The sequence below is a fragment of the Phaseolus vulgaris genome, chromosome 2 (assembly GCF_000499845.2).
Source record: "Phaseolus vulgaris cultivar G19833 chromosome 2, P. vulgaris v2.0, whole genome shotgun sequence".
In the NCBI taxonomy this organism is placed as follows: domain Eukaryota; kingdom Viridiplantae; phylum Streptophyta; class Magnoliopsida; order Fabales; family Fabaceae; genus Phaseolus; species Phaseolus vulgaris.
This window is the reverse complement of record NC_023758.2, coordinates 33,195,792-33,326,005: the sequence shown is the minus strand read 5'-3', so window position 1 is coordinate 33,326,005 and position 130,214 is coordinate 33,195,792. Positions and strand designations below refer to the sequence as shown.

At 31.8% G+C, this 130,214-nt stretch overlaps 8 protein-coding genes and 1 long non-coding RNA gene across 10 annotated transcripts; 4 read left to right on the top strand and 5 right to left on the bottom strand.

The window, feature by feature from the left end:
- Positions 1-3,416: 3,416 nt before the first annotated feature.
- On the bottom strand, positions 3,417-6,865 carry LOC137811570 (internal alternative NAD(P)H-ubiquinone oxidoreductase A1, mitochondrial-like). Its single transcript, XM_068613361.1, has 8 exons — positions 6,215-6,865; positions 5,545-5,758; positions 5,113-5,273; positions 4,940-5,005; positions 4,599-4,762; positions 4,344-4,458; positions 3,931-4,110; positions 3,417-3,846 (listed from the first exon to the last, which is right to left on the bottom strand). Exons 1-8 carry the CDS (start codon positions 6,677-6,679, stop codon positions 3,694-3,696), a joined length of 1,518 nt encoding a protein of 505 aa, XP_068469462.1. The 5' UTR covers positions 6,680-6,865; the 3' UTR covers positions 3,417-3,693.
- Positions 6,866-17,594: 10,729 nt separating this feature from the next.
- Positions 17,595-20,741, top strand: LOC137811563 (gibberellin 2-beta-dioxygenase 8-like). Its single transcript, XM_068613348.1, has 3 exons — positions 17,595-18,284; positions 19,906-20,230; positions 20,347-20,741. The coding sequence occupies exons 1-3, from the start codon at positions 17,785-17,787 to the stop codon at positions 20,581-20,583; spliced, it is 1,062 nt and encodes a 353-aa protein (XP_068469449.1). The 5' UTR covers positions 17,595-17,784; the 3' UTR covers positions 20,584-20,741.
- Positions 20,742-25,092: 4,351 nt separating this feature from the next.
- LOC137809713 (uncharacterized) lies at positions 25,093-26,191 on the top strand. The gene has a single exon (XM_068610804.1). The coding sequence runs from the start codon at positions 25,102-25,104 to the stop codon at positions 25,912-25,914; it is 813 nt and encodes a 270-aa protein (XP_068466905.1). The 5' UTR covers positions 25,093-25,101; the 3' UTR covers positions 25,915-26,191.
- Positions 26,192-39,553: 13,362 nt separating this feature from the next.
- Positions 39,554-44,265, bottom strand: LOC137811562 (U-box domain-containing protein 6-like). Its single transcript, XM_068613347.1, has 6 exons — positions 43,958-44,265; positions 43,285-43,390; positions 42,678-42,863; positions 42,404-42,511; positions 40,918-42,080; positions 39,554-40,532 (listed from the first exon to the last, which is right to left on the bottom strand). Exons 2-6 carry the CDS (start codon positions 43,333-43,335, stop codon positions 39,749-39,751), a joined length of 2,292 nt encoding a protein of 763 aa, XP_068469448.1. The 5' UTR covers positions 43,336-43,390; positions 43,958-44,265; the 3' UTR covers positions 39,554-39,748.
- An 11,422-nt stretch (positions 44,266-55,687) lies between these two features.
- LOC137811558 (mannosyl-oligosaccharide glucosidase GCS1-like) lies at positions 55,688-73,543 on the top strand. The gene is made up of 22 exons (XM_068613344.1): positions 55,688-55,941; positions 56,030-56,103; positions 59,307-59,558; positions 60,138-60,312; positions 60,666-60,752; positions 60,852-60,920; positions 61,383-61,479; positions 67,136-67,218; positions 67,389-67,496; positions 69,672-69,793; positions 69,911-70,018; positions 70,107-70,180; positions 70,710-70,835; positions 70,927-70,993; positions 71,143-71,293; positions 71,427-71,477; positions 71,876-71,932; positions 72,053-72,202; positions 72,563-72,654; positions 72,758-72,867; positions 72,941-73,004; positions 73,090-73,543. The coding sequence occupies exons 1-22, from the start codon at positions 55,792-55,794 to the stop codon at positions 73,232-73,234; spliced, it is 2,412 nt and encodes an 803-aa protein (XP_068469445.1). The 5' UTR covers positions 55,688-55,791; the 3' UTR covers positions 73,235-73,543.
- A 7,488-nt stretch (positions 73,544-81,031) lies between these two features.
- On the top strand, positions 81,032-92,833 carry LOC137811557 (mannosyl-oligosaccharide glucosidase GCS1-like). Its single transcript, XM_068613343.1, has 22 exons — positions 81,032-81,618; positions 81,728-81,801; positions 82,172-82,423; positions 82,765-82,939; positions 83,133-83,219; positions 83,351-83,419; positions 83,591-83,687; positions 84,079-84,161; positions 84,599-84,706; positions 86,591-86,712; positions 86,903-87,010; positions 87,101-87,174; positions 87,761-87,886; positions 87,986-88,053; positions 90,406-90,555; positions 90,649-90,699; positions 91,453-91,509; positions 91,627-91,773; positions 91,870-91,961; positions 92,069-92,178; positions 92,255-92,318; positions 92,407-92,833. Exons 1-22 carry the CDS (start codon positions 81,328-81,330, stop codon positions 92,549-92,551), a joined length of 2,550 nt encoding a protein of 849 aa, XP_068469444.1. The 5' UTR covers positions 81,032-81,327; the 3' UTR covers positions 92,552-92,833.
- Positions 92,834-96,903: 4,070 nt separating this feature from the next.
- Positions 96,904-107,491, bottom strand: LOC137811556 (uncharacterized). 2 transcript variants are annotated; one of them, XM_068613341.1, is made up of 21 exons: positions 106,998-107,491; positions 106,474-106,559; positions 106,203-106,304; positions 102,790-102,896; positions 102,577-102,677; positions 102,394-102,481; positions 102,170-102,258; positions 101,922-102,061; positions 101,662-101,827; positions 101,401-101,524; positions 101,119-101,215; positions 100,707-100,836; positions 100,172-100,231; positions 99,949-100,067; positions 99,586-99,710; positions 99,123-99,347; positions 98,788-98,948; positions 98,381-98,544; positions 97,783-97,865; positions 97,408-97,493; positions 96,904-97,335 (listed from the first exon to the last, which is right to left on the bottom strand). In XM_068613341.1, exons 1-21 carry the CDS (start codon positions 107,205-107,207, stop codon positions 97,192-97,194), a joined length of 2,607 nt encoding a protein of 868 aa, XP_068469442.1. In that variant the 5' UTR covers positions 107,208-107,491; the 3' UTR covers positions 96,904-97,191. The 2 variants fall into 2 exon arrangements, with proteins under 2 accessions (XP_068469442.1, XP_068469443.1); XM_068613342.1 differs by having other exon boundaries at positions 102,790-103,377; positions 106,998-107,421.
- A 4,569-nt stretch (positions 107,492-112,060) lies between these two features.
- LOC137811554 (F-box/kelch-repeat protein At1g67480-like) lies at positions 112,061-114,509 on the bottom strand. Its single transcript, XM_068613340.1, has 2 exons — positions 113,633-114,509; positions 112,061-112,911 (listed from the first exon to the last, which is right to left on the bottom strand). The coding sequence occupies exons 1-2, from the start codon at positions 114,172-114,174 to the stop codon at positions 112,284-112,286; spliced, it is 1,170 nt and encodes a 389-aa protein (XP_068469441.1). The 5' UTR covers positions 114,175-114,509; the 3' UTR covers positions 112,061-112,283.
- A 103-nt stretch (positions 114,510-114,612) lies between these two features.
- Positions 114,613-115,912, bottom strand: LOC137811555 (uncharacterized). Its single transcript, XR_011081095.1, has 3 exons — positions 115,716-115,912; positions 115,510-115,638; positions 114,613-114,684 (listed from the first exon to the last, which is right to left on the bottom strand). It is a non-coding gene; the product is annotated as an uncharacterized lncRNA (long non-coding RNA).
- Between the last annotated feature and the right edge of the window lie 14,302 nt (positions 115,913-130,214).

Below are 130,214 nucleotides of genomic sequence, written 5' to 3'. Positions count from 1 at the left end.
ATTGAAGAAGTTAGGGTGGAGATTCCTTTACCTATAACTTCTTCTCAAGTTGTTGTTCCTACAGTTGTTGAAACATTTGACAACATACAAGAACAACAAATAAATGATGAAACACCTCAAAATGAAGTTGTCACCAATGAACCGGTAACAAATGAACCATATGGGGCAGTATTGAGAAGATCTGAAAGGCAGAGAAGACCTGCTATTTCTGATGATTATGTGGTTTATTTACAAGAGTCAGATTTTGACTTAGGTATTGATGAAGATCCAGTTTCATTTTCTCAAGCCATGAAAAGCAATAATTCTATTAAATGGTTAGATGCCATGAAAGAAGAGTTGAAATCAATGGATCATAATGAAGTTTGGGACCTTGTGGAATTGCCTAAAGGATGTAAAAGAGTTGGGTGTAAGTGGGTCTTTAAGACCAAGCGTGACTCTAAGGGCAATATTAAAAGACACAATGCTAGACTTGTTGCTAAAGGTTTCACTCAGATAGATGGTGTTAATTACAAAGAGACCTTTTCTCCAGTTTCTAAAAAGGATTCATTTAGAATTATCATGGCATTGGTAGCTCAGTATGATTTAGAACTTCATCAAATGGATGTGAAAACCGCTTTTCTGAATGGGAATTTAGAGGAAGAAGTCTATATGGATCAACCTGAAGGTTTTGCAATTAAAGAAAAGGAACACATGGTGTGTAAGCTTAAGAAGTCAATATATGGACTTAAACAAGCCTCCCGACAATGGTATCTTAAGTTTAATGATACTATCACTTCCTTTGGATTTACGGAAAACATTGTTGACCGATGTATATATCTAAAGGTCAGTGGGAGCAGATTTATAATTCCAATTCTGTATGTTGATGATATTTTGCTTGCTACTAATGATCTTGGCTTATTACATGAGACCAAGAAATTTCTCTAAAAGAACTTTGAAATGAAAGATATGGGCGAGGCATCCTATGTGATTGGAATTGAAATTATTCGTGATAGATCACAAGGATTATCAGGTTTGTCTCAGAAAGCATATATTAATAAATTTCTAGAGAGATTTAAGATGGAAAAATGCTCTGCAAGTGTCGTTCCAATTCAGAAAGGGGATAAGTTTAGTCTTATGCAATGTCCAAATAATGAGTTGGAACGCAAAGAAATGGAACGGATTCCTTATGCATCTGTCGTTGGCAGCTTGATGTATGTTCAAACTTGTACCAGACCAGATATCAGTTTTGCTGTTGGAATGTTGGGCAGGTATCAAGGTAATCCAGGATTAGATCATTGGAAAGCTACAAAGAAAGTATTGAGATATTTGCAAGGAACAAAAAATTACGTGCTCACTTATAGGAGATCCAATCACCTTGAGGTGATAGGATATTCAGATTCAGATTATGATGGATGTGTGGATACAAGAAAATCTACATTTGGCTATTTGTTTCTTTTAGCTGAAGGAGCAATCTCATGGAAGAGTGCGAAGCAATCTGTCATTGCTGCATCCACTATGGAGGCTGAGTTTGTGGCATGTTTTGAGGCCACTGTTCAAGGATTATGGCTGCGAAACTTTATTTCAGGACTTGGAATTGTCGATAGTATTGCCAAGCCGCTGAAAATTTATTGTGATAATATCGCAACAGTCTTCTTTTCTAAAAATGACAAGTATTCAAAGGGTGCTAAACACATGGAATTGAAATACCTTGCCGTTAAAGAAGAAGTTCATAAACAAAGGGTGTCAATTGAACACATTAGCACCAATCTTATGGTTGCAGATCCTTTGACGAAAGGTCTGCCACCAAAGACATTTAATGAGCATGTTGAAAGAATGGGTGTATCTAAAAACCCTTATTGACATTATGATTAAGTATTATGTTCATTATGAATTGACACTCTGAGCTCATTAGATTATTGTTTCTGATATTTAATGCATCCTGTTTATTTAATTAGTTGTTGTATATACATAATGAGTTATGTTGATATAACAGGATTTGTCTTTGACTAAGTCATTATTGTTGGACCATCATGAGCCTTTCATTTATAGGTCATATTAAGTAGAAAACTAATATTGTAGTACTTAGAAGGAATTATGTTGATCTAATGACATAAAACCGCTAAGACTCATATTAGCCTATACTTAATGATGATATAATGATATAACCAATGCTTAAGATATTTCAACCTTATATTTATGGTTTATTTTCAATTAACGTAGTTCTGCCACATTGGCTAAGTGGAAGAATGTAAAATATGCATATATGTCCTACGTGGCATATATGTGATTTAAAATAAATAAATAAATAAATCATAAAGTTGAAAAGTAGTTACTTTTGAAATTTGAAAAGTAGTTACTTTTGAAATTTGAAAAGTAGTTACTTTTGAAATTTGAAATTTGAAAGGTGGTTACTTTTCAAATTTGAAATTTGAAAAGGTATTTTGAAAAGTTTTTGTTTCTATATTTAAGCACATTGATGGGATGTGCTGATAATGCTTTTTAAGAGAAAGAAATTGGTCCTCCTTCTACGAAGTACCTCTCCATCATAAAGTCTTGTAAAAGTGAGAAAATGGTCAAAAAGGAGAAAACCAGTTTTGTGATCATCTTTTATCAACATATTGAAGAACAAATCTTCATGGATCAAGGTACGTATATTTATGTTAATAATATTGTGAGAATCATATAGTTATAAGATCAAACAGATTAAATAATATCTTATACATACTAGTCGAGGACAGTATGGTCCATTTGGTGACGAAGTAGGGAAATATTTCACTTCAACCAAAACAGAGGGTAAAGTGGTCGGTTTGCATGGGAGGAGTAACATGTATTTGAATGCTATTGGGGTCCATATGCAACACTGTCTAGGAAGTCAGAAAACCTTAAAGTTATCATTCTTCAAGCTATTTTGATTTGTGAAGAACAATAATAAATATGCAAAGCGATAAGCTAAAATTGCATGATTACTTATATAATATCTAAATAATGTGTTGTGAATGTTCTAAAATTGCACGATTGCCTGTATAATATCTAAATAATGTGTTGTGAATACGGTAGGATTTATTGTTAATGGTAGTTAGTCTCTGTTTGACTCTTTTCAATGTTGAAAGAGTTAAGAGTATATTTTGATACAAAATTATAGGAACTTATGTAAACTTTTTTCTACTTGTATTCGAACAGTCCTTCTACTGAATGCTTAAAATGATGTTGCCATGTTTATTAAGTTAAATCATATACATCACTGTACTAGTCCTTACAAGTGTAAAATGAAGAACTTTAGTCCATACTTTAAGTGTTATTCCAATACTTCAACCAAGAACTCAATAAGGCATTTTCACTTGTATGTAGGTACTAGTACTAATTTCAAGAATGACTTGTGAAAAATTAATTTTCCATTTCAGCAATCTACTGATAGAAAAGAGATAAGAACATTTAGGTGACTGAAATGTATCAATATGACCACACATTTCATAAGCAGTACATGAACATGAAAATTGATTTCTTGGTTTTCTATATGTACAAAAGTACTTTGGAGGGCTACATTTCTGATTGATTGGAAGCTAAAAGAGAGAAAAATATGCGTAGACAAAATAAGTTGCATTGGTTTCAAGATGTTAGTTTCACTGCCTTGTCCTTCAAGCCAGTTCCTACTTAATTACATAAAACCTTGGGAAACAACTCTTAATCATGGTCAAAGTGATTACCACAAGATCTTCATAGTCTGCTTATATCACGGCCAAATACAACAGTTGTAATCCAGTTGATAAATACATAGAATCTGTTCCTCCAGCTAACAACGCGGGTGATATACGCAGAACGCCAAATAAAAAAACTAAGAAATCCTGCTAGGGCCAATCCTTTTGCCTCCTGCAAGAGCCATAGTAAGTGAGACAATAACTTAATAAGTTTTTGAGGGACCAGAAACAGTATCACAGTAATGATAACCATTACCTTGCCCTGTCTAAGGTCAACAAGGGCCTTGTATCTACCAATAGTCGCCATGCTTCCAAGGTGCTTGTAAACAAATGGATCCCCAAATTCTATTTCTTTTGCACAGTTTGCATGGCCTGCACCTGCTTTACCAATTTTGTTTAACAGAGCTGCTAAATATTTACCTTGCCTCTCTGCCACCTGTGGAATTCAAATGGCAATGTGTCAAATGGTCAACAACATACTTTTTGTCAAAGATGAAACTAGCAACACTACTTCACTGATGAAGATTCATTACAAACGAGAATAAAAGAATCAATGTCCCTACGAAATGTCTCATATCAGACATTAGCCTAAAACAAAAACTACAAATTGAAAGAATTTAAGGAATGAAGGAGTGTACAGGAGAAGCCAATGAACCCAATATCACTTACTTGGGCTAGTGCAGGAAGTGTTTGTCTTCCAGTACTTTCAACAAATCCACTGCAGTCACCTATTGAGAACACATCATGTACCGAAGGAACACGAAGCCACTCATCAACACCAATCCTATGAAACAAAATCAATCAGAAGCTTTCCTTATATATTGCATAAAAAACTATATCTATCCTCAAATCAGCTTTAAATTTGTAACTTTTCCTAGGTTGTCACAGGAAATGAAAGCAACAATATTGAGAAACAGAATTAACCTTCCTCCAGGAGCTTTTGGGAGATCCAAAGATTGAATTATAGGCAACGGACCAACACCAGTGGACCATACCAGCAACCCATATGGAACCTCAGAACCATCACTAAGGACAATCTTATGAGCTTTAACATCTTTCACAATGCCACGAACAAGACGAACTCCTGACTGAGAGAGACTACAACATTGACAAAATATAAAGAAAGTAATACAGAAAAGTATAACAACTTGCTTAGCATGTCAACCAGTTCATACAGGACTACAATGATCAAGAATAAGATCTAGTAAAATGAAGATTCAAATAACACTTAAAATGAAATGATTTTTCATCAAAATGTAATTCACCTTTGTCAATTGCTTGGTAGCATATCGCCTGAGCCGGTCATCGAAGGAAGACAATATCTCATTTGCCTAACAAGGTATGCATGCATGAATTGGTTAACAACGTAAACTACCTTATTAGACAATTTTGGCTTCCATAAGTTCACATATCACATATCTGATGGTGCTTAGCATACCTCAATTAAGGTCACACGAATGTAATCTTTCACATGGACATATCTTTGACGAACATCTCTCGTGATGAAATCACTAAGCTCACCACTGAACTCAACTCCAGTAGGACCACCCCCCACAACCACACAGTGCAAAAGCCTTTGTTTCTCCTCTTCCGAAATCCCTGCTTAAAAACAAAGCACAAAAGTAATGCACAGCAACATAAATAAAGAGAAAATCATGTATGAAAATTACTTTTACATTATTATCCCATCATATACTGCCATACTGTGGTGTATGTCGGATTTATTGATTTTTACAATAATTACAATCTTAATTTCTGATTAATTGACCATGTAACTTTTTTATGTTGACAAGGGCAAAAAAGTAACAATAATAAAAAAATTATGATGGCTCAATATTTTCTAACATAGTAACACTATTGTTTAACTGACCTGGAACATCAGATAGCATCAAGTTGAGGAGGAGCTTCCTACGAATTTCCTGTGCATGGTGAACTTCTCTAAGAAAAAAAGCATGTTCTTTGACTCCTTGAATTCCAAAAGTGGAAGGCTGTGACCCTAATGCAATTACTAGCTTATCATATGAGATTGTGAATTTCCAGGGAGCTATTGTCTCTACTCCTTCAGTTACAGTCTCACAGTGCACCTTCAAAACCAAACACCAAACACCAAACACTCTATAACTAAGCCACACTGTTTTGATACCAATCTTTCAACAAGTTTTCCTAGAAGTACTTTTTGGAGACAAAAATAAAAATAAAAACGAAATGAATTTTTCCATAACTAAGAGTTTGTATAAATTATATAAGAAAATTTTACAAATTAGCTTATTCTGAGGGTAAATTAAGAATTTAAACAAGTTATACATGAGAAAGATTCTATAAATTAGCTAAAACATAAGTTAATTTTAATTTAGAAACAAACTCATTTTTTTTTCTATTTTTCTCTTTTAGAATGACTTGTAAAGAAGTTTGAAGTTTGTCGAAAGATACGTTTAACTGAGTAAAATACACATAACTTAGAAAATGGACAAAACTTCAATGCTAGAAAACACTTGTAACAAGAACAACAAAAAAACTAGTTAACACACAAACATACACACCATATGGTTATGTGCATCAATGTGAGTACAATTGGCTAGGAAGAAATAAGAACCAGGCTCTCTAGAAATAGCTGGTTGGATCCTTCCAATGGGTTCAGCAACGGATCTAAACTCAAGAGTTCCAACACAAGTAGAGGCCAAAAGGGGGGTGAACACCATGTGGTTGCGAGGTGAAACAGAAACTATGTCATAGACACTCGGGTCCAAACCCTTCAGGAGCCTGCACCCAGCCCACCCTGTGCCCAGCACCACCACACGTGGTTTCTCATGGGCCCTTGTTGGTTCCAGACCCGAATTCTCAACAATGGGCTTAACACAAGGCTTTTCCTCAATGGGGTTGGTGCTGAAGTGGGAGAGGAAAGTGAATGAAAATGGGTATGTGGTTTTGGGTGTTCGAGTTGATGATGATGAGGATGCTTTCATCATAGTGGAAAACTTGGTGGAGAGGTTTCTTAACCAAGCCATGAATGAATGATCCTAGCTTGTATGTTTGTTTGTTTGGTCTCAACCTCAAATGGGTTTCACTGAATTTTGTGTGTGCGAGAATGTATACATATATAAGCTTAGTAGATATGCATCACAAGATTTTCATCTGGGGCAGAAAATGAAACAAGTCTAAGAAAGTTCCATACATGTGGCCATGTTGGTTTTGTTTTCAGTTGAAGTTTGGATTTAGTTATATCATAAGGTGCCATTGCCACCTCTTGTTATTGACAAATGTCTTCACATGATTTCTCATGAAGGATAATAAGGATTATCTACACGAAAATTCTTATGCACACAAAATATATACACCCTTCTTTTAATTAATTATGATAATAAAATTGAACATGTAAAAATATTTAAAATCAATTTTTTGAAGGCACATGCATACATTTACACAATAATAATATGGTGGAAGGAAAAGAAACTCCATAGCAGAACTATGAGGAGATAACCATACTTCAGAGCAAATTAATTGCTCATTCATCCCGCACCAGCCACAATGCCTCAAATTCTAGCCGGATATTAATGTAAACACTTCATCAGGCCATTTGTTTATCCCTCCATTTTTTAATAATTATTTATTATGTTTTTTATTTTTATGTATGTATGCTGTGATTTTATATGTAATCTATATGAAAAAAATAGTTTGACTGAATGAATAATTATTTAATTTATTTTTATTTTGATGTATGTATATAAAAATATAATGATAATTAGGTGGTTTGTTTTTTTAATAAGTGTATTATTTGCCTCAATCGGATAGCATAGTATTTAATAATGATTATTAGATTTAAAAACATAAATATTTTTGAAATAATAATATTAAGTATAGTTAATTAAGATATTAAAATTTGTTTATATTTAACTTGTGAAACTGATTTTGATACATATAACAAATACTACTTTTACGTTTTAATATTTAAGAAATAATTATAAGTATAAGAATATTTAAAGATTTTAAAATACTACTTGTACGTTTTAATATTTAGAAAAACCTACTTTACATCTATTTTACATATAATATTAATTTTTTAAAAAAAAAGTAAAAAAAATATAAATATTATTTTAAATTTAAGAAATAATTATAAGTATAAAAAATATTTAAAGATTTAAAAATACTACGTGTACGTTGTAATATTTCAAAAAGCCTACTTTACATATAATATATTGAATTATTATTTTTTTTTAAAATAAAGTAAAAAACTTTATAAATATTATTTTTAATTTATAAAATAATTAAAAGTATAAAGGATATTTAAATATTTGAAAATACTACTTTACAGTATTTAATTTGTTTTTAAAAATCAAGTAAAATTTTTTATAAATATTATTTTGAATTTAAGAAATAATTATAAGCATAAAGAATATTTAAATTTTTTAAAAAAGTACTTTACAGTATTTAGTGTTTTTTAAAACCAAGTAAATTTTTTTTTCTAAATATTATTTGAATTTAAGAAATAATTACAAATATAAAAAAGATTTAAAGATTTAAAAATACTACTTGTACGTTTTAATATTTGGAAACGCCTACTTTACATATAATATTGATTTTAAAAAAAAATAAACTAAAAAAATTTATAAATATTATTTTTAATTTATAAAATAATTAAAATTATAAAGAATATTTAATTTTTTGAAAATACTACTTTCCAGTATTTAATTTGTTTTTAAAAATCAAGTAAAAAATTATAAATATTATTTTGAATTTAAGAAATAATTATAAGTGTAAATAATATTTAAATATTTAAAAATACTAATTTACAGATATTATTTGGAAAAACCTACTTCACATATAATATTGATTTTTTTAAAAATAAAGTAAAAAAAATTATAAATATTATTTTAAATTTATAAACTAGTTATAAGTATAAATAATATTTTAAGTTTTGAAAATACTACTGTACAAAAATAATTTAGATATAATATATTTTTTTTTTAGAATAAGGTATAAAAAAGTTGATAAATATTCTTGTGAATTTATAAAATAGTTATAAGTATAAATAATATTATTTTGAATTTATAAATTAATTATAAGTATGAAAATACTACTTTACATATAATATTTTTTTTTAAATGAAGTAAGAAAAAAGAAGTGAAGAAAGCACAATTTAAACTCCACAATAATTTTACATTAAGATCTTATAAATTAATTATATAATTTAATTTTTTATTTTATGTACTGTGAAGATTTTGTGACCATGAATAATGATAATCATTCATTTTTTTTATTTATTTATATATATATATAAAAGTTTTCATGTTATCAATGTTGTTGATGTTGATTTCACACTAATTTTATAAATACAAGAGTAAATAAATTTGCAAACGCAAGTAGCAACAATGACAATCCTTTGCATTATTGGATATGTGTTGTGTTTATTAACGGAGACCAATAATGCTATGCTGGAGTTGGTTCCACCAAAGAGCGTCGTCGACACGAATTGATGTCGTATTTGGTCCATATGAAAGATGTCGTAACATTATTCGTATGGATCCAGAAATATTTATTAATTTATGTCAACGACTAAGAGATGGTTAAAGATGCATTTCGATCTACAGTTGAAGAACAAGTGGCTAAATTTTTACACATCATTGGTCATAATGTCAAGAATCGAAGTGTTTCATTCTTCTTTCATCGATTCGAGAAATGGTATCTCATCACTTTCATAATGTTTTGAAGGCAATGTTGATGTTGCATGAAGAGTTCTTAATTAAACCATTTGGGACCGAGGTTGAATTTCATATCTTAAAAAATAGTTGTTGTTTTTTCATACTTTAAGGTATGAATATGAGAAACAATACTTAAATATTTAATTGATGTTTTATGCAATTGAAGTTATTTATAAATGTGGATTTGTTGCGTATTAGGATTGTTTATGTGCCATAGACGACACACATGTCTGTGTTGAAGTCCCACGAGCTTATGCACCTCGTTTTCGTGGAAGCAAATATTGGCCAACTCAAAACGTATTTGTTACTTGTGATTTTGACATGAAATTCACATATGTTCTTGTCGGGTGGGAAGGAACAACCTTTGATTCTAGGAGATTGAAGGATGCATTTGTACGAGAGGATCCATTAGGCATTCTAGAAAGTTAGTTCAGTGCTCCGTTACAAGTGCAATAAATATTCATTTGGTGACATTACTTATAAGTAATAAGTTATAATGGATGGTTGTAGGCAAATACTACCTTGGCAATGCTGGTTTTATGCTTAAAGCCCAAGTTATAACTCCATATCGCAGAGTTCAATACCATTTAAAAGAGTATCCCCGAAGAGTTCCACAAAATGCGCACGAGTTGTTTAATCATCGTCATTCCTCACTTTGAAATGTTATCGAAAGAACATTTGGTGTCCTAAAAACCGATTGTCAATTATAGCTAGTGGAACAGAGTCTCATTACTTTGTGGACACTATGACCGATATTATTTTAGCATGTTGTATTCTTCATAACTTTCTTTGCGGGGTGGATAATGATGAGTCTTTACTGGAAGAAGTTGATCGTGACTTGATGCAAGGAGATATAGATGTGTCACACTCACAAACTCGTGAAGATTACTATAGGCTCAGGTCACAAATTAGGGATACTATAGCAAATGAAATGTGGACAGATTATTGCAATAATTAATTTTATGTAACAACCGTTAACTTATATTTATATTGTTGTAAGAACAATTTCATGGTTTAATGTTGACATTCCTTTATTAATATTTACGTATAAAACTATTTATTTTATTACAAAAGTTCAATCTTTTTTATTAGGTTTTATCATGTATCGCGGGAAGGGTATTGCTTCAGAGTCATCTGCAGTTATTCGTGAACATAAAAAATGGACTACCGACATGGATTTTCGACTGCTGAATTGCATGATCGATGAGACATTTATGGGTAATCGCATTGACGGTAGTTGGACAACCCAGGGTTATACAAACATCGTTAAATCCCTACATCAAAGTGGATTGGTAGGGATTACAAAAAATATGTGAAGAATAGGCAGAAAAGCCTTTAGGACATATGGTGTGAGATTCATGACCTATTTAGTGGACTGAGTGGTTTCACTTAGAATCAAAGCTCGAAAATTTTGTAGGTTGAGGATGAAGTGAGATGTGTTGTAAAGGTAACATATTGATGATGTTGACTTATTGTATACATTAATTATGAATATCAATGTATTTTTTTTCAGTATTTCTTTTCATTAATGAACAGGCAAAATCCACAACTGCAATGTGACACATTAAACCCATCAGACAATACAACTTGATGGAAGACTTATGGGGATTAATTATGGCAACGACCATGGTGGGAGAATAGCACTACAATCATCAACTCGAACTTAGTCTCATCATTTTAATTTAGATCTTAACGATCACAATATGGACTACATCTCAGAGGAATCAGATATTGATGTGACCTAATGTGAAGCTCCTCGCTCAGCTGACCTTAATGTCGATTCATATAGTCTTGGCCCTAATCTGACACCCCAATCGATGCCACCTCAGTCATCCCAACCATCAGGTGGTACTTCTTCTTCTAGGGGATCAAAAAGAAAAGCCCCATGGTGGATGTCATTGATATGCAATTCGAAAGGCTTAATACAAGATTTGAAGGATTAACTGATATCCTTGAGAGAGGTAGTGATTAGTCAAATAGGTTATGTCATATGCTGAGCGACAAGCCATTTCATCTGAGGTTGTCGCTTTGTCATCACAACAAGTGACTAATGCTACAGAAGAAAATCCACAATATAACAGACGACATGTTGTTGTAGAAGAAGAACGAAACTCCATATTTCATGAACACACGCACATACTTCGCCGTACATCGACTCTCCAGTACTCTGAATCTGATATCTGAGAAATGTTAGTGGAGATGAGCATATAGGATGAAGTTTGTTGGATAACTGTTATGACTTCCTATGTGGTCATCCTAAGCGGTGAAGCAACTCTTTGGCCTGCCTCTCGAGCGACGAATGAGAAAGCTTGTGAAGATAATGACTAAAAACCCCTAAACTATGTAAAAATTTGGTTGTCTTTTATTATGCACATGTGTTTTTCTTTTCAGATCTGAAATCTTAATTATAACATGAATTCTATGCACATTTATAATATTTGTTATGCACGAACTTCATCCATGAATTTTGCTTTAAATTATAATATACTACATTAATATTTATTTTATTAATATTTTTTGATATATCAAATTATAGCTTCAATACAATATCGAAAATAATGTCCCAACACAGTAACAAAAATAATCTTTTATTTGCATACAACTATAATTAAAAAAAAAAATCACAATTACAACTTTTGTCTAAATTAAGTTTCTGAAAATCGTAAGCATGAAAAATTTTACATCATTTATATTTTTTTCCCAAGTTAACTCTAATACAATACCAGAAAAATATTTTAATTCAAAACAATTATAATTTCACAAATAATCAATTAAATTATTTTTTCAACAATTTTTAAATATAAGGACAAATATGTAAACTTACCATTTTATCAATTAAAAAAATACAATTTCAATCACATTCATCATTGAGAAATTTTCATAAACTTTTTCTACATTTTTCACTCTATTTATCTTAATCAAACACTTATATAATTTTTTTCAGAATTTTCCTTCAAATAGTCTCAAATACATTCTCTCAATTTCACTCTTTAATTCAAATAAAGCATAAGAGAACTAAAGTAAAAAGGTAACGTAAGTTTTTTTTTTTCAAAATCAATCTATATCCTTTAACATCAGAACAAATTTATCAAAAGGTTATAGAATACAAGATATACGCATAATTATTTCTCCCAAACTCACCATACACACATTTACGTAAAATTTGACCCCACATTCATATAGAAACGATATGTTTTAACAAAATTCGTGACCCATCATACTTAAAATCAATCTAATAATATAATCCATGAACAATGGGACTGGTTTGGAATTTCAGTTTTTGTCTCATTTTTACAGACTTTTTCCCTATGTTTATGAAACATTAAATAAAAACACTGAACCCAAACTAAAACTCCAAAATGTGCACCTATTATCTAAACAGCTAGAAGAATTATTGAAACGAATTTAAATGAAAGAGAGAAAAGTAGTTGAAAATGAATTCCAATTTGTTGAGTAGTAGTTATCAACTATGCATAACATGGTTTGTCATATTTGGTCTTCTAATCCAATCAATTCCATGCTATCATACATTCTGAATAACGTGAACTTCCCGTGATTTCCATGTGACTTTCACTACCTTACACTGCTTACCACAATAATTTTCAGCTACAATTTTTTTATTAAACTTCACCATTTCCCTGATTCACTTCCTTTCTTTCACCTTCTCCTTACACAAGTTGTTTGAACTGTTTTTCTTTTCCTCTTCAAGTAAAAGTATTTGCTAATTCAAAGTCACTGTTGTCTCAAGTAAAAACATTTCCACATTTTTCCATCTATTTTTCTCTCTTTCAACAACAGAAAAAGTAGAAGTTGAATAAGCAGTGGCATGTGGTTTGAGTGGTGTGTTTTTGATAATGCTAAACCTAAATGAATGTGTATGAATATGAATATGATATGATAGGTGAAGGGTAAATGTGACAGCCAAGGCAAAGGCACACCTAGTGGAACATATTCCAAAATTTCTGGTACATCTTTCCAACACATGTTATGCCTTTTACATCCATAGGGATCATAGTACCATCCTTTCTGGGCATGGAACAGTGAATATAACTATCCTTATATTGTCTGATTAGAATAAGGTTGCATTTAATTCATCTTGTCTCAACTTCAAGGTGCTTTCAATTTATTCTGTTTTCTGCAATAACTCAAAGTAGAAAGAATATATTCAACAAGTGACTTGTGTCATCCCTCATGGCTGCAGAACAAAGCCTGGAAAATCACTTTTATTTCGCTTTCTTACTACAAAATCACTCATATATAGCTGGCAAACCTTCCCTTGCTTTAATGCTTTCATGTATTTTTTCAAATCGCGAAAGATGATTATATCTAATATAAAATTATCTGTAATATTTTCGTTTAATAAAGTTCACCTTTTTTTATAAATTCTAGATATTTTTTTAATTAAGTTCTTATTATTAAAATTATTTTTTCTATTCAGTAATTATTTTTTATATATTTCAATTGAATTTTTATTGTTTGATTATTGTGGTTAATATGACTATTAGTTCTCATTGTGAATGCTTATGTTGCTCTATTAAAAATTAAAAAAATCTTAATTAATTTAATATTCTTATAAATTTAAATATTTTCAACTGGGTTTTTCTAAATAATTATTTTTGTTTTATTTCAAAAAATTTATACTTGAGAACATCACGAATTTTCACAATAAAAAAATGAAATTTTGGAATTGTAATTTATCTTCAAAAAATGATATTGTTTAGTTTTATAAGTTAAATAATAATAAAAATCAAATCTACAAAGACATACAATAACATTTTGAAAAAAAAATAATTAGACTTTCAAAATTTTATTTTTTATTATCAAAGTTCCTGATATTATATTTAAGATTGCAAATCAAATGATCACATCAATCCCAATTGAGAATTAAAACTCAATAGATGGTGATGAAAAAGTAATAACCAAATCACCTTATTTAACAACAAAATTAAATATTAGAAATTTAATTAAAAAATATAAACATTTCAAGTACTTATAATTTTTTTAATAAAAATTCCATTAAAAATATCCAAAAATAGTTAAAATTTAATTAATTTTTTATATATATAATGTATTAGAAATTCTAATTTCCTATCAATATCATAAAAACCTATGATTTGTCATTGAATTATAATATACATTTTTATTTTAGATTGTGAACATTATACTCATACATTTAATTTATTCTTTTGTAAATCAAGAATAAACTTAAGTACAAAGATCTGAAAAAAAAATTATTCTTCCCAAAGAGATTTGTTCGCTTGATTCCTTTCTTTCCACTTGAAAAAGAGTCATCTCCCCAAAAGTTGAAATAGATAGATCGTCATTCATCTCATCATTGGTAATAATGATAAGCGTTTACAGCCACTTATTACCAATAAATATACAAAAACTAATTTCTAAAATGCTTAATTAAATTTCAAAGCTTTCATAAATTCTCCTAAATTTAAGTATTTCTAATTTATTTTTTAATAAATGTTTTTTTCTATTGAATATTTAATTTTTTTAACTAAATATTTATTATTTAATTTTTTTCGTTAACTGATATGATTGTTTTCATGTTTTAATTATTTTTACTTTTTTATTTTTAAATATTAAAAAATATGATATTTTATAGTTAATATAAAATAATATTTATTTTTAAATTAAACAAAATATTAAATATTAATAACAAAACATCATATTTAATAAGATCTTGAAACAAGTAAGATGATGAAAAAAGATAATCATCATTACTTACTTAATCCATCGATAAATAAAATAATCCAACCTTACTTAAAAGTTATAAATTTTTTAAATATTGAATCTACACATTAAATAGAGAGTCCATTAAAAATATGCAAATTTATGTATGCTTAATTAAGCCTTTCACCAATTCACAATTTCTTAATTTTTTCAATTCTCAACTTCCTAAGTCCAGCATCATATATCTTACATGCAGCTTGAACAAATGTGCATTAATGCAACCAGATTTTTTTTTTTATATAGATTATATGTTATTTAAGGAAGACAATATTATTCAAATATAAAACTATTTTAATGATTAAGTTCTTTATCTTAATATTTAATACAAGTGCTTATATAAAACTTGAACATAAAACTAATTACCAAACAATATAAAATAACTCTTATTCATTGATCCAGGCGTTGTTTGGTATCTTTTGTCATTTTCAATGGTAACTGTATAAACACCTTTTCATTGTCCCCTTACCCAAAACCAATAGTAGAAGCAATAAAACATAGCCAGGTCTAGGTTCCACAGGAACAATGAATCAATGGAACACCAAAGAGACCCCATATATACCAGAATGGATCAGACCAAAAGTGCACCAACAGTGTAACCACTCAGGAGTCAAAGACCAAAGACCATCGTTTAGAAAAAAAAAGTCTAGCATTAATTTTAGATATAAAATCTAAACAAAAGAATTAAGGCAAAAATCATATTTCAGAACAATATTAAAAACTATCATAAATCTATTAATAATAGCCACTCTATATTGTTATGCATAAGTATGCATCAGACCCAAAAGTGCATGAAACATCACAGTTGAGTCTTTGATCTCATTGGATTGGGACCAAAGCCCTAAGAAAGCTGCAAGATTCCCCGAGGTTAGTTTCATCAACTTTTAACATTGTTTCTGGCATAAAAATGAAAAAGCATGTGTACTTTTTACAGAGATAAAAGTCAAAAACAGAAAAAGCACTGAATTAAATTAAACAGACAAACAACATTAATGCCATGCAGTACACTGGCATGTATTTTTGGGGCATTTTTGGGGGTCAACAAATGTGAACTCACCCCACTTTTTGAAGAGGTAATTTGACAGTAACTTTTTCTTGAAAATAACGATGTAGGTCTTAACTAAGAAGGTGCATGCATTGTCTAAACACATGACATGGGGCGGCATTGATATGATATATAGCATCTGATTTGTTTATTTCTTCACCATCCCTTTCGAATTTTGAACTCCTTGGAAGAGAAGAAGGGTCAGGAGACCAATCTAGATGTTACGTATAAATGGTCCCACTATAGAAGTTAATTTTGATGAAGTGCACATAGCAGCAGCTGACAGTTCATTCAAAATAGATCCAAATATAAAACATTACTTCAGAAATCTTATCTCACTTCATCTTAGAACTAGTGACATGTTACTTGTCAACAAATGGATTGGTGAAATAAACACAAAAACTCTTTCCAATTTCCTTCATACAAAATTACTGAAAATGATTTGAAAAAGTGATATGCATCTTAACTAAGAAGGTGGATGTTGGAGTGAAATCCAAACACATGGGTCGGTGGTGACACATATACACATGATATAGCATCTGATTTGGTCATCTGTTTACCATCCCTTTGGAATACGGTAGGGAGTGCAGGGGGACCAATCCATGCTGCGTAAGTGGTCCCAACACTGGACAACTCCCCTTTTGTTTGGACCTTTGCACAAGGGGTCTCATGGACACTAGTCAATTTGCACGTAGTTTTGGTCCCCTAACCAATCCTTGCAGAATCCTCTAGAATCACATAAGTTTTTCTACTCCAAACAAAACACTCTTCATCATTTCTATTTTCCAGGTATCACTTTTGTTTTCTTCATCTTAATTCAATCATCCTCTGCACAACTTTTCACCTATATATTTTTTATACAGATTAAATAATTGGATTGTCTAGTCTTCCATAACTAGATAACCTATGCTAGTCTAGACCTATACTAGTGAACATTAAATATAACAGTTTCACCAATAAACACAATTTCTACGGCAGTGCCAATGACATTACGCCTGCTGCATCAGCACACATAATTCCAAAAAAACCAGAAAAAAACCCAGTAAAAAGCAGAAAAACCTCCTCCTACAGAGCAATTTACAAGAGGGAGCTGGTGCTACATGTATAAAGGTTATATCTAAAGGTATAGTGAAAGGAATTTTATGTTTAGAACCTCAATATTTCATTTGCACTGTACCACTTTTTTCAACAAATAAAATATAAAATACAAAAAAGTGTAGGTTAAACAACTAAGCACTATACTATCATTTCTGTATCATGGCCCTCTATCATATTGCATGATTTGAGTGCATACATAAAGGTGAGAAAAAAGGAGTCTAGTTGGATAGATTGACTCGAACAGTCCCAAAAGTAATTAAGCTTTAGATCGTAAATTTTTTGACCTATTGAATAATTTTTGGTCCGTTTGTTCTATTATTAAACAGTAATTATAAATTTTTAAAACTTAAAGTAACATTATTTTATTCATATATATTTTTTCATTTGAACAATTGTAAGAAGCTGAACCGAACCGTTTTGCGAGTTCTATATATGTAATCACCAATCTCATCCATCCACGTTTGAATCACAGCATGCATTCCCAACCTATTTTCATTTCTCAACCTTACTATTAAAGAACACCACACCACATATGGTAGATTTGTATATATCCAAGCTCTCCAAGAACAAGAACAACAACAGCATGAACAACATGGAGTCCTACCCTCCCGTTCTCCGCCACCTAGACCAGCAGCAACATCCACCACCACCGCCTAACCTCGATCCGAATGAAGAGTTTCAGGAGCCGGATCCTGTGCCCATCATAGATCTCGAGTGCTTACAGCATGAGAAGTTGGAAGAAGCTTGCAAGAACTGGGGTTTGTTCCGTCTGGTCAACCATGGTGTTCCGTTGACCCTTTTGAAGGAGCTGCAAGAGGTAGCGAAGGAACTGTTCGGTCTGTCCTTTGAGGCAAAAGAAGGTGCATGCAGTGGGAGCCCTGTGACATACTTTTGGGGCACCCCTGCCCTAACACCATCAGGGACAGCCCTAACAAAAAGCCCCCAAAACATGAATTGGGTTGAAGGGTTTGATGTGCCGTTGAGTCAACTCTCCCACTTCAACCCTCAACTTCCCACACTCGAGTCCGTAAGGTTAGAACAATATCGCCAACAACTTGCATTATTATCATTTGTCTTCTTCGATCTTTCTCTACGCCTTTTAGTTTATTGGTTTTTGTTTCTTTCTGGCAGGCCCTCGGGTCTATCTTTTGGTCTTTCTGTCTTGTGCTCTGTGCTGTGTTGTGTATATGTATGCATGTGCCTTCAAAAATTTCATTTTTTTAAATCTTTTACATATAATCTTCTCTTTTATCTTCATAATTATTATTAAATTAAAAGAAGGTGTATATATATATATATATATATATATATATATATATATATATATATATATATATATACTTTGTTTAATCACAAAGCAGACACAATCTTATTCATTGAAGTTATAAAAGATTTTATATTAAACATTCTAAATGTACTGTTATAATACGGAGATATTATTAAAATATAATTCAGTATTTGAAAACACATAGGGATCATGATTTTGGTTGTGGGGTGCCCGTCACCTTTTCGAGATTATGACACTTGATGGACTGCATGAACGGGTGCTTCTACCACTTGGACTGTGGAATTTCGTGGAGGACGATTATCAGATTTGATGCTCATGTTTAACGTATAATTTCCTTAATTAGATGTTCAAGACCATCAAAGTTAGGAAAAATATGAACAAATTGAAGACCACATGTGTTCTTGTATTTGCAATTGAACCTACTTTCTTACGTGTTTTTTAATTAGAATTGTGAAGTTTTTTTTCAGTAATTTATGAAAATAAAATTATACGTTGAAAACGAACATATTACCATATAGTAAAATTTTAATTTTACTTAAAAACAACCCAAAAGATATTTAATATTTTTGCACCTAAAGTTTCTTCTGAAATAATTGTTTATCGTGCTTAGTCAAAAATATGGGAGTGATGGCATGTGTAGAGAGAAGTTGGTGATTTAATTGGTCCACAGGTAATAAATTATGAGAGGCAAACAATCAGAGGAGAGAGATCAATTGATTTGGTGATTCACTTCTTTTTTATTAGCTATATCAAAAGGATAGGATAAGGTCGAATCTTGTTATATATATAATATTTATTTAGAAATGTCATAAAATTGTTATTAACTAAATTAAAATTAGGGACAGATTGAGTTGTAAGGATTCTATCATCTTGACTTTAAATATATCACGATTTTTTTTAAATGTGTTTATGCAAGTACAAGTTTAAATGGGTACATCCAATCACAAATCCTGCACTAGTAATAACATTTTAGAATAACAAATTTAGTTAAATTTTTGCACTATAGTTTTATTATAATTTATATCATATAACTATTTAATTATATTCGATGTAATATATACATATGATATCAATTTACATATATCAATATAAAATTGAACATTCTTATATGTTTAATTTAGTACTTTTTACTAGATAACTATTCTATAAATTTACGGAGTTACATAATTAAATAAATAAATCATTTGGTCTTACATTTCGAAAAACTTATCATTTCTTGTGTATGTGCGTGATACTACATGGATCTATTAAGGACATGATTGAAATCTTATATGCATAGTTTTGTGGGTGAATTATGTTTTTTTACAAATTGTGGTGAGTTAACCAAGAAGATGCATGTGTATGTTATGTGTTTGTGTTTGCAAGAGTTCTGCTAATGGAGTATGAAAAACATTTGTCGAGAATTGGCATAAGATTATTTGAAGCTATGGCGAAGAACCTTGAGTTGAATATAAAAAGGTCAAAGGAATACATAGCAGAAAAGAGTGGAATGGTGCGTGTGTATCGGTACCCGAATTGCCCTGATACAAATGTTGGTTTGGGCATGGAGGCTCATACAGATAGCTCAGTCATGTCCATACTGAACCAAGGTGATGAAGTTGGTGGACTTCAGCTGCTCAAACATCATAAATGGCTCAATGTAAAACCCATTCCCAACACTTTAATTGTCAACCTTGGAGACATGATGCAGGTGCATATTCTGTTTTTACTCTTATGCTTCTATAGTTATTAACTACTAACATAGGTCCATAAAAGAAGTACACTGAAATATACTATGTATTTTGGTTGTGTTTTGGTTTGGTTTAGGCAATTAGCAACGACAGATACAAGAGTGTGATGCACAGAGTGAGCATAAACAAGCATAAAGAGAGGATTTCACTGTGCTACTTTGTGTTCCCTGGTGAAGAAGTTGTGATTGAAAGCTCGAAGTACAAACCCTTTACTTACAATGAGTTCAGATCACAAGTGCAAGAAGATATCAAAGCCTTAGGCCACAAAGTTGGGCTTCCAAGATTTCACCATAGCCAACCTTTATTGCTTTGACTCATACACTCTTCTCTTGTTGCATCATCTTCATTCTTCAGCACCTTTATTCATGTTATGTTCAAATTATAGATTTTGCTACAACCTGTCATAGATGTCACTCAAAGACAAGATCCTATAGTGACGTTACAGCTATTAAAATGAGTTTGTTTACAAAATTTTGGTTGAGAAATTTACTAAGAAAATAACAAATTATATATATATATATATATATATATAATATAATGTATTTTTACTTCATTTATTATTAAAATAAAATAATATATGTGATCATAAATTTTATTGGGAGTTTTACTGATTTACTAATACTAAAAAAATTTATTAAATAAAACTAATTTTAAAGAAAAAAATAATTAGTTGTTATATTAACTATATTATATATTATTTTAAAGACTAAAAAAAATATTATAGTTGTTATATTAACTATTTTAAAGACTAAAAAAATTATTGGGTATCTAAATTAGTTTTTATTATTGATAAATAGTTTTTAAATTAAATGGTAGCAAAGTTTTAACTATCAATTATTTAGATTTTAAAGTTGGTAGTTAAATCAATTATTGTTCTAGTTCTGCTCGTAAGAAGCCCCTTTGGGCTATTCAATCGGTCCACTCAACAACTACCAAACATCGACCGAGAATCCCCCTAATTCTTTTTATAGATGATGATTTTACAGTTATTGATCTAGTCCAGGACGACCCCACGGTCATCGCTATAGAAATCGATAAATTTGCCATCACCAAGGTTTTGGTAGATCAAGGCAGCTCAATTGACATTTTGTACTGAGGATTCCAAAGTCAGAAATCCAGCCTTATGACAACCATATTGTAGGTTTTTCAGGAGAGCAAGTGGACACACGGGTTACATCGACTTGTACACCACATTCGGAAAAGGTGGTGAATGCGAATACCTCCTATAATATATTGTTCGATCGGTAGTCCTTTAATCGCTTTAAAGCAATAATGTCCACATCACTCCTTGCCATGAATCTTCCCTTGACAGTAGGAGATATAGTTACCGTTCATGTGGATCAAAAGATAGCTCATGAATGCTATGTCGCAAGCTTCAAAGTCAAACCAATCAATCAACTTTACAAGGCGTCACCACGCAGACAGTCAACCGAAAGGAAAGGAATTTCATCAGGATCTAGAGGGTTGACTAGAGATCGGTCCCGAGAGATAATTTCCCCAAGAAGAAAGCTTATGGTTGCTTTGGTCGACCTCGAGCCTCGATTGAACGAAGCTCGCATTGAACCAGGCGAAGACCTTCACCCATTACCCTTCGTGATGAAGAACATGCAACACACATAGGGACTTCTTTAAAGACGGACGACAATAAATTGGTGAGTCAAACATTGATTGATAATGCTGATTTGTTTGCTTGGACAACTTTAGATACGCCCAGAGTGAGTACAAACATCATTACACATCGTCTTTCAATATATAAGGAAGCAAAATTGTTTGTCCAAAAGAAACAAAAAATGGACGAGGAAAAATGTGATGTCGCATGCCAAGAAGTTGACAAGTTAGTCAAAGTCGGTTTTATCAAGAAAGCACACTATACAACATGGTTAGCCAATGTAGTTATGGTTAAAAAATCAAACGGCAAATAAAGAATGTGTATTGACTACACCGACCTCAACAAAGCCTATCCAAAGGATTCTTACCCTTTACCAAGCATCGACCTCCTAGTAGATGGGCGGCTGATCACAATCTATTGAGTTTTTTTGGATGCATACTCAGGATACAATCAAATCTAGATGTGCCCAAGAGACAAGGAAAAAACAGCGTTCATGACTGACTGTGACAACTTCTATTATGAAGTCATGTTGTTCAACCTCAAGAATGCTAGTGCCACTTATCATAGGTTAATGGATTATATCTTCTAAGGAATGCTCGGTTGAAACGTCAAGGTCAAGGAAGTTTTTCAAGCCCTTTGAGACCATGTCATGCAGCTCAACCATGACAAGTTTGCGTTCGGGGTAGAGAGAGGAAAGTTAATGGGTTTTATGTTTACTCATCGTGGCAGAGAAGCAAATCTAGAAAAGTGTAGGCCATCACTAAAATGCGTAGCCCCGAAAATTTGAAGGAAATTTAGAAGCTAATAGGTCGACTCACGACCCTCTCCAGATTTGTGCAAAAATTAGTTATGCAAAGCTAAATTCGAATGGACGGAAGAATGCGAACAAATATTTCTTCAATTAAAAGCTTTCTTGGCATCTCCTCCCGTTATTCAAAATTCGGACAATATAGGACCAATAATACAATTAGAAAAACAATCAATTTAAAAAACTCCTATATCAACCGCTATGTAATTATGTAATTATTCTATTTAAATTTAAAAAAACTGTTTGATAACTACTTATTAACTTTTTTTAATTATTTTATTTAAATCCAAAAAAACTGTTATGTAACTACTCCATAAATTATTTTTTATAATTACTTTATTTAAATCTAAAAAAAATATAACTACTCTATTAATTACAAAATGAAAAAATATGGTTCTCCATGACTCATCACATGCATTTTCACAGTGGAGAATCTCCACAAATTAAATAAATAGAACACACACAATTAAAAGATCTTCAACATAATTATGTCTCATCCATAAATCCCAATGCGTAAAGACCATTTCTATTGTAGGTGTACACCTTATACTCTGAAAAGAAAAAAAAAACACGTTTTCAATCATTCACAATTTGGCAAAAAATAAAAATTGAACCCTCCAAGAAATAAAATAAATCACCGCAGATCAAAGAACACAATTATACTCTATACAAAAAATTAGGATTTCTATTATTATTAAAGGGAGCAAAGAGGGTAAAAGAAAGAAACCCTAAGAAACGAAATTTAAGGGAAAAGAACCTTCGTGTTGTACAGATTAACTAACGTTAGCCTTGAGGGGTAAGTTTGGCGATGGTACGATTGACAAAGATGATGAACTCCTTGACGATGTGGTGTTGGAAGTAGCCGAAGTGATCTTCATTGTCGGAAGCATTTGCAAGAATCATGAGATCATAACCTTCACTTGTGTATCTAAGTACCAACAACGTTGTGTGATCTTCATTGTTTTCTCTCTGGATCTAGATTTTCTCTCTCACACTCTCTCTATGAAAAAAAATAAAAATCAGTAAAAGTTCAAAGAGAATGAAAGAGAATAGATCAAAAACAAAAAATTACACAAAATATTCATATGTATACTCGGATAATATTGACATGAAAAAACACACACCTAGGGAGAATGGAGAAGAGAGGGAAAAAAGTGCATGAAGATACAAAAGAACAAATTTGCAAAGAAAAAAACAAATTTGCAGAGAAAAGAGAGGAGAAATGAGAGACGAATAAATATAATGATAAATAATATATAATCATAAAAAGTGTAACAAAGAAATTGAGTAAAGTGAAGAAGAGAAAGTGCACACCTAAGAAAAATGAAAAAATTCTTTTTATTGAAAGCATGAAACTTTCTCTTATTTTTCTTCTTTCCTACATCATTACACACAATTACACTTTTGGGAAAAAGGGTTCATTTCTTCAATCGAACATGAATTGAGAAAGTTAGAGGTTTAATGACGTTGCAGAGAGAGGTTCTTAGATGATGTAAGTAATTTTTCTAAACCATTGAGGAAGTAAGGGAGAAGAATGAGGTTTGAACAACGCTCCCTTCATATCTTCTTTCTCTCTCTTAGAATTTGATATTCCCTCTCTCTATGCACTGATTTTGAATCATCTCATTCAATTCAAAACCATCTCTCCACCTCTCTTTAAATTTAAAATCGTGCATATCAAATGTTTTAGAAAAAATAAGAAATGACGCAATGTTCATAATACAGTAATAAACTTAAATATTGATATAAAGATAAAATAAGAAAAAAATTAAAAAATTAAGAGCAGTTAAAGAGTGAAATCCCTTTATACATAGGGATAGATTATTTGATACGTGGACTTTTAAATTTAACTAAAATGGTTATGGATAAAAAAAATACAAAACAATCGCTGTTTAATATGTAACGGTGTTTTTTTTCTCTAATTGGCTGCCCCGAGATATTTTCTGTGATATGAGAAGTTCATTTTTTTTGGATGTAGACCAACCATTAGATCTATAAATTCTCTCAAGGACAAACTTACCTGCTGATTCCTTGACTCTTAATTCTATCATCTTTGTTAACATGGATATGCCACCCCTCAATTTCCTTTGCCATGTGAGTTTCCAAGTTTCTTTCATCATTTTCTTTCATTTGTGTAAATTACTTTTCTTTTTATCGCCAAATCAATGAGGTTAAATTATCTGCATCATCAATATCATTATTAGTTTGTCATTAATTGTTCTTTAACATGCCAAAATCCTCATTCTTGTTTACAATTCTATAAATAATGTATATGTCTGATTGCATTGAAATCTGCTACATGGATATGTAATGAAATTTAAACTTCGAATTCTACGCATGATATGATGACTCTATAATGTATTATTTTTTATGTTGTCTTTTTCATGAAGCCTAAAGCTAAGGAAACAGCAAGAATGAATAGTTCAAGGCATCGTCCATTACACACTTGTGGAGTTTCCTTCTTAGCCATTGTTGACATTGTCATGGGAAAAACCCAACATATCAATGGACATTTAGGTTCAACGTTGAAAAGGGTAACGAAGTTAGCCAAATTCGCCGTGCTCCTTATCTACGCCATGCAAATCCAATGGCTAACAATTCTCTCCTTCATCGATGATGCCATTCTAGCAATTGAAAAAGTTACAGAGAAACTGTTTCCCCCTTCAACACGGGTGTTCGACAAAGTTGATGAAGTTGTGGTAATGATGGTGTCCCTTCCTGAGAAATTTGAAGGAGCAATGAACAAGTTTCCCACAATAATCCATGAGGTCCCGTTTCTGAATTGGGCACTGACCCCTGTGATCTCAAGGTTGAACAGTTTGGTCTCAACGTTGAACCATTGGGGACATAAAAATTCAAGGTCGAACGAGAAAACAATAGGTGATAGGAGTTACAATGAAGGGTACATGGATTCCTTGAATGATATTGAGAATTTGGAAATATTTCCTCCTATAATATCAGAGTGTGAATATAAAGGGGCTCATGACACTGCATTGCGGAGTCACGAAAAAGGGTCATACAAGGATGTGTTGGAGAGAGGAAAAAAAGAGAACCCAGAGGAGAAAATGGAAAAAGGGTGTGAGGCTGAGAAGGTGAATGGAGGTGATGATTGTGAGTGCAAAGAAGGAAGAGAGAAGAATGATGGGAAATATCAAGTTGGAGAAAGTGTGAAGGATGCCCTTTTCGAACTGTTTGAGTCTGCATGGCTCATGAAAGCTGGTAGTTAGGAGAAATGATCACATCACACTTATGATTACAATCCATCTTCATGCGATATATATATTGGAGTGTTTCTTTTCTATAAACTAAACTTTTCATTTATATATCTCATGAAGATTGGTTAGAAGAACTATAGAAATGTGTAGGTCTAAACAACATAATTACTTTCTGCATTATTAGAACCAAAAAGAGGCATGTAGATAATGCAACAAGAATGTCATTCGTATACGTGTGACTCATATTTATGACACTAGCATCCTTGGCTTCCATGGTTAGCTATTTACAAAAGGCAGTGCCTCTTTTATATATTATGCTTGTTCTTCCAATTGTTACTTGAAATCTTGAGAGGTGATTGTTAATTAAATATCTTGTGCTTCACCATTGATTAGATGCAGATGTTCGATAATACTTTTTGTTTAAAAGTTCAGTCAAATGAAACAAAAATGATGAATCAATTACATCTGCCATTACGAAGAAAAGCTCAATTTGTCCTTATATACTTCAATACCATGTCTATGTGAAATATTTTACCTATCATTACTGTTATTATTCACTACATCAGCAATGCTGCACAATATGGTGTGCTATAAATGTATTTAAGAAATATCACAATCCTTTATAAAATGTTATTTAGTATAGTCATTTATCTCATATACTTAAAAAGTGTCTTTTATCATTCATCTCACATACTAAAAAGGGTCTTATATCAGTTTACAGAGAATGAGAGAACGAAACAAAGAAAGAATTGATCAAAATAATAAGTATAAAGTGTCATAAGAAGAGAGGAAAATATTAAGGGTCAATGAGTTGTTTATAATGTTTAGGTTATGTTCATGTAGTATACTCATAAATGAAACCATATAATGTTTTTGGTAAATAATTCTAAATAGAAAAATAAGAAGAAAATAATATCAATTTCTCTATAAACTAAAATTGACTAACTTTTTCAATATGAATATCAACCATTTACAATTCAATTTCGTCTTCTTGTTTTTTTTTTTCAAAAACACAATATTAACAAGATTAAATTTGAACATTTAAATTTAGTTTCTGAAGTGCATCAATCAAATCTAATCAAAAATAAATTTAAACTTAATTTTTAATAAAAAAAATCACTACTATTAAATATAAAAATAATGATTAAAGAAAATAAAACACATGTTATATGACTCAAAATAAGAAAATAAATGCAAGAGGTAATCATAATAAATGAACAACATTATCAAGATAACAAGAAGTAAAATCATAACAATATCTTACATTGATAAAAAAAAATTACCTAAATTAATTAATGAACCTAACTAAAACGAATTAGATACAGACATGTAACACCCACCTGAAAATTATACTTCCAATGAAATTAGAAAACAAACTTGGAATCAAGAATTAGCAACAGTTATGTAACACCCACAAGATGAACAAGACATGAAAGAGATCAAAGTAAAGGGCAAAATGAAACAAGAACATTATAAGAAAGACAAAGTAACAAGAGTAGTCTCACAAACTCAAACTTTCATATATTTCAAAGTAACATTGCACAAAAAGTCAACTTAATGATTGGATGAATGATAATGACTACTGTGTATGCTAGCAATTGTAAGTGGTAATCTGAACAAGATATTGAGTTAAGTTTCATGCTTTTTTAATTGTAGCAATAACTTTGTAATTATTTTGAACTTAATAAAAGTGTTAATGCATCACTTACAATATAATCGAATTTCATTATATGATCCTACCCTACATTGAGTCAAACTATGCAAAATTGAAACTATGTAAAGCCAATTTAGATTATGCAAAGTTTGAGGTAATTAGCACCAAATCACATCATATTTACCATTTTTGGCCAAATGCAATCTTACCATTTTTTACTAAAATCTATCTTAACAAATTTTGGGAAAGAAGGGCAAAAGTTGAAATGACCAAAAGAAGGCATTGGCTTTAGGTGCAATTAACACTACAAGAAAATCATGAAATAGAAATCAATCTTTAAAGACCAAAATAATTAGTTGCAATAGTAATTAAATTAGAGACTATTTTAGAAACTAAACAAAAATTGGTTTTTAAATTAGTTTCTATTATTGTTAAATAGTTTTTAAATTGATATCTAATTAGCAACCAAGGTTTTAACTACTAATTATTTAGTTTCTAAATTTGGTAGCAAGTATTTTTTGAATCCAACAAATATTTTTAAATTGAACACTTCACCGATAAGTGTCGTACGAGTGTTGACACCGATACGTGTGTCCGACACGGATATGCCATTTAAGAAAAGTGTCCGAAATCCCAGTAATAAGAAGTTGAGGTGATAGTATAAAAACAATGGAGAAATTAGTACATGTATATATTTGAAATTATTTATGTAAAAAATAATATTTTGTAATACAATACTGTGGGTATTTAAATTATATATATATATATATATACTTGTGTATTAATTTGTATGATATAATTATTAATTTAAGTAATTGGAGATGTTGCAATAAAACTATAAAGTAATTTGATGGTGAGTGATAAATCCAAGAAACTTAATTAAAATAAACTAAAGATAACTGTAATATCATCTGAGAGACTAAAATTAAAATTTAACCAGTCTTATAAAATTAACTTAACAAATTAAAAAAAAGTTATACTATCTTAAATATTATCATTTAATCATATTTTTAGTTGATAAGATATTTTTAACCATTCTCTTTCTTTGAGAGATTCAGAAATCCGTTTCTCATTTATTTTATTAAAAAAATAGCATTAATAGGACACCATCTTCCTCAATGGATTAGTACTACCATGCTACTTATTACACCATTCAAAATGGTAAAAAAAATAAAGATTCTGAAAAAATATCATATTATTATTTAATGAATTACATAAATATTATCAGGAACAATTTTGTATTTTTATTACTTTTAGAAATCATAATTTTCATAGTATGAATTATGTGAGAGCATTTATTATAAAAGGAGATTTCATATGAATCCTGAGAATCATGATATATTGAAACATGATTAAATTTTGCTCGAATGATTATAACTATTACTAAAAATGTTTGAGTTTTTCTAGAAATTAAAAAGTACTATGTTACTTTAATTAAAAAAGTAAATTCGTTAGTGTAAAATAATAAAATCAAGATGGTATTTTTCAGTATGATTTTATTTTAATTTAGAAAAGGTAGATTTTTACTCATAACAATAATTTTAACAAAATAAAGAGTAATGTGTTACTTTTTTATTAAAAAAATAATCCGTTATTATATAAAATAATTTAATAAGAGCAAGATGGTATTTTTTTTAGTAAGAAAAATTAGATTTTCACCCATGACAATACTTCTTATGGAAAGCTTGTTTCTTGCATGAATGTTTTATGGAAGAACACAATTTTCCAATTTTAGATTATTGGGAGACTAAAATTTTCCCATCACCAATTCTTGTGAATTTTTTAAAAATTTAACGGTTACATACTAATTTTAGTTTGAATTGGACTATTGATATCCATTGTTCTTAAATAAAAAAGTGTTAATATAATCATTTCAAAGTAAAATAAATTTTAATTTAGCAATTATGATTGGAAAAGCTTAAAATTTAATATTTTTCTTCATCTTTTTTAATTTTTATTATGTACACATATGGATGAGAAGTGTTCTCCTTATTAATTTCATATCACTCACAATTCGAGATTAAAAGTAAATTAAATACATGTCTTTTTTAATCCTCTGATATGTTTATTACAAACAAAATCATGGACAATATCTCAAATATAATCATTGATCCTAATGATACTATTTCAATAGATTTGAAGTTGAAACATTGACTTCTGATAATCGAACTCATGAACATGTAATTACCATATCAGAAACAAAAATATAATATAAAAGATTAATTTTATTTGAAGGATCTAGCCCTGTGATTTGCAATATGAAATAACATTGTGATTGGAAGAAGATGAAACAATTAACATGGTGTCCACATACACATGTAAAAATTAATTAAATAAATTGAAAAAGAAAAGAAAATACTTACTGCAATAATAACGAGAAAGTAAGATTTATCATGTTGAAGTATGACTACTGAAGTATATGTTTGTTTGATAATATTGACTCTTTACTCTTTAAGATGATTATGATTGATTATCAACTTAAGAAGATTATCAACAAAATATTACTCAATATTCTATTTTATATTTTATAATATATATATATATATATATATATATTTGGAAATATATATAAAATTGAAACTAATATAAATATTAAATTTGGACTCATTTAAAATAAGAAAGTGAGATAAAAAAAAATTCAAACTTCTCTTGTGCAAGTAAAAATAGAATCCATGATACAAATAATTTGAATAAATGTACTATTAAAACAAAATTATGATTTAAAACTAAAAGAAGCAAATTCGAATATCAACCAACATTGTGTTATGTTTGTAAAAGTCCTTCTAGAAAATCAAGTAAGGACTAATTTATTCCAAGTTATAAATCATCTAAACCAATCATGATAGTGTATCTTGTCATATTCCAATCTTATAATAAAGAGCAAAACATAATTTGCTATGACATGAATGACGAAATATCCATATTGTAATGGTATCATTCTCTTGTAGTTTATGGACTTGGAAGAAATGTTTCCACCCACCATTCAACACATAGTATTTATTTGGTCATTTCTTGAATGTCAAACTATAAGTATTTTGATGAACATCATAGACGCAAACTTCAATTCCTCTCTCAATATTTTCATCATTGTTCAACAATGATAAAAATGATTTTTTCAACATGGTTTTTGTTAAGAAGAAGTCTATTTAGATTGACATTCACATCACTAATTGTGAGTTGCTTATGAAGAGGTTCACCATGCTAGTGGCAAATAGGAAAGGCTATAACTATGATGAATGAGATGTTCTTGTGAGGAAAAACATACCTTTGATAGTTGAGCTTCTTGATGTAAATTTCCTAAAGAAACATCGCTACCATCTTTAAATTTTGATGGTTTTGACGATCATTCAACAAAGTTTTGGGAGTGTTTACATATTTTGTTGCCAAAAATGTTTTCATGCCATTTTTTAGGATTCTTTTCTCCTTGCATAATTCATAGAAGCTTAAGTATTGATAATTCATCTTTGGAGAATTCTTTAACAATTTTATTTTCCATACTACACCATTTACGCTTCATGTTCTTTCCACTACTTTATAAAACCTTGAAAAATATGTTTACATGCAAATACCAAACACTTATTTATATATTATAAACTCATTTTTTTAAAGTATGAATCAAATATTTATCAAGATAAAATATCATATCTTAAAAGGGTTATTTATAACAAATTTATTTAGAATGTGATTAGTTCTTTTTTAATCTTTTATAAAATATTAGAAGCTCGTATTTATCGAAATAAGGTATTACCTACTTAAAAATACATATTAATTGCAAATCTATTTAAAATGTGATTATGTATTTTTTTAAGAGAATCTTTTAAAATATCAATAAACTATCAAAAGCGCATATTTATCAAGATAATCAAGATAATATATTCCATACTAAAACCACTTTATCTTTCACAAATTTATTTATATATGATTGTGCATGTAAACAAAAATTGAATTATCAATCAAATATTAGAAGAACATTATATAATATTGCGATTATATTTTTTAAAAATATTTTAAAATATCAATCAAATATTAAATGCACATATTTATTTATCAAGATAAGATAAGATAATATATTACATACTTTTAAAAAATAATTAAAGCATCATTGAAATATTAAAAGAAAATATTTATCAAAGATATTATATATTGAAAAATGTATTTCCTGGGTCTTAAACCTAAGTGAATATATAAAAACCTAAGATATTATAAATTGAAAAATGTTAGTTGCAAGTGGATCGGAAACTTACGAATTGAAAAAGAGAGAGAGGTTATTGGCACCGGTTAAGAGTTGAATTTTTGTAAGAGTTAAAAAAATAGAATATATTATTTAATACTTAAATAATGGAATAATTTGATATTTTAATCAATATAAGAAAATAATTAAATATCAACAAATTTTTTTAAAAAAATTAATCATTATATTAATTAAATTAAATATTAATTTATAAATTAAAAAATTATATACATTTAAAGTATTAACATTAATTACTAAGATTTAAGATTTTAGTTACTAATTAATTTAGATTTAAAATTAGTCACTAATTTAATTAAAGATAGTTTTAAAATTTAAATGAGTTAGTAGTTAAAACCTTGCTAATATATAATAGGTATATATTACCTAAGTATCGTTTTTCTTGTATTTTTTATATATGAATTTTGATCTAGTTTCCCATATTTGATTTGATTTGATTTTTATTTTTTTAATAATATTTTTTTCATGTGGTAGACGCGAAATGTCGAATTTCATAATGATGAAAACTTTTATACAAATAAAAATAGAAAACCTTGCTAACTAACATTATATATCAATTTATAAACTATTTTATAATTTTTTTATTAATAATAGAGACTACTTTATATACCAATAATTTTTAATTTATAAAATAATATTTAACTTAGTAAATATAAAGAGTAATTATTTTTATCTATAAATTAGTTAATATTTAATAATTTCTTTAATGTATTTAATTTATAAAATAATAAATTTAAGTTGAATAACAATTATATCATGAAATAGAAACCAATTTTTAGAGACCAAAATAATTAGTTGCAATAGTAACTACATTAGATACCATTTTGGAAACTAAAACAAAAATTGGTTTCTAAATTAGTTTCTATTATTTTCTATTATTGTTAAATAGTTTCTAAATTGGTCTCTAATTAGCAACCAAGGTTTTAGAGACTAAATTTAGAAACTAAATAATTGGTAGATAAAACATTGGTGGTTAATTAGATATCAATTTAGAAACTAGTTAACAATAATAGAAAATAATATAAACTAATTTAGAAACCAATTTTTATTTCAGTTTATAAAATGGTCTCTAATTTAGTTACTATTGCAACTAATTATTTTGGTTTCTAAAAATTGGTTTCTATTTGATGATTTTCTTACAGTGTATTAATATTATTTTAAATTTTAGTTTAAATAGATTTTTGTTTTAATATATGGAACTTAATCTAACCTTTAAGATATTAAGTTAGATGGGATTAGGTTAGGTTTATGTAATTGAATGAATATTCTATTATTCTAAATCAAAATAACTGTAACGTAGAAATATTACATCCATAATATAAATCAATAAAATTTGGTTGATTAAAAAATTATTTTATTTAATTTTTTTTATTATATTAACTAATTTAAATATTGTTTTATAAACTAAAAAAATATTTATATCTAAAACTAATTTTTATTATTAATAAAAAATTATAAACTAATTTTTAAATTGATATATAATTAGTTATAAGATTATAGCTATTAACTATTTTGCATTAAGATTTATTAAATGATCTAAAGGAGACAAATAATAATAAATAATAAATCTTAAATAAAAGACGTTATTGAAAAGAAGAGTTAAATGTGTATTAATTATTTCATAAATTAATAAAAAAATACTTACTTACGAAAAATCCTTACACTTTATATATGGTATAAGATGGAGCAAAAGAGAATCAAATTGAAGAAAGGGTACATTGCTTTGAAATCAAACTAACTTCAATTTTTATGGTTGGAATAAAGTAAAATAACTTTTAATTATATAGCAATTATGATTGGAAAAGTTTAAAATTTAAAAAAAAAAAAATTAGGTATGGATGAGAAGTGTTCTTTATTAATTTAACATCACTTAGAAGTCGAGGTGAAGAAAAATTTAAATATATATCTCTTCTTTAATTCTTTGAAACGCTTCTTTAAAAAAAAATCGTAGACAATATTTCAAATGTAATGATTTTCTAATAATACTATTTGAATATATTTGAGCTAATGATATATTGACATCGTATGTGAGAATTGAACTCATGAATGGTTAAAATAAGCATAGTTATTAACTATTTTGCATTAAGAGTTTATTAAATGACCTATAGGAGACAAATAATAATAAATGATAAATCTTAAATAAAAAAAAACGTTATTACACTATAATAAAATCATTAAGTAGAAACTAATTTCCCAAACACAACTTAGTTAGTTAGTATATTGACTAAATTATATACTTTTAGATACTAAAAAAATTATTAATATCTAAATTAGTTTATATCATGATAAATAGTTTATAAATTGGTATCTAATTAGCTACCAAGGTTTTAGATACTAATTATTTAAATTCTAAAGCTGATAGCTAAAACTTTGGTAGCTAACTAGATACCAATTTAGAAACTATTTATCAATAATATAAATTAATTTTGATATCAATAATTGTTTTAGTCTCTAAAAGAGTATATAATTTAGTCACTATAGAACCTAATTATGTTGTGTCTCTAAAATTTATTTCTATAATGATTTTCTAGTAGTGTTGAAGAAGATAATGAAGTCAAGTTAACATATAGAAGAGTTAAATGTGTACTGACTATATCATAAATTAATAATAAAAAAATACTTACCAAACATCCTTATACTATATATATGGTATGAGATGGAGCAAAAGAGAATCAAATTGAAGAAAGGGTACATTGCTCCGAAATCAAACTAAGATGAAGGTCATCGCTTCAATTTTCATGGTGATTCTAGTTTTTTCATCTAGCATTGGTAAGTTTTGTTTTCAAATTTATGCATGATTTATGATTTTTTTGGTTTGAGTTGATGGTTGAATATTGAATATGGTTTGTGTTGTGTAGAAAATGAAGGAGCATTGAAAATGGTAGAGGGAATAAGGATTGAGAAAACGTTGTCCGAGATTTGCATAGAAATACTATACAAGAAATGTGAAGACAATGACAAGTGTTTCACTGTTTGTCGCAAGAAATATGGATCCTTAGCAAGTGGTGTATGCAATTACAAAGAAGAATGTGTTTGTCATCATCCATGTTAAATGTTTCATCTTCTTCCAATTACAAATTTAATGCTACTTCATTTGTAAAACAGAGTGTTGGATTCTTCAAATAAAATTACCCTCTTTTACTATGTTTATGCTTATAATCTTTTAATTTTTAACTTCTCATGCATAATTATTAACTTATCATCAAGTATCCCACCATACAAATTTAGATAAAGATGCAAAGTTGAAACATTTCCATTGTAAGAATCATTCCATCATATTTTAATCTAATTTAATTTAATTTATGTATTTCACTATGTCATTACATTTTTAAGATTTTTTTAATTTTTACTTAATGTAATGGTCTTATAAAACTCACTTTTTAATATAATGTTCAATAGAGTTGAAATTCATTTACTTCCGTGATAACTGGTTTTGAAATCTTATATAGCTAAGACCTATTTAACGAGTTGACATTACACAATGTAAAAAATAAATTTATTGTTTACATTACATTCTTAATTTCTTTCTCTTTAGATCGGTGACATAATGAGTTTGCAGTAACCTAACTTATAACTTTGCCTTTTTCTAGGTAACTCTATTTTCAATGCATTTTGCTTCTTGCCTTTTCTATTTTATAGTTCTAAATCGTGATCCAAAATCAATATGGCTAAGTATGGTCTCTGATGACACTCAAAAGAGTATTTACAGTTACTACGTAACATCAATCTACTGGTGGTCAATAGTGATTATTACAACAGTTGATTATGGTGACCTGCATCCTGTAAATACCTAGGAGATGGTGTTTGACATATTATGATGTCATCAATGAAATCTCAAACATTGATTCTTGTCTTGAATTTGTTGGAGTACTCTTTGGAAAGTCAATGTTTATATTTTAAAAATGGGAGGGGAGTATCCTCTAATAGAATTGTTAATGATTTAAAACTAAAAAACTATAAAAATATTTTGGGTTCTAAAATACAATAATGGTCTTTTATTTCTCCCTAAGAGGTGTCCATCATTATTCTTATGTTTCTTTTTGGTGTCTGCTTTGTGGCATATCAGAGAGACAACCTGCAAGCTGCCACAAATTTTGTTTCATCGAAATCATTTACCTATTCAATTGCAAGAACATATGCTTGCTCATTTGTTTATGAAGTACATAACATATTTATAGGACTGCAACAACAAGTACATAACATTTTTTTATTTTATTGTCTATCTAGAGGTTATTTAATCTTCATTAAGTTTTAGATTGTAGAAAAATTTCTTTGTTTTAAATCCGCTACTATTTTTTTTTTATTTTGTGTAAGACTTGTCACATTAACCAACACTAGTCGCATTGCTTTGTAAAGCAATTCTAATACAATAACGTCCTTTGACTTAGTGGAACACCAAGTTGACAATTTTAATCATTTAGTGTCCAATTTTCTCTCTTTAAGTGTGTCTTTGCCCAAAGTTATTGGTATTATTTCTTGTAGTGATATTGATGTAACTATAATTATGTCTTGATTTTAAATGGTTTGGATCTTAAAATATCTATAAAAGTAAGAATGTTCAAAACTTGAAAGACGGAAATAAGTGCAATTGTGAACCTTACTAAAAGACTTATAAAACCTCAAGCATCCTTAAACGTAAACTTGGAGACTATAAACTAAAAGTACAATATGCATGATTAGTGAAGAAGAAACAAATTCATCAGGCTTAATACAATATTATAGGAAGTATAGTGTGTGATGACACATATTTTGTACACACATTTATAACTTTATTTTATAGTAAATACATTTTCCATATGCTTTATTTTTAGTTTTTAACTTATTTTTTTTCAATAATATTAAATTGGGTTCATTGTATATATTTGTTTTAATTTTGTATTTTTGACTTAGTTTACCTTTACTATTGTTTTGGTTATAACTTTTTCTATAAATATTATTTTTTTGTTGATAATAACTGCATTGGATTTTAAATTTCCAATGCTTCAGATATATGGTTTGCTGGATCTAGAGTTCTCTACTATTTTTATGATTTTTTTGAAGTTGAGGCAATAAGTATATATTTGGAGTTGAAGACCCTCTATGAGACCTTAATGTATCATTTTCTTTCTTCTAATATCGAAATGTTTCATGGTAATTATCTCGAACTATGTGTACCTGCAAATACTCTAATGTTTTAAGTTTGTCACTTAGGCTCTGTTTGTTTCTGGGAGAAGAAAGGAGCTGATTTACTGTTGGTGGGTAAAACACGAAAAACAAGACATTAAATAATATAAAACACGAAAAACGAAAAGAGATTTCTGTTTAAAACTTTCTTCGCGTGGTAGGAGAGATTTGCAACGAAAGTTGCTCTATAGTTTAGGTTAGTTTTTTTTTATTTTAAACTAAAATTATTATTATTTTTATTTAAAATAAGATTATAATTCAAATATAAAAATATAATTAAAACTGTAAAAAAATATTTATTATAAAATAACATAATTAATTATTTATAAGAATAAATATAAATAATAATAATAAATATATATATTTTTAAATAAAAAATTATATAATAATTATATTAATTATAAAAAATAAAGTTAAAAATAATAAATTTATTTAATTTATAAATAAATCAATCCAATTAATTTTAATAATTTTTAAATATAAAAGTAAATTTGTAAACTTACATTCTTATCAATTAAAAAAAATATAATTTCAATCACACCCATCACATCACTCACAAACTTTCATAAACTTTCCTCACACTTTCCACTCTATTTACCTTATCCAAACACCCCAACTTTCTTTACACTTTCCCTTCAAATCATCTCAAATCCACTCCCTCTTTTCCACTCCCTCATCCAAACAAAGCCTTAATGTTTAGTATTGTTACCTATTTATATGATTGTTGATGGACTTTACTTATACAAATTATGTATAATAGCCTTATTAATTAGGTCTCATAATTAAAGACATAATGACTTGATTACCCACCTAAGTATCAATTATATCATCAAACAAACATGACTTTTAATTATATTTAAATCAAAAATTATTAAATATAATTAAATATACGTTTGAATTAATTTATAATAAATTTTAAATTTAAATATTTGTCACAAATTCACAACATATTGAATTAATTTTAAGCGTTCAAACAGATATTAAATGGCTAGAATTTTCGCGAAAGAAATAGGCAATTTAGACCAAACACTTTCTGTTGAAAATGAAGCTTTGATGCCTCCAAATCTGTGAAGAAAGTTTGATGCTTGTGCTACTGTGTTTGGGATTTAGTTCTAGGTTGTTTAGAATTTGTAAAATTCATTCTTATTCCAAAGCACACCTGAATCAATTTGGTTTTGAAAACGAAAAGTGTTTTTCTAAGCCAAGTGAAAAACAACCGGTTGATTTCTCGGTTTAGTCGGTTGTTTTCCATCCAGCTTGTTTGGAGGGTTTTCAAACTGCTTTTGACTTGGTTGACTAACTGTCATAACTAATTCAACCGGTTAAAACGACATTTCAACCGGATGATTTTTGAATTTCTTAACAGCTTTTCAAAAACTTGTTAAATTTGTTTTCAGTTGATTTGAAACTGTTCTGGCTTGTGTTTAACTGCCTAAAACGACTATTTTGAAGAGTTATAAAACTGGGTTACCCTCCATATTTGAAAACACAAAAAGAGAGGTTAAGAAACTGTTTTGAGGAAGATTTGACTCAAGCTTTGCTAGATTGCCTAAGGTTGTGCAATTGATTCAAGAAGTGAATTAGGAGCTTTGTGATTTCTTGTACATCAGGTGTAATCGGTTCCTTCTTTTCTTGTAATTGTTTTTCATTTTGTATACTTGTAAAACAGTAAATCTGTAAGGTTAAAGAATTGTTTTGACTGTGTTTGTGTGAAAAGACAAAGAGGGTGTGTGTTCTTGTGTGGTCAAGATCACCTCTTTGTGGTGTTGTATGATTGTAATCTGTTGTTGATTACTTAATCGAAATGTTAACCAATTGTTTTTCTGTAAACAGTTTTAACAGCTTTGATTTATTGGTTTTCTTAATTGCTCTTTCTGTAATTCTTCATAAATCTTCATTATTAGGTAACATTTGCAAAATTATTTTGTTAAACAATTTACCTCATCTTGCTCCTCTTGTTTAGGCCATTAATTCTTACACTTTCTTCCCATGTTTCAATAAGGTAATAAATAATAGATAGGTTGACATAATAATTTGGCGCAAATAAGTAAACCCGTCAATATGTAAAACATAAACCTATGTTTTCTGTTCTTCTTTTGGTTCCTAACAAAAATATAAATAAACAATTATCCTACAAGTGCAAGAATGTCAACAATACCGTGATTTTATTAGATTAAGAAAAATAAAATTTTAGTTTTTTTATGAATAAAATTTAGTTTAATTATAAAAGTTATCAACCGTAGCCGCCATGCCGTAATGGTCTTTTGTTTTCCTCCTAGAAGATGGATTAATTTTTGTGGGTCACAAAACAATGTACAAATCGAAAGCATTGCAGTGCGGTAAAGCAACCAAAAAACACGGACCAAAGATGACGCATGAGTGTTTTAAAGGTGAAAGTGATGGCTAAAGCGACATCCGTTAAACAAACTTGCCCTCTCTTAGCTACTAGTTGTAACCTGCTTTATTTTATGTATATAGACTACATAGATCTTTCTGTGTAGATTTTGTGCACCGAGGAAACACCTAAAGACATAATTAACAGTTAATTTAAAAATTGTAACCCACCCCCAAAAAAAAAAAGGAAAGAGAAGGAAACTAACACTTAGAATTAGAAAAATTGATGTTACAAAGAGGAAAGCGAAAGAAGAACACAAAATCCATAAATTACACAGGTCTGTACATTTCTTCTTCGCTTTGAACCAAAAATTAAGCAGCACCCATGGGAACAGGAAGTAGAAGGCAGGGCCACAAAAGAGTATAGATACAACAACCAAAGGAACTCAACACTGGTAAACAGAATAGCTCTTGCTTTTCCAGAAAAAGCTAAAAGCTCTCCCAGACTTTCTTCTTGAAATTGACTTGCATAGTGGTTTCATTTCAGCTGGAGGCATAGACAAATCACTAGTTTCAGGTGGGCACTGATGTGTCTTAACTGGTGAATGGTCCCGTCGCTGCTCTCGGAACAGCATCAAGAGTTTCTGAGCTTTTTCTCTGCCTCTTGGGGTCCCATTCACTGATATTGAAACCAATGCTGGTATAACCCCTTCTTGCAAGACCATGTCACAACACTCCTCACTTCTACTGCACAAAATTAGGAGACAAGTCACAGCTTGCTCCTGTTCCAAGAGCTCACCGGTGTCCAGTATAGAAGCCAGTGCACTAACAAGTCCGGGAGTTGATACAATTTCCTCCCTTCCAACTTGAGAAGTAGCTAAATTTATCAAAACAGCTATGCATCTTTCTGTCCACATGCAATCATCGTCTCCTTCAAGGAATTGTAAGCCACTAATGATGCCAGATGAAAGGAGGTATTGAATATTGGAGGGCACAGTAGAAAGATTATAGAGAGCATGGAGAGCATCTTGCTTGCATTGAATATCAGAGTCAGATTGGAGAAGCTGGATTAGGAACTGGATAGCCTGACTCATGCCAATCATTGGCTTGGCTTCTTCAAGGCAAGAGAGATTCAAATAGAGGGCAGTTGTACAACCATAAGAACTAGTTTTAGAAATCATTTCCTCCAACAATGATAATACTCCAGCTGATAACATAATTTCCTTATTTCTGTTGAAAAATAAAGATCAACTTCATGTTAATAGTGTGCAGAGGTTAAAAAGAATATATGAATTTAGAAGGAGTTAATGAAACACTAACTCCACCATATCGGTAAATTCCAGCCACATTATTGTTGGTATATATTAAATGAATCAGAGTCTAAGCAATGAAGAAATTATGTATATTATCGAGTTGTAGATGCATTCAATCTGGGCAGTGATCAATTTTTCACATCTACTTGCACTATGCAAATCTTAGTGATCAGTTTTGATCATCAATGGCTTTGGCTAAAACACAACATAATGAATCTCAAATACAAAGAACTGTATTGATTTTGTAATAATAAGAAAAGAAGTTTTACTTGATGACTAAAAACTGGAAATATAAAGCAAACCTGTTATTATCCACAGCCAGGTTGAAGAGAGCCATTGTTCCACTTTCCACAGCCATTACACTACCTTCATGGACAGCTGATTGCAAGAACTGCAAAAGTGCTTCGACAAACCCATTAGCCCCCATAAAAATCCTGGCTTCCTCGTCATCCCTCAGCAGCAACCTTAACTGTTCTACCACTTCACATTGCCTCCTCCAATTGTTCCCCTCAGTCAAAACTTTCAGAAAGTTAAAATACTGCTCAGTGTCTTCCTCTTGTGCAGACACACTTTCAGTCCCCTTTTGCACAGATTCCTCTGGGATACCACTCTCTTCCAAAGAAACCACATCAACACCCTTCAACTTGCAAGAGTTGACACTATCTACAGATTTTGAATTTGTAGATTCAGACTCTGATAATAAAAATTGCCAGTAGTTAAGGTCAAGAGATTCAGGAGGGCCTTCAGGAATAGGAACTCCATTTTGTTCACACCAACTAGTAACAAGGCCCTTAACACAGTAATTAGGAGTCAAACAAAGATGTGAAAGTTTCTGCTGGGTCTTTGGGCATTTGTTGTGACCATCACTGAACCATTTTTCTATACAAACTCTTTCATATGTTTGCCCAGAAGCAATAATAACAGGATCATACATAAGTTGCAGAGATATCGGACACCTTAACTCTTCAGGTGGAAGAGGCATCTGCCCTGATTTCCTACAACTATTTGGTTTGAAATTAAAGCAACTGAATTTGGAAAGCTGTCTGTCAAAGGCTTGACAATGACTACCAGGAACACTGTCCCCAATAGATCCCTGAACAGTGGGAGAACAAGGTGCAGAACCCTGAGAATCATTGTCATCTGAGAATTCACTTCTAAATAATTTGGAGTATTTCCTCATAAGATGCAAGAGATATGCAATAATTGATTCCTTCCGCTTGTCTTCCTCTGATCGAGCCCTTTCTAGGAGTTTCTTGAGAGCTCTTCTTTCAGCAAGAGCTGCTCTTGAAGATGTAATTCCAAGTCCAGTAGCAGCCTGGTGAAAACATTCAAGCTCATTGCTGTCACTAGAATCATTAAACTTTCTTCCCTGTTGGAGCAATGCAATCAAATCATTGCCGACTTGTTTTTCTGATGGGTCAAGTGCAAATTCTATTGTCACAAACTCATTCACAATCTCCTGAACCTGAACAGGTAATTAGTCAGTCAAACCTCAGACCAGGCTAAACATTGACAATGATAACAAGAGCAAAATTTGCACATGTGAATATGAAAAGGCCAGTGTTACAGAAAGCAAAATCCAGATGAAAACGAGGGCATTCAATTATTTTGGAATAACAAAATCAAACATCTAAAATAGGGCCACTCATTCATATGATCACAACAGAAATCAGTAAGAATAAGAGGCTCCACATGATAATAATGGAAATGGAACCATGAACCTAAACTAACCAACCCTAACCCGCAAAAAAAGAATATGGCATCAGCCATGTTGCTAAATAATATTACCTGACACCCAATAGATTGTGGAACAATTTCTTCCACCCGTCTAAGACTATCTTCAAGAGCAGATTTAGCTTTCTCAAATTTTAGGAGGACAGAATCTGCAGTTATAGCCTGCATCACAATTTATGTAATAAGTAACATATTTTACAAAAATGCATTTCAAATAATTTCACCCACCATCATCAGGAGACAAGTGCTTCATGAGATAAGGTAAAATAAAAACTGTGTACTTAGAAACATAATCAGCAAATAAAACTATAAAAGAAATAAATCGTACCAAGTAAAGTTTACTACACTCTGAGCAGTGCTGAAGAACATTCTTGACTTTCTCCAAGGCTACATGCAATGAACATAATGCCTGAATACCAGATTTACTCCTTGGCCTAGCAGCTTCTAAAGAAGGAAATACAGACAATACTTTGCAATATATAATAGAAAGAGTCTTGCACATTTGTCCGTGTAACTGCATAAGAGACCAGATAGACAATGATCAGAATACATTATTACAGAAAATAAAATTTAAAAAAATTTGACACAACGAGAAAAAACCAGAGCAAGAAAAACAGTATTTCAACAGTCCGTTACTGTTTTCTTTTCATTTGTCCAGAAATGAAAAACATTTTCTCAAATAGCAGTTACGATAACCAGGTGAAAAAAATCCATGCACCTTTGAAGGTAGACAGATTAAACTGTTTTGCTTAATTGAATACCTAAAAATAACTTGGCTACCTAATTGAATAAGAAACGGGTTTCGCTTTCCTACCTAATTGAATAAGAACATAAAAAAGACTGTATACACTGTAAAAGCAATTGTCAATCTACTACACAAAAAACATTAGAATTCCCAAAAATAGAATTTAAAATAATCAAAGATGTAATAATACCTTAGCATCAGTTGCAGTAAATAGATTCTCTTCAACCTCAGCAACATCCATCGTTCAAAGCACTGTCCGTGTTAACTTAAGTACCAAATAATCTCAACTATTTTAGCTGCAAAACCAAAAGGCAAGAAAGAAAGTTAACCCAGAAAAAACAGATGCTCAAAATCAAACTTCAAAAAACATGGAAAGAATAAGGAAGCAGAAAACAACAAATTCCATTTCGCTATACTTCAAAGTATAACATAAAAAATATCATGATATTTCAGGCATGATTATTCCATTTTATGCAGCGATAAAGCAAACAAACCACGGTACCAAGCCAGCAAAACAAGAAAAAGGCCAAGTAGCCAATAGCCTTTCGCTTGCCATACCCTTGATTTTCCCGAAATAAGAAGAACAAAATTCGCAACACCTCTCTCCCAAACTGAATAACACACCACGAGAATAAACAACAGATTGCACACGTCGCTAAATTTTCAAAACACCCTTCGAAACAACACAAGCATCACCGAATACTACAAATAATAATAATTATCCATCGGAAGCGGAACAGTGATTCAAAATATACAGCAGTTTCATCAACCCAGAACATTCACCAAAACAAATTGCAAAAAGTAAACCAAAATCTGCAGGATAAGGAATAGGGCTAGGGTTTTGGAACCAAACCGAAACATACCGAGCTGAAACACAAGTAAAAATCACAAGGAGGCTTCATTAAAAGGAGAAGAAGAAAGGATTGGAAAATTTTGGAGAGGGTGAGTGTGAGAGAGCAGTGAGAAAGAGAGCTTTGCTTTGGTTGCGAGTATAGGAATTAAAACTGAACGGTCTATTTCTATTTTTGTTTTTTTATTTTTGGGTTTGGAGATGAACAAATGAACAATTATTGTTAATTAATTGGTTTCAAGAGATTAGTTTTGGTTTGTGTGCATGCGTTGTTTTAAGTTAATGTTTGTTTTCAAATGAGTTTCGTTTCGTTTTGTTTTCAAAGGGGGAAGTTAGATTTTGCGCCGCTTTTATCTCCCGGTTCAGCACCGGCCCACAGTTGCCGACAGACCTCGTCGTTTTGTCGCCTAGCGGAATTGTCACAATTTTGTGCAATCACCATTTTACCCCCTCCCCTGTCCCCTACTGTTATTTTCTCAAGTTTGAAAAACCAATGGATTCGTTTTAACTTCCACGTTTAAATTCAAATATACTCTTGCCATGATTACTTCTAACATCTAGTTTTATAAGAATGCTTTGATTTTATTGGATCAATATCTTGTACGATTATTTTAATATTATTTTTGTTTGTATCAAACCTTTGTTATTTAAATTATTATCATAGAAATATATTTGTGTACAATTTAAGTTTTCTCAACAATCAACTTCTGTTTATGAAAAAAAAATGTTTCTATAAAAATACACAAATAAGATTAAATCGCTTTCAATTAAGTTACAAATTGTTTTCATTAATTATCAAGGAAAAACGTATAATGCAATCAATGGTAGATTATATATTAATTTTCTTAAAGAAATATACAAATATTTGTTTAGTAGTTGGTGAACACTTATTTTAGTTAAAACTTTATGAATTTATTAACCCACTTATATTTATATATATATATATATATTATTTTCTATGTTTTTTTCGTTTTAACAAAGACAAAATAATAAAGAAAAATTTTAAGGACAACTTTGAATTTACTCCCCTAAATTTATAAGCGTCATGATATTAAATCTTTAAAAAAAATTAGTTACCTAATTTGTCTTTGAGTTTGTTGTTATATTAATTTTTTTTAATGTTTTGTATCCAAATGAATCTCTGAAATTTTAGTCAACATCGAAATGGCGGCTGTTCTTAAAAATAGGTCTACTTAGTCAAAATAGTAAGAAGTTTGTTTTAAACGTTAAAATGATATAAAAGGAGATGACACGTTTGAAGAGGTAAAAGACTTTTTTTTAGATGTATTTATTGGTTGGACGAACACATTTTCGTTCGAAAGATACATTTGATTATTCGAAATAGATTTTGTTGACCAAAATTATTAAGAGCATGTTAAGTTAGTTTCACGCTTAAAGCAATTTTTTTTTTTTTCGTTTGCATTTAACTGTCTCAAACATGGTGCAACCAAGTTTGGTTTCAAATGGAATTTTGACCCGAGAACATTGTAATTTCTTTTCAAATTCAACGAAAGAACATAACGTGATATATATATATATATATAAAGTATTTTTTTTAAATAAGATAAGAAATATAAAACAAAATATTAAGTATAAAGGAATTGAAACTAAATGTTAGTATATTGATAAGAATAAAGTTTTAATCTAAAATAGTAAATGAGGTATTTGTGGTTAAAAAAAATTACAGTGAGTATATTAATGTGAAATGGTCATCTATATAGGATATTTTATGGTTTATTGATATTAATTTTTTTTATCATCAAATATAATAATAGTATCAAAATTAATAATTTGTCTGGATAATCGATCCAAATAAGTATAATAAAGTGGTCTTTATAAACAAGTGTGTCATAGTAATACTATGATTAAATGTCATTATCGAGGTATATATGGTTAAAAAAATATTTTCACTCAAGAGAGTGTACAATGAGTAAGAAATTCACACTTCATATATTATTTATTAGGAATCTAATACTTTGTTTGCTTTAAGGGTTCCACTATTGAAAATGAGATATTAGGAAATATCTATGGTTTGGATCAATGGATGTGCAGGAAAGAGAGGAGAGTGGATCCGTGTGAACCGTGATTAATGCAAAAATTGGAGGGAAAAACCATGTAGGATGGTGGTGTTTTCCCATTTTGTCATTGTCTTTACTTTGTTATTCATGCAATAATATATATATATATATATATATATATATATATATATATATATTAATACATTTTATTTCTATTATATTTTTCATCATATTCTATCATATTTCATACTTTGTTTTATATATTTTATCTTCTTTATAAATAAATTTCTTGTACAATTCACCACTTCTATCAGTTCAGGCGGAAGGTAAGGAGGAGTGGTACAATTAGGTCTTCTCTTCGATATGCGATATCAGTATGTCAAGCTCTACATGTAATCTTTTTCATTATAAAATGTCCTCTAAACTATCTACATGATTTATGTATCTACATACAATTTAAATAAGTGAATAGAGAAAACTTTCAAAATGTACAAATAAATGGTGAATTTATAAACTTACATTTTATACCTTTTAAGAAAATTAAAAAAATCTCACACAACTATCACAAACTTCAATGAAATTTTCTCACAAATCCTTAAGCCCCAGTTATTTTTAATGGAAAGACTGTCCACAAGAGGGGATGAACACCGATATCAACTATTTAGACCTAGTGATGTGTATAGAAGTGTGAGGAAGGATATCCCTAATGAAAATCACATCCCTCTCACATGCAATGTTGTAGAAAGACATATCAACATTGATGATTTGTCTAATTTATCTCATATTTTAACAAGCTGAAGGAAAAAATAATGAAGAAACAAAACAAAACAAAAAAGATCAAATCATATTATAAAATAAAAATATTAAATATATTTATAATAAAAATATAAATATTATCTAATTTATAATAAAATTAAAAAATCTTTTTCAATCATCACCCCCACTTACTTACAAACTTGAATAAACTTTCTTTACAAATTCACTCTAACATACCTCAATTCAAATACATTCATTTTCTTTCTACTTTCCTCTCAAATCTCCACACATCTATCTCCTTAAATCCTCACACATCCTCTTACCAATCCAAACATAACCTTAATCCAAACAAAACATAAATATTGGATTTGGCCGATATTAAATTAAATTATTTTAATTAAAAATCAATTTAAAAATTTGTATTGAATTAATGTTAGTTTAATCAGCATTTTAGATTCGATCTTAAAAAATCTACACTAATAAAATAGATTTAAGATTCCTTGGAGATGGGATGTAAATCCAACACTAATATTAACTAATTAATTTCAGTTTTTTTAATCTTCTCTAAAATTATCATTTAGCAGAATTTGGCATCCATTGATTATAGTGAAAATTATGTATGGTTGATAGGGAGGAGTTTATCTTGCACTTTAAGATCAGTTTCCATTAATTCTCAGTTTTCCTTTTGAATTCCTTGCAAAATATCTCATTATCCCCGTCAATGTTGTACATGAAACCATCTTAAACTCCAAGAAAAATTAATATCTCCATCGCTAGATATGGAAGAATTTGTAAACCAGATGCATGATAACTTCATACAAAAAAATGCTAAATATACTACAAGAACAAGTATTAAAAAAATAACCGTATAAAATTCTTAGTATATTGCTAATAAATAAAGATATTATTTTAATTTAATTTCATATGGGTCGTTTAAAATTAAAAAAATAACATTTATACAGTATAAAGAAACTGTTTACCCTTTATATATAGTTGATTCTTTTCAATTTCAAACAACTGGTATTTATAAAATCTACACTAAAATAACATCTTTATTTACGTTCATGCTTAAACAATCTGAAATTATCATTATAGAGACATTTTCCATACTTAACAATGACCAAGATTCTCACTCGTAACAAAACAACTGTTCCCATAATTTTCAATTTGATTTCCTCTGAAAAGTGGAGTCATGTTGGAGGAGTTTGGCGGCTGTGGCGGTGGAACCGTAGAACATGGCATTGGTGGATCTTAATGTAGGTTCTGTAGTTTCTTCTCTTGCAACGTTGTGATGAGGTTAAGCTTCAAACTTTCCAAAGAGATCTTGAACTGTTCAAGATCCTCCAAACCCATATCCTCAGAGGAGAGATTCCACCAAGGAGGAAAGCGAGAGCTATTCTTTTCTGCCCCTTTCATCTCTTTCAAGAGCTTCTGTTTTTCTTTCAACTTATCCTGCTCCTTCTCGCTTGTATCGCTGCAATGTTGAGACGACCCTCCGTCAAATACTTGTTAGGATAGACTCAAACCTGCCTCTGATACCATGTTACGAAGTGGACTTTAAGCTTAACTCAACCTCATAAAACCGGCTCATAAGGTTGAGGTTTGCACACACTTATATACAATGAAATGTCCTTATCTCTAGTCGATGTGGAATCTCCAACACTCAAAGAATGAAAATCTAAAAAATATAAGAGTCCTGATATATTGACACATGACGCTACAGACGTGACAATGATGTAGTAGAATGAGATTGTGCACTAACGAACAATGCGATCAATATTACAACGGTTCTTAATAACAACCGGTGTAATATATATTTTTTACTCAAAATAACACATATTACATCGGCTAAGTCATCTAACCGGTGTAATATATAACCCATATTCAGAAGACATGGAAGGTTGTTCCGAAGACGGTGGTATTGAATCAGAGAGTTTCGCCTTCGATCCTTGCGGTGAAGGGCCTTACACTGACGTTTCCGACAGTCTAATCATCAAATGGCAGTGTTCTATGGATCTGTTTCGACGTCGACCAGTTCCGCGCCATCGTCCACAACAGTGGATGCACGCGGTCCTTGCTGTTAGCGTCGTTCCTAGTGCGTCGTCACGTCGAGCGTGGCAACGACGATCTCGACGAGGCGCTGGAGGTTCTTGACGGTGTCGAAGCCGAGAGCATAGTGTTGGTGATCTGGGAGGAGCTTATCGAACGATGACTTAGCAATCTGGAAAGGGTCGCAACCCATGAGAACGACGACTTTCAACTCAGCCTCGTAGCAGAGGAACTCGTCGAGGAGGCAACGAAACCAGGATATAGAGAGGATGACGTCATCGGAAGAGTCCTTGGTGGTGGTGGACAAGAGTTGGAAACAACGGACGTGCTTCTGAAAACATTATTGTTACAAAACTGCCTTTACCACATCATCATTGTCACATCATCATTTTTTATCACTTTAGCAACATCAAATGTATATGATAGTGTAGAGGGTGTATCAAATGTATATGATGGTGTAGAGGGTGCTAAAAGAAACATTTTTCAAAACATAAATCACACAATGTTTAGGTGGGAGTTCACTTTTATAATGTCCTGATGTGGCACCACTCTTTTTCATTGTATTAAACTGATATAAGTTAAAAATGGGTATGAGTTGTTATTATTATTTGACCAAAGACTAAAATAAAATGGAATTAATGATGGATGATGAATGGCACGTGATTGTCTCCTGGAATAGATGAAACAGAGGGAAACAGAGGGCAACAGAGGGCACGTTCTGTGCATGAAAGCAACAGCACCAGTGGAAGAAACAAAATCCAGCTCAAAACGCAAAACGCAATGTTTATTTGCTTCGAATTTAAGAAAACCCATAATTATAAATTATGACTCAACAATGTTATACTTTTTACTGCTAAAAAAATTGCTAGTTATTTTTTCAACTTACCTGTTTATTCAAATGTTTATTCTGCTAACTTTAAATTAGATATTTTACTCCATAACATGAAGATAATAAGTTAGAAATTTTACTCATATAACTAAAATAAAAACATAAAGCCTTAATTAGTTAAAGTTTTACATACCTTATAAATTTACGTATTTTTAATTAAGTTTTTACATTAAAAAAATCATTTTATTTAGGTGTCTAATTTTTTATATTTTTATTTAAAACCCATATTATTTAATTATGTCGTCAAAATAATGACTTCCGGATTCAATTCTGTATTATTTGATTTTCGAGTATCTTCTAATTTGTCAACTCACTTTCAAATAAAGGAGGAGTGAGTTGACTTTGAGAAAAAAAAATGAGTTGACCAATAAAGATGAGAAAACAACAATAGCAGTCATATAATCGTTGATATCAAAATTAAAAAAATTAATGATAGGATATTTAAATAAAAGTAAAAAAAAAAAAAGGCAATAAAACATTTTTCTAAAATAAATATTTTAAATTGACAAGTTACTTAAAACTTACTTAAATCAAATATATACTTTATTTTATTAATAATTTTTTTAAGGATTAAGTTCTATTATATGATATTTTTATTTATAATATTTAAAAAATTAATTATGAATAAGTTAACTTTTATGTTTAAATTAATTTTAAAAAAATGATTTATAAAATGAGGTTGTATCTATTTATATGATATAAAATGTCTTTATCTTTAATTGATGTGGCATATATCAAGAAGTGAATTTTAAATTTAGTTCAATCTTATAAAACTGATTTACAAGATGGGGTTTGTACCCACTAAAATACTCTACTAATACTCTACTATCTTTATTTTTAGTTGATTTGAAATCTTCAATATAAATTAATATTATAAGATGATCCAAATCTATTTGGGGTGAGGGATAGTAATGAAAAATGAAAAGAAAAAAACAGAATTGAGGGAGTGATTGGTGGCATAAGCCAAGGAAGGCTACATGTCTATATTGCAGTGTGTATTGTTGTTTATTGAGCAGTATCTTTCCATTATAAAAGATATCTCATTGAGTTCTATCCTATTTCCAGTATTAATACCCGTTACTATCAGATAACAATATAGCTAAGAAAATATGAGCATTGTTCCCAATCAAATACACCATAGAGCAGCAAAAATTATCACATCACCACAAAATTTTACAGTGATCCTACAAAATGCTCTAAAATTAACCAATAAAATTGAGCCCGTGTTAAGTACACAATATTTAATGAATTACTTACTATGGCATGAAGTGCAATTGGTTTCAACAGTCACTAATTAAATTTGATATGTTATACTTTTAGGTTCTTTTGGAACTATATATGAAGCTGAATGGAATGGCTCGGTAAGTCCCTCTCTTTTTCTTTCATAAGTTTTTCAGCATTTATCATTGTATATTGCAAATTCAACTAAATCATGTGTAATATATTAATATGTGAATGACATCTCTATATATATACAAATATTTTAATAGATCTGAGAGAGTGAATTTGAGATGATTTAAAGAAAAAATGTAAAGAAAGTTATGATGTTTTGATTAAGGTAAATATAGTGAAAAGTATAAGAAAAATTTATGAAAGTTTGTGAGTGATGTGATGGGTATGATTAAAATTGTATTTTTTTTATATTTAAAAATTGTTGAAAATTAATTTGATTGATTATTTGTGAATTATTGTAACATCCCTAATTTTTACACATACATAAAAAAACAAAAGGAAAACAAACACTATCTACTTAACATATGAATATATACAACTATCTCATAATTGTATCTAAAAAAAATATCTCTCTTCATAGGGATTTTAATATATACATCAAAAGTTTTAAAAACTAAAAAGAGTATTCAAATAAAATTAAAGCTATAAAGCTATCACATCCTCCAGCTGCTCACTGAGGAGCTCTATTACCTACAATCTCATCGGCTCCCGTGTACAACACGATCATCACATAGATAAAGAAACAAACACAAACAAATAACAGGGTAAGTTAGCTATATATATATTTTTTATATGATTTTAATTTTAAATTAATAAACATAATTCATCAAGTCTCATACAATTTCTCAAACCATCAAGTGTCTATTAAAATTCATAATTTATCTTTTACATGTCAAACTTCTACCGACTCACAACACAAACACTTGGTTATACCTCCAGAAGACTTGTGTGTTGACTTAGACTTAGAAATTTGCACATGTCATACTATATCATTGTGAAATCCACACAGTTATGTGCATAAATAATCTCTCTCCTAGTATGACAAGGTTAACTCATATAATAGGTCAAAATTAATTATCTTTCAAACAACTTACACATGCATATGAACTTCCTTCGACTCTCACCACATGAATAACTTCATCTATATGATTCCATTATCTCAAGAGAGTCATGATATCTCCTTCTAGACGAATCCATAGTCAATGCACTCCTAAACAATCTTAACACAATATTTTCTTTCTTGAAAATACTATGTCTTAATTAAAATTTATATTCTGAATCTCACAATATCCAACATCAAACAATCAAATCATACCAAAGTTTAGAATTTCCATAACACACAACAATTCATTTACTAATCATATAAATGTTTAATTAAAGAGATTTTCAATTAAATATACATGAAATAAAAGTTTACATAATTTATAAGTTAAACAATACAGGAATAAATAAACCAACCTTTTAAAAGCAAATATAAAACTTTTAATTTTTTTACAGAGAGTCTAGTTTGAGCGAGAATGGGTCTCGCTCAAGCAAAAATTCTCATGCTTAAGCGAGATTCAACCCGAGAGCACCTAGAATTTCATCTTAGGTCTCGCTTGAGCGAGAATTTACTCACTTGAGTGAGAAGGGACCTAAGAGCACCTCCTTTTTCATTTTATTCTCATTTGAGCGAGAATTATCTCACCTGAGCCAAATATGCAGAAAAATTCTGCATAAACTTGTTATACCTATTAAATTCTAAACCAACATTTCATTCAATTGGTAAATTTATAAATCTACACATTATATTTACAGTTCATGCTCAGAATTATACAAGCACTCTCATTGAGTCATTGAGATAGTATATCAATTTATACACATATATGATTTCTAAATCAAAATTAAGCAATCAATTCTCATCAAACATCTCATTTAACTTGATTCCACAAACTATTCAAATACATTCACTAACTCATTCAATTACAAACTCATATAAATTCTACCACATCTACTATATCTACCATTTCACATTTCAATTTTAATCAATTTCCAATCGACTCAAAACAAGAAATCCCGCAAACAAAAATTTGGAATTGGTGACCACATCACCTTCACATCCAGATCTTCTAGCCTAAGGTTCTATTGAAAATTTAAAGTAACTTCCCTTACCTTTAAAACAGATGCTCACTAAGAGTTTCAAACCTACCAAAAGCTTCAAGAGTAGCTTAACCTGCACCATAGAGTTCTAATAAAAAATCTAACTATACCACTAGAACTCTAAGCTAACAAAGACTAATCTTAAAGCTAAAAGGATCACATGCGTAAACTTAGATCGAGACAGATCTACAAGTTCAAAATTTAACTCAAAGAGAAAAGTAAAATTGAACTTATTCTATTAGAGATTTTGATCGGATAGTCTTTGTAGTCTTCGCTGCCAGGAGTCTAATGACGGACTCCGATTGTCAAACTTAATGATGATTTCAGTTTACAAACACAAGTTAGAGTGAAATAAGTTATGGTAAATCTAGTCATATTAGACCTTATCAAGTATCTTCCTTTAGTGAGCTTTTTTAACATGCTTGTTAACATTTCTCTACCATAAATATAAGTAATGATCATTCTTCCCTTCTTGATAGTAAGTCAGTGGACCTCCATATGCTTTTAAAAATCTTCAAAGATTAAATCAATATAATCAACACATTGAGTCCAATACAAATACTCTCAATTTTTCATCACAATTCTCCAATTGTCTTAAAATTTATAACATTATAATTAACCACTTGCACTACATTATGCTCTACAACATATACTTCATCTATAATTTTTGATATATTAAAGATATCTAATTAATAAAAAAAAACAGGTCCCATAAAAAACATTTACACAAAAAAAGTTACAAATTAAACATTCTTTATATGTATAAACCATGTAACATAATTGTGTAATATGTTATATATCTTCTACTTGTCCATATACTTTTGAAGGATTAGAAAGGAAAAATAAAGTGCAAGAAAGGAGAACAAAAATAAAGAGAATGGAGAATGAAAAAGCAAATCTTGTCGAGAAATTGTCGAAAGAGATAATGTGATGTGACTGTGGAAGGAAGGTGAAATGTGACTTAGCAAATATTGTGATGACAGTGGTAGTGTTTGGAAACATGATGCGATGTGATGTGGTGCTCCTTTATGAAACGCGAATCCTATCACTATAGACCACTCCTCTATGAGAGTGTGAAAGATTATGTATGAGATAAGAAGAATTTAAAACATGAATATATAATTTATATAATTGAAGAATATATTAACTTTAATATAAGAAAATAAGTGAAGGTATTTTTAATAAACTTCTTCATAAATATTTTTAAAATAAATAAAATAAAAACACATGAATGAATATAAAAATTAAAATTAGTTTATTCATAAATTAATTTATACAAGATCTCTCTTATAATCTTTCTTGATTTTTATTTTTAAATTTATATATAAATTAATTTTAATAAACAAAAGAACTCTTAAAAAAAGATATATAATCTGTCAATGAAATAAAGTTACTTTTCTTAGAATAAGAATATAATTAAAAATTATTTGATTTTAAAAGTAGTGGCTTACTACATCATAGTTTGCCTGCATCTATTCGACCACACACCGAAGGCAAATGTCAAAATGTTTGTGTATTTTATTTGTTAACCTTTCTACATATAGATGTGTTTGTTTTAAAATGCGATTTGTTCGAGTTAGAAAAACCCATATTACATAAAAGCTTAACTTTCTCGATACAAGAATTTCTATTTAGAAATTCCCAATAAATTACCGGAAATAAATTAAATATTACGACTTGAGTCAATCAAATGTTAGATTTTCGTCATTAATTAATAATAATAATGTAGTCGTCTTTTATGTAGATTCCTATTCTATATATCCAAATTAAAACAAATACTCATAAATTTCAAAAAAAATAAAAATTAAATCAACTTGATTTGAATAAGATTAGTGTGTCCCAAAAGGTTAAGAAATAAAATAACTTGACTTAAATTTAAAAAATAGTAAATTGTCTACATGTAAATATTACCATTCAATTACAAATGAATATTTATACTAAATTTAATGATTTTCACAATAATTATTTTAAAACTTATATAAATAGTTAATTTTATTGATTAATTATGTAAATAATTTTATACTTAAAATGCATATAAATTAAATTCTTAAAAACAGCTTAAATTGTTGTTTTTATAATGAAGTGCTTAAACTTACGAAAATTTCCTTTCTGTAAGAGTCAAACTCCACATAGAAGATATTGTTAGTATTAACGTAAAATTTATTTGAGATTAAAAATAATGACTATGCTATGACCCAATCATAAATAACTTTTGGTATGCTTTTTAAGAAAGTTATTGAAGGCTAGACATATAATTCAATCTCTATAATTTATTATAATTTTTTATTTGGTTCTTATATATGAAATATTATTAAATAATTTAATGTTAACAATTAATATTTGTACATTCGCTGTTAATCCTTTATTTTTTTTTCTTTTTTAATCCGTATAAATAATTTCTTTTTTAATTTAGTGTTTATATATAATATTTTTTTAATTAATTTAATTTTCTATATAACATGAATCTACTCACATCGCTTCTATTTTTAGACACCAATATAATATTTCCAAAATTAAATTGTATATTCAACTATTATTTCAAAAGTAACAAACTTAGATACACACAATATTATTTATTACGTGGCGCATCCTCAGCCTATTTTTCTTTTTCATTTTAATTATTTTAAGTTGCAAAAACAAAAATGGCGTTTCATTTGTAGTTTTTTTTCCGTTGTAGGTCAAGTCTCGTTTTCTTCCTTCTCCGAACTGCTCCATTACTTTGAAGTGAAAGTTGAATCGCCACACAGAAAAAGTTCAATTCCAATGTTGAAGATCAAAATTGTGCTCGGTATCGTCGTGTTTCTGAATTTGAACCATGCCAAATCAGCTGCAGAAGAGCGTCTCGCTGAAGAACACCGTCTTCCTCGTGTTGTCACGCCGCTTCCTGCGCCTAAGATAACCGACCTTCCTCAGGTGAGCTTTCAATTTCCTTTGGTCTTTTTTGAGAGTTCGATGGTTTTGGCTTACGTGAAGAAAGAAAAATGACTTGGTTGAGTGACAGTTTCAAGGAGAGCACAAGGAGAGTTTGTATTGGGGAACTTATCGTCCTCAAGTCTATCTAGGAGTTCGTGCCAGGTTCATTTTTTTAAACTCTATCTATATAGCGTAGCGACAAACACAATTTCGGACAGAGAGAGATACGGACACACGGATATAAAGATACGTATAATTTTTAAAATGTAGAACATGAGACATAAATTTATATATTATATGATTATAAATTATATAAATTGACAATAAATATTTATGTGTATTTTCATATTTTTTTGGAAATAGGAAAATGTTTTTTATGATTAGTTCAAAAGAATTTGTTTCTTATTTTTATAATTATAATAAAAATTTATATAATAAATTTGAGTTCTTAGAAAATTATTGTATTTATCCTTTTTAAAATTGTGTTAAAACTGTGCTATAATTGCCAGAAATCCAACAAATATTTTTTTGAATTAAACATTTCACCGATAAATATCGTACGAGTGTCGATATCGATATGTATGTCCGACATTGACACGTTATTTAAGAAAAATATCTGAGTCTCATAGATCTAAACACAACTATTTTTTATTTTAGTAGAGAAATGATGCTTTCACAATCTTAAAAGTTGAATATAATTCTTGATGCGGTAGATTTAAATATAAATATATAATAAAAAGTGATCCTGCCGGTTGACCAGGACGCAAGAACCTTGCCTCGTCAAATCTGGATCGACTCTACGCCGTGTTAGCTTCGGTCCTTCGCCTTGATTCACCTCAAGAACCTGCAAAAGACAGAACGGCGCCGCTGCGGCCGATCACGCTCCGACGCCCAAGTCAGCGACTGAACCACCAAAATACTAAGAGAAAACTAAGAACAGGAACCGTGCAAAATTCTCTCTCAGCGTACTCATGTTCTTCGCAAGCGTAAAAGAAGTATTCTAAAACGCGCGTACCTCAGAAGTTCGTTAGAATCTCTTATATACCTATGCACTTTCTCTCTCCTGACAGTTACACATCTGGACACGTGGCTCGTATCCAGCTGTACACATGTCACCATCTGGAGCATCCTTGACTTGGGCACCACTTCTTACTCTTCAAGCTTTTCGGCTAAGTTACTTATGCAGGAAGCAACTCAGCGCATAACTGCCTTAGAGCGTGATCTCTTCTGCGTGGCGAGTACGGGTGCCTTCATACACACCTTCCCTGTGGTCTCGCCGGCCGCCTTCATGATCTACTTCACCTGCTTCATCGTGCATGCTCGGGTAATCTGTTCCTCGACCTCAACCTTTGGCTAGCTAGGGAATGACCATCTGACGACTTCATCCTCTGCTTCGAAAGCCTGGAACAAACCTCCCTGATCCTTCGGCGATATCCTTCTTTCGGCGATCTCTAATCACTTGGTCGTCTGGGTTCACATCCGGCGACTTCATCTCAAACCTGGTAACCGCCGGTTTAGGTATGCTAGAGATCGGAGCACGCCAACTTAATAACTGGCGACTACACAAGCCCCCCGACTTCCTTCCCTTCTGCCAGCCAGGTACCCCGTTCAACACGCCTATATAATAGCTTGCTGCCACGTCATCACTTCCGACCACCTGAGCGGTACAAAAAGTATAATTATAATTAAATAATATAAAAAATAATAATTATATTAAGAATTGTATAAAAATTATGGATTGTAAATATACTATTATCTTTTAATAATTAAAGAATAAAGTTTAACGTAATATTATTTGTTGTAAAAGGGAGTGTGAAAAAAATTAGAGTGACAAGTATCTTTGTGCATAATTAAAATGAGTATTTTAATTATATTTATTAATTCAAACACGTTGGTTTCTGTGTCTAGTAAAAAGTATACTTTTAAAAATAAAAATAATAGTATACGGATAAAAATTGAGAAAGTTTTTTAGTCGGAGGATGAACACTTTTTTTTAGATCGACTGCATAATTATATATTTTATCAAATAGAAAATTGATTTTAATTTAATAAAAGATAAGATTGTTTAAATAAAAATGACAAACATGATTCTTTTATTGATGATATATATTTAATAAAATATAGAATTGTTTATTTAAAAATAATTATAAAAAATTGTATTCTCTTTAATAGATATGTAATTATTAAAAATATTAGAATGTTTTTGTTCCTGACGGTTGAGGACCGGTCGGAACAGTTTTATTCATTTAAATTTTTTAATAAAATTATTTTTAATAATGAAACTACAAAAATTGAAACCTTTTGTTATAATTGATTTTATATTTTAAATTAATTAATTACTTGGATTAAATAAAAAACGTTTAATATTGATAACTTTGTCGAACTAATTAATTTGATAATTTTATTAATTACATATGTTATTTTGACAATATTAATTACATATGTTACTTTGATAACTTTGTCAACCAAATACTTTTAAAAGCTTTAAAGGCTAGCCCCGTGTGCTTGTTTTAGATATGACTGATTTTGAAGAAAATTTTTATGGTTAAAAACATTTAGTTTAAGAAAATCTAATATGTTTAATTTTTCCTTTTTTGCAAATATTTAAAAATAAAATAAGAAAGTGGTGTTGCTGAATCTAACAAAAGTTTAATTTAGTTGCAATCTACGCTAGAGAGAAAAAATGAAAAAAAATAAAATTATTCATTTTACTTTTTATAGTTACAATATTTTCCGTCTTAGTTTCAATATTTAAAAACATCTTCTATTAATATCTATTCATTTTTTTAATCCTTTTAGTTTCTGCAATAAGAAATAGAAATGATTAAATCTTTAACATAATTTGTATAAAGACTAAAAAATTAAAAATAATATGCGTATTCACTAAAAGAAAAAACTTTAAATAGATATAAAAGATGATTTTTTTTACAATAAAATCAAAAGAGTAATTAGTTTTTTACTTTTTAAACCAGACATACCTTTGTTTTTCTAGTTTATTCTCAACAATTAATCATTTTAAATATAATACTAAATGTGTTACAAACAATTTCACATTATTTATTTTGAAGTTTTGCTATAAAATATTTTTTTTTAAACAATTCAAATTACTTTCATCTAATATATTCAATAACAAAATAATATTTTCATGATTATAATATATAAAATAATCAAAAGTAAATATATATTTTTTCACATGTAATTCAGTCACAAAATATACTGAATATGTATTGCGTAAATTTGATTGATTTATGTCATTAAACTGCATCATACAGAAAGTAATCAACATATGACTCAGCAAGCAAACATTCTCACTTTGATTTTGTTTTTTTTGGGGACTTTTGGTTGTGGTGGTGATTGTATTTCAGGACTCCAAAATCTTTGATTGCTGGATTAATGTGGATTGTTGTGAAGGATAGCAAATATCACTTGCGGCATGTTTGCAAACATGAGGATGGCCTCAGTACTTATGGTTGGACTAAGCACAATGGACGAGATTTTGGACATCAGCTGCTGGTTGACCAGGGCATCATCTTCACTACTGCCTTTTTAAAATCAAAAGAGGAAGGCAGTGGCTATGGAGGGGATTGGACTGTTCGAATTACTGTGCAAGCTCATAAGTGGGTGATGTTATCAACTTCATATCACTTTTAAGCATTGATACAACACAGTTTTATTCTTAGTTTTTTTTTGAGAAAAATGCACGCGAAAGCAACATACATAATCATGAATCAACTGCAGAAAATAAACAACACAAAATTTAACTTCGGTCGCCAACTGCAATCTACATCTACATGAGCAACTATTAAGTTTTCATTTGTATCTTATTGTACACCAATTACAACTACAATGATATTTTTAAATAGAAATTATAAAGGGAACACTGATTAAGCTCATTTACTAAATATGGTATCTAATCAGTCCAACCCAATTGGTCATGACTTCATACCCAACAGTTTTTTCTTATATCTAGTAGATAATGGTTCTTCTATATTGAAGTAGACAATTCTCACCTTACTCTATGGTATCTCAGTCTATTTTAGCTTTAATTGTTTTACCATTAGAGCATCTATATTATTTAGTTTCATATCTGAGATCTTCTATTTTTGTGTGTGTTGAAAATCTGCACGTCTCTGCATCTTAGTATTGCTCTATTAGCGACTTTACGTATTGTCTTTGTTCTTGTTGTCCAACTTCAGGTCCAAGTGGAATGAGGAATTTGGAAGAGGTGCTCAGCTTTTTTTCTATATGGCAGACGAAGGTGCTAATGCTCTAAATTTAAGTAGAGAAAACATGAACATTCTTGAGGATTCTTCTCTGGTATCTGGCTCTCGAGCGGACATTGGAAACTGGCAGCTACATCTAAAATCAATGGTAATGCTTGCATGGAAATAGTGCATGGTTGAAAATTATTTTTTCTGCTACGAGTACTGTATTCTTTGGAGTTTATGGTTAATTAATCATGTAGTCATACTACACTCCTTAAAGAAGAGTGCATAATATTTGTTTCTTTTTCAACAGCTCAAGAATACGACAAACCTACTAATCTACACATTTTAAAGCAAAATATGTAACATTACCCAGATCAAAATTTCCAGACCTCCTTTTCTTGCCTTAATAAACTCATTCAAACGATTTCCTCTCTTGCCCGAAGTTGATTACCTGTAATTTAATTTATGCCTGGTAATAACCGGTTATTCTCTTCCACATGTTTTTTTCTCTCTTAGGATGATTTGGAGCTGCATTATTCTGGATTTCGCACTCCTCATTTTCACAATTTGTCTGATCTTGTTGAGGAAAATCTTTCATCACAGGCATTTTATCTAATATGTAATTTTCATGTAATGTTTGGCAAGAGGTTGTCGATTCTTGTTCTTGCCTTGATATATCCACTTTTGTGCATGTCTTAGTAGATAAGAAAGAATGCTCGACCACTGCTATCTGACTCATCGGATGATTCTCCAAATGTGTTAGTTTTTCAGGTAATATATATACAATTTACTCTCAATGGAAGCTTATCAGGCAAGAAAAGAAAAGTATCTGTCGAAAGATTTGAACTTTTTTTATTGTTGAATTCTTCTCTGGAATAACTATTTCCATGATGAGAAGATAGAATCTGAGTATGATTACAGATGCCCAAAACTTGAGATCCTAGTCTCTCCTCAACTTGCAAATTTGTCAAAAACGAACTCCTTTTCCTTCCAACATTCTATTTATATCAGTATAACTTCATAACTAACTAGCAACTAATTCTCCTTGTTCCAAAGTCTCACTAACAGAGGCAAACCCACAAGAATTTGGCCTAACTCTATTTCCCCCACTGCATAGTGTCATAATTGACTAGTACATCCCTTCCAACATTATCTCTTCAACTATTATTAAAAGCATCTTTCCTAATGGTTTTTCTATCATATGCACTTCTCATTCTTTCATTCATGCTACAGGTTATTGGTGGATTTTCTTTCACAACAGATATTATATTTATCTCTGGAACTGATTCAGAAAGTTCAAGAGTGGAAGAGCGTGTCAGTAGTCTTTCAGGTTTTATTCCACTTCTCTAGAGTGTTTATCCAAAATATGCTTAAGCATATGTAATTTGAATTTCAATGAGTTAGTTTCTTTATGTTTTAAATTATTCTTTAGATAAAGAGAAAGATACTAGGTTAATTTCTAGATTTAGGAAGTTACGATTAAGATAGTGTTAGTATTTTATTGTTTACTTTATATATAGAGTCTATGAATAAAATATGGTTGAAGCTCCTCCAATTAACACATCTCTTGTTCTTCTAAAATATATTTTCTAAATAAATAAAAAACCCAACAAAATTGGTATCGAGCTATCTTCCAAGGGATCTTTGTGAATGAACCCACCCATAGTTTCCTAAACACGAACCTAATATTGTTAGGAGAATACTGAAGGTTTCTGTTTGACGGTAAACATTATCATCTCTGGGCTGTTAGAATGAAAGACTATCTTGATGCTAGCAATCTATGGGAAACTGTTGGAGGCGTGAATGAAATTCCAATCCTATAAGATAATCAACGACAGCTCAAATAAAAATCCATAAAGAGAGGAAGTAGAAAATGTAACAAATAAGAGCAATATTTTGTTGTCCACTTGATGATCATAATAATGACTTTCAAAACACACAATTAGAGTTTTTGCAAGAGGATGATGGAAATGAAAAGGTGAAAGGAATGCAAGCACTAAACTTGATCCGAGAGTAACTTGATCCGAGAGTTTGAGAAGCAAAGAATCAAGGAATTAGAAAAAAATTAATACTCTAACAAACTTCTTGGCATATTATGCAATGTAAGGCTCCTTGATACTGATTTTTCAGATGATAAAATTGTTCAAAAATATTATAGTCACAATTGTTCCCCTAGGAAACTTAAGGAATTTATTAGGCATTACTCTAGAATAGTTGTTGAATACACCAACAAAGAAGGATTATGAGACAAGAAATATATGTAGAGGGAACTATCCAAGCTAAGTGTGAGACTAACTCAAAACACAAGAAGGGAGGGTTAAGTTGTGTTTTAAAATATTTTTGAAACTTTTTCATAATGTATCGTCTTAAGATACACAATCAGACGATAGTTTATACTTGACAATAAATCTACCAAGTAGTTTTCTTAAAGATATCATCTAGTGAGATACTCAAACAAGTAAATTTTTAACAAACACACTGTTCCGGCCGGTTGACCTAGGTCGTCTTTACGAGTGGCTTGTACTCACGAGCTAGAGCACCTTCGTTCTCTCTTGTATATGAGTACCTGAAAAAGAAGAACAAAAGGGCGCCCTCGCGGCCGTTTGCACTCCGACGCTCAAGTCCGCCAGCGAGAAACATCAAAGGTGACGTACTCTCGTATCGGAGCATTTGAACGAATGCTCTGAAGGTGGTCAAAAACTGTACTGAAGGACTGAAACTGTGTTGCCCTAATTGCCTTGTGCTCACAGCTGGGTGCGCCGTCAAGAACAACTAGGGTTTAGTGCTCTATGTAATTATGAGAGCGTACCTCTACAAATTCTGTTAAGGTTACCTTTATAGCTAGGTTTCTTCTCTCTCCAGGCCGTTATGCTTTTGGATGCGTGGCTCGCATCCAGCCTTGCACGTGTCGCCATCTGGGCTGGGATAGCAGGTAGCACCCAGCCCTACACGTGTCGTCATCTGAGCTAAGGCAACTTGAGCGTCATTTCTCCATCGCTCCCAACCCTACACATGTCATCATCTAGATTGGGGCAACTCAAACGTCATTCTTTGTGTAGCAACCAACCGCACAACTAAGTCTTCAACTCAAGGGGCAACCTAGCACGTAATGCGCTGTGAAACACCACCCGACAAGGCGAGTATCGGATGCAACAAGGTGCATCATCTCTATGATATCGCTCGTCGCGAATGGCACCCTCCTTACTGCTACGCCATGCATGTTCTAGCTGGAGAAACCTTGCCACCAATGAATGTCCACTTTGGGAATCCTGTCGCTGATGTGCAAGGTGTTTCCCCCAACCCACTCGACTTTCAGGCCCCAAGCTGGTGCCACCATCGTCTTACTGAACTTACACGCTTGGAATTACCCTTCTGAGCCTTCGACAGCCTTAACTAAGTTCGCTAGGAGACCCGACGACGTGCTCCTTGTGGCAGTGTGTAAACCACCCGATCTCCTAGCATTCTCATACGGCGACTGCGACGCAACTCTGGTGACCGTCGGTTACGCATACCGGCGATCGGAGAACGCCAATCCACCGATCGGCGACTATGCCCACTTCCGAGCCATTCATCTTTTCTAGCCTACGCGTGTTCCATTGAGCACGCCCCACTCGAGCACGTGCAAGACACGTCATCACGCCTGATGACCTGGTCGGTACACAACCCATGGGCTTCCCTTATCTGGAGTGCAATGTATAATCTTATGGCCACTTGGGCTCTAACTTGAGCGCTGTATCTCTCGCGCCATCATACTCCGTGGGTGCCCCTTTGACTCGATCATTCATTATGTGCGGAGGGTCCCACAGTGCCGCCACCCAACTTTAGGGCGATGTCTACACTCGGCGACGTCTTACTCGGCGACGTCTTACTTCTGCGCGATGCTTCTCTTGGGCGATGGGCTATGATCCATCTTGGCGGTGACACATCTCGGTGATAACCGATTATTTATACTGTAGAACGCCGCTTTTACATACGGCGACTACGTTGACTTCTTGACCACCTACCTTTCTCTTGTCCACGTCATCACACCCGATGACCTGGTCGGTACACACACTATCTAAAAATTTTCAAGTTTGTTTTTTTCAACGCAACCACTCCCGACTAACCTAACGAGTTTTAAAAAGATAGAAATAATCTAAGAGATCACAAATTTTTTGCTCACTAGATAGAGAGATAGCGTTTTATGACAAATAGAAAGTTAATCACTTTACTAGTTTGTTATTTGATCATGAACCATATTCCAGTTAAGCATATATATGTTATGGTTTGATGATTATATAGGTTGTGTGACAAACTTTTAGAAGGCAATTAAGATGTTAGATTATTTCTTATGTTTTGATTGTTAGGGAAACCCTATGTCTATCTAGGGTGATAAGGATTATATTTTTCAAAAATCCAATCTATATTCAATCCAAACCCAATAAAATGGATTAGATTTAAAATCCAGAATTATTTTAACTAGATCAAATTGATTTATATTTTTCTAATATAATTTAACTTAAATTAAACTTATATTAAATTCACTTGGTCAATTAGATTAAATTCGATGTGGAATCGACCTAATTGACCTGACGTGGGATCAACCCAACTCAGCTTAACACGATCTTGACCTGATGTGTACTCGATGTATTGATTGAACACGAGCCCAACTTGACTTGGTCTGACCTAGCCCAGAGTGTCTCAATTTCACCTAATCCTGATTTGACTTGGACTTGGTTGGACCCTGCTCGATTTAGGGCTGACCTAACCTAATCTCGATTGGACTCAATCCTACTCGGGCTCAACACAACTCTACTAAACATGGGGCTAGTCTGACTCAACATGCTAAACGTGGGATCAACCGAACTCAGCTTGAAATGGCCTTAACTAGATGTGGACTAAATGTCTTGGCCCGTACAAGCCATGCTCAGTCCATCTCATTCCCACCTAGGCCTCACTCTACTTGGACCCAACCAAACCCAACTAGACTCAACCAAACTAGACTTGGCCTGACTTGGGCTAGCTCAACTTGGTTGACTGTGGGTCCATGTCAATTGGGATTGACCTGAGGTGGAATCTGCCCAACTTTGTTTAACATGACCCTCAACTTGATGTAGGCCCAAAGTCTAGGCCCAACTCGACTTGCGCAAACCTGAACCAGTCTGTCTTGACTCAAAACGACCCAACTCGACTTGGCCAGACTTGATTCGATCTATCTTGGTCCTACTTAAACTCAACAAACCTGTATCTGGCCGAACTTGACTTGGCATGTGATGGCAAATTTCATGAAGGTCTTCTTGAATCATGTAAGAAATGGTGCGGAAGCTATGGATGTGTGTGTGCAAGATCCTCCTAAGAGTGCTGTTGATCTTGAAGGTGCATGATGTGTATGATCATTGGGAGGTTCGGCCAGCCCAAGGAAAGGTGAAGGATGTGAAGTTTAGAGTCTAGAGTTCTAGGGAGAAGCAAAGCTTGGCACAAAAGGGCAGCATAACTTTACTCACAATAAACTTAAAAATACAAGGTGTAGGCTCCTCTTTTTATAGGCTAAAGAGGACCATAATGCAACCCTAATGCTAATCAAAATGAAATGCAAATTTACATCACATGGAGCACATGGCCATGTGGAGAATCCTTCTAGAAAGTGACCAAATATTTAGCAAATCTAGGTCAAGTCTCATGGAATCAAGTTTATGCTATTTACACCACAACTAATACTAAGCTACCCCTAATGGGCCTTCATGTAGCATAAACAAATCTGCATGGATTCGCTTGGCCATGGGCTTAGCAATTTGGTCCTAGACGCTCCTTTCATTGGCCTAGACGCTCTCCACCTTGAGTTAGACGCTCCTCCCCTTTGGCCTAGACGCTCCTCCCTTAGCCCTAGACGCTCTTGGTTTGGCTTTGGATGCTCATGTCTTGGCTTTTGTCTTTCTTGTGAAGTTGTGCTTGGCCCTCTTCCATCAGCATGGGTCTAGCCCAAATCAACTGAACATGGCCCTACCTCGACTTGGCTAAACATGGTTTTGGCCTGGTTCAACTCAACTTGGGTCAAGGCTAACTCGGCTTGACCTAGGTCCAGGTAGAATCGGCTTGAGCTTGGTTTGGGTTGACTTGGCGTGTCTTAACCTGGGCTTGGCCCAGCTCTACTCGATTTGGGTCTGTGTCAATTAAGATTGACCTGGATTGGGCCGACAATACTCGACCTGGGTTCGAGTCAACCTAGACCTGAGCTGAACTGGTTTGACTAGGACCCGACCTAGTCTTGATTGGGTTAGGCCCGACCTTCTTAATCGGACTAGGAACGACCTAGACCTAGCCTAACTAAGTTGAACGTGGGTTGACCCTTACTCAGATGGATCTGGACATGTCTTAGTTCGATTAAATGTGGGTTCGGGCTGACTCAACTCAATCTGGATCTGGATTGACTCTGCACAACTTATGCCCAAGCCGACTAAACTCGACTTGGGCTTGTGTTGACCTGGATGGACTTTGACCTTGATGACTCGGCCCAACTTTCACGAGCCTAACCCGATGCTAGCTTGTTTGGGTTTGACTGGACCTAACATTTCATAACTTAAAATTACCTAGACGCACCTTGATTTTGGATTTTTAAAATCCAAAATTTTATTCAATCCCATTAAATAGATTGAATTTAAAATCCAAAACTATAGATTTAAATTTGAGATAAATCCATTTCAATATATTTAAAATAATATAGATTTGGATAATTATATATTGAATTTCCCAATTTGAATTTTTTAATCATCCATACCTACGCCTTACCCTAAACCCAAATAATATCTATAACTTGTTCAGATTCAGTGAGTTTATTTCTGTTGTTCAACAGCTCTTGGTTTATCTCAGGATTCTTTTACATTAAACATTATGCATATAAAGTGAACGGGACTACTTTTTACTGAATTTCTAGAATATTTTGTTCTGATTAACATTAGTTTGCGAAATGCTAAGTCTATGTATAAATGTTGTTTTGTTCTCGATGTTAGGAACCTCACTGTCTAATCAACTGAAATATAAAGAACAAGCATTTGATGAAAAGTTTGACAAAATATTCAACTTAGAAGAGAAGGTATAATACGCTTATTGCCCTTTGACTTTTTTTATTATCTCTCGTATTGAATTATCTATAATTCTTGTTTCGTCTTTTGATGCGCTATGAATAAGTTAAATTTAATTAAGTAAATTCGTTTAGAAGTTTATTTTAGAAATGAATTCCTTATTTTAGTAGTGGATTTTCAGGTGGATTCAGAATCCATATCTGTTGGTAAGGCAGCTGTAGGAAACTTATTAGGTGGCATCGGCTACTTTTATGGTCAGTCAAAAATTGCTGCTTCAAGAATCGTCAATGTAAGTTTCTTTAGTAGTTTATTCCGTTATTTATAGTTTTTATGGAAGATTTTGCCTATGCCACCCCTTAACAACATATAACTTGACATAAATACTATCGTAATGTTTCATGGCTTTAATTACCTCCTTTGTAAGATTACAGATGAGAGAAAAAGTGCAACATTGCACCCTATGTGACACAGATTTGAAATTTTACCGGAATTTTAGGGAGAATCGGTAAATATCCCAGGTTCCTCTAATGTGTTATGGTCAATTCTAATTCTAGGAATTAACATAAGGGATGTTAAAATGGGTTTCAACCTGTAAGCTAATTAGGTTTATCACGGGGTTGAGTCGGATCGGGTTGTAAAAAATATAATTTTTTTAAATGTAGGGCAAATTAAATCCAGCCAATTTAACATGCACCTTAAACGTGTTCGAGTTGGATTAGAGGTGGTACAACAACTCTTCATAGTTTTCATAATTTTTTACTATAATCATTTACTACATTTAGTTATGTAGGTTTACACTTTGGTTTTTTAAGATTAAAAAATATTTGGATCCTTAATTTATTTCTCCAATTATATAAGTTAACAATTTTTTTTTATTATCTTTATAATATCATTTTCTAATTGTGATTAATGTTTAGTTAAATAAGTGAACACCCTACTACTAGAAACAAGGAAATTGAGTACTACAATAAATATAAATATATAAAATAATTTGAAAGAACAAAATATGTCTAAATGAGTCAACCCACTTAACTCACTAACTTATGGTGGGTCAAGTTGGGTTATAAAATTTCTGACTCACCAAAAAGTGAGTCGAAATAAGTTGACTCATATTTAGTTCAATTCGTGATGAGTCAACTTAAATAAGAGGAGTTGACTAATTTTGACACTTCTACATTAAAAAAAAAATGAAAGAACATTTATGAAAGAGAAAATCTTATGGAAGAAACGGTTATGGAAGAATTATTTGATTGTATTGAGGGAAATAAAAAAATATTTACAAAATATGAAAATAACATATGTATCAGGTAGTTAATCGGCTACTTTTAACTACTAACTGACCAAGTAATTGTAACACACCCCACACCATACATTTTATTTCATATAAATGCTCCTCATTGGAAACATTTCTTACCTCAAGAATGAATGAAGGCATTTCTGCTCCAAATCGTAATAGAACTCCCAGTTGCATTCTCCAGAAGTTCATTTTCGACTTGACCAACACTTTAGTAATTGCTTCTCCTTTCCTTTTAATAGTCATTATGTCTAATCAAAAGTTCTTTTTTAGCAAAAGCTCTCTCAATTTTATAGGGTAAACTAGTTGAAATTATAGCATTTTTAACATGTTTTATAGCTAGGAAACATGAAATACATTGTGGACCTCAGAATGATCAAGAAGTTGTAGTTTATAAGCTACTGCACCAATACAATCAACAATTTTGTAGGGACCAAAGAATTTGGGATCCAACTTAGCATTGTTTTTGTGAGCCACAAAAACTTGCCTGGATGTAGTTTCACATAGTTGAAATAAATAAATGAAATGTATTTTGGAGATGTTTTACAAATGTGATTATAGTTAAGTAAGGAAAAAAATAATAGATAATAAAAACAAAAAATAATGAGTGATTAAAACTGTACAAATCAAATCAAATAACTAATAAATTTGTTCTAATAAATAGATAATGAAATCTGCATTTAATTACGGATTTAATTACGGAATAATTCTTCTGATTATGCAACCCTCTCCGTCAAGCTGGTGAAGGTATATCTATCATTTCCAGTTTGCAAGTAAGATCTTTGAACTGTTTTGTGGGAAATCCCTTAATAAACATATCTACCAATTGGAATCTTGAAGAGATGTACTCAGTGACTATAAGACCATTATTCAACTTCTCCTTAATAAGATGTCGATTTATCTCTAAGTGCTTTCTTTAATCATGTTGAACTCGATTGTGTGCAATACTGATAAGCCAAACCAATATAGGAGCTTCATATTTTAATTTGCCTTTGTTTGCCATATATTACAAATAAACTTCTCATCCCAACACGTGGTTTATCTATTCTTTAATTAATTACTGTCAGTGACTTCAGTTTTCTTTTCTCCACCATTCAATTTCATTTCTTTGTACCGTTTAATTAGCTTTAGAACTCGGGCAGATATGCAGTGGATTGTTTCTCTTTTCAGCTTCGAGAGCATGTTAATTATATATCATATTGGCCTGCTGAGCTTTACACAGCTGTACCATGTCGACCTTCCTTTCCGAGAGGATTTTTATGGGATGAAGGTTTTCATCAACTTATAATCTGGTTAGTGTCTCTTGTTTGAAATTCAGTTTAAGTTCATATCTGCGTTTTCTTGACTGCACAAACAAATAATCTGTGATATGTAAATATGCTTTATTTGATCTTGTGCACATTAACCAGGCGTTGGGATATCCATATTTCACTGGATATCATTGGACACTGGTTAGATTTGATGAATGCTGATGGATGGATACCTCGTGAACAAATTCTCGGAGATGAAGCACTGAGGTGAAGTTCAAAACATTTAGTTCAAATTATTGCTGTAAATTTAAGTTTGTAGGTGGTTCGAATGAGTTTAGATTTTCTTCACTTGCAGTCGGGTCCCTGAGGAATATGTTCCTCAGCATCCTACAGATGCAAATCCTCCAACTCTGTTTTTAGCATTAAGCGGTATACGTTTATGTTCCTTTTCTATTTTCGCTTTTTCTGCTGTCCATTTTGTAGTTATAACAATCTCTGTTTCTTTCAAGAAAAAAGTTTTTATTTCAAAAAGAAGGCTACATATATGTTTCCACCATTGAGTTCGAGCTAGCATCAGTTAGGCTTGGTTTTGTTGTGTGTTCATTTTTCTGTTTCCTTCAGCTCGAGAAATGATAATATACAGATTAGTTTTTCAACTTCAAACTTTCGAGCTAGGTTAGCTAAAGAGAGCCCTAGGTGTTTTGTGAGTAATAACTTTAAGGGACCATTTGACAATTTATATTATTATCAATTAATATTACTTTAGGTCGGAAATATGGTTAACAGTAGTTGATGATGTTGATGCTGCTGAAAAGTGGAAACTTTTTTATGCTTTATAAATCATATGCAGCACGAAGATTTAATAGAAGTATGTGAAAGTTATAGCTCCTATTTACACAGTTCGTAACACTGGGAACAAGAATTCTTTTAATTTATTTCTGTAAGTGGTTTTTTGTAGATATGATAAATGGCTTGAAGAATAATGAGTTTACTGCAATGGATAAAACTGACATCTCTGTATTCCTGGAGCGTGCCTTTGTTCGATTAGAAGCATGGTTCCAATGGTTCCATACAACTCAATCAGGTCTGCTCTATAATGCACGTGTGGTCTGATTCTGTGCTGGAAATAGATCGTTTCTTTCTGAACTCCCATCCCCTTTTATTGTTATTATCAGGGAAACAGATGAGCAGCTACTATTGGCATGGACGGGACAATAGCACTATATATGAATTAAATCCCAAGGTTCTACATTCATTTTTTTTGGCTCTGTACTTCTGTATAGATAGCTCAGCAGATTAACTTGACCAAAACAACTACTGCCATGCTTCAAATAGAAGCATTTCTTAATGAAGACACATGAACATGACAAACATTATTTCTGGCATTTCCTGACACTGTCCTCTGGATTTGATGATTATCCACGTGCTTCACACCCAACTGCAGACGAACGCCATGTGGATCTTAGATGCTGGATACTACTTGCAGCACACTGTTTGCATTCCATTGAAGAGTTATTGGATAAGGACACTAAACCTGGCATGGTATAAATTTGAAAAATAAATTCAGCAATATTGTACTAATGCTATGTGAATTTTAGATATCAAGTAGTGTAGATGTACGCTGCAGAAAGTTAAATCACCTAAATTAATTGATATATTGAATGAAATGATGCAGAATTATGGTTCCACTTCTCAATTGCTATCAGATGTCGAGTTACTGAACCAGGTGTTTTACCTTTGCTCCCTCTCTCCCTTCTTCAGAGTTGTTCAATTCTTTGTTGTTTGTAAATGATGCAGTAGTTGAATATGAGCAAATAGAGGGAAGATAAAGAGGAGAGAGAACAGTGTATACTTCTATAGAATAACTACAATTAGAAATAACCTCGAAAAGAAAAGTTATTTTAGTTACTTATTAGTTTTTCTACAAAAGTGCAAGATCAAGTGTTCCAATTTGATGAACAAGGCTTTGCCTGACTTTTTCTGTACAATATGGATAATGTAAATAAGTCTTATCGAAAGGGAACTATGGAATTGATTTGCATAAAATGTTTGGCTAGTGACACTGCAATCAATTGTGCTAACATAATTGTGTCCATGCCTATGTTGTGATTGATGACCATGCAGATGCATTTTGATGATGCATATGGAGCTTATTTTGATTTTGGGAATCATACAGAAAAGGTAAACTGTCTAGTTGTTTACATTCAGTATTAGTATACATACTGTTGCAAGATTAACAATGCATGGATCTTGTTAATAACTGGAAAATTGAGATATTCTTGACGTGCTTAACCATATTAGGTTCAACTTAAATGGAAAGATGTGGAGATAGGACACAACCATACTGATCGCCAACTTGTCAGAGATGTTTTAGAGAGGCCTGTTTTGAGATTGGTTCCTCACATTGGTTATGTTAGCCTATTCCCTTTCATGGGGAAGATCATTCCATCTGTAAGTAACGAGCTTATCATCAATGTCATGAAGTTTTTATTCCAAGAATTTTGAAGTTATGCCTTGCTTGACTGACTTCATAATTAGATGCATATTTTATTATGTGTTGAGTGTGAAGCCAGAACAATTGGGTTGGGCTGACTAAACACCATGTTTTAGTGAGTGAATTTAATTATTGTATCTCTATAATCTCTATTTAAGAGATTTTTATACTTGTAATAAAATTGTAACAGAATGAAAACCTAATTAGTTGCTGGTGAACGTAGGTTGTAAATTGGAGATCGAACCACGTTAAATCCTGTGTTGTTTATTTTCTGCAGTTAATTGTGTTTTTCTCATAATTATCATCATCTCATTCAGGGATCATGGATTCTGGAAAAGCAGCTTGAACTCATTTCAAATCACAGCCTCTTTTGGACTGACTATGGACTACGATCGCTTGCCAGGACAAGGTCTACAAGTTACGCCCAAAATGCATCTTTAATGGATTTAGTTGAGTGATAATATTCAGCATATGTTGATTATAGTGAACCAAAAGCTAGTTCTTTTTCACAGCTCCTTGTATATGAAATTCAACTCGGATTCTGAGGGCCCATACTGGAGAGGTCAAATTTGGATAAACATAAATTACAGAATTCTTTCAGCGCTCCACCATTACTCCAAAGGTAATATGAACAGGCCTAGGCAAAATATCTGCAAATATTTCACTTCATTCATTCCTTTTTCTGAATTTTGTAGAGAATGGACCATATCAGGACAGAGCCAAAGCTATCTACAAAGAATTGAGAAGCAATTTAATTAGGTATTGTCTGATTTCGTTTGGTACCATTGTAATCTTGTTTAAAGCTATCGGTTGGTTTTCAAAACTGATTTCCATCTTACTGCAGAAATATAGTACGCAATTATCAAGAGACTGGATTTTTATGGGAACAGTATGATCAGAATAGTGGTGAGGGAAAAGGGTCGCATCCATTTACTGGCTGGACATCTCTTGTTGTATTAATCATGGCGGAAGAATATGGCAGAGTTTAGGTTAACCACAATGCTATCATACTGCAACAAAGCATTTGGTGATGAAATTTTGAAAGTACAAAAATTCATGGGTCTACATAGAGACTAATCTTTCTTATTAGTTATTTTTATCTGTGGAACAAAAAATATCATACTTTTTTTTGTTACTTTTGAGGAAGTTTCTATCATTTTGGTTTAGATAAGTTTGTGGACCTATGAAGCTCGAACATTCCTTTTAAATGGTGTGTCGGTATCGGACCGACACTCATATGACGTCTGTAAGATACGTATCCGTAAAGTGTTCAATTCAAAAAGTATTTGTTAGATTTCTGTCAATTCTAATACAGTTCTAACACAATTTTAAAAAGGAAAAATACATTAATTTTCTAAAAATTTAAACTTTATTGTATAAATTATTATTATAATTATAAAAATAAGAAACAAATTATTGTGAACCATTCATGAAAAACATCTTTTTCTCCAAAAAATAATCTGAAACATACTTGTGCACATAAATCTTTATTGTCAATTTATATAGTTCATAATTATATAATATATAGATTCGTGTTCTTGTGTTCTACATTTTAGAGATTTTACGTATCTTCGTGTCTGTGTCGTATCAGTATCCGTGTGTCAGTGTCTGTACTACATAGTTGTGAATACGTCTTCTTTAACATTTGTTTCTTTTTTTCTATGACCAAAATAATTTGTTACGGTATAATCATTATATTGTAGTAATGTTTTTAATTTTGAATAATATGATACCGCTCATACATTTCTAATTTTCATTTTTTTTTAAATTTTATATTTGAATATCATATTTTTGTTATAAAACATTTTAAATTCTTTATAAAAATAAATTATACTCTAAAATTTTTCTATCCAAGCATATTATCAAGCTTTCTCTTAACAAATATTATGAACTGTAATTCTTCTTTAAATCTACCATTTTTTTGGTTATTTATATGTTTGTATCCTTGTGACAATTAATATGTATATTTGTTTCTCTATTTTCTTGAAACTTTGAGTTTTTACATTATCTGAAAGAAGAATTTGGAATAGATTTTATAATATTTTAGGAAATTTATTTCGTTATAAATTTGATCGTGAAGTGTCATGGAATAAATAGTTCAAAATAATTAATTTTTTTTCTGAACTACACATTTTCAAGGTATTTAAGAATCTTTATCACGAATTATATTTATCTATAATCCAATTTTTTTAATATATTTAAGACGACATTGTTCCAAAAGTGTAAGGTTTTTAAATGATTATTATTACATTCTAATAGGGAGGTGCAGTAAGTAACTATGGGTGACAAACATGAAGATAATCTCGGAAATAAGTTCAACTGGGTCAGGTTATATATTCAATGTTCATAAATTCAAATATAAAGTATAAGCTATAAATGTCCTCTAACGAAGCATTATTTATATAAGAATTTACATACTACGATGAATAAGTTTGGATGATTGGATAGCAATGACTAGACCACAATCTTATTGCAACTTTACCCACAATAATAAATGATTAACAATATAAGTTAAAAAAGGATTAACATTATTTAATAAGAGTATACATGTACAAAATGATTTCGGTAGACATGGTAAATTGAAATAATTCGATGGTGTCTCAAATCAGTTGGTGGTTGGGTCATTAAAGAAAAAAATAGTAATTGGCTATTTCATATATAAACATACAAGAATGACATTATATCAATTGACAATAACATATTCCATATTTTTTATGGTCATCCACTTATATGTACCTACCTGCAAATTAAAGAAAATAAATTAAAAATGAGTTTTTTTAAATATTCATATCATTCATCACCTCTAAACAAATCAACATATTATTGCCATCATTGTCTAAGTTATTTAAGCAAGTTCATATGCACAACAACACATGACTCAATAATGTATGGATGAAACCCTATAGAAAATTGATCTAGCAAAATGATTGATTTAGTTTTAGGAGTGCCTTTGATGAATCCCTTGCTAGATTTCTGATGTGAGTAGATTTTAGAATTGCACCTTTTTATGGGTTGCAATTTATTTATGATTTTTTATTTTAAGCAGAATATGTTGAGAAACCCAAAAGAGATTATCATTGGACACGAATTTAACCAAGTGGTTAAGTAAATATAAAAGTTTACTTATAGAGGACAAAGAGAAAACACAATTATATGGTGTTGATGATGAATATGTGCGAAATTAAAGAGCATATAAGGGGAAGAAAGAAGATGGAAACAAAATAGAAAATGATGAACACAAGAACATAAAGGAATGAAAAAGTAAAAATATGAAAGGAAAGAAAAGCTTAGAAAGAAGAAGGTATGGTCACGCCACTTGGAGGGGGAGGAAACTCAAAGATGAGTGGTGAAGAGCCGCCACTTGAAGTGTAGAGCACTCAAGATAAGACCCAAATTCTAGGAGACTCAATTCACTAAACACTTTGACAAAGTTTATTTTCTATTCAAAATTCAATGTGTCAATACATGAACCAAGACACCCTTTATATAGGAAGGAATGACTTGGAGAGCAAGAGTGAGAGAGGGGTAAAATTGGGATAGGAGAGGGGTGACCAAGGGTTTGACTCTAGGTCAATGTTGCCTCCTTAGGCTTGGTTTCTAGAAACTAGGTTAAAAACCGTAATCCTAGGTGCATTGTCCTGAGAAGTTGGTTTTGGCACAAGCCCAAAATATACTAAGTGCACCCTAAACTTATTCTTCTATTTGGACCCCCAAAGTGAGTCTAATTTATTTACATAAACTTGTCTTTTAAAAAGACCAGAAGAAAGAACATTTGATGCTCTGGCCTATGTCCAATTCTTCTTCTGCTGAGGTCCTTTTGAAGTTTGGTGGGGCCTTGTTTTGGATGCTGAGATGACTGACTAAATGATGAAGTTTCTGTTGTGTCCTTGGTTTTCTCATTGTCTAGTTGGGTTGTATCAATTTCCAAGTAGAAGAACTACCATGTTGTGAATGTAGGGCATCAACATACTCAAAATAAGATGGGATTGACTTAGTTGATCTTGCAAATTTAGTAGGATGACCTTTTTCTACACCTTTTTTTTTACCTTCTGTTGTGGTGCACACAAAAATGTCATATATTTGGATATACACTTTCGTGTAACTTATTCTTGATGTTAACATTACTAGTAATGTTAATTTAAAGCGATTCAAGATTACATCAAACTCTTTTTGGATTGACAACTCTATTGAACATTCATCGCATGAAATATCTTAAAAGCTTAATTTTCTCCATGTGACATGCGTTGATTGTAGTGGTATGCTACTTGCGCCAATGGAAGTCAATTCACAAGCATAAAGAAGACCATGAGTACATCCACAATGAGCTTTATCTAACACACAATATTTAACTCGATCATTCTCTTTCGCAGTATATTGTAAAGAAAATTTAGACACAATCCAAACAATGTTTTGTACACTGTCACATTAAAGACATGACTCATCACATGAATACTCTTTTAAAATTAATATTTAATTACATTATGTTGCAAGATAATCATCTCATTCATAGAATCTTAAAAAAAAGCATAAGTCTCCCATGGAGGTCTAAAGCATCCTCTTTAGACTCCAATGTGTAGCCTCAACCCTACAAAGGAAAACAAAGACATGCAACAAATATACACACTTGTTACTTGTTGTGTTGCCTATGTAAATCACCCTATTCGTCCATGCCTTAACAACTTTTTCTTTATGTGTAATTAATCAATACCATTTACATATTCAACAAATATAGGTCTTGGAGAACAAACAACTTCTAATGCATGGACATATTGTTGAAATGCTTCTACATGATCACAACTCACAAAAAAATCCCCAATCTTCCATCACTTGATCCATGCCTCTCTTGGATGTACTAACAATTTGATATGATTCCAATAGCAAAGTATAGATGATTCTTTGACATTTTATGGAATCAACTTGAGTTGGAGAAAGAATAGACACTTTTAATAGAAATGGATCAATGTTCTATGTTTCAAGTGTTGGGTCTATTAGTGTCTAAGTTCAAGAGGGGAGGGGTGAATTGAACATATAATTTTTTTGCAAATGCAAACAGTTTTCAGTATATCAGAGGAAAAAGAACAGATTGTTTTTAAACGAAACAGATTGATTCTTCAGAATAGTCTAACGCAATTTGAACTTGTTCAGATTAAAATTGCAATCAACAGAGAGGTATAACAGAATCAAATTGGTTAAATTTTACCAGTTTGAAGAATACAGATTATGCCAAGAAAACAATCAAGTTCATTCAACACAAGGTTTCAAAGGAAATGAATCTTTGTCAGGATTTAATGAATAAGACTATTTGTCCTTAAATCCATGAAAACCTCATATACAAATACTGTGTTAGTGATTAGAGAACTTTAACAAATCAGGAAGAACAGTTTTTATTAAACCCAGAATTAACAGATTTGATTTCAAATGAACAGATTTCGTTCTTGACAGAATTAAGCAAAAACTATAAACGAGTGCAGGAATGAGAAGAAAAGTACAGGCAAGCTTTTATACTGGTTCACTCATAAAGAGCTACATCCAGTTTCACCTTACTCCAAGGTGGAATCCACTAAAAAACAGTATCAATCACTTACAAACACAACAGTTCTTGAACACTACAAGAACAATACAACCAATGCTGAAAAACCCTATTTCAGCACACCTTGCACTCCAAGAAACCCTATCAAGGAGTGACTAACACTTACACCTTTGCAAACCAGAATAAAGGAAAGATAACACCTGAAAAGAAGATGCAAGAACTCAAAACCAGTAGTTCAATTTGCTGCAGAACTGCACCAGCACCTTCACCAAGATCAAAGTTTTCCTAAAACAAGCACACTTGAAAATCCCTTTGGAAAACCTTTCAAAAACTCTTTTCAATCCTTCTTCTCACATAGAAAGTGTTTAATCTCTGTCAAAACCGTGATTGCTCAGCATCCTTTCATGTGAGAGAAGCTTTTCTTTATATAGAAAACAGTTTCTAACTACTTTTCAAAAGATAGTTGAAAAACTGTTATGAAAACAACAGATTCAGTTTAAACTAAACAGATTTATTTTTAGGAAAACTGTCAACTCAGCTAACAGAAATAACTGACTGAATTGTACCTTTGGTGCCCTAACTAACTTTCGAAAAACCTTTCAGCAAACAAAAAATAAACCTATTCTTTTACAGAGAAACAAATTTATTTTTGTGCAATATCCTGATTTTTGGAGAAAACTCTAGAAAGCTTTTGGAAAAACTTTTAACCACTTCAAGTGCTTGATCTAGGCTTGGTTAGGCATCTAGGATAGGTCATGTAGCAAAAGGCAACCTTACACATACACAAGCCTAAATACAAGATCATCTAAACCCATTACAAACTTCAAAGCAAACTAGTTGTTTTCTACATCAAACACACTAAAGCTAGGTAGAGAAGAAGCTTCATCCATCTTCAACATCAAGAACTCACCAAAACTTGCACCAAACACCAAACTCACATGGAAGACCCATTTCTTGTCAATTGAACCGATTAAAAGGTGCACAAATGTAAATGAACCGAAAAGAATGCTTCAAAACTGAATTGAACTGAACAAATCAATAAGAAATGAAGAAGAATCAAATGGAACAAGCCAAGGAGAAGATGAACCGAAGCATATTAAGAAATAAGCTAAAATACCAAATGAAAATGCTAGAAAAGGAACCTAAGACATGTTTTAGCTTCATATGAACATGGAGATGAAATGAAAAAGATGAAGAAGAGAGGAACTTATGAGAATGAAGAGCTTGGTTGATGGTCACGCCACTTGAAGTGTGAAGGCTTCAAGATAAGTGAGCAATGCCGCCACTTGAGAGAACCAAGGCACTCAAGATGAGACAAGGAAGAGGAGAAGACAAGTTCTCACACACTCTATCACCAATTTGGGAGAGTTTTGCTATATCAATTCTCAAATCTAAATTTTACAAGAGCCCACACCTCTATTTATAGTGTGAGGGTGCTGAAAAATAGGTGGGAAAATTCAAATGAAACTCATTTGAAATTCCCACAAAAAACAAGTCACATGGGAGGTGTGACCTTTTTCTACTATGACACCTCCTAAAAACTACACCTACACCTACTCTCCTAAGTCACATGGACAATGTGACTTTATTTTACATATTCACACTCCTTTATTTAATATCCACACCTCCTACAACTATACAAGAGTAATTCAAATGATGCTCTTTTATTTAATGCTTGGCCTTGCTCCTTATGGGATGGACTTGGGCTTTTTGGGCTTTGGCCTTCTTGGGCTTGGGCTTTGGGCTTGGGCCTCATCTTTTGAAAAGACTAATAAGAAGAACTTTAAATGATTGGGCCCTTGTCCATTCTTCCTATTAACAACATCTTTTTGATTCTCATCACAATTTACACTTTGCTTTCACATTTTTATCAATGTGAGAGCGACATAAAAGATTAAAATCTTTGGGAATCACAACATTTATTGCATTCACGAGAGAAATATCTCTATCACTCACCACGATTCTAGGGTATGCATCAACTCTAAAAAATAACCCTTTAAGTCTTCTAAGGGACCATACAAAGTTATTTTCATGCTTAGATGTGTGTAACACAAATGCAACAGAGAAGGTCAACCTCGTTGAGGTAATACCAACAACCTCAAGTAAGGGCATTTGTACTTGTTAGTTTTATAGTTACTATCCTTCATCAATACAATGTTAAAGGCATTTAGTAGTTTCACCGAATAAGGATGTGTCCAAAATATATTTTGCACCACATTCGTCCCCTCATCAAACCTACACTAACGAACATACATGTCTCGCTCAAGTAATATCATCAACTGTTACACTTTCGTTATCTAACCTAGCTCTAATATTTAATATACAATCATGACATTATAAACTAGCTTTATGGTTGTCACATTCCTCTCATTGTGTTCTTTCATTGTTAGCAAAATATTTATAGGCTTCACTAAACTCTTTGTCATGTCAACAAGCATACACTTCTCATTAGCTATTAACCTACCAACATATAGATAACCTACCAACGTATTTTCCAATTCTAGATTATGAGAGCCATAAAGTAATTTGACAATCCATCCTTCACTACCTTTTATCGATTTCCCTCGTAATTTAAAAGGACAATCACATTTCCTAGTTCCACTTTTAGTAACCTCTAAATCTTTTTTATATCATCTATTTATCTCTTCTCTCACAACCTAATAATATGTATATTTTCCTTTCTCGTCGATCATTCCATGTATTCAGCCTTAATATAACATTAACAAATCCAAGATCATAGACAACCTTTTTTACCCACTTCATGAAGGTCATCCGACCAACAAATTCCTACAAAAAAAGTTATCAAATTACACTTCCAGAAGCCAAAGTAACTGTTCCAAAAAGTCTATTTCGAAATGCATTTTTGTCTATTCAAAGGTAGTATTAAGTTACAAACCATTTATTCCACAAGTCTTGTTTGTGCTTCCTATTCTATTCTAAAAATCACCTTTTGATATGCATATTAAACAATTCTGGAAAGCCCATTTTGAAATACAATGTCAAAATGCAAACAAAGTTCTAGATTACCTGATCTGGAACCGCCCACTCAATTCTGAAAACAAAATTCTAAAATGCAATCTAACTACGCCAAAGATGTTATGGATTGTCTATTCTAGAATTCTCTGTCTGGACTCCAAATTTTAGAAAGCCCAATTTCTCCATTACACCTCAAATTACTAAATATCACTTTATCTTACCTGAAATCACTAACCCAACCTTCTAAACACCATCACTGGAAGCAACGAAAGCCCAACACACTACCATGGAAGCTCCTACTTAAACACGCAAGGACAATTTTGAAGTTTCACATCTTGATGAAATGGAAAGCAGGTTCGAACAGATGGGGTGCAGGAAGTAAAAGCCCCAATCAAAAACTCCACGGCCATGTCCATTAGCGGCGAAGTCACTCGTCCTCTTCCTTCTGAACTCCACTGCTACGATATACTGGCGAAATCACCTAGTCATACCGAAACATCTGCTACGCTAACATTCCCTCCATTTGAACTCCAAAACCCCAAGCATGCAGTAGCATGAATCTCTGATCCGCCTAAAATGACCGGAAGTGGAAGAACCACCGTTCGTAACAGAGCGAATTCCCTCTCTGACGCCGATTCTCGTCGGGAAAGGAGACCTCTGTTGAATCGCCACAGAGAGCGAAGCAAATATGGAAGCACCATTCCGATATTCAATACTGCCAATCTCAAACTGGTGCTCGGTATATGCTTCGTGGGATTCTTCACCATCTTCTTTATGATCCGCCACCTAATGAATTCCGCAACGGAACCGAAGCTGCCTCGCGCGGTTACGCCATTTCCCGCGCCAAAGATAATGGACCTTCCTCAGGTCAACTATCCACTTCTCCTTTGTTGTTGTTGTTTTTCGCCCCCAAATTTTAGAATTTTAATGATTTTGGCGTTCACGATGACAATAGAATGACTTGGTTTTGTGGCAGTTTCAAGGCGAGCACAAGGAGAGTTTGTATTGGGGAACTTATCGGCCTCATACGTATTTTGGGATTCGTGCCAGGTATGAATTTAACGTCGTTGAAACACAATTCATGTGTATTTATTTATTTTGGAACAAGTATGGGCTTGAGGTGCTTTTATTTTATTGAACGGTGAAATCACCGTGTTTATGCGGACTCTTTTCTTTGTTTTATTTGCGCTGAGAGACTATTTTGGTAGTTAAGGCGTGTAGTGTTAAATATGTGCAGTCTGAATATATTTCGAGTTGTATATAATTCGAATGATATGCCTGGAAATTGTCCGTTACACAGAAAATGTTGTGCCAGTTTTTGGCTTAGATTGCGTTCAGGATGTCAGTGTCCGCACCATTTGATTTAGAAAGCAAGCATTCTCACTTTTTTGTGTTGTTGGTGGTGGTGTTTCTATTTCAGGACTCCCAAATCTTTGATGGCTGGATTAATGTGGGTTGGTGTGAAGGATGGCAGATATCACTTGCGGCATGTTTGCAGACATGAGGATGAACTAAGTACTTATGGTTGGACAAAGCACAATGGACGTGATTTTGGAAATCAAGTACTGGTTGACCATGGCATGACCTTTACTACCAGGTTCTTAAAATCAAAAGTCGAAGGCAGTGGTTATGGAGGGGATTGGGCAGTTCGAATTAATGTGGAAATTGACAAGTGAGTGATGTTTTCAACTTCAAATCGCTTTTCATGTGTGCTGCTGCAGAACAATTTTGTTTGTAGTTTTTCTTATTGCATAGTAGACGGTATCTGGTCTGTTGAGGTTAGAGATGCACTTGTGCTACCCTTGATAATTTTAAGTTACTTGTAACTTTTAGTTTGACTTATTTCATGAATTAACTATAACACATGACCCAATAACCTAATAAGTAGTAACTTGGTTCTTAATTTTATTGCTGAAGTTTTGTATTCCCTGTTTTAGTCTCTGCATCTCTTATATTGTTTTATTTAGTGACTTTTATCTATTGAGTGCTTTTTTTCTTTTGGTCCAACCTCAGATCTATGTGGAATGAGGAATTTGGGAGAGGTGCTCAGCTCTTCTTCTATTTGGCTGATGAAGCTGATAATGCTCTTGATGTAAGTAGAGAAAACTTGAACATTCATGAGGATTCTTTGCTTGCAAGTGGCACTCGGGAAGATATTGGAGATTGGCAGCTACATTTAAAATCAATGGTAATGATAGGAATTAGTGTAATGATTGAGTTTCAAGAGTCTGTAACTTGTATTACCATTGGATATTTGTGGTTGACTGCTTGTGATTTACTTACGCTTCCTTAAAGAAGCACACAAATTCCTGTTTTTGCTTCTTTCAAACAGGTTAAAAATTTAACCTGTTATTTGTTTTCAAATGCTTTATAATTTTCAGGATGATTTGGAACTGCACTATTCAGGATTTCGCACACCTCACTTTCACAATTTGTCTGATCTTGTTGAGGAAAATCTTGCATCACAAGTAGGTTATGTTATTTCAATGCAATTTATTTGATTATATACTTTTCATGTAATGCAAGAATGTGTTTATGGATTTATTTATTTTTTTTCGTTTTTCCCTTGATATCTTTGCTCATGTACATGTTTTAGTAGATACGGAAACATGCAAAACTGCAGCTATCTGACTCAATAGATGATGCTCCTAATGTGTTAGTTTTTCAGGTAAATAGACCATGCACACTTTCTACTACGTGTTTAACATTTTTAAGGTTTAATTTACGAGTCTCTCTTTCTCTGTCTCACCCCCACATTGACATATTTCTAACTACTATTGGAAACATCTTTCGCTATAGTTTCACTTTGTTTGTACTTTATTTTATGTTTGTGCTTCAGATTATTGGTGGATTTCCTTTCACAACAGATATTGCACTAATCACTGGTACTGATTTAGAAAGTTTTCGAGAAGAAGAGCGTGTCACTATGCTTACAGGTTTTACTACACACTTCTTTACAGTGTGCAAACTCTGACATGTATATTTGTGTGCATTCATGAAAAAGGAGAAAAATCCAGTTCTTAACATTGTTGTAGGAGTTGGTCATTGCTTTGGAAACCTGCTTCTTATGTTGGACATTGTTGGGGTTGTTTATAGAATAATGTGGCTAATTATATCAGTTAATGTAATGGCTGAAATTTTGAAGACATATCTACTTTACTTTAAAAGGCTTTTGGTTTGTCTTGTAGGCTGTTTTCTGGTTAAATGTTATGTAATTTAAAGTGGACTAGGCTACTCTTTACAAAATTTGTAGAATATTTTATTCTAATTGACATTAGGATGATACATGGTAGTGTGTAATTTCTTTGTTATTCTGCTCAATGTCAGGTATGTCACTTTCCAATAAACTGAAATATAAAGAACAGGAATTTGACAAGAAGTTTGAGAAAACTTTCAATTTGGCCGAGAAGGTACTAGTTTTCTTTTTATTATTTTGTTATTCTCTCAAATTCAATTTTTTATTGCCCATTTTGAAAAAACTTATTTACAACTTATTTTGACTTATCTTACGAAATAAGAACTTGTGTAAGTTTTTTTGGGAAGCTTGTGAAAATAACTTATCTTGATTAGCTATTTTTAGCTTATTTTAATATGCTCTCCAGAATATTATGAAAGAAACCTTACAATATATAAGAAAACAGTTTAAATCTATTTCATCTACATAATTGCTTGTAAGTACTTATTTAATAAGCCCTTAATTGAGTTTGTTTAGCCAAACGACCCTTATTCTTCAAGATTTGTCTTTTGATGTGCTCTGAGTCTCCCAAATTTCATTTGATTGAGTAAATTGGTTTGGAAACTTATCCTCGATAGAAATAAATTCTTTAACCTTAAAGTGGATTTCCAGGTAGATTCTGAATCCATATCCGTTGGTAAGGCAGCCATTGGAAACTTATTAGGTGGCATCGGCTACTTCTATGGCCAGTCAAAAATTGCTCTTTCAAGAATCCCGAATGTAAGTTACTTTAACTTTCTATTAGTCCTTAACTTCGTATCGAAATGTATGCCGTCCCTCAATAGTGTTAAGTTGACATGTGATTATCATAATTGTGGAAGTTGTGTTTCATGTGTTTTATTTTTTGTCAGTTAAGAGGAAATTTTATAGATAAAGAGAAAAAGAAGTAGAAGAGCTGAGGATTTGCTAACCAACAAAAATGATTCTTGCTAAATTAAATTCTTCATTTGCGTCCATAAATTAAGTAATGCTTATTGAAAACCTAGACAAACTAATTAGCTAGAAAATCATGCCGCTGATCATCAAAGAATTTACTTGGAAGCAGATATTATCTAAACACTGTTAGGTTGCTAAAAAGAGTGAAAACTATTTTATGTAAAGGTAGCATAAAAAAATTGTCCTTGAAATTTCTGGCATATGTCTCTACCATAAGCACCTATTAACAGCGTACATTGTGCTATGCCAAGTGGCCTTGTCCTTCTTATCTAATCCCTTAGAATGCTCAAATTGGATTAAATGTTCCATGTTCTTTGTAAAAATTCACGATTCACCTATACTATGAAAGATTAAATGTTAGGAATGAATTTAGGGAGCATAAAAAATGGAAAAAACCTCAACAGATTTATTATACGAAGAAAAACTTAAGTGGGCGCGAAACCTAAATTTAAGGATTTACTCCAATTTTATTGTTACTTTTTTCCAAATGAAAGAGGTTAACTTAGAGGGGATCTTAGACTTCAAAAAGTAATAAAACATATTTGTTTGAACAAATGGAGATTGGGTAAAGAAATGGAAATATTATTTCAAGAGTAGGAGTTTGAACTTGAAGTCTAAATCCTTGTCATTATCAATGAATTTAGAACTAGAAAACTTAAACCAATAAGAAATTTCAATCTGAAAGCTCCTTCGGATGTAGTTGACTGGGATAAGAAGGAAAGTTGTTTGCTTCATAAAAAATAGAAGGAAAAAATATAATGGGTGATCCTAATAGATAAGCACCCAAGTGCTTGGAGAATCCACCCTCTCAAACTAGCTATTAAAGGGGGGAGAACCAAGTACATATACTCCACTGAACGTTACAACATACTGCTTGATGTTGGACTTAAGATTTTCTTAGTAACCAAGTCCATATATAGCATTGACCCTTAAAGCCAACGTTCTTTCAGTTTTCACTCTAGAACACTTTACTCAGTGACACTTCATTCAACATCCTTGTTGGTCAGAACCGGATGTAGGTAGGCTTTATGAGACATCCACAACCAGCTTTGATACCAATTCATAATCATCCAAATGTTTAGGGAACCTGCCCTCAAAACTAGCTATTAAGGGGGAAGAATCAAACATTTAAATAATCCACCGAGCATCTCATACTACTCGTTCTGGGAGTCATGCACCCCATAATAACCAAGTCGCTATCAAATTCCCTGCCAAAATCCTTACAAATCTGAAATCAAGAACAATCTCCAAATCTAAAAATAAACCCAAAGAAATAAAATAAGTGTAAGCCACTAAAGCCATTTTACCAGTGAAGGAAAATTCTTAAGCACAATCATTGCCTGGTGAGAACCATGCTTTTGTATAATTTCTTCTTGGTAGGTTGCCATTCTCTGGTTCATTATAAAGTTCTTGGTATGTTGTGAGTAATTTGTCTATGATTTTATGTTGGCAAATAAATCCAGTGTCAGTTAATAGGTTTGTATTAATTTTCTGTTTGCCTCATTTCATCTTAAATTTCTCACCCTAACATTGTAACTTTAGTACTCTTTAATTAATTGTCATCAGTTACTTTTGCTTTTCCTTTTACACTTTTATGTCGTAGTTTTAAGCTAGCAGTCAGGAACTTAGAACTTGGATAGATATCTAATGGGTTGTCTTCCTTTGCAGCTTAGAGAAGATGTCAATTATATATCATATTGGCCTACTGAGCTTTACACAGCTGTACCAAGTCGATCTTTCTTTCCAAGAGGATTTTTATGGGATGAAGGGTTTCATGAACTTATAATCTGGTTAGGTTTTTTAACTAAAATTCTTTTTGACAGTCACCCTCATTTTTATTATTTTCTTGTTTGAAATTCTTCTTAAGTGCTGATGATGCTGTGTACTTGATTGTACAAGACTTACAAGACTTACCTGTATTAATTAACAATAAATTACTTGTGATCTAATACGTTATTTTCACTTGTTGGCATTAACCAGGCGTTGGGATATTCATATCTCATTGGATATCATTGGAAATTGGTTAGATTTGATGAATATAGATGGATGGATACCACGTGAACAAATTCTGGGGGCTGAATCATTGAGGTGTAGTAGGATTAAACATTTGTTCAAATAATTGCTGTATGTATAAAGTTTTGAGCAGTCCTATTGACATACATTCTTCTGTACTTGTAGTCGGGTCCCTGTGGAATTTGTTCCTCAGCATCCAACAAATGGAAACCCTCCAACTCTGTTTTTAGCATTAAATGGTATATGCTAACATTCCTTTTCTATTAACCCTTGATATATTATACTGCTTTTCTAGTTATGAGAAACCTTATTTCGAAAAGAAAAGCTATAAATCGGTTGCCATTATTAAGTTCAAGCAAGCCATAGCTTGAGTTTAAGTTGCATGTGACAGTCCCTTTCATTGAGGGATGATTGTTAACGACTTTATGCTTGGTTATTTTTTGCCCTTCTGTTTGAACATATCTGTCTAGCTCTTTTTTTACATTCCTAATTTAAATTTCACATTATGTATAACGGATCTGGATTTGATGATACTTGAGATGTTTCTGGGTAATAAATTTATGCAGATAATTTGACATTTTATATGAAGTATATATTATATCACTTGAAAAAGATTAATTTGAATGTGAGAAGATTTTATTCAATTGATTGATTTGAAACAATACATGAGCCTCTATATGTAGGGCATTCTAACCCTAAAGTATTGATTACAAAGAGATCTTTAGAATCTTCTAACAGCTTGTACACTTAATATCACTTTTGATTAGAAGCATGAGAAACGTTCATGTGGTAATTTTGAACTAGGTTAAAAATATGTTTTTGTAGATATAATTAATGGATTGAAGAATAACAAATTTACTGCAAGGGATGGAAGTGAAATCTCTCTATTCCTGGAACGTGCCTTTGTTCGCTTGGAAGCATGGTTCCATTGGTTTAACACAACTCAATCAGGTATAAGCTACAATACATGTGCTGTATGCTCGAGTACTGAAAATAGGTTGATTTTTTTTACCTTTTCATTATTATCATCATCATCACTTTTTAATACAGGGAAACAAATGAGCAGCTACTATTGGCATGGACGAGACAATAGGACAATGCGTGAAATAAATCCCAAGGTTCTTATATGCATCCTTGGTATATTTAGTTTTAAATTTCAGCACTTATCTTCAATTGTAATTGAACTAGATATGTAGCTTAGTAGATTAACTTGCCCAAACCACTGGCATGGTTTTAAGAGGGGATGTTGTTTAGACAACCACAAATGTGATAAATAGTATTACTATAGGCCAAAAACCTACTTAAGCACAGTGCTGCAAACATAGCTGCTCTAGAGTTCTTGCCACTTTAGGCTATTGACGGTCCATTTCTTAGGTACCTAAAGAATACAATCGGACCACCTTTTTTTTTTCTGAAATACTAAATAATGTTGTCAAGTGCTTGCTTGTGTCTTTCTCTTGGATCATTCATAAACTGACTGATCACATTAACTACTTAAGCAATGGCTGGTCTCGTGTGTAATAAATAAGTTTTCCTAGCAATATCTGATATTGGGTTTTTTCTATAGAAGAAGAACTCTCTTCACTTCCAATTTTGTGATTTTGTTTAATAGAAACTCTTAAGGTTTTACATCCCAACTTACTTGTTTCATTAAGGAGATCAACTACATATTTTTTTTGGGAGATGAAAATCTCCATTTTTGACAAACAACCTCTATTCCAAGTATATACCTAGGTCTTCCCAGTTCTTTCATTTCAAATTGGGCCACCAATTTTTCCTTTAAAGCCAATTGTTTTCCATCATCTTTTGCAATAGTTATGTCATTCACATAGGCTAACAATCGTGTAAGTTTACTTGTAACAAAGTGCTTTTATTTATAAAGTATGATCTCTTTGACTTTACTTATATCCTAAGGAAACCATTGCTTTCACAAATCTCCCAAACCTAAGGATTCTGTTTCATGAAAGGTGATGTCCATGGTGATATAGACCTGACAACTCTTCAAATGATAACATTTGTACCATTTTTTACTAGGAGGATAACCAATAAATACACATTTAAGAGCTCTAGGATCTAATTTACTACAATTAGGATTATGAGAGTGAACAAAAATAGAACATCCTAATACTTAACTAGGTAGACTTGACACTAGGGGAGTAGAGGGAAAAAAGACAAAAAAGACTAAATAGGACTAACGTTATTTAAGATTCGAGTGGGTAACTTTTTAATGAGGTATGTGGCAATTAACTCAACTTCTCCCAAAGAGGTTTTGGGGACAAAGATCTAGAAAAGGAGGGCTCTAGCTACTTCTAGAAGATGGCGATCTTCTCTTTCTGCAACTCCATTTTGTTGTGGAATGTTAACAAATGTTAGTTCATGAACGATACCATTATGAGACAAAAATTTGCAGAATTCTTGTTCACATATTTAGTACCATTATTAGACCTAATTCATTTGATGTTTTTTCCAAATAGATTTTGGATTAGATAGAAAATTAAGAAAAATTTGAAAGACCTTAGATTTACTTTTCATAATGTATGTCCATGTGACATGAGCACAATCATCAATAAAAGCAACAAACCATTTTGCTCTAGAAATAAATTCTAAAATAGGTCCCCAAACATCAGAGTGAATCAGGTCAAATGGGGAATTATTCTCATTACTAAATATGGGATAAGATGCACATTAATACTTTGACAGTTGACCAAATATCACATTTGAAAGACTCAACAGAATCTATAGTGAACAAATGAGGGAACAAGGATTTTATAATGTTGAAGGAGGGATGTCTAGTCTTTTATAATGAAGTCATATTTGGGAGTTTGTCGATGTTTCCGATGCTGTCTATTGGCTTGTGGCATTTGTTTTGTTTTGGCCCTTGGATTCCATTAGATACAACTCACTCTGCTTCTTAGCAACTAAGATCGTCTTCCTCACGACAAGGTCATGAAATACACAATAAGGAGATAAAAAAGTTACTGAACAATTCAAATCTTTGTAAACTTTTTGTATATATATAAGACTATTGGTCAGTTGTGGGACATAGAAAACATCTTTTAATACAATAGATGATTCTATAGTTATATTCTGAGATCTCATAAAGGCACGCTGTCACCATTTGCAATTGTAGTGATTTGTTCTTTGGTCATTTTGACATACCATTGCAGAGCTTAGGAAAAGGAGTCATGTGATTAGTTGCTCCTAAATCAAGAGTCCAAACACCTTGAGACAAAGGACCAATAGTATTGAATGTACTCTTACATTTCATGGGTAGGGTTTAGGGTTTAGGATGAGGTTGAAACCTGAAATTCTCACTTGTAGTTAGTTGTTCCTTGAACTATTGCATCTAAGAATCACTTAACACAGTTATCAGTATTTGTATTGGTCAACTACAACAAAACTTTCCTTATCCTTATCCTTAATGATGACACGACACCTACTCCTAACAAACATTATGGGAGAATTTTCAGGCACTGTCCTCTGGATTGGATGATTATCCACGAGCTTCACACCCAAGTGAAGATGAGTACCACTTGGATCTTAGATGCTGGATGTTACTTGCAGCAGATTGTATGCATTCCATTCAAGAGTTGTTAGATATGGAAAGCAAACCTGACATGGTATAATTTAAAAAATAAATTCTGTAGTGTTGTAGTAATTGTGGGTAGCTGATTAATCCCTTATTAATTGATGTATTGAATGAAACAATGCAGGATTATGGTTATACTGCGAAGTTGCTATCGAATTTTGAGTTGCTTAACCAGGTATTGTATCTTTGTTCCTTGTCTCCCTTCATATTTCATGGTGGTGGTGCATTCCTGCTTGGTGATGCTGAACTGAAACAGTAGCAAAAGAGTGTAGATAGATAGTAGAACGAAATAAAGGGCAGGAATTAAGACAAAAGAAAGCCTACATAGCACATACAGTAATAGAATAAGATGGATTTGAAACATGGAAAGAAAATTACCATTTTATGGGAAAGAAAACTTGATTGTTTCCTTATTTAGAAGACTTTCACACTCGGATTCCTTTGTTTTTTGTGCCTAATTTTTTGTAGAAATGAATCTTATCGGTGTGGAGGGTTCTCATCCAGGCCTTCTCCTAGCTCATTATTATGGAATTATGAGGAATGGGGACTTTTTATATATGTAATAATAACCACTGATTATGGACACACTGCATTAATATGGAATCATTTTTGGAAGTTTTCTCTAGGCAATTGAAATTTCTAACAATGATTCATATGTATTATGGTCCAAAGAAGATTCTGTGTTTTTATTATGGATTACGTATGCAGTTTAAAATAGAAAATAAACTAAATGGTTCAAAGAAGATTCTGTGTTTTTATTATGGATAATGTATGCAGTTTAACACAGAAAATAAACTATTTCCATTTCTTTTTAAATTGAAAGCAAGCTATGCAAATTTATTTTTGATAGTTGTTTGCTTGGTGACTCTAGAGAGTCAATTCAATTTGTGGCCACTGTTTGCCTAATTTGTTCTTGATGTCTATACAGATGCATTTTGATGGTGCATATGATGCGTATTTTGATTTTGGAAATCATACGGAGAAGGTAGAGTATACAATTATTTTATGTTTAGAATTATTGCGCTAACTTTTGCTAAATTAGCAATACATGGGTTCCCTATTCACGATTGAGAATGAGAGTTTCTTTACACACTTAATATAGGTGCAACTTAGATGGAAAGAAGTGGAGGCAGGAAACTATGCTACTCGCCAACTTGTTCGGGATGTTAAGGAGATACCTATATTGAGATTGGTTCCTCATATTGGTTATGTTAGTTTCTTCCCATTCATGGGGAGGATCATTCCATCTGTAAGTCATGTGCATTAATTCCCAATTTCACGACTTTTCATGTTAAGAACTTAGAATTTAAACATAAGCATATTTTATATTACTGTTTTCATTCAGGATTCGTGGATTCTGGAAAAGCAGCTTGAACTCATTTTGAATCGCAGCCTCTTATGGACCGAGTATGGACTACGTTCTCTTGCCAAAACAAGGTCTTACAACCATTCTCTAATGCATTTTTTAAGGGTTAATGTGAGTGAAATTATTCAGTATATATGTTGATTATAGTGGACCTAAAATAATATTTCTTGTTGCACAGTTCATTGTACATGAAGCACAACACAGAGCATGATCCTCCATACTGGAGAGGTCCAGTCTGGATAAACATGAATTACAGAATCCTTTCAGCGCTCCACCATTACTCCCAAGGTATAAACAAAACTTCTGCAAATATTCCACTATCTTTATACCTTTGTGGAACTTATCTTTAGTTTGAATCTTGTAGTGAATGGGCCATATCAAGCGAAAGCTAAAGCTGCCTACGCAGAATTGAGAAGTAATTTAATAAGGTATTGTTTGATTTTATTCGGTACCTTTGAAATCCCGTTTAAAGTTATTGGTGAACTTTTTGAATAGTGTATGTCCTCCATACTGCAGAAATATAGTGCGCAATTATCAACAAAGTGGATTTTTGTGGGAACAGTACGATCAGATTCAGGGTAAGGGAAAAGGGGCACATCCATTTACTGGCTGGACATCGCTTGTAGTATTAATCATGGCGGAAGCATATGGCAATATTTAGGATAGACAGCTTGGTGAGAGACTATATGACCACTTACATTCCTTGCTTCCTTCTCATCTTTCGTCCAGGAGGAGTGCCACCAAGGCAGTAAGTGACTTGCAACGTTGTAGTTTATATATATAGAGAGAGAGATAAATTTTGTAGAATCTTATATTTGAAGCTTCCCAAAATACAATGCGAATATGATGGATAGTTCTGAATATTTGTTTTGTAGACTAATTTATACTGAATCTTTTATATCCTCAAATAAATCACTGTAAAAGCAGGTGTGTTTGGTTTTGAGTTGGTATAAATTTACAAATCATGCATACAGAAAAAAGTACTAATTAATTTGCTGAAAAACTGTATTGGTAGATTAAAATAATGAAAAAAGTATACAAGACTCATGATTATGAAGTTTTGATGCGTTTTTGTACAGTGTACGAGTTAAAAGTTCAGTTTTTTTTTTCCATAATTAGGACTTGCGATCTTCTTATTCCAGGTCTTATAAATAAGTTTTGCACTGGCGGGTTAAAAAAAATTAGAAGACAAGAGGATAGGTTTTTGCTTCTCTTTCTTCCTGTAGTTTCATATGCGTTCTTGTAGTTTGATGTACTCAATATAAAAAATATCACTTTTTGTGGTGTACCGATAGGGTTCATATGATCGAGACTATGATCCGGCACCCGGTCCAAGTTGATCGATACCACTAAAATCATTATGTCGAAACTGGATTAATGAGATTAATTAATGATCAAGCACTAGGTAATACACTTTTAAGTATGAACAACCCTCTAATTCGGTTCAATAATAAAGGGTCCATGACAATCATATAAATAGGCATAGATTCTATGAATCAGGTACGTCATTATATAGTTTGAATCGTTTTCTTGATTCCAAAAGTATGACTTTGTTCCTTCCTTAAGCCAAATTCTTCCAAAAGTATGATCACTTCGAAGAGTGCAATGCACAATTTGAAGAAGCTAAACTCAAATAGTTTTAAGAATAGTTGTTGGAGATCCCACATCGACTAGAGATTAGAGCCTTTCATTGTATATAAGTGGGTGCAAACCTCAACCCTATGAGCCGGTTTTATGGGGTTGAGTTAGGCTTAAAGTTCACTTCGTAATATGGTATCAGAGCCATTTCGAGCCTATCCTAGCGAGTGTTTGTGTTGGGCCTATCGTGCCACTCGCTATCGGACCACCCAAAATATATAGTCCCACGCACGAGTTGGCAGTCTCGGCGTGAGGGGGGACTTAAAGTCTACTTCGTAATAATAGTGACAAATTCGGAAGAGATTCAATAAAATTGATAATCAAGAAATTAAGCACAAAAACAAAGTTAGCATATAAAAAGGAAGCTTAAGAATGAAACTATAATGGATTAAAAACCAAAGAAAAAACTAGATTGGTTATGGCAACGAAGCTTCCTGAATTTATGTAAATTTTATCTTTTTGAATCTGACGTTGAATTTTTTTTATCACAACTAGTATGTTATATGAGACATTCGTAATAAAATTTGATAAAAAAACACTAGAATAAGCACAATAAAGTTTTTATCGAGAACAAACAACGGAGTATATTTAAAAAATTTCAACACTTGATATCCTGACTTTTTGTGATTTATGATATTTTTTCTATTTTGATTCGCGATGCGTCTTTCTAACACGATTTTATATACAGCTTGAAAGGCTCAAATAAAAAATTACAAACAATTTTACCAGGTCAATTATTCAATACAATTTTTACAGCCCAGTGCTAATATGACTCGGAAATTCCAGGTAGGAAAAGGAAACCTAAGGATACCAAGGAAATTAAAAGAAGACAATTGTTAAAACTAATTCTATAAAGCTTATAAGTGATCTAATAATAAGCTAATGAATTCAAGAACAAAAATAAAAAAGCACACAAAGCACAACAAAAATTTTATTGAGGCATTTTCTCAAACTGTTTGGATACTTCAGTTGGGCATTTCATTCTAGATTCACATGACATATAACATTACTGAACTAGATTATATACTGAAAATCAAATTATTTTAAGATGTTTTTACCGATTAAAATTGAACAAAAACTAAAAAAATTGAAACACACATGAACACAACAAGTACAAAAATGGAATGTTGGACAGTTCAAGAACACGAAAATTCAAAGAACAAAAAACATATTAGAATTAAACAAGACTTAGTTGGAGCTTGAGATGGAATGTGAGCTGGAACAGAAGTGCCTCTAGATACCGCTTGATGCTACTCTCCGTAGCTCCAATGCTTGCAATCGTGAGAAGAAATGCTTGGATTGACTTGGCGAAAGCGTGATTTGATTGGACGTTGAAGGAAGTGATTCTATGAGATTAAAAAGATGTTTGACAACTTTTTAAGGTTGAAGAGAGGTTAGGCAAACTCTGATAAGATTCTAGGTTACCTTCAAGAAGAAGAGACAACCTAGAAGGAGCTCAGAACAAGTATAACTTGAGCACCAATTTTGGCAACAATTCAACACTACATTCAAAGCTGAAAATCATGTATATGAGTGCTTTAGAAGGTAGCTTGTAACCCAAGCCACCAAAACCCACCCTAGGTGAGAGAAAAAATACCCTAGTCATGTTGTTTTGTGTAGCTTGTGGTGCAAGCTAGGGTAAATACCCTAACATGGTGTGCAAATCACTCTCTTAGGGTTAGGTTTATTAACCTATACTATGGTTTGGCTAAATTTCTTAAACAGTTCACTTAGTACAATTTGTTGTCATTGGTGTAAATTGGTGTAACAACTTCTTTGGAGGAATTCATGCTAGATTTCTTAAAAAGTTTACTCAGTACTTATTTTGGGAGATAAAAATTGCATCCTTGAGTTGTTTAATTTGCAATCCAAGATAAAAGTTCAACTCTCCCATCATAAACATTTCAAATTCTCCATGCATTATGCTAGCAAACTCTTGACATAGCATGAGGTTAGTTGACCAAAAATATATCTCATCAACATAAATATGCACAACCATATAAAAGTCTTTTGATTTTAAAATGAAAAGGGTTGAATCGACTATACCTCTAATAAACCCTTTTCCAATAAAAAATTTACTTAACCTTTCATATCAAGACATATGTGTTTGTTTTAAACCATATAAGACTTTCTTCTGTTTTAAACCATATAATCAGGAGGCTATTCCACATGCACTTCCTCCATTATGTAACCATTCAACAATTCATTATTTACATCTATTTGGAATAACTTAAATTTTTAAATTTTGACTAATATTTTTTTAAAATTTTATATCTAAAAATAAATATTTTAAAATGGAACTTTATTTTAAAGGAGAAAATCAATTTTACTTTATCCTATAAAAAATTGAAATGTAAAATATCTCAATTACTCTGACCAAACAAAATATTTAAAAAAATAAAAAGAATTTAATTGCAAATAATTCAAATGATTTCAATTTCTTAAAATTGTTGAAACTGTTGATCCAAACACATGGTAAAGGAAAAGTATATTTGGATAAATTGTAGTTCTTTTTAAAATTGGTTTATTTGGGGAAATTTTTCTTTGTTTCATGGAATCCTTTTGTATTTATAGGAATTCACAAGTGAAAGGGTCAATTCATGTAAGTCTTTTGGTTATACAAAAATATTCCCGGATATGTTTTATTTGCAGAGAATGTACATTCTCTTATCTACACAACAAGCCAAGGAGTAGGCAAGTTATAATTTTATAAGAACCAGAAAAGTTACTATGTAACCATTATAACTCCCGTCCTTCTATTTTTTTTTAATTAATTTTAAATTAAAAAAATATACCCAAAAAAAATAATCATCAGACATATTTTTATACATGCCTAATAATAAAATTTCAATTATAATATTCCTGAATGTTATTTTCTCAAGAATATAAAATCATAAAATACTCGAGCAAGGGCTATATTACACAATTAAAAAAAAAAACTATTTTACTCTGAAAATAAAAACGGCTAGTGAGACGATTAGCCAGTATCTTCTTTTAATCCTCTTGGTAGTGGCAGAGACATTACGTCAGTTTCTCGAGTACCATGTGGTCGAACCTTGAGCTTAATGTCTGCTTCAAATGTCAAGAAAAGGTACAAACATTGGAGGTCATGTACCATCATAGTCTCCACATGCTGTATATCGTTTCTAGATATTTTTTTGCCAATTAGCTTCATTCAATGACAATGGCAGCATTTAGGACAAAATCATAATTTTTTTTCAAAACTGCGTGCTATGACATGGTATATAAATTGTGTAATGATCGCCAAGGTATATAAAAAATCATGCAAGAAACTTTCATCTGTGAAATCAAGTTCCAATCTTCATCATAAATGCTCGTGATTGCAGAGATACTATTTAAAAGTAAAACTAAATGAAGAGGAGAAAGGCCTGATTAGCATCTATCTTCTGTAAAATGTCTATAAGCATCCGTTAAACTTTATGCCCCAGTCCAGATTTAGAATCAAATTTTGGCTCTGGTTTTGCATCTATTAATACCATGTAACTCTTTCTGCTAAGAACGTTTGCGTAAAGAATAAAGTTCTATGCTGAAAATGGGACTATGATACTAAATGATCAGTTACGACATCTATTCCTAAGGCTAGTCTATACAAATTTGACACTAAAACAAGTAAGTGTCCTTACAAGACTTGTTTATGAAGAATTATAAGATATAGCTAGACATAAAAGTTGAATAGGCAGTAACGTCAACCCAGTCTGGGAAAAGATCCTTCAATCTCTTCATTGGCTCAACCAACTTTTGGTCTAAAACTGCCACGTCCACTCTTAATGCTTCAGAGCTGTTAGCCTGGCATCATCAAACAAAATAGTAAGTTACACTGTTATAGTAAAGAGAAGTTAATACAGCATCGAATTTTACCTCTAACCAGAAGGTCCAATTTCCATCACTAGGTCCACTAAGACGACATATATATGATTGTGGACCACCACCGTAGGTTTCAGTTCCTGTGACAAAATGCAAGCTACATTAGGCAATGAAAAGATATTATCTACCCTCTTAGAATTTTGGGAGTGGACCTAACATAACTCCAAAAGCAAGTTTTGGGATAAGTGTTGCCCTCCACTCATACATTACTCTTATGGTCACATTATAATGGAAGATTTTCAACACCTCTCCTCACATCAAGAAGCAGACATTTCAAGTGTAAAGTTTGAAAATGATACCGGGTGTTTTGATAGCACCAACAATAATTTTGAGGTTTAGACCGACCTAACTAACTATAATTTTTAATACCTGGAAGCAGATTATCTGCAAATGACCAACTTGATAAAGGACCAGTGATGTTGAGAACCGCAACCCAGACCTCTTGCAAGGAGCTAAAAGACAAAAGTTATTAAAGAAAACAAAGACAAAAGTTATTAAAGAAAACAAAGACAAAAGTTAGGTATTTTAATATTTAATTTTTCTTGAACTGTTTTCAGTTCACACACGGTGGGGTAGAAAACCGATTTAAGATCTTTGAAAACAAAATGCAGCTAAAAACAGTTACACAAAATAAGTTATTTTTGTAGGCAAAAAGTTAACATAATGTCTTAAAAAAGAAATACTATATGGATTCAAATAACATAGTATATCACAGCATATTTCCCCATCAGTACATTCTCTAAGGAGACAAGCATCTGGTGAGAATAAACCAAGCTGAAAAAAAAATACAACTAGCATCATAATATTGTATCTCTGAAATAATTCTCGCGCATTGACTGTTATTGTATGCTACCAACATGGAAAAGGTTTTGAAGCAACTAAATCAAGATTTCTACGCAACCACAAAAAGAAAACATGAATCATATGGAACATAACTTGTATTTTTCAAGCAACATAATGTACTCACCCTAAAGAAAGCTCCAAGTGAACTCTTCTTGGTCCTTTTTCAGAATTTAATGATGGATTTTGAATAGACAATTCGGGAAAGTATTCATACTGTTTCAAAATATCATCCTTTTTTGCAGGGAACTTCAGACTGTTTGAGAAGAGAAAAGAAACTGGAAAAATTGACTGCAAAGAGAATGAGATCAAATAGCAGTGGCATATCATAACATATACAAATGTGTTCTTAAAAGTAAGCTAACTGCTAACATTAACTCAAGATTTAGCAACTGCTGAAGAATTTGATTCAACCTTGAATTTCATTAGTATATGTTATGAAAATCTTGTTTCACTCTTTCCCATTTTAATTGAGTGAGATGAAAAAGTGCCTCTGAGAAAGGATGCAAACAATAATATCGGCATCCAACTTACCATCCAGTCATTGCGTTTAGAGAATGATGCAGATTGAAATGAAAACTCTGAAGTAACATTCAACTCCTTTGCCACTTCAGGTGAGTGTTTGAAAAGGAAAAGTAAAGAATTGGAATCGGTTACAGAAAAATCATAAGTGGATTCCAGAATCTGACTTGAGCCTGCGCAACCACAGCAAAAAATGATAGAAATTAGATTAAAAAAATAGAGAATAAAAGGATATTTGGAGTGCTACAATGGTAATAGAAAAGAACAGAAATAGAGGATCTTAAACACGTTATATACACAAGCTTTATTCATTACTTCAGAGGGTAATCATTTCTCGTAATCAATACCTGCAGTGTGGAAAGTATGCTGAAAAACAACCCTCTTAGGTGCAGACGTGGTGTAAGGAAAAAACTGAGATGATAAAGCTAAACCAAACACACTAAGATGAAGCAGAAATTGCAAGATGGATGACCTGGCTAACCAATGCCCACATATGGGCATTAGAGGGCCTGTGCACCAACCAGTCACAACTCCAATTAATGCAGCCACAATAATATCAGGAACATAGTACCCTGCATGCAATAAAGGTTTGGTCAGCCGCATGCATTTTGAGCACTGGGACTAAGCCTTAATATTATCAATGATGAGTTACAAAAAGGAAACCTCGGGCAAGATAGCCCATATACACACTTCATTTGATTTTAAACAAGCATACTTATAAATGTATTCAAATGCAGTAGCAAGCATAAAGCTTAGTGATTCCATCTCAATGGTCTATTTAATTAATGAGGTGCGTATATATAAACTAACCATATGGTAGAGGAAGAGAACCCATCATTCCCATCTTCTCTATCAGAAACTGGGCAAGGAAGCCACCAAAATAAACAGAATAAGCAAGGCATGGAACTAGAGGTAATATGTAAAACATTGTTGACCTGGAGAGAAAACAACAGTAAAAAACAAAAAAGGATTACTGAAATAACACATACCAAAAGAAATAATATTAGATGATATCATGCATATAACAACAGTGAAGATGCAAACAAATCTATTGCAATGTGAAGGGACTAAAATGACATTGGGGGCTGTAAGACCAAAGATGAAGCAAAACACATTTATCTGTCCAAAGTAGTACATGTGGTGGTTACAATTAAATAAGCATTCACAATCAACCTGAGTGACCGTTGTCCAAAGAATTTGACTGACAGGCAGAAGGATATCCACGCAGGAAGCATGGAAGCGCACACAAAAAAAGTCACAAAACCTCCACTCAGCCCAGCTACAAGATAAGCCTGTTTTTACTAAATGTTCTTAGCCATGCACAATATTCAAGAGAATACATTAAATCATGAGGAAAAAGAATCATATTGTCTGGCTATATATTAAGTCAGCACACCATAGTTAATATGGCGTAGAACCCAAATCCTCCCCAGAACCTTGCTTCATCAGATAGTGCCTGGCAATTTATGAGTCAAACAAAAAAGTTAGGCAGTTCAGACTTTCCACCAACAAGACAAATTGAAAATCACTCTTGAAGAATATATTCAAATTCAGAACACCACACCAAATCATATTTATAAAGATCATGTATGAAGGTTGCAGAAGCCAAAGAGGATATGCTAATTCTATAGACACCATTGTAGGACGTTGGAAGCCTTTCTATCAGGCAATATATTTCATTTGATAATTGACAGAACCAAGAACAAAGTAGATGTTTGGCCAATTTTTCTTATCATCAAAGGAAAAAGAAAATTTAAAAAACAATGGTGTTTTTGTTACGGTAACAAGTTTGACAAAATAAAGTCAGATATTGATTAAAAAAATATCTATCACATAGTGACAAATTTATTAATTACCATTTTATAAAAAATAAACTATGAAGACACCGATCAGATTAGACTTGTTAAACCCATTTCAATATGCCACAATACCTCTTCCGACGTCTTGACAGTTGAAACGTCTTGGGAAAGCGGAAAGCCTCTCCAGATAGTTCTTGGAATTAAAAGCCCAGTAAGTGCAGAGGGTACAAACATCAGGAAAGCCAAGTATGGATGAGCAAACCTGGGTTTTATCAATTTTGTTAACACATGATTCCAGAAAATGCATTAAGATTTTAAATTATTACACCTAAGATACTTTAACGGCCACAATAAAGCCACTCCAAAATCTTCATATTTTACTTGACGATTATTAAATTGCAGCTCCATCATAATTTGTTCTCTCATTGTCTCATTAGGTTAATAAAAAAAATTCTGGCACTAACTGCAAGAAACCAAAAATTATACTAGAAAAAAATCTGTCACTAACTACAAGAAGCCAAAAGTTAACTTTAAATGAACATACCAATTCATTGTCTGAGAAGAGAACAGTAATCTCAGGATAGAAAACACAACAGGAACAACAACTGCCAATATAATACCAACTGTGTGGAAAAAAATACCTGCACATCCAACAAATTATAAAATGTTATTCAAAGTGTCAACAAATAATATTTAAATTCTTCTACAATAACTCAAGAAAAATAAATTTGTGGAACATTTAGGCAAAAATTTAAAGTGATTAACAAGGTGACCAATTAGAAATACTTATAAAAAAGTAAATGACAGTAGCCATGTAATAATTTACCTTTTATAAAATCATACAAGGCTGCGGACCAAGAATGTGATCTACCATGTGCAAAGGGAAAAACAAGAAAGAATAAGATAGGAATACTATGAAGAACTTTAGCCACCCTTCTGGAATAAAATATCTGAAAAATCCACAATTTAAATATAAGACAACAAAAGAGCAAAAAATGGCCCAATTCTGAAGATCATATAGCTCTGATTATCAAAAGGAGTATTGGATCATTAGCAAAAGCAGGATTCTACCAACTTCAGTGCATACCATAAACCATGAGAAATAATCAAAGAATACAGCCCGCTCATCATTGAATGTGCTAGCAGTAACTTCACTATAATTTGTCTGATAGGTGTTTTGTAGCTTGGAAGAATTAGTAAATGTCTTGATTATGCTAAACAAATTTTCTCCACGTGCTTGGATGCTTCCAGGCCTGAGAGAGAGTTATACTTATACATTTTTGCAAGAAAAAAATATAAAATTTCAATCAAATATCTTCTACTAAATCAAGTATGTAAGATACATACAACAGTCTCTCTACTGTATCAGAGGAGGTATGGTAAAAGTATCCACCAAGGAGAAAGATAATGTCAAGCCCAGGAATATTCCCATAGTCTTGGGAAAATATCCGGTAATCAGTATCTCCGGGAATAACAGGAAAAACATCCTGTATGTTGAAATGGAAAATTCAAGTTTGAATTAGTAAATGCAAAACAATGGACAACCAGCACGATAGAGTATTAAAGATATAGGGAGGCTAGAAGAGAAACAAAACCTCAGCTGCACTATTAGCCATAGGGTATATTGCTGCTTCTGCGTAGACATTAGAAGGCCAAGAACTTGGTCCAGATTGGCAAACTAAATCTGTTAATTTTAGCAACATTGTTCAGTGAAAATGTCATGTATAACACACATGATAATTTGATGGAGAGAGACGCTGAAGATTAGCTTATTATCCTACTACTATTAATAATAATAGAAATTTTGCATGACATTTACCAGGTCCTCCAGTCCCGGATGCCTCCACATTTATAGAAGCTCCTATTGTATCATGCCACTTATGTGTCTTCATGAACCCATGTGCACCCTTAAGCATCAGAAGTAAACAACACAACCATTAGTTTCATTATCGTAAAATCCACTCATGAATAAAGCATTATTCTCTATAGAAAAACTTCCTACCAGCATAAAAAGTTCCTCAGCACCATTAAAAAGGAAAATAACCGGCCGGTAGGGAACCCAACCAGAGTCGACTATTAGTCTTGCAATTTCCAGCATAGATGCTGAAAAGGGGGGAAATAAGACAAACAATACGATTCAGAATGCTTAAGGTCAGGTATAGATTTCCCAAATATAATGTCTTCAATGATGACTTCAAATGTACCCACTACTCACCAACACACGAACCACAGTCACCAGCACCAGGGGAACCAAGGGGACTATCAAAATGTCCATTCACTAAAACTGATGGATCAGTCTCTTTGGAAACCACAGATGATATCCTGTAGTAAAAAAAAAAGCACTTAATATTCCTTAAACAAAGACAGATATCTTAACATTATAAAAAAACTTATACACTGATTTATTATTATGAAAGGGGTAAATGATACAAGATGAATGAGATTCTAGTAACAGAAGACTATATACAGAGCTCAGTTACAAGTTAGTTGTAATTGTGTAACAAAGCAGTTAACACTAACCAACAGTCTAGATACGCGGATTTTGATCACGATCACTTTCAAAAAGAAAACCCATAGGAATAAAAGGAGAAAGAAACAACAAACCGATGAAGGATACAGCTTTGATAATAGGTTTAATTTGTTGTTGCAACAACAAAAAAATTCTTTCATCAAGCTTTTTAGTGAATTGATGAGAAAAAGTGGCTGGAGCAGCCACTGGAATCGAAGAGGTCTGAGCAGCTGTCGGCAATGAAAGAGAAGCCGGAGCAGTCATCGGAATTGAAAAAAATCACCATCAAGATTTCTGGCAAAAGCCATGAAAAAGGATCAATGTGCTCATGATACTGTGATAGAAAACTGATATACTAACTTATTATGAAAAGGGTAAAAAATACAAGATGAATGTTAGACTCGGTTAACAGAAGAAAATATACATAGCTCAGATACAATTTAATTGTAACTGTCTAACATAACAGTTACACAAACCAATAGTCTAACAGAACAGTTACCCTAACCAACAGTCAAACAAAAACCACTACTACGACAGATTTAACAATTGTGTAATTGAAACAACTACACTAAGAGAGCCAATACATGTCAAACAGAGTGTTACACTCACATAACCTTCTTTGTTATATGATGTACATAAAATATGTGTAGTCACTTAAGGTACAATAATGATTCAATATAGTCTTGACTCTTGACACAACATGTTCAATAATTAATCATTATATCCATATTTCAGAGATCTATAAATTGAACATAATTATCTGCTAATACTGTCTGTAACCCTCCTTTCTTCAATGAACCTTCTTAATTTACATTAAAAGAGTCATATCAGTTCCTACCTTATGTTCAGTCCAACTCTACAGTTTAAGAAATGGTATATCACTTTTCAAGGTCACGTGTGTGCCCACCAGGAGAAGTATCATTTAGAAAACTAAAAAGTAAAGCAAACAGACAGAGAGATTGCATCAAAATGCCACTGTTTATTGCAAGAACGGTAAATCCAGATTACCACCACCACACCACATGTACTTCATTCAAATTTTTGCATTACATATACGAAGTTCTATCTATATCTTTCTCAATTTACCCTCTCAACATGTTTATCTTTGAAACTACTAGGTGTATGATTTTTTACTTCCTTAATTGTATGATTGTCACGATGTTGTTGTAATGTTACTAGCAGGTGACCCCATTGATAGAACCGACTCAGATTGTAGAAAGCAAGCTTGTCTAATACATTTTTTTTCATCCCTTTTCTCTATTGGCTCCCTATTATTTAATAGAAATGAACTGGGCCTAACTCGATGGCAAAAGCTAAGTCAGGGGGAGAAGATGCTCAAGCCTAATAAGGAGTATTCTTCCCATATTCCTAGCTAATGTAGGACATGGACGTGTTAACTCAAACCCATGGTTACGAATCCCACATAGCAGCGCGTAGTGGCTGGCTGACACTAAAAACACTGTAACAGTATAGCACATAGCAGGCAGGATGACTGCTGTTTTGAAATTTTGAAGTGCAATGCTATGGCAGTGTAAATAAAGGTCCTCTGTTATTGACAACTCTGCTCACACCTCTACAACTGGACATTTAGAACAGGAAATTTGCAAGACTGAACATCAGCAGGAAATCCAACATTAAGACTAGAGAGGCCTAATACCATAATAGAAATTACAGAGTATAGCTCAACCACATAGCATAACTCAAGGGTGAGGATTACCCAAGCCTTATAAGAAATATTATCCATATTCCTAATCAGTGTGAAACCTTAGGACTTCTAATTTTTAATTATAAGGTATTTTTTTTTCTACTAAAAAACGACATTATGGCAAAAGGATTATGTAAGGCCACATGAAATCCCACTTAAGAAACCAAACTCTATTTTAACAGTTTCAATGTTAACCAACATTCAGGGATGTAAGTTAAACAAAGGGACACTTTATGTAGTTCACCCTTTAAAATAACCCTTTCAACTCTGTGCCCATTAACCCTCAACTTTGATTCAGAAATAATGCCAGTTATAAAACAAGCAGTGCATGTGAGCTAAACACACTTCAAGAAGTATGATGTTCCTAATTATAACTTTCTTTGCAAGAAGTTCACATCATTGCAGGGAACTGAAAATAAGAGGAAGGTGAGAACCAAATGTAAGAAGGGAAACAGAATGATACGAATACATCTTTGAATTTTCTGGTGGAATATGTATAATTTCCTTTGAAAAAATTAAAACTGGTGTTGGAAAGACAGGGTAAGATTGCACTCAATTGTGGTACAAGTAAAAACCCTCAATCTCAACTGGCTCCTCATATAGAATGATTTGAACCCACCCCTATAATAGCAGCAATATCATAATTGTTTAATCAGCCACAACCAGAAAGAAAATGATTCAATAAACTGCCAATGGTGAATGAACTACTCTGCAATTGGCAAAGTAGAACTATTAGTTATCATGACTATGCTAAGTGGCCTTATACAATGATCAATAATCACTACTACGACAGTGTGTCCTAGTGATAGACAGATAATTTTGAGCCAGTTGAAAATCCATGCTCCTATGTCCTCGTACATTTTATTGGTGATTGGCAACTGTCGAAATAACATTGCTTTCATGTTACTAAATCTAGCTTGCCGTGGTATGTGAAACATTTGCTTATGAATTGCGAAACATCTTTCCTTATCCCTTTCCAATTATGCTGCAATTCTTGCACGGTTCTGGCTACAGCAGCATGCCCTTATATTGTGGACATTTAATTGCATGCATTGATCTTGACATGGCATCCACAACTTTATTTTTTGTCTACTTTATACTCAACTCAGTAGTTAACTCCTATCAGTTGTATCATTTTGGCGATCAGTTTGGATAACAAAGTGGTGACTTATCAACTATAAGTTGAATTTAGACAGTGAGTTCCAGGTGGCGATATTTTCTTAAGTGGACAATGGAAAGACTAGTGGCGTCTTAAGGGAAGTTTACCCTTAAAACAAGGAAATTCAAATATGAAATGTTAAAACTGCTTGAACTTTGAAGTGAAAGGGGTAATTATAGCGCAAGAATACCATTCTATATCCCAATACACATATCTGAATCCAATACAAATGACCATATTGAACTGCCAGTGTACCTCATAATAATATTAGTATGATTTCTGTATCCAAGAGCTATGTTGTGGCCCAAAAACAACATATTGAAGGAACCACTTACAGTAGTCTCCTCAATCTCAATTCTGCGAGTAAAATGTTGGAAACAAAATCAGAGTTCAAGAAATTGAAAGAAAGAAACATACATTAAAAGTGTATTAAATAAAACAAGTAAGTGGGCCAACAAGGGAAAAGAGAAAAAGAATTGTGTGACAAATAATAATAATAATAATAATAATAAAGTACTATTGCAACCTGACATTGGAGCTAGCTCGCTCCTTTAGTTCTTCCAACTGACCCTTAATATATTCTGCTGCCTTTTTTAAACCAGGACGCCCTTCCTGTTAATAAATGCACCAAAAGTCAACATTCATAAAACCATTTTAGATTCCTAAGAAAAATGTTCTCTTTTTTGTACAACAAGTTACAATTAAGACGATAAATTTAATAGGTGTCTACTGTGTGAAAAATTTCCCACTCTTAACCATTCAGAATTAAAAATCATGTTTATAATGAGTTTTAAAATATTTTAATACGTATCTTCACAAAATAAAAATATTGTCATATAAATTATATTATACAAGTTACTGTACGAGTAGCAGCCCTTCTTAATTCATAACAGCGATGAAAAAGCGATGGATTCCACTCATTGGAAAGCGATTGATATCTTGTCAGACAATAAAGATCCCTAATTGTAAACAATATCCTTAACACGAAATAACGCTGACAAAGTTTCAATTTCCAAATTAAAAAACAAAAAGGAATTAAATGTGGCTCACTTGACGACCGTCGATCTCTTGGGACAACATTCGAACATGTTGTATAGTTCTTCCTTCAGAGAATCGATCGAGCGGCGCGTCGTTCCCGAGAGGGTTCACGAATTTCATGTAGATGACGGAGTGGGTCAGCGCCGACACGAGTCCGTACATGACCGCCAGAAGGAGCAATAATTTGATAGCGGAGACATCCTCGGAAGATCCGAACGCCATGCGAGACAGCGTTACCTCGGAGGAACGAAAGAGGAGATGGAAGGTGGACAGTGTTTGCTTGTTTGTTTCTGTTCGTATGCGTTCAATTAAATTTAACTTAATTAATAATAGTGATTTATATAGAATGATCAAAACGATGAAATGGTTTTGGTTTGCTTCAGTATGCGCGTGACGTAAATCGCTGAAGGCTAAGACCAATAACAGTGAGAGAGAGGGAACTTCACAACAAAACTTGTTTCGTATTTAAGAATGGGTTCAAAGGTAGTTGTGACTGTCTTCACGCATCCAAATTCACTGTGTTAGTTTCGTTATGGGCTTGAAAATGATTGCATTGATGGGTTATGGGCCTACCCAGGATTTGCATGTTTGTGACGGTTGTGAAAATTATTACGCCACTAAAATACAATTTAAGTTTAGTTGGAGAATAAAATGGAAAGATTAATTCTTCCTTCATATTATTTTTTTAATTTCAACACTACTCATTAATTAAATTATAAATTAACATTAACAGTATATTTAATTATATTAAAAAAATTTAATAAAAATATATATAAATTAAAATTTAAAAATTTAAGATGTCTCAAATAAATAAAAAATTGTAAAAAAAAACACAAAATTAGTAAATGTCATGTTTAAATTGATTCCTTTCTATTTTAAAAAATCTGTTTAATGTTCTTTATTTTTAAATATTAAAAAAAGTTAAATAAAAGTATTAAGTTATTTGAACTAATTTGTGTCATAAGAATATAAGTTAATAATGATTAAATTATTTCTTTTCAAATAATAAAAAGATGAATAAAATAAAATAGAAAGATATTTAAAAATATGTTTACTTTTATTATTATTTTGAGCTCACTTTTTAAAAAATTTAGGCATTCTTCTGGAAGTTACAAAACTAAAAAAAAAAATCAACGAGATGCAAAAATGGAGTACAAAATTAAAAAAGAAAAAATTATCTTTATACTGGAAACTATGAATACAACAAATCTTCTTGTCAATCATCTCCTACATACTTAAATGATGAAATTACTCTCTCAAGCACTGCAGTTGGAGAAGATTGAAAGTGTTGCAGCTGGAACGGAGGTATACGATTGGAAAGGGGTATGGGGGTGTTGCTCTAAGATTATTTTAAAAAGTGAGGTTATGCTTCATTTAGGGTTATTTAAAAAGATTTAAACTGACTTTCCACAATTAATATAGGGGTGCATGAGAAAGGTATGGAGGTGGAGGTTGCCAAATGAAAATAGGATATAAAATGGGTATGAACTAGTACTTTACCCGTGCACAAGACTTATTTAAATAAAAAAAATTGAATTAAAATATTAAGAAAAAAATTGAATAATAATATTCTTTTGTCTAAAATCATAACTATCATTACAAAACACAATATCAATCATGCCGTTAATAAGAGATAAAAAATAGTTAAAGGAATAAAAAATTAGATGCAAGAATGATAATTGGAATTAATAAATATGAAATTGACAAAACCTAAAAAATCACAAATAGAATGAGACATGAAATATAAAAATATTTGTGTGTGGCTACCAAATTTTTTGAATTTTAACCACATGAAAAATATTAAGTCATTGCATTTAAAATAAGACAACACATAACACTTAAAAAATAAAACTCTAGAAGCAAATTGAAAAGTAAGAACACAAAAACATATATGTAGAAATGAAAGTGACAAAATATACATGTGTTTTCGTGTACATGATACAATATTACTTTTGAGCACAAGATTATTGAATAAATAGATTTGAAATAAGGTAGCACGGGTTCAATTAGAGCATAGCAGTGAAAAACAAATTTATGAACTGATAGAGAACAGTACGGAACAGAAACTGTATATATAACAAATTTGCTATAAGTGGTAAAATATAAAAGAATGAACACAAACAATAACAAATAGAAATCAATGTGCAAAAAATAACATAATATACAATAAGAATAACATATGAAATATATAAGAGGGGGTTTGTACCTATCAGATCTACCACTAAAAATATATTATATTCTTTACAATTTTGCAATGCAGAAGCTAAGCTTTTAAAACAACTTCCACGTAAGTGACAGAACATAACAAAATCAACAAACAATAGCAATCATGAAATACATAAGTCCTTCTCTTTAGTTGCCATAATTTGAGTGTTGAGAAACATTAGATTATAATTACCACAACATCTAACTTAAATGTAAATATTGTGGAGGAAAAAAATAGACCTGCAAATAAAAGTAACCCAAAATAACAAAAATTACAGAAAAAATAACATATGAAACATAGAAGAGTGATTTTGTACTTGTCATAGTTGCACTCTTATCATTCTAAAAAATGAGTACGCAAAGTTTTGTTTTGTCCAAAAGAAAACATGTTAATATAGAGCAATATGCAACATAACACTTTTAAAAGATATTATATTCATTACAAAACACTATATCACCCTACAAGTAATAAAAAATAAAATACACTTAGTAAAAAACCAAATTGAAAATGCAAATTATGGAAGTTATGCTAATAATGTTAATATACAGATTACAGTAAAAAAAACATAAAGTTTGGGTTCACACTGGCAAAAAACATAACATAATTTACAAAAGAAATTAACATATGAAATGCAAAAGTGGAGATTTGTACCTAATATTTCAGTGTTGAATTCATGTAATGATTAAATCAACACAATTGAAATAAGTCAACAAAGTATGAGTTAAAAATAGAAATGAGGATAACTATTTTTTTTTCAAAAGTGCAACTATCATTAGGAAGCAATATGGAAGGAGATTATTAGCTTCTTTTATAAAAAATAAAAAAATTATAAATGGAATCAGTACAAATATGATAATGTTCATACCTCATGTATGATGTAATGTTATATGTCTAAATGAATGACATGTACATTGGGCTTGAAAGTTTTTTCTATCCAAAAGCAAAGTTATCACACCAAGGAGCATGTAATGAAAATATTACGTTCATATATTTGAAATAAATAATAATTAATGAAATCACTACAAGGTAAGATAATGTTACTAAATCATATATATCATGTAATGTTATATGAGAGTTCAAATAATACACACAATAAAAAAACTACACACACGACAATTGTTATTAAAGAGTAGTAGGCAACACAAAATTTATAAAGTATATTATATATATTACAATTTATAGTGGAGAATCACAACGGTCATTACAAAGCACATAACTAAACCCTAAATTAAGAGTAAATACAATTAGTAAATGTGAATTATGGAAGATTCTAGTGTTGTCTTCATGAAATGACTAAATGAACACTATTGAAATAAGCCAATAAATTACAGTTTGTGATTCAATCCCGTGGTTGGATTGTGAGGTGCGATCCTGAGCTCGTGAAGTGCAATTGTGTGGGGTAACGTTTGTGGAACTTGAAGGCGTTGTTGAGCGTGGTGCAGTTTGTGGTGGTCATTTCTAATGTTAGAACTTTTTGACTTACTTTTAGAGTGGTTCTATTTGTGATTACTTTGAGAGAACATTTACAGAGTAGTTTATGATGTAGGGTCCACCATGTGCAAGAATTTTCTATGTGTGGTCAAACATTTGGTTTCTGACATAACATGTGGTCCAACATTTTCTATATTTTACAAGGATACCTTTTATAAAGTCCATATCATGGCAGAAGGTTACTTTTAGTTTGTGGTCCACCAGCGTGGGACATTTTGTGATGCGAGATATGTTGGTGGTGATACATCAACATGGTCATGTGACAATGATAGATGGAGTTACTTTGAAATACTTGGCATCATAAAGGAGATGGGGTTTTTAAAAGTACAGGAGATGTGGTATTCACGTAAAGGTTGTGAAGAGTTGGAAAATAGATTGGATGTTCTGGTTGATGATCGCGGTACAATAGAAATGCTGAAAATTGCAAATACACATGGTGAAGTTCATTTATTTTTAGTGCATGTTGTTTCAGAGGCAGAAGTGTTGTTGGTTTTAGGTGATGGTGTGGAAATCGAAGGTGTTGAAGGTAATGTTAAGGATGGTGGTGTAGAACCTGAAGGTGTTAAATATAATGTTAAGGATGGTGGTGATGTGGAACCCAAAAAGGTGTTGAAGCTGACGTTGAGGATGGTGTTGGTGTGGACATTGATAATCATCATGGTATCATGATATGAAAGTTGTGGCAAAAATATTTGATATCAACTATGGTATTGTTGTCTATGTATAAGGTTTAATGTAACTTACGGCAAAAATATTTGATACCAACTATCTATAAGCACTAAAAATAAAAATGACAAAAAGAAGTAATGATGCTTGTATGATGAGCAACTTTATAAAAAAGTTATACAAACTTCTATTTTATCCTAAGTAATTAATGTCTTTTGTTATTTACATTTCCTGTTCGTTTTAATTCTTAAATTATTCTTAGTTGCTTTACATTCATATTTTCTGTTAATTTTTTCCGGGTTTTTTTAATGTTCAAATCACGTTACTTTTTACAAAATCTGAAATTTTATGTTCAAATCATTATGTTTAAAATCTTTTTCAATTGCCAGTTTAAATAAAAAACGCAAAAATTTATTTATTTTTAGTTAAAATAACTTATTTTTAATTATCCACCTTCATGTCCTGACAGAAAATCACATCCAAAAAATCTTCTTAACTTCGTGATTTGGTTTCTTCTTTTTGTCTGCTAATTCCATGCCTTTTATTCCCCTTCTTGATTCACATGGTTCTATTTAACCACCATTCGTGCAAATGCTGGCCCCATAAAGTATGAACATGTGTGCCCAACTACAGAGATTGAATCACAAGTGCATCAAGATTTAAGTAGGTCTTAAATCCTTAAGTTATTACCTTCTAATTAGAATAGAAAAAGGAAAAGAAAACTGCAACCATAATTTATTTAAAGTAGTGCTGCTCAAAGTTGATGGCAACTACTTGAATAAACTTGAGGAAATGATCCAACCATAAATTAGACATGGCATGACATGATAAAACTATCAGGAACAAGCAAAAACAGTAAATTAACATCTAATTCTACTAAAACAACAAAGGTCCAAAGCTCTCTCAAGGTCTCTAAACTCAGAAGCAACAATCTTTCAGGCCTTAATAGTTACACTGCATAAGCACAAACCAGATGGTCTTATATCAGAAGTCTGCCACTCAGATCCTGGGGCTGCACTTGGATCATACAACAAAGTCCTATATGAAGGCTCTTCCTCCAGTGAGAACAGCAACAACTTATCATCCAATATCCCAAACCGAAAACCAATGCTTGAACTCCCTGTCAAAGGGACTGGTACCATTTTCCATGAATTGTCCTCTGGATTGAATATTGCTAACTTCCGCTGGTTTTTCCACTCCATACAGAACAACTTCTTTCCCAGCACTGCATGAGCAGTGACCATCACACACCCATTTTTCATCTCACACCAGTCATGCTTCTCTGGGTTGTACACATCAACAAACTTGGAATTTCCAATTGTAAAGTTTGATCTTCCACCCATGACATAGAGCTTCCCTTCAAATCCACAGGCAAAGCAACCCCATCTTGGACGACGGAGGCTCTCTATTGGCGTCCACTTGTTGGTATCCGGATCATACACCTCTGCACAGGAGAGACTGTCACCGTTTGCACCATAGCCTCCAACAGCATAAACCAAGCCATTGACTTCAGCACAAGCAAAGTCATACCGAGCCACATTCATGCTTGATAATCTGCTCCAGCTGCAATTGCAATTACAAAGTTTAATAATAGCACGGTGCTCTATCATAGAATATGTAGCCAAATTAATAATAAGAGGTGACATGGACAAAGTGATGCATCTTTATCAATTACAGAGGGATTTATCAAAAAGGAGCATAAGCAGATATATACATGAGTGTAACAACAAACACTATAAAAGTGGGAGGCTGATGTATGGTCAATCATATTTCATGTTTCAACGTTGACAATGATTTTCTTAATCTTGAAATCCATTTTATGCCCTTACATAACTGGCCAATTAAAATCATACAATACAACAAGTCATTGTCTGTCAAGCCATTCCAAACTTTTCTAGTTTAAATTTCCTACTTTATAGTGTTTTCAGTGAAACGGTTGTCAAAGAAAAACACGCTTGTTAGAATAGTTAAAATCTTATACCAGAAAGACTTCTAACCATGGACAAACGGCCCCTTCAGTTCTAATTTCTAAAATCAACACATCCCCAGAAATGGATAAATTATAGAACTGGTGGTACGATTATTTTCACCCGGTATAAAGATAACAGGCTCGAAAAATCAATATAACAGGTTTAAATCTCTCACCCAATCACAGATACCCAAAGGTTTCCCATAACATGAGTCTCATAAGTAGTACACTAGACAACTAAGTAAAGTGCCACAATCATCTATTAACTCAATTATGAAGTTGGAATTATAAAGTCAAATATAAAGGTAAGTTTACCTGTTGAGACAAGAATCATATTGATAAACCTCTTCCGAGACAGATGCAGTTCCATCAATTGATGAACAGCCAGCCATAATAAGGAGCTTTCCATTGAGAACCGCCACCCCAAAGCCAGCCTTGGCTGGACCAGGCATTGGTGGAAGGGATCGGCGATTGTGACCAAGACAATCCATGACCTCCCAATGGCTCCCTTTTCCTTCACTACCGGCTGTTAAGATATAGAGCCATTCCTCGTGCATCCCAGCCAATTTTCTCACGGTTATAAATTCTTTGCTTCGAATAAAGCCTCTCCATCTCTTACTTACACCGCCCATGGCAGGGAAGTTAGAACGAGGCACAAGTGCAAGGCAGTGCTTTGAAACATCGTCAGGCAACCCAGGTAGAATGGGGATACTACTATCGTCATCATCATCATCTAGAGCCTCAGACCTCACACAACGATTGCTTTTCGAAAAGGTTGGTTTACCATGGTTGGCCAAATTGGGAAAACACATATTTGGGTCTGTATATCTCTTCTTTTCGGCCACAAAACCAGGCATTTTTCAAATTAGCAAACACAGATATGACGTACCACAAAGACGTTGAGAAATTTTGTTGGCGACCAATCAACCAAACAATGTGAAAATGACTACAACAAACTAAAGAAATTCATAATACCCTTCCCCAATAGGGATTCTGCAAGACCATGGCATAAAAGATGTGGCAGAACGAATCATGTGAGCAGTATATGAAGACGACTTTCTGTGCTTTATCCAATCTGATTGTAATTCCATAACAGAAGTTATGCTCCTACAATAATCCTTCTTACTTGTGTTCTGCCAATTATATATTAAGCTTCCAAAGCTGTATCTACCCTCGCACATTTCACAGGTATCTATAAATTAAGGCAAAGAGTTGTAATATTTTTCAAAGCTAAAAATTGAAATTAAGCAACAACACACATTAAAAAAAAACTGTAAAGCCATACGAGAGTAGGCCATAGAACTCGCAAGCCTTAGCCACCAGTGACTTCCATTCCCTTTAAGTCCATATCAGCTGAATGAATGAAACTGAGAAGGGGAAAAGTAGCACAAGATTTAGAAAATTTCAAGTATTTAATTGAGAAAAGGAAACTCATTGAAAAATATTCAATTTGCAAGGTTTAAGAAAAAACAAACAACTGTTCCTTTTACAGATATCGCTCGAACAAGAAAGCATAACAAATGTTTGTAAACACCATAATCTAGAATCATAGTCAGGAATTATCCTTTAACAAAAGTCCACCTTTCCGTGTACCTAGAAAGTCCATAAGTTTGATCTCAAAACCAAACAAAACTAAGTTTTTAACAAGAAAAATAATCTTTTGACCCTATTGAATTAAATGCCGGGCTAGATGAAATTATAATCAAATAAAACAACTCAATTGAAAACTACTAAGAGTCCATTGTCCTCTTGCATGAAAACCCAGAGCAAAATTAGCCAATGGATGCGTTAATAAAATAAATGAAGCTAACAAGACTTTCAAAAAACAATATTAAAAACGAAACACACATCCAAATCCACCAACCAAAAGGAAGAACCCTTTATTACAAGGGATTCATATTGATTTTATCGGTATGAAACCACAGGTATTCTCCATGGATCACGAGGAGACAATTCTGTTTGAGTCAAACAGGATTAGGACCACTATAGACAATAAAACTCTTAAATACAATTGCACATTCAGAAGCTGAATCCAAAGATTATGAATTTGAGATTAGTAGTAAACATAAAAGAGCCCTAATAAATTTGCAAGTATCCATAAACCTCAGCTGTTGAGAACAAAGATATCAATGAGAAACAAGAAGACAAATAGCATCCTAACCAAATCTGAGGTTTCAGAGACAGGAACACACGTTTTTAGCATTGTCGTTCTGAGTAGAGGACAAACAATTCTAAAACCGGAGTCCTAAGTAGCTCAGTAACGCAAGAGACAAATAACTAGAGTGCGTAAATAAATCGATTCAAAACGGCACTTGGTAGATCTGTAGCAAGAAAAAACCAGCAGTTGTAATAATAAGAGAACCAAACTGACAAATAGAAAGAAAGAAGATGAACTTACAAGAACTATAATGGGGTAGAAAGGGAAAAGAAAATGAGAGAAGGGTAGTTTGTGTTGGAAAGAAGAAGAGGAAGAAGATAGGAATGGCGACAGAATATGAAGCAAAGTGAAATTTATAGGATTTTTTAGTTACCAAAATGGTCGGAGACAAGATATTAGGATAACACTGACACACCTCACCACGTCAGGAAAAACAAGTTTTGTTGATAAAGTAAACACTAAACAAAACTTACACAAGGTAGTATATGTATAATTTATGTTCTTTCTTAATTTAAATTTAGTGTTTTATCTTTAAAATAAGTATTATATTTCAAAAATATAAAATTTTAAATTAACTATAATTATAATACTGTATAATTTTAAAAATAGGAATTTTATGTATCCCATATAATATATTTATTTTCATTAAAACATCTAGACAAAATTTATTTATACACATTTTTATAAAACTAATAAAATAAACTATTATATAAATTAAAGTTAGTTTTTATATAAACTGAAAAATAAAATTTAGAAAATCTGTACAAACAAACTTTTACATCTTAATTTAAAGATAAGTTAACTTTAACTTATTTAACTCTTTTTTTAAAGTACTTATAAAGAGATTTATCCAAAAGTCTAAGTATATGTTTTTTTTATATAAAAACATTAACAAGATGACAGTATTTTATTTATGTACAGTATTAATATAAAAATTTCAACATAATTAATATAATTTGATTATTTATCAAATAATTTTTATAAGTGACTTTATTTATATATATATTTATATATATATATATATATATATATATATATATATATATATATATATAAACTCGTAGGTGCCATGCGCATGATTCCAAGAGTCACGAAACTTAGTAAGACTAATTTTTAAAATTTAATTTAGTCTTAATTATATTTTCTTACAATGTGATTTCTTAAAATTTAATTCAGTTTACCAATCTTAAAAAATACAACAAAATCATTTATCTATTAAAATTAATGTCATTATTTTCAGAAATGATCAATAAATAAAATTCGTTAATGTTTATCTATTAATAATTACTGTCAATTAAGTTAATAACCATTACATTATTCCGTTTTTAAAAAATAAAAAACTTTATTAATTATTTAATAAGAAGAGAATCAAATTAAATAAGTTTTTTATCGAAAAAAAAAGAACATGGAATTAAGGTACTCAAATCCTTGTAAAAAACATAGTCAAGCAATTAGATCTTCTATCTATACAAATTAAACAAGTTATAGAATTAAAAGTTGTAGATTATGGTCTTGTAGTGATCAGTTACTACCCATAATAAGGACTTTGGTGTATTGTTATGTGTTTGATAAGTCAATTTCAAGATTGGGGTCTTAGACAGGGTTTTATTATAGCAACCGAACTTAGATAGTTGAGGATACGTTATATAAAGTGGGATGCAGTCTTTATGACGCTAACTTGGGGGCAAAGTTTCTAAATTCTCTGCTAAAAGGGAAGGAGAAAAAAATAAAGTTTTGAATACTTCTAGTATAAGAATGCTTTATTTTTAGGTAGAATATTTCGACGTGGTGAATGAGATGAAGATGTAAGTAGAGAAGAGACGAGAAAGAGTTGAGATACAACATTAAGAGCAAGAGGAGATGTGTAAGAAGAATAAACTTAAATGATATCTTTGATTAAAACAATACAATGCAAAGTTGTTGGAGGATACTTGAGAAGATTATGTCATGTGACTGTCAAAATTCTATAACCCAACCAGCACATGTCTTTTGATGATTTGTGGGTTTTTCACAAAGTAATGTTTTCTTTAGAAATTAATAAAAAAAATATGAAAATGGATAAGTCGTATTTTAGGATATAATTTTAGAGTAAAAGTCGTAGTCCTTGAATAAGATTTTGGAATGAGTTTCACTCACTCGGAAGTTGTATCTTTGGGATATGACTCACCCATTTTCATAAAAACATATTTATCCAAAATCGTAATTTCCAAAAAAAAAATACACTACTTTAGTGCAAAAACCTATTTTGTGAAAGGATCATGTGCGGTTCTTTTGCATAATTGTTAATTTAGCAGACTATGAAAAACATGTGCGAGATTAGATATCCTCTCATATTGAGGCGAGAAAGTCATGACAAGGGAAAATTAGGAAGATAAGAAAGATAACACTGATTTATAGAAACCATCCTGTCAAACTCAAGGAGTGGTAGGAGGCATTAATATTTTTGAACCTCGTTTATTAATCGACATTACCATACCCATGATAAAAGGCGAGACAAGACGAAGCTCCATTAACTCCCTTTAAATGTTTCGAAGAGAAATTGTAATAAGATGTGCAAGTAACAAGGTTATTAACTTTCTTAAAGAGACCCAACAAACAGTTAAGTCCTCGTCACAAGGCATGACACTAAAAAGTTGTCATACCTTGATTAAGCAAATTGTGAAGTTGATTAAAAAGGGAAGCTTCACAATGTATTGGAAGAGAGAGGTTGAGGGCGAGGAGAGTAAGAGTCCTAAGAGATGTTTGAAAAAGAAATGTCAATATTATGAAGATCACGAAACCTTAGTTCTCGGGGATTTCAACATTATCTCCTAAGGCTTTGTTGGAGGTGGGATGCTTAAGTGCGACACAAAAATGACATTCTTGAGAATTTATGAATTTAACATTTATAGAGACAATACATAACAAAACTCTTGTTTTTATCTTTTTAGATAAGGATCTATGGGACGTGGTACCACATAAAGATGACCTTATAGTGATATTTGTTGTAACAATGAGTCGCAATGTATATCGGGTACTGGTAGATTAAGGGAGTTTGGTTAATGTATTGTATTAGGATACATTCATAAAACTCAATATTTTGAAGAATGATTTCAAACCTTTTGATGTGCGTTAATAGGATTTTTAGGAGATCAAGTGGAAGTTTGAGACTATGCAGAAATACAAACAACCTTCAGTGTAAGGAAGTCAGTTAATACCTTGTTGGTCAAATATTTGGTCATAAACCCTCAATTTTCCTATAATATTCTATTGGGTCACCCATCTTTGAACATGTTAGAAGCAATGGTTTCCACTTATCATCTCAAGATTTGTCCCATTTCCCAAGGTTATGCAAGGGTTAACAAATCAATATACAACTCACAAATATTAAGTATGCAAAACAAATGCAGCTACTTATTATCAGTATGAACCTCTTGGACGTAAATTCAAGGATAGTATTTAAAGAGAGGCTTAGTGACGTAAAATATGTCTAGTTAGCAGAGGAGAGAAAGTTTAGGGTTGGTTCCAATCTCAAACCTCGTCTTGAGGAGAGGCTAGTTCACCTTTTGAGGTCCAACAATCATACTTTCACATGGTTGACAAGAAACATGCCAGGGATAAACCATGATTTCTTATCCCATAGGTTAGCTTTAGACCCTTTGGCCAAGTCAATTAGTCAATGTAAAAGGAAGTTCAAATAAGAAAAAAGGGAAATAATGAAGGAAGAAATAAAAAATTTGTGTGGAGCTAGTTTCATATGCAAAAAATCAATATCTGACCTAGCTATCCATTGTGATTATGGTTTTAAAACGTCAAGAAAAATTAAAAGTGTGTACTGACTTGGTCGAAGATAATGCAGATGACATTGTGATTAAATCAAAAGTGGAGAATATTATATAATCGAATTGGAGCTTTTAAACAATCAATAAGTACCAATTGAATTTGAACCCAAAAAAATGTGCCTTCGTAATGCGAGCATAATTTTTTTTGGGTTTTATGCTAACTTAAAGAGGAATCGAGACAAATCTAGAAAAGTGTTCAACCATAATCAATATGAAAAGTCTAACAATTGTAAAGGAAATTTAACAGTTAATATGTTAGTCAGTGGTCTTATCGCATTTTTACAGCAACATGGGACAAAAGTTCCCCACTAGTAGAAAATACGTAATTTGCGACACCCTTTAAAGACAGTTCTTAAAGAATAGTCGTAATAAGAGAGGCGGTGACAGTTTCATGATTATGTGATCTTTTTTATTTCACCTACTTCATAATTTGTTGCTCGACTTCTTTTTAAGTGTTTATCGTTTGTAGAATTTTTCGCTTACAATTTTGTTTATTCGGATTATTATCCTAAGAGTTAGTCAATGATATTTGACTCTTTTAAAATGACTTTTATGTTTTTTCAATTCTACTTACACCATTTCTTACGCATTGTTATTTGGCTTGGATTTTTTGTTATTAGTCTTGCATGCTTTGCTATTTGGCTTGCCAACAACTTCTTTTAAATGACTCCTAAGAGTTTCAATTCTACTTACACCATTTCTTAGCTTTGTTATTCGACTTTCATGTTTTATTATTATTCTAGCATGTTTTTTTATTTGTCTCATAAACAACTCCTTTAATAATAACTAAATGTATATCGCCATTGTCGCCTTTCACCCATATGCCCTTTTAACATATTGACCATATTGTTATTTGGCACTTCATGAAATGAGTTAACTCGTATATTTAAAATTATTCATGTAATATAAATGGTTATCGATCCTAGTTGTCATTAAGATCGATCTCGAGACGAACTAAGGTCGATATTGATCTTAGTTGTTGTTAAGACCAACCTCCAACCTAGCTTCGATGGTCATAGGTCAAGAGTTTGGGGATCTTCTACGTCACTGCAAGGGCTCTATGCTCGAGGGAACATCTAGATAGAATGTTGCAAATATTTGTCCCTCGCTATAATTGGTCCATCAAGTTATACCATTTTTCTGTATTGTTTCCTGAAGCGTGATGAAAATCACGACACGACCCTCATATGTGACCTGATTAGTTTTTCTTGGAAACTTGAGTTGCTTGACCACCTTCTCATCAACCATGATTTTCTTTTGAGAGCCCGTTTGAGAAGGGAAACCAGGTTTGTCTTCCTAAGGACGCTAGGTGATATAAGGGAAGTACCACCAATTAACACACTTAGAGGTTGAAGAATTATCCTTTCGTGTTCTCCAGTCTCGATAAACCTCTTTGGTTTTCATGTGAGGATGGTGTTGTGTTCCAAGTCTCTTTTGACTCATGATCTCATCAACTTCTGTGTGAGATATAGCTCTATTTCGAATCTCTGCCATTGACTTGGCCTTACACTGTATAATGGACTCATTGAAAGGATTAGGTTGGAGTCCCTTGATGAAAGCGTCAAAAAACATTTCTTCATTTGGTTGGTGGATGCATATGTTGATATCACAAAACTAATTGAGATAATCTTTCAATGGTTGATTCTCCCTTTGTTTTACATAAAAAAAAAAAAGATCTGCAATCCTTGGTAGTTTGACTTTGTTGGTTGCAAACTATTATACAAACATTTTGGAGAATACCGAAAGGAGGTCATCGTTTTGTCTAGTATTCTAGTGAACCATGACAAAGCAATCCATTTGAAGGTTCCAACAAACATCTTGCATTGAACTGCATAAGATCCTTTCGAAATCATCATTTCTGCTCATAAGGCCTTGAGATTGTTTTCAGGGTCCTTTGATCCAAAAAACGGAGTGATCTTGGGGACCATGTACTGTGGAGGAACTAGTTTGTCCATGATTTCTTGGGAAAATGGTTGTGTATCTTATTCGGGCAATGTTGGACATGATTTTGTTTGTCCATGGTAGATGACTTGTTTACGTATCATCTTTTAGTGCTCCTTATTGGCCTTCTATATCTCTTTGTGAGATTTTAGGACCTCTTCCATATGTCGTTGGGATAGTTTTACTGATTTGAGAGACAAGAAGGTTCAAACACTATAAAAACGAGTTTGGATCTCTGAATTTAGAAAATTTATTTTAGAATTTCCTAAAATTTTGATAACAAAACATCATTTCTACATATTTAATATTTAATCAATTATAAATTCATCTCTAAATTCGAAATGGTACAATATCTTTTTAACATTCAGAGTTAGAGTTGATTCTTTCATCAAAATAATAATGAAAATATTTCTATTAAGATTATTTCGTTCATACTATTATCTTATCTAGAATTTACTAATTCTTATGAAACTTTATTTATAACACTTTCTGTATCGAAGTTTCTTTATTTTATCTTTCTATTTCTAATTGTAAATTATTCCAATTCCTATCCATAAGTTTTAATTCTGTTGGAATTTATCACCTTTCAACAAATGAGACATTTTGGATCTCTTCGTTAAAATTCTTGAACAAATGGGGTTAGACATTTTGGATCTCTTATTAAAATTCTTGATTTTGACATCGACTATATTACTAAGTTGATTGAGACTAAACGAGTAGGATTCATTTTAGTAGAAAAACTCAAGCAATTCATTTGTAAATTCATTGTTCATAAGTATGGCGTGCATGAGGTGGTAGTGCTCGGTTACTACCCAATAACAAGGAATAACAAATGGACTTTGGTACATAGCAAGGGACATTGTTAGACTCCTAAGCCAAATCTTATTCTAATAATCAAGTTTAGATAATTGAGAGAGCATGATGAGCCATAACTAATATTTTGTTTCATTCAAATAGTTTGAAATGGGAAATTTCAAATGAGTCTTACTATTCGCAACTTTGGGCGAAATCAATTATGGTTTCTGAATATATTTGAATATGCAATTATATATTATTTCCATATTAAAATATTATCTTACAATTTTTAAAAAACAATGTCATTTATAGTTAAGTCGTGACATTAATAATTCGTGTACAAACTTTTTAAAATATTATTATAGTCAAAATTATGTTACTTGATTCTTAATTGGTTTAAATGGTATTATTAATTTCGCCTTTTTAGTTTTATTTTATCGTATTTCATGTACCGGCAAAAGTTGGAAAAATATCTCGTTAATTAACTATCCCAATTATCATTTAGGTTATTTTTATTGTAAAAGTAGTTTTAATTTTTTTAGTTTCATTGTTGTATATTCTGAATATATTTTTTTAAAAAAATTTACTCTAATAAAAGAATATTACTACAATCATATTTTATTCAATGGTTGATATTTTTAAAATAGAGATATATTATTTTATTTTTATCATTCAGAAAAAAATCAATTTTAAATTTATATTATATCAAAATATTTTAATTAACATAAAATTTACAAGACCTGAACTTAAACTTATTACTTTAAATATAACCTAAAATGGAGATTTTCTTATTGATTGTCTTACAGAATATTGTGTCATAATTTTCCTTTTGAAGCAACCACCATTAATTAAGAGCCAAATACTTTGAATTCCATCTACATCAATGCTAATCAATGACGAGTGATGTTGTGATGAACAACTGGTGGATATGCACTGTGTTCTATCTTATTTCTGTAACTTTTTTCTTCTAATGGTTGACATTTGTGGCTTGTAAGACCCACATTTTTTTTACTTTAAAACTAATAACAATAATGCTAGTGGTAGGAAAATGACCGGTTCGGATTTTATACACAACTTTTTTTTATATAAAATTAATGAGAATATTTTTTAACAATAAATATCTAAGATTTTTATGGTCAAAATTTACCGATTTTCCTATCTATAAGAATTTCAGATACATTTAATAAAATGTAATTTATTGAGGTAAACGTCACATTTAATTTGATAGACACTAACAACATATCACACATTAGGTAAGTTTTATCCTATTTTTATTTCGTACCTTACTGATCTCTCTTAATATATTAGTCTATTTTAAGATAAAGTATATTTTCAATTGTGATTCTTGTAATAAAATCGGATTAAAATTCAAATCTTAATTTAGAGATTCAATAATTATATTACAATAATTATAGAAAAATATCAATTGGGTTTTATAGAGAATATTTATTTGTTAAGTTGTTTTCATCTACCTTTACCTCATATTTCTATCATAATGTGATATTTTAGTTTAGAACAAATCACACTAGTTTCTTCTTTGTTGAGATAATATTACATTTGTAGTCGTTTCTATTTTTGGCCCTACAAAATATCCCTTAAAATTCATAATGATAACTTATCATGTGATGCACAGATATCTCTTTAATGGTTTTGTCTTCTTCATTTTAACTAAACTAAAAGACAATAACATGTTTCTCAATCCGCATTGAAGAAAATCGAAAATCTTAAAATGATGTATCTATAACTTGGTTCCAATGTACTATATATAAATAATTTTAGGCATAAAAAACATTAAGCATAAAAAAGCATTAAACGAAAATGTGCAACTATATAAAAAGGCATTGACTTGGATTATTTAATTTATTTTTAGTTGGTATTCTCTTTAGGAAGAAAAAATAAATCAACAAAAGCTTAAGTATTTTAAAAGAAAATAAGTAGCTAAATTTTTGTAGAACAAAAGGAAAGAGTTTTTTATTATTTTTGTAAATGTAATAATTAAAAGAATTTTTTTTTAATTAATAGTAGAATCTGACCACAGAAATCAAATTCACACTATTAAAAAGTGAACTTTAAGTCTAACTCAATCTCATAATACCGACTCGGGGTGAGGTTTGCACTCACTTATATATTATGAATAGTCTAATATCTATGAGATTTCCAACAGACACAACTGAAGAGGTTTGATTGGTTTGTTAAATTCAAAGAATTTATTGAAACCAACTTTATTAAATAAATAATAAGAAAAATTAGTTAAATGCTAAATAAAATCTTTAAACAACTCTTGTTTAAAAATTTGTTTTTTTATTTTTTATTTTAATGGATGATAAAGAAGAAAGCCATGTGAGTTTTGGATCAGTATTCCAGCTCAGCCAAATGAGTTTACCGAATTATCTTGACTCAAATTTTAATGCCTAATAACACCATTGCTTGATGAGATAAATATAACTTCATCCCTACATTTTTAATTACAAAGATAACTATCAACTAAAACCTAAAATTTAATACTTTTATGGCACAAAAATTATTGGGAACAAATTTTACACTCTACGATAAAAGTCTTCTGCATATACATATGATAAAAAAAATTATCACCATGCTTGAAAGAGATTATACTATTATTATTATCTTTGAGGCTAAGACTTTCTAGGTTATCGTTCTTTATATGTGATGGAGGTGTTTATCCAAGAAACACTAAACGTTTTTTTATTGGTTGACCTGAATTTATATGATTGTTTTACCATTAAAATATGGTTTTTCGTGGTAGGGAATTATATGGTGACTTTGCTGAAATTGTAACATCTTAAAATAAATATTTAAAAGATTTACAAAGTCAATATTATTTACATGGTATTTTTAAATATAATACATTCAAAATGAAAGTTTTCAAAATATATATTTGAACGATTCCTCCATAGGTTTTATGATTTTTTGCTTTTGATAACATTTGCTCCTATGTTTGAGACGCGACACAAATAATATACACAGTAAGTTAAGTAAAATTAATTTAATATATAATAATAAATAAATCATTCAAAACGTTCTATTAATAAGATTGATTTAATTAATTTTATTAATTTAATATTATTCATATTTAATTAGACAACTTCTAAATATTGCATTGAGAACTAGCACTAAATATTTGCAAATGTGTGATTTATCATGTGTGATATATAATGATATGTGTAACATCCAAAATTTTGTTGGGAGAATTTAGTCTTTTTTAAAATATAGTTTTAAATTGTATTTACTATGAAATATTCGTTCAGTAATAATTATGTAAAAGAAAGTTTTGGAAATTTTCCTGCATAATTTTGTTAAACTATTTTTCAATTCACTCAACATAGGCCATATCCGCTACGTTCAGGTCAGACTTGCTCAGCACATTGACTTAATCATTTTTGGCTTGGTTCAACTAATTTTCAGCATTGTATTAAAATTATCCATGGAGAAAATCAACTCAGTGCATAAAAAGACTACACTTAGCGAATTTTCCATATTGAATGCCTTTTTTTCATTCTTGCTCTTGAGAGTGAATCCACTCAATGCACCAGGATATTTTTTCATTTTTCATTCTGGTTAAGTATAAATAGCTAGTTCTCTTCTTTGGATATTTTGACGCAGAGCAAAGTCAAGAATTGAGAGAGAGAAAAGGTCCCCTTATCACCTAAGGCACAAGGAATCAAGAGATTCTTCTATCAACCCTCTTTCCTTGCTTCTCCATTACTTCTTGTTCTCTTTTTCTTCAAGTTCTACCGATCAGTTTCATGTAACTTATGAGTTGCTTAGTTAGCTTCTTATAAAGATCTTTATATTTTTTTTCCTTTTATAAACTCATGAGTATAGTTATATGGATTAACTTTTAGTTTGATTTTTGTAAAAATCACTCATTTGTGATTTTACATTTAATCAACCACCTATCCTGGTAAGTGGGTTTATATCCCACTCAACTTCACAAAATAGACTAGTAAAATGAGGAATGCACCCCACTTATATATTATAATATTTCCTTACTCATAGTCAATGTGAGATCTCCAACATATCGTTTCACATTAAGGAATGAACATCTTGAGCGTGAAATTAGATAATTATGGATGGTCTAACAGGAGCTCAATAACAATGTCATAATAGCCCCAAAGAACTTGATTATGATTGGTTTTTAATGACTCTAATATCATCTTAGTAAGTGGTTTATACCTAACTTAATCTCACAAAACCAACTTGTAAGGTGAGGTTTGCATTCACTTATATATTATAATCTAATCTTATTCTAAGTCAATGTGGGATCTCTAACTACCTGTGATTCCTTTTAAATCTTATTCTCATTCTCAATGAGTGATTCCACATTAAGTTCATCAAATATCATATCAAACTTCCATATATAATACACCTTATATTAAATGTTGTGAACATCACAATTTATTATACATATACTTATTAAATGTCAATTAAAATAAGAAAAATGACAAATTTTATCAACAAGGATAATCACTTAAGCGAGAACCTCTCGCTTAAGCATCATGTTTTTAGATGTGAAAGAATTCTTCCTCACTCAAACACTAGATTGATTGAACATTTGAGTCGTGCAACTTATCATTTGAGTAATGCAACTTGTTACTTAATTGTCCAATTGACCATTTGAGCAAACAAACTATTATATAAAAGATAAATGTTATAACTTCTAAATCAGTCAAACTATTATCAATAACTAGATCGATAAAACTCCTCACTTGAAAATGCTTGAGTGGGGTGAACAAACTTCTCAAACTAAATCTTTAATTTCAACTAAAGCAAAACAAGTATTTTATTTTTCAATCTAAAACAATTATTCCCCTACTCAAATTATTCTTGTATTAATTCAATTAAATTCAAAGCACTCAACCTATTCAACATATTAGATGATATAACACTGAAATACCAACTTCATATATCACACATATCAAAACGATATCAAATAACTTAATTCAAACTAATAAAAATTTACATAAACCCAGCATAATAATCAATTACGTACACTTAGTATAAAAAAAAGTCCATCACCAAATAGTTCCTCTTATTAATTCTTCTCATTTTATCATTAGAATCCACAATACTCATTTCTAAATCGAAATCATATTAATCCTTATATAAATGTCTCAGATGTCTTGTACAACTCATTTGGTTGTCGCCTTCGAGACTTGTAACATATACAGACATACTTATATATGGACTTTTCCTAATCTAATTAATTTTATGTTAAGCCATTAAAATCATTTTTTACAATTTTAAAGGTTAAATTGTTATAGAGAAAATTGAAAAAAGAAGGTTACTCTTTCCTTAAATAAAACCACATAACACGACAACATTTTTCACAGAAAAATCTTGTTCTGGTATGTGGCGTTGTCCAACCCGAATCTATGATTTTGGTTCTCATTCTATTAGGACGCGCCAATTAATTAAAACCAGTGGTTCCAAGAATCAGAATACTAATATTCACACATTTCGATTCGAGGGTGCGAAATTTTGGTGAAACTTAGGCCAATGAATGGTTCTATTTATGGTCGAGTATGCATAGATCACCACCACAGAATTGAGATTCCAAATTCATGTGTTGGATTAATTGGTGCATCATTATTTGCTATAATTCAAATTGTGGCTCAACTTTGAAGTGACTATGATATTGCTGTTGAATATACATGTAAGTGTGTGGTGAACCAAATGTTCCCAGTTCATTGGACGATCAACACTCGTGTCCAATTAACATCAATTTTTCTCGTGAATGAGACGGTTTACCAGTATGTGTTTGGTGTACAAATCTAGAAGTCTTAGTGCTGTCTCAATCTCTAAAATTCTTGGTGCATATCTGCTTGAGATAGGTTTGGAACGGAGAGTTTTTGGCCATGTTTTGAAATAAAGGTTTATTTTGGATTTTATAGTGGTTAAATATATATTTTTTCTTTAATATTTATTAAAGGTTAGGAATACAAACGTCATACACAAATATTAATTAATTGTTTGTTAATTCTTAATTGTTTGTCTTTATAGAGGTGAATAACCTTTATTTTGTCTTTGTTTTTTATGATTCTAGTATTTATTAATTGATTATTATTTTTTTTGGCTAGACCTAGAATGAGTGTACAAGCTTCAGACTATTAGTTCCGATTTTAATATAATAAAAGAGATATTCATTCTTAAATTTTTTGCCTTCCTTCTACTCTTTTGTTTATCTTTATTCTCTTTTGTCTTCACAGGCGGGGAGGGTACCTGCAGAAGGCACTCCAACGCTCAAGTCAGTCGGGGTGTTAGCACTCGGGTGTCAGAGTACTGTAGATAATGACGTACATTTCTCCTTTAAATGTGTGCTATTTATATTACCTTAATGGGCCTTCATTGGTGGGCCGGATTAAGGAATTGGTTCGTGTTTAGGGTTGCGCTAAACAACCTTTAACCACGGATTAATCCTGCTGACTTGATCAACCCTTGGCTAAACGTTAAGGGTCGGTAAACCACGTGTCATCACGTGACCGCATCGACTTTGCTTAGTCGGTGACTTGGTCCTAGTGTTGGCCGACTCACTGAGTTGTCCGGTCGTACCAATACAAGAACTATGAAAATCAATTCGATGGGCAAGGCCGCAGTTAAACTTATAGTCTAAAACACTATTAAATTATTTGTTATGATGTTTTGTTATTTTAAAATTGATATAAGTTTAAGAGAGAAATGAGTGAATTTGATCTAAGGTGAATGGTAAAGAAAAGTGTGGTGAGTCAATGCGTATTGATAGAATTTTGGGGCTTCAGAAATGTGACTCACCTGACCTATTACGCAACTCTAATTACAACACATCTTTTACTGTTTAAGATGTAGTGGATGTGGTGTGACAGCAACATATGCGGTAGTTGATATTAAGGTTTCTTTCTGTTTAAGATGGAGGAAGCAACAACAGATGAGCTCAATTAAATAAAAAGTCCAAAGAAATGAAAAGAACTCATTTACTGTACAGTGAAAGAAATCACTTACTGCATAGTAAAAAAAATTATTTTTAAGTGAAAACGTTACAACTTCTCCAACATAATTAACTTTTAATTAATATTTTTTAACCTAATTAATTGTTTTCTTCCTTTTTAACATTCTCACTACAATCATGGCTCCCGCTTTCCTATCCCCTTCCCTTATCTATTTAATTTCACAATACATGCACTGAATTTCAAAGTGCAATTTTGCCGTTTCCTCTGTTTTTCTCACTGCAACCAAAGTGATTTTGATGAAAACTTGGTTCCAATCGAAGTAGAGGAGGATGAATCTTTGCAGAGTCATGAATTAGACATGACTAATTTGAATGATGAAGGAGATGGAAATCATGAAGTTGAATATGAATTTAACTTACAAGATTATTTGGTTTAAATAGATTATTATTTTCTCATTGTTTTGTAACTAGTAAATGATTACTCTTATCATAGGATGTGTTGTTTACACCTAATCATGTACTCTTTTATATATTATGAGGTTCAATTATGAATTTCATAAAATTTGTAGGATCTTACAATTTGTGTTACGATTTTCCGATTTACAATTCATGTTTATCTTTTTTATCCTAAGTAAGATCTCGATGCTGACTACCTTGGTGATCAGCACTTAAATAAGCAGGGATCACCACTTACCATGACCATTGTGACAGTAAGGAGGTTGAAGCATGGACCAAACTACGTTAACTTAAAATATATTATCTATTATGTGAAAAAAGTATTACACAGATCACCCCTTATTCATTCACACATCCCCATTTATTATGGGAGAAAACCCAATGACCACCACATGACTCGTGACCAACTGGGAATGCAAAAGTAACCTTAGGACCATCCACCCACTACAAATAAGTCCATCAATCCCTCATAATTCCCATAAATACCCACTTAAAAAATTGCATAATTCGTCCATTGGGCACAAACTTATATTGTGATCACCATTTATTTAGACAAGGATCACAACTTACCATGACCACAGTTACAGTAAAAAACTGAAGCCTAAACCAAACTATGTTAAATCCCAAAACATTATGTGTTGTATGCAAAAAGTGTTACATAAATTACCACTTATTCATGCCCTCATCCCCACTTCTTATGCGATAAAACCCAATGACCACCACATCACCCGTGATTAACTGGGAATGCAAAAATAACCTTAGGACCATCCACTCACCTCCAAT

Bases quoted from the DNA above. Each gene is read 5' to 3' on its own strand.
- LOC137811562 (XM_068613347.1), bottom strand. From the start codon at position 43,335: ATGGATGTTGCTGAGGTTGAAGAGAATCTATTTACTGCAACTGATGCT. The intron at 42,864-43,284 runs GTATTATTACAT...TCTCTTATGCAG, and splicing joins TTACTGCAACTGATGCTAAG to TTACACGGACAAATGTGCAA. The intron at 42,081-42,403 runs GTAATATTATTT...TTACCTGTTCAG, and splicing joins CACAATCTATTGGGTGTCAG to GTTCAGGAGATTGTGAATGA.
- LOC137809713 (XM_068610804.1), top strand. From the start codon at position 25,102: ATGAATAGTTCAAGGCATCGTCCATTACACACTTGTGGAGTTTCCTTC.
- LOC137811554 (XM_068613340.1), bottom strand. From the start codon at position 114,174: ATGCCTGGTTTTGTGGCCGAAAAGAAGAGATATACAGACCCAAATATG. The intron at 112,912-113,632 runs GTAAACTTACCT...TTGCAATTGCAG, and splicing joins TATGATTCTTGTCTCAACAG to CTGGAGCAGATTATCAAGCA.
- LOC137811563 (XM_068613348.1), top strand. From the start codon at position 17,785: ATGGTAGATTTGTATATATCCAAGCTCTCCAAGAACAAGAACAACAAC. The intron at 18,285-19,905 runs GTTAGAACAATA...TGTGTTTGCAAG, and splicing joins CCCACACTCGAGTCCGTAAG to AGTTCTGCTAATGGAGTATG. The intron at 20,231-20,346 runs GTGCATATTCTG...GGTTTGGTTTAG, and splicing joins ACCTTGGAGACATGATGCAG to GCAATTAGCAACGACAGATA.
- LOC137811570 (XM_068613361.1), bottom strand. From the start codon at position 6,679: ATGGCTTGGTTAAGAAACCTCTCCACCAAGTTTTCCACTATGATGAAA. The intron at 4,459-4,598 runs GTTAATTCTGTT...TTTGTTTCATAG, and splicing joins CCAAAAGCTCCTGGAGGAAG to GATTGGTGTTGATGAGTGGC. The intron at 3,847-3,930 runs GTAATGGTTATC...TGGCTCTTGCAG, and splicing joins TTGACCTTAGACAGGGCAAG to GAGGCAAAAGGATTGGCCCT.
- LOC137811558 (XM_068613344.1), top strand. From the start codon at position 55,792: ATGTTGAAGATCAAAATTGTGCTCGGTATCGTCGTGTTTCTGAATTTG. The intron at 70,019-70,106 runs GTGAAGTTCAAA...CTTCACTTGCAG, and splicing joins CTCGGAGATGAAGCACTGAG to TCGGGTCCCTGAGGAATATG. The intron at 71,478-71,875 runs GTGTTTTACCTT...ATGACCATGCAG, and splicing joins ATGTCGAGTTACTGAACCAG to ATGCATTTTGATGATGCATA.
- LOC137811557 (XM_068613343.1), top strand. From the start codon at position 81,328: ATGACCGGAAGTGGAAGAACCACCGTTCGTAACAGAGCGAATTCCCTC. The intron at 83,220-83,350 runs GTAGGTTATGTT...ATGTTTTAGTAG, and splicing joins AGGAAAATCTTGCATCACAA to ATACGGAAACATGCAAAACT. The intron at 86,713-86,902 runs GTTAGGTTTTTT...GGCATTAACCAG, and splicing joins TTTCATGAACTTATAATCTG to GCGTTGGGATATTCATATCT.
- LOC137811556 (XM_068613341.1), bottom strand. From the start codon at position 107,207: ATGGCGTTCGGATCTTCCGAGGATGTCTCCGCTATCAAATTATTGCTC. The intron at 102,259-102,393 runs GTAAATGTCATG...TAAAATTAACAG, and splicing joins ATCCGGGACTGGAGGACCTG to ATTTAGTTTGCCAATCTGGA. The intron at 98,949-99,122 runs GTATTGATTACG...GTGGTTGCGCAG, and splicing joins GCATACTTTCCACACTGCAG to GCTCAAGTCAGATTCTGGAA.